Here is a 144179-nt window from a genome sequence, read left to right on the forward strand (position 1 = left end):
TTTTGAACGTGGATATCGCTTGCTTAAATCAAATCAAATACATTCGTTAATGGCAAACCAACATTTTTCGTGTGACCCTCCAAATGTGAAAGGACAAAATTCAGCGAGCAACATTATGCATGATCTGACTTTATTGCAAAGACACGTATGCCAAAGCATGATATAAGCTAGAACTGTTTTTTCTGCAGCCTCCCCAAGGAGTTAGGGATGAATCTTATCGGTTAGGCAATGGGCGGGCAGATTTCTGTATCCAGACCTACCGAAAGCTCCTACCATTTCCCCATTCCCAAAGTATCTTGTTCTACGTTATGAAAACCAACAACTACGTTTAATTAGTTCTGTTCTTCCTAACCCCTCTAACAGACTTTTAGCCATGGGTTTACGTGTAAAACATCTTTAATTATGCAAGTTTAACCCAATGCTGAGCTAAAATGTTATAAAACTTGTGAAAGTAAAGAACTAGCAAGCGTGGAAGACTCAGAAAGATACTTAGTTTGAGTTTTGTTCTTAACTTTGCCACAGATAAACAAACATTGCCTTTTGCAAATATTTTCTGGTTTATTATTTAACTGAGAAATTAGTTGCAGAAAATATTGATTTTAGGAACAGACAGAATATTCATTTGTCTGTAGATTCCCTACCAATAGTCAGGCAAAATGAATACCGCACGCAGAACTTCCAGAGGTATAATTGCGCCCGTATTAAGCTGGTGCAGAAAAGAGAAACTCACCCTCTATATTTTTCCCTCTCTGGCTCCTCCTCCCTTTACCGTAGGGCATCTGCTAGTCTGCAAAGCAACGCAGCATTGCTGTGTGCTAAGGGGTGTGCAGTGACAGAAGGTCACTTACCTTTCCTTAGTAAAAAGGTTTTTCCACCAGAAAAAATAAGATAAGATAAGATAAGATAAACCACTATTTCATAATATATCTGTCAAGGGGAACTTCAAACTTTGTCACATGCCACTATTAAAGACTCTTCCCATCGCATCGACGCTTCCCCGGGAGCTCTGGGATTTCCTTAGGCCTTTTTTCCCTATGATGAATTTGTCTAAAACCTGTTCAGCTAGGAAGGACTTGCTTTCTGCAGGACGGTATAACCAGTCTGCCCTTAACCAGCCAGACACCCCCGCCTCGTCAGCCTGATCGTTATGCAAAAACCCCCACCTGCTTCCATCCTCTCCTTCCTGCCACAAAAAACTGTAGAGCCCTTCCTCGGGAACTGCCAGGAATTTTTTTGCTACCATGCAACATAGCCGAAACTGCAGCGCAGATACTGATAAGATCAACCAGTGGAAGTCCCAGCCTGGACTAAGCGGGGTTTCTTTTCGACACAGCTCCTAAGGGGCAGAAGTGCCGCCTCCAACCGATAACCAAGGATCTCCCAGTATTTTGTACACGCATTTTTTTAAATACAACCGCAAAACAACCTTCTGCATAAGCCTTTATGCAGCCCGAAATTATCAGGAACGCTGTTGCTTGATAACAAATGCAGCTGTGGAGAATTCCCCCTTCATTTAAGTTTTGAAATGTGAATTTGAAGCCTAAAACTAACTCCCACCGAGTTTCACGAGTGGGGTATGCAACAGGCTGAGAGCCACTGTGCTCTGGCAGCTCGCGAGTGTTACTCTACTTAAAATGCTGCCTGGGTACGGACTTGTAGCCTGGAGTATCCGAAATGAACCTTAGGTTTTATGCTCACCTTCCTATTAAATGACATGGGAAACTTAACTCAGATTAATGCATGTTTATACATTTTAATTGTGTATTAAAGTGTGTTTTGCGGATACATAAGAAACATCAATGGCATATTAACTTATATTAGCTTTAACAAAAAAAAAAAAACATTGACACATTTGCAATTATTCTGCAATTATATGGAAATTACATTACACACTAATTGCTCTGACAGGTGCCTAATAGCTTCTCTAAATAGGGGGGTGAGAATTTACCCATGGGTATTCGCAATCATTTTGCTTGACCACCTTTTACCTCTCCTTAAAGCAATGAAAATATGAAGTAGCAATACCAAATTTCTGTTCTGCTGGTTTTGGGGATTTTTTCCAACACAAATCGATGTGCCCCTTCCTCCACGCCTGCCCCCGTGCAGCCCCCAGCTCCGTGCCGCTCGCCAGGGAATGCCTTTCTGCCTCCGAAAGCTTTTCCAGGTTTGGTCCTGAAGCATCTACGGCCAAAACTTCAGCAGCTCTTTAGCAAACCGGACCTGAGGAGGGGACCTCGCCATGCCTAGCACATCCCACAGTCCTCCGTATGATTGCTAACGCTTCATAAAACCTCCCACACGTACTCCAGATACAAATTACCTCAGTCCAAGTACAGGTAACCAAATAATCATCTTTTTATTATGCGTTATTTATCTCCATTAATTTGAAGACTCTCCTTACTACACAACCATGCCGTGAGGAAAAAGGAATGGTCTGGTATTTCTGAGGGGTCCTGGCCACTGATCGATAAGCGTACTGAAGCCAAGGGCTGTAGAAATGATGACGTCGGTGGAAAATGCTGCCAATACAGCTGACGAGCGCACATGAAACGTGGTTTTACCCTACTGCCAGGTTTACCGTAGGTTGGTCTAGGACAGGACAATCCCGGTTCACATCCCACCTGCCAGTGCCAGCAATCTCCCCGGGCAGGCCTCGGGACAGGCTCTGGGGTTTACTCTTCAGGCTACAGCAAAAGCATTTTTCCTGTCTGAAGGGTGAGTGCAATCAAACGGGACAAGGTGCGTGAGGGTGCCGTGCCGTCGGACAGGGAGACCGGGAAAAAGCTGCTGCAAACCAGTGACAAAGTGTGCAGGAGAGGCACCAGGCGCTGTGGATCTAAAGCTCCTCACTGCTGCTGTTCAGTGAAAACCTTTACAGATTTTTCAGGTTAATTTTTCATCGTTAGACTTTTGCTGTAGCATTATTACAGGTGTAAGCCAAACAGTAGGTAAGTCCCCTGAACAATCACTTGTGAATCACGCATCTGCAAAGAGCTAAACAAAGGCAGGAGAAACAGCCTTTCCTGTAAGTAAAAACCAGCAAGTGCCGTTCCAGTTAATACCAAGCGCGCTGCCATCCCTCCCAGAGACCCAGTCTCCCGAGTACTTCACCACTACAGCCCTCTACAAATTCAAATTGGATGTACATACTGTAATACAACCCCCATATGTTTAATATAGTCTCATTGTGAAAATGCTTTCCAGACTTGTTTGCAAACGCTATAATATTGAAAAACAAATGCCAACTCTTGCATTCAAATGAGAGTATTGCCTGTAAAATTGTGACCTTTGTTTTTTATATAGACAGCCACAGCTGTTAACCAGGATTATCTATACATCCCAAGGTGTATTTCATCTGAAATGCAAAGCATTTCTTTATTGCACGTATGGTTGACTGGGAATAAAATGAGTTTGTTTCCTTGTGACTGAAAGCTATTTGCATGACTTTCAGATATTTAAAGGTGATTTACAACTTCTGCATTCACATCATGGATAGATAAACAGGAGAACTGTACTGTGTATGATAATTACTGTCCTCAACATCTGCTTTACCCTAAAAATAATTTTAGGTAAAAGAAATTCTACCTTAATTATTAGGGCTGACCTAATTTTGTTTTCCTTTAACATTTGCTTTCGATGGCACACGACTCACTAGGCATAGATAGACTCTGTCGATACATCCGTTGGTCCCTTAGGAAGGCATACAGAGAATGTTTTATAGCGTACGTTACACATCATACTTTTCTTAAAGAGAAGTTAGATGTTGACCGCTGTTCTCTTACAGCAAATACGAATTTTATGGATAATTTGGCCTGTGAAATTCTACTCAACGCGTGTCTCCGCTGCAATTAGGCAGGGCAATAGCAGCTCGGTGGCATACTGACATTAATTTTGACATGGCCAGCTAGAGCAGACAGAGAAGGACGCTACAGCTGCGGACGTCTGTGCGTTGCACACTGAAGCCCTTGCCTCATCCCTGGCCCTGAGCGAGCCAGGCGAGGCTGGCCACGCTCTGTCAGCTGCAGTCAACGCTCAGGCGCACAGACCCGCCAGGCAGCAGCGACAAGGAGCAGCTCACGGCGACGGCAGCTCTGCCGGGGCAGCTCGCTCACCTCCAACTCAAGTTCCTTAAACAGAAGCGCTATTCAGCATCAGCATGTAAAAGAGCACGATTCTTTTGCTGCAGAATGGTCAACAGACAGCAAGAATCCTTGTAATAACAACAATTGGCTTCTATTTAACAAGTTCCTAACTTCGGGAGGATGTCGGGTTAAGAGGATGTGGACGGTAACGCAAAAAAAGTCATTGAATCCACAGCCCTCCCTGGCTGCCTTGAAGCACTTCTGGTGTTTGAAAATAACTCAGGCTTGCTTCAGCACTCGTATAATTATATCTATCCATGATTAATTACAGTACTTTAAAAATGCACTTGAGTGACACTTCTGATGACAAAACCTTTTTCTTTACAGAAAATGTCTACAGCAGGCAAAGACTGGGACAAGTATTCCACTAATTTATGCACCCGAGGTGCCTGAAAACAAAAATACACCATGTTCTTTTTTTTAAACACAACCGAAATAAGTAACTTTGACCGGTTCTCATCCTTTACTATTTGGAGAATTATCTTGCTCAGCTGTTCCGCCTGGCAGCATTCTTACCAGATCAGTCTTAATACTACACAAACATAACTGCAATACGTTGCAATTGCACTGAGTTCAGACCATTTTCTTTCCAATTTCCTCCTCACAGCCTTGTTTATGCTTTGGGTATTAGTATTCAGAAGTTGAGCATTCTTGCCAAGCCTACTCCAGGGAGTTCTAATGGCTCTGAAGCCTGGTCTTTGTTCCTAACACATCGACAAGCCCTGCGGAGCAGTCATTTATAGGTAGTCTTTGCCTCAGCGTTAACTAAAGATGTAACTCAAAACTTTGCTTCTAGCTCAGCTCTCCTACACACCCGAGGAGGGTAAGCCTACTTAAAAAACAGCTGACGTGTACACTCTTGACAACACTGCAGCAACACAGCCCCAAACGTTATCCCGTCTTCCCTGGTGGGTTGTACAGGCAACGCTGGTGTCCAGGACACTGCCATGGGAGCCAACCTGCCAGAATTAAACACGTGTCTAAGGGACTGCAGTGACCACAGCGCACGTACTCCCTAGGCAAATGCCGTAAGTTTGCAAGGAGGAAACAAAGCGCAAGTGCTGATGGCCCCTGGGGCAGGGAAGCGGCGGTGATGCAGCAGACGGGAGGTCCCGCTGCCCCGAGATGCTCGTCACTGCTGGGGAGTGCCGTCACACGATAGGGCTGACTTTGCTCCTGCTAGACAAGCTTGAGAAGTACTTCATGGCAATGGCAAGCCTGAGTTGGACAATAACCAAAGCCGTCTTTCTTAGAGCTCGCTGCAATCTTTTTTCAGATGTTTAGGTTCCGCTGGTAATGGTGTTTCCTACCACCTTCTGTTGAATGCTCAAGGAAGTCAGCAAATCTGGGGAAGTACCAAGTTTTTCAGATGAACCAAGTCTCCCTCCTCCCGCCCTCCTTTTCCTCCTGTTTTACATTGTTGTAAAATGATTCAACAGGTCTTAAGTCAGCTTCTACGACTTCAGAAGACCTCTTTTACTACTTCATCTATAATTCTGCACTTTTATCAGCAGTTTCACCACCCATGCTCAAGCTGGTTTTCTTATGTTCTCTTTGAAACGGTTTCTTTCAACAGGGGTAGCATTTCTGTCATTATCTGCTGAGCAGACAATTTGGTGCGCACATCCCGTGATTCACCAGGTGGTATTGGGAAGATCAAGAGCGCAAAAGTTATGAGAAGGGGGGAGGGAGGGGAAAAGGACACTTGTTAATATCACTGTCTAGGATTTTACCATTCTTCAACTCAAAGTTAGCAGCAGTCGGAAATTCAGCCTCTCGTACACACCAAGCCATCCGTTCAGTATTTTGAAATGGAACTACATATGTCCAAAAAAAAGGGAGAAGCATGGAAATGGAAATTAAATCTGCTTGAAATGTTCATTATTTCTGACGAGTAGCTTTGATTTTTTTCCATATGCCTCTCATATACAATACTGTGTGATTAATTAAAGCAAACAGAGTGCATTAAAAGTAAAAAGCACCATATGCACACTTACATTTCAATACACATGAGAAATTACTTCTGTATGAGAAAAAGCCCTGAAAGCTCCCGTTTCATTCAGGCTTTGAATCTGCGAACACTGAGGAAAACTCCTCAGGCTTTGCCAATACTCACATTGCTTTCTTAGTCTCCCTTGGATGTATTTTAATATATAAAAATTAAGATGTGTAGCTTGAAACAGAGAAGAACCTAATGAAAAGAGATTGTGAAATTACTATTTTTTACTTCAATCACATTGCAATGAGCTATCAGAAAAAGCAAACGTTGAAGCGCTACGGGTTTTCCTAGGTGGCAGATATGGCTTCTGCACCCGTAGTTCCTAATTCCCTGTTAAAATTAGAATCACAGCTGGAGGTGCTGCTTTTGGAGCTGGCTGAGGCCGACGGTACCGCACTCACCAGCTGTTCATGACCGACAGACGTATAGGGTCTGTCCGGCTTTGTCATCAGAGCATCTTAAAACCTGTGAAGCATTTACCAGCCAACACTTTCCAGAAACCACACAGGTTTATCAGGCAAGGATCTCCTTTTGATTGCAACATCTAACTTTTCTCAGAAGACCAGCAAGCTTTTGTGAAGTCAGAAGTTTAGTAGGTAACATGGAGATATTTAATTGTCACTGGAACAGAAACTGTGGAGCAACTTTCCATGCCAGACAAAACCAATACTGCCCTCCTCAAAATGCAGTATTCTCCAAACAGCTCTCGTACTTTCTAAAACCTGTATTGACAGAGACCCACACAGTAAAATCCACCACTTCTGGCATAACATTTTGATATCCTACAAGGCAGAGACCGTCACTCCAACAGGATTCCTACAGTTCCAGCGTAGAGCCCCGCAGAACTCAAGTAGTTTGTTTATAAGTATGGGCTACATATCTATCAAATTATACCAAATGATACCAAATGGACCATACTACATCATAAGGGTTATGACTGATAGCCATCTTAGAAATATCTTGTCCATGGAAAAGTATAGGAATATTGATATATACAATAAATTAAATATATTGATATATGTTTTTATGTATAGTCATTAGAGGGCATCGAAAAATAAATGCCTACTCCTGAGCTTACAAAGAAATAAAGGCAAGAAAGATGACTTTGGAAGCAGGAAAATCAGATGTAACTCAAAGATCAATAGAAAGGCGAAGACTTAAATTAGAAAGACTGTGACACTAATGAAGGCTAATACTGTCTTCAGCTCTCAACAGGGAGGATGGAAACTCTAGGATGCTGGTAATCAGGTTCACAAAATGAAAATATAAACTTTCCAAGTGAACGTAACAGCAATCAGAATTACTCTGAAAAATAAATTCATGTCAAAGGCAAAATAAATCAAAAGCATTAATGAGAAAATTAGAGGATTTGAAGGAACTAGCTGTAAGGCATTCAAATTTCTCTTTTTTGCTAAGAAGAGCAGTCTTGTAGGAATGTCAAGGAGTAAATAACATAGTGAAGTATCATTGCAGTAAAGCTCATTTAATGCTACATTACAGTATATCTAGTTTGACTATTGTAAATCTCCTTCTGTGCTTCCTCATAGTTACTTAATGAAAAACAAGCAAAAAGATGTGTTTTGTTATCATACGTGTTCCTGTAGCACCTAGAAACCCGGGTGCCACTGCAGTAACTTTCATTCCAACATGACAAGATGAGGGTTTCTGCATTGAAGCAGGAATGATCTTCATCAATCCCGCTGCAGCCACTAAAACCACAGTATTTTTGCTTCTTATGATAAATAAATCTTATAATATTCATGCTCTAGCAAAATTCTCTTCTGAAACACATACGTAACTACGTAAGTTAGAACGGTGTCCTTTCTCTGAAAGTGGCCATTAGCTGATACCTCATAACAGTAAGAACAAGGAACACGTGCAATGTAATTTTGCCTGACTGTACCTTTTTATTTTTGCATTTTAATGGTTACCCCTTTTTCTGAACCCATTTGTAGTTTTTGCACTGTGCAATGGTTACAGTTCCCCCAACTTAAGTATGAACTGCATGAAAAATTAGTGCCTTTTATAGTTAAACCTCACCCTCTTCTATCCTACTACTACATTGTTGAATTACTCTATTTTATGCACAAAATATCTGGCTTGTTCCATGTCAAATCAAGCATTAGCACGGCATGTTATGCCTCTGTACACAACAGCAGGAGCAAGAGAAGCGTTTATACTTTACTGAGCTAGCAAGCAATCCATTACTTGAATTTTTTCCCATACAGTTTGTCAAGTCTCTCAAATTAAGTTTTACATAAGATGTTCAATTTTTGCACAGCAGACCAAACAACTTGTCTGAAACATGGCTTTAATTAAAGTACTTCAGCATCTCATCTCTGCGTTTGCAGGCTTCTTTTAACAAAACAAAAAAACCCCAGCCAACCAATCAAAAAAAATACCTAGGAGGGACTGGACACTAGATCTGAGACAATGGTAATATCCTGAAGGAAAAAAGAGTCAACAAAGAGTCACACAACCACCAGCAAGGAATAAAGGAGAAGCGTAGAGCCAAGCTACAGTCATCCAAACTGAAATCCTTTTTCTAACGGGATCATCCTTCACCTCCCAAATGAATAAAAGCCCCTGCTACGAGCATTGCACTCGGCATACAGTAGTTGCCTTCCTGCTCTGTGCAAGACAGAAAGCTCCTCACAGGAACAACTTGGATCACGACAGCAAAATGCCTGAGGAGAAGATAATGTAGAATTAGCCCGCTCCTAAGCAAGCCGCTGGTCACCTGCTTCAGGCTCTGAAAGCCCCAGGTGTCACAGATAGATATCCATCCACGTCCACAGTTTGCACACAGACACGTCAGGGACTATGAAATAGCTCATGCACAATCGTTTGTAGACTAGTTAAAATACATCTCAAACTATTAAAAATGATCAGGTGAAGCTCCACAGCAACCTTAGAGGAGTGCTACACCAGTCTCCCACCAGCCGGGATCTGCTTTGGAGGCATTCAGCTCAGGCTGCAATAAGCCTTTTCAGAAGCTAGTCGGTCTGCATTTAAAGCAGTTTATATATGTGAAAACTATCCACGAATTCAGGTCAAAATGTCTAACTAATTTCATCTGAGAAAGAGATAAAAGTATTTAATCTAAACATTAGAGTTTTGACACACATGCTTTTTAAATACCCACACTTAAATTAACTGCAAGTTGAATGACGTATATGTGAGGAACAAGTGGTTGTTCTCAGTAAAAGTACAAACAAGACACGAGTTTTGGTGAAGAAGAAAGTCCTTCGGCAAATGAACGACAGGTCCAGAACAGAAAAAAAGAATGACCAATTCTTCATCTTCCATTGCTGAAAACAGCAAAGGGTTTGGACAGTTCTCAAGTCTTAAAAAACAACCATTTAAAAGATTTATCTGAGCAGTACTCCATAATTCAAAACTGGAGAGTGTTAAGGGAAAAGCTACAAAAACGCATTAAGGGATTAGAAAGTAGGACCACAGAGAAAGACCTGCAGAGGTCAAACTACTTAGTTTGTCAAAGAGAAGGTGAAAGGGGAACTTTGATCACAGTTTAAGAACCTAAAAGGATAATGAAAATCTACTAAAGCAAGCACTTGGACTAGACACGAGCGTATATCAATTTCCAGGAGTTACTAGTGCAGAAGTGCCAGAATCACACAGGAAAAAAAGAAACTCTTGAAGTAATGGTGTGGATAATTAGTGACTGAAGAAAATTACCAAAGGTTCTCATGGATGCTCTGTTGCCAGAGGTCTTTAACACAAGACTGAGTCTTTCTCTGCAAGAAATATTCCAGTTCAGTCTGAGTTACTGGACCTGAATTAGCTCAGAGAAATCCCACAGCCTATGTTGTGCACTGCTCAAATTAGACGGACCCCAACTTTGATGAACCCCAACACAAAAAAGCACATTTGCACTAATGTTTCTTTATATATACTGTTAGAAAGAACACAGAAATACGCCAGTACTTCCATTAAAATACTTGTTACGGCTAACAGTGCAAAGGGCCAGCAGCAAGTAGGCAAACACTTTTGCCACTGCTACAGGAGCCATACTACTCCTTTCCAAACAGATTCGGAGAGAAGTATCTGGTGACAAATTTCTGTGCCTCAAAACCCAGCTCTGCTCTTTCCAGGGGGTCAGGGACCAGATCTGATCAAATCGCAGTAACAAAGATAATTACCATGTTCAGAAACACACAGGCTACCAAAGCATGCTCCTCTTCCACCACCTGCTTCCGTGTCGCCTTCACGTCCCCAACACACCTCTATCGCACGCACGACAGGCTGGCTGAGATCTGACACGGTTTGCTAAGTAACTCTCCCAGTGGAGGCTGCACAATTGGCCATCACCAGCTCCATCCAACTCCAATTGCATTGCGCTTAATTGATTCATTAAGGTAATCACTACTGTGATATCGTCTGCTCATTGCAAACAACAACAACTGATTCAAAATACATTTTCCCTTCTGAGGAACTGTAACACATATATTAATCAAAAGTTGGTTGGCTGTTTCAGTTGCTCATTATCTGTGTGCCATTTATATAATAAAAAGCAAATGAACAAGCAGCTTGCCATCAGTCAGCTATTTCATTTTTCCTTGATGAGTTCTAAAATTTGTAAATTAAACAAGCAGGGGCACTCCTGATTTACATGAGGATGGTTTTGACCAAAAATGTATTTCATCCATGGGCAAATCTGGTTTATATCCAACAACATGTCAGTTTTCAAAAACTCTGCCACTATTATTGATGGTAGGAGGCAAAACCGGTATGGGGAAGCCAAAATTTTCACATTGTACACCAGAAAAACAATCACACCAGCCATAATAAAATTGTTATCTAACAGTGAAAAATGCTATATAAAAACTTGATCTAAATTCAAAATGCTCCCTTTGCCCAAAGAAGCACTTCATACACCACATCAGGTAGGTGCAATATTAGCATGTAAGTGATTTATATAAATTTCTTTATACTTTACCCTGAATTTGGTATCCTCTGCTAGCACAGCAGATGATTAAGGTCTGCAGACTATGTAACAAAGCAACGAAGTGGTGCCATAGTAGCTTAAATCACAGCAGCTGTGAATAATTCCCATTATGTCAGCTATGTGTTTCTGGCAGCTCATGTACCATCATCCAGGTCTCAAATTGCGTGTCAGCCTTCTCATTTAAAAACCACCCAAGAGATTCAGCTAGGTACCCACAGAAATGTCTTAACTGACAGCGATTCCCTCTGTTCTGAAGATTAGCAAATTAAAAGGATTGTGTGAGTGACTATTGCCTCTAAAGAGGAAACATTAATTCTTTACAGAACTAAGTCAATGCATTATTTATTTCTTGCCATGGTACTATCCATGTTTTCTCAAAACGGGATTCAGGGCAGGGGATGCTCCTAAAAGCCCACCAGGATACCATAATTTGCTGCAGGTGCTCATTGCTTTACACAGCTCATTTTACGCCATCCTTCGATTAGTCATAACAAGTTACCTTCAGTGCAAAGATGACGTTCTTTGGTTCCTCAGGAAGCACCAGAATACAAATTTCCAATTATCGTTGGCCTTGCAGATTGCAGAACCAGCTGCACGAGCAAGCCGAGACTGTTGTATCACCTCGGGTAGACAGAAACACGCGTGGTCCTCTGGGTTGCTGCGGCTCTCCTGGACATGCGAAGGAGCAGGATGGTGACTCTCCAGCAGCCTCATGCCATTTGCATGCCTGGCTGTCCCATGAGGACCACACCTGCAGGCCAGAAGAAAAGGTCTGCACTTGAGAGCAGGACGGCCAAGGGTTTGCACGCGCTGGTCAGCTGTGGGGCTGGCACACTGCTTGCTCGGTGTCGATGGGCAAAATATAGCACATCATCTGCATGCCTGCCCATGCAGGCAGAGTTGTACTTTTGTGCTTTAAATGATGTCATGTTTCCATTTTCCCAATTTTTGAGGCAATCTACAGAGCAGCAGAGTTCGAATGAGGGGGAGAAAGTCAAGAGAGTGAGCGTGAAACTACTGCAATAAAGAGGGATGAAATGAAGGATAAAGGAGATGGCCCGACGTGATAGATTGGCTGTCCTATCAGTGATGATAGTTTTTCTACAAATCATCAGAGCTCCTGCCTTGAAGACGGATTGTCCAATTCATCTTCATGGGAGCACCACCGAGACTCCGGGGGAAGGGCAGAGGTGGCCGGGAACAGCGGGACGCGGGGCCAGGACGGGAAACGACAGTTTTGCCCTGTTGGCACCCCTGACGTTTGAGAAACAGTACTGGCAAATTGTTATTTTCTACTACCGTATTATCATCCTCTCACATCTGATAAGCTAATCGTTTGAGGGAAATTAATTGCAGCAAGAACCAGGGCAACGCTAACGGATAATCACATTAGTAGCACTGCTAGATGCACGATGGTGTTGCTGTTCGTGTGGCTGGGAGCGGCAGAGAACAGTGTTGAAAACAGACTGGCTTGTCACTCAGCTGGTCCTTTCTACAGCAATATTTCTTTGCCTTTTAAGACAATTTCTTGTTTTTCAGGGTTATCTGTGAAGCGAAGATCTGAACTCTATTAACTCCATGCCTGACACGTTGTTTATAAAGGATCCTGAAAGCTTCATCCCTTCACATTGAGTGCTTCCTCGGAGAAAGAAATACCCAAGGAGCTGTAAGTCATGTAATTATTATAAATTAAAATATCAAGTCATAAAGAATGTTCTAACATTGTTCATATTGCTCAAAGGAAGAGAATAACAAAGTAGCAAAGCTTTGTTTAAACTTTCTTTTCCCAGTATAATCCAAAGAAATCCCACACTATCACCGGGGCCGTGATATTACCAGACAACATTAAACAAAATACCAGCCAGGTTAAATTGTACTGTGAAGTACCTGGACAAAGGGTATTTTCTATAAATAGATGTGTAAATAATACTCTTTGGGGATTAAAAAAAAAAGTATTAAGAGGGAAGAGGCATTATGAACTCAGTAACATGATATCATGTATCATAACAGGCCACACAGGAGCTGTCTTAATTGTCACAATATTTAAAGTTGCTTGAATGTGTGTTTGACTCATTAAATCATTTAATACCTGTATAGGTGTGTATGTATACATATCTATGGAACATCAATACCACATAGCTCAAAGGTAGATTTAGCCCTGTACCCGATTTTCAGGACTAGTCAATTAGGGAAGTAAGAATGAACAGGGCAAGTGCGTACAGAGACTTCCCTGGAAACTTCAGCCTCCTCGGTTTTGCAGCGTAGGGATAAGACGTGGTTCTTTAATAGTCACATACCTTTGCATTCTTTGCTCTTTTTAAAAAAAAAAAAAAAAAATGCAGTCCTTTGGTGCAAGTCATCTTGGGCAAGCAATGGAGTAACGAAGAAAAGCGTCTGAGGTCACTATTGCAGCTTTGCAGTTTCCCCTTCTTACACAGGACTGGAAATTACGTAGCTGGTTCACAGTCACCATGGCCCTTTCTTGGGGCCTAAGTCCAATGCAGATTTTATGTTAGGAAAACAGTTGAAACTTTGATTTAAATAGTGAAAATTATGCAGGTTCTGAAAAGAAGAGATCTGCTAGAAGCCTTTGAAATAAGAAGGGAGAAGCAGACAATATAATTTATTTAGACTTTCAAGCCTCACTTACAGGGCATTATGAGAAAGCACCATAAAAACAAATTTTCAAAGGGCAAAATGAAGCTATAATGTGGTTAGAATCCAGTTAAGACAAAAAAATGAGTAGGAGCGAACAGCGAATATTCAAGCAGAGATCTTTACCCGAACAAGTGCACTGCACGTGCACTGGCTGGCTTTCTACTTGTTTCAAAGGTAAGATAAACTGAAAGGATCACCACCTCTTGATCTCCAAGCATAAGGGCCAAAAGAAAACCAACAGTTTATAAGAAATTCGTGTCAACTGATTCATAAAATAGCTGAAAGTACAAGATCTCCTGCCCCCGCAGAGGCAGAGCTAAGTGCTGAAGGCAGGCAGCTGTGTTCTCCAAACCGAGGGCACACGCGTGCCAGGGTAGCGTTCAAAAGAAGGGAAAAGTCAAGCATAGCTAACTAGAAGTACAAAGGTTCAAACAAGGGACGCTTACTTTTTGCCTCCAACAGTTAGAAAGTAGATATGAAAGACCAACAGATGAAAACAGACTTGGAAGTCTTCAGAAAAGGAAGCATTTTACTGGTTCTGCTTAGTGTGAGACAATTCACCGAAATACATTGGATGGTGTTAAAATAAAACACATTCTCACCTACTGGCTAATTGCTTAGGTCAAAAGAGGTAATCTTCTCAAAGCCTCCTCATCGTGCTGCACTAAGGTGACTTCAGGTGACCAAATCCTGCCTCTAGCTGACTTATCTGAGCCCATTCCTCTGCTCTTTGGCTAGTTCTGGACTAACTTTAGTCTCACACTTCAGCAGAAAAGGCATCAACGGTGGGACAGTTCATTCCAATTGCGTGGCCAACATTTCTTGCGGAGTCTACAATGATCAACCTCCAGGTGAAGAAACCTACCATAGAATGACCCTTCAGCAACCAGATCAAAACATGGTTATACCAAGCCAAAACCAGACCATGCCCTTTTCATCCAGAAATATCATATCACCTTCAAAGTAGTTTTTCAATTTAAGAAGCTTTTACTTCATCCTGGTCCTGCCGTGTCGAATGCCTCCTTTCCTACACGTCTTGAACTGGGCAGGGCGTGCTGGCGTCTTCACGGGAATCATCCCAGCCTTTCAGCTTTAAAGCTTCTTCTGAATTACAGTTCTTAACATTTTTAGAGAACAAAGTCTTTTGTGTATAAACACACAGAAATTATCAGCACCTTGTCTGCTAGCAACAACCATATTATTATAAACCCATCTGCACAAATCAAACCTCTTCCACTCCAGGACTCTCCTGACACCATTGCCTCATGTTACCTGACATCCATTTCACCCCTCTTCATCACCTTTTCTTTTTTTCCTCCCCCCTATCTGCAATACAATCTGCTTAGGTTACTTTTTGCCTCTTTCATTTGTAGTCTGTTTAAGATTATTTCTAGATAGACATATGTACATATATATACACACGCATATGTTATTCACATCTTTTCCCTATGGGCACATCCAGCTGTATTTCTTGTTTTCTGTTTTCCACCTCTGCTTCCACTTTTCCTTATCTTTGCTTTCTTGCACCGCACTTTCATCCCCTCCCTATTCTCTCCCAGTTTTCTCAAAAATATTCTCCTCTGACAGCTACAGGCAAAAAAAAAGCAAGGCGGCAAGAGCAAAAAGAGACTGCTCATTGCAAGAGCTGAAAGGGTGACTGCGTAAGAGGTGTTCCTAATGCGATGAAATACACTGTTTGCTACAGCTCTCTCCCTTCGCTACTTCATATGTTGTGCAATAGGAGGACCCATTTAAAAAATAATCAAAATAATCCAAGTATTCTTGTGGTTTAGTAAAAATTTGGGTGGCCGTTTCTCAGTAGTCATCAACATGTCAGTCCTACTAAGGGCCATCTTCACAGGATCAACACATGGGACTAATTCGCTGTAATAATGCCTTTAGGTTGTGATAAATAAACGAGATTCAGAACTATTTAAAGTAAATGTTCAACCTCCAGAAAAACACCAAAGTTGGCTGAGGGAAATAACATCAGCAACACAGTAGGAGGCAATCTGTTCTGAGTTCACACTGGGCAATGGGCCATTGCGCACTTGTTTTCCCATGTATTATTCTCATTGGGGAGAACTTTGTGTCCACCAGTGGTTACTAAGCTATTATATTAATAATAGCTTTTAGCAGGAGAGTTCTTGACTGACTTTTGAGCCAGTTCCAACTAAAAATTGTGTGTTGTTTCAGTTGAAGAAACCATTCTTTGCTCTGTTACTCTCAAAATATTGCACTTTATTGTCAAGGTAAACCTCGCAACATGCTAGTGAGAAAAAAAAAAAAAAGCTTTTTAAAGAGGAGAGCAAGTCTAATAATTAGTTTCTGAACATCACCAGCTCAGGCAGATTCATGGCACTCTGCATCACTTGTACCTCCTTCTACCTTTCTCCTCAAACCTTTGAGTACGTAAGCAGGGAAAATTTAGCTCTTAGAAGGTTTTTAGATCTCATTTGATAGAAGCAACCTGGAAGGCATCTGACATTAGTTTTTTCAAGTTTCAGAAAGACGCGATACTGTATTACCAGTCTTGTCTAGTGAATCAATGACAAGTTCAATCCTGAGAAAGGAGCTTGTCCTGCAAGTCATAACTCATCAGATAAAATACTCCTTTAGGATCAAAATGAAATGTAGACCTGGAAAGCACATTTGAAACCTCTCTCTTCAACAGGGCAAAGACTACCTGTGCAGAACTATTATCTGAAACAAGAAATTAGTGTACTATCTCACTCTACCATAGGGCAATATTTCAAATAGCAGCAAGCTCCTGAATGGGTTATCTTTTCCTGTGTAAACATTTGGATTTTCTCCTGTTACAGACCCACTACCACAACCCAGCCTCACTCCACAAGATAGATATGTACTGAGCCACATGAAAATACGCTAAGTGGTATAGGACTGACTTGCAGGGGTACCATGCTCCCACATTTGTCATCACAATTTTAATTCTGGGAAAATTGAATAAACCAAAACACCCATTATACAAACACCCCACACCTCATATTGCAACATTGCACTTGTGTCTGTTTTTGCAGCTGCTGCATTTTCTGCTTTACTTGTGTCTGAGACCTGCCCTTACAGCAGGCACGGTGCACAGAAACCCTTACCAGGAGTTAGTGGGCTGTGTGCATGCAGGTATGTGTATGTATGCATGAGTACATCTTAGAGCCCCAGGTTTCATCTAGAACAGGTTTTTCTTCATATACATTTTCGGAAAAGTCCTCATGTCCTAGGATTAATCAGGCATAGTCCTGAAAACTCCGAGTCCTTCCTGAGCTTTTCTTCCCATGGATCTCACCAGAGATTCTGTTCTGAGTTTTGAGCACGCTCAAGGTTTGGCACTTAAGCAACAGCTACGTGGAAAACCTCTTCCAGCAAGGTGACACTTCTATGTGACATGCCATCTTTCTCCCCCCCCTCTCCATTAGAGCTACCAGCTGACCTGAGTTCACCTTCCAGACACCAGCAGACCAGCCATGCCTTGCAGGGTTTGTACAAGCCAACCCACCCATCTGGCCCTAACTTCTCAAAATTCCCCATGGATGACCTCTGATTTTGAAAGACTGAAAAGAAAATAGCACATCCAACAGAAAGGATGCTGCTCTGAGAATTAGGAGACCTGTACTGAGGTTTTTTTGCTCTGCCACATATCCCTTCTGTGGGCCTTTAACAAACCACTCCAGCTCTTTGTTTCTCTTTCTGCTGCCACCTTTGGTGTGAGCAGATGGTGTTTGTTGGTGAGCCCAGCCACAGGACCCCACAGACTGGGCAGGAAGACCTCCATCCGTGCTCATGGGTGAAAACATACCACAGACGCCAAAGAAAACCAGCAAATCTAATGGCCAACTGCCACCACGCAAAACCCGAGCAGCACTGAGATACAGCATGCCAAAAGCATTAGGAAAACAGAATCTCACAGCATCACCCCCAGACATTTTCCCAAAGAGGAAAGGACCAGTACCATAGTGAGAACTGGAGATAAAGTAATGAGAAGATCTCCTTGAAGAGACTCATTAATCCCAATCTACTGAACTGCGGCCGGGGCAGGCTCTGCAGCGGGAAGACGGACAGCAAGGAGAGGCTACCCACACCTTTCAGTGATCTGCACATCCTGCCTTTTGCCCTGTCAATACCAAGACACACAGTTACTTCCTGACTTCGTGCTACTTAAGTTAACAATTATTACTGAAGTAATTTTCTAAGGTGTTGAGGTCAGCAAAGCACTAGGAAGAATCATGGCTAATGAGCAAGCCATCGCTCCTGTAAAATGAAAAGTGCCGTAAGGCAGTGGAGAGTATCATATTAAAATTGGCCATAAATTTACAGCTGCCAAACGGTATCTCATTAAGGGTAGGGGGTTTTGGTTTAGTAGTTTTTGAAAGACTAAAGGCATACAGCTTTTGAACTTAGTCTAATCACCTGCAAACACATTCTGAACTCACTGTGTTAGTAAAGAGAACAAAAGCAAAAAGGGCTTATAGTTTCACTTTCTAATGTTCCTTGTCCTTCTGGCTCTTAAACAATAATAACTAGTTTCAGCAAGTTATGTACATGTCTTAACTCTCAAGCAATGATTTCTCAGAGAGAAACGTGTCATGCAAGTGAGGGTTCCAGATAGGCAGTTTTGGGGTGCGCATTCAGAATTTCACTTAAAGGCAAATTGTTACAGCCACAGCTGCCGTCACCCAGGAGGGGGTCTGGACTAGGGAAGAAAGGAAAAGTGGTTTTGACTGCCAGGAGAGCTCGGTCTGTTGGGTGCTCGCATCACCTCTGCAGCGTTTGTGCTATTGCCCAGCGAGTCCCTCGGCAGCCGCAGTCTCTCCAGCCCAGCCCGGCGGTTGTGTGCTCATCAGAATGAGATGACATCACCAAACACGTGCGAAAAGCACAACCCCATCCTTTCTGCCAGTACAGTAAGTGGTGATGTCGAGCAGGTGGTCCCAGTTCTTGCTCTGTTCCTACTACCTAAGTAAATACCCACAGCAGTTTACAGCCAGTTCTAGAGCCAAGTCTTGAGTGCCACGAATTCAAAGGATTTTCCCAATATTTTCATCCCAGGCTATCTGGAGTCAATGCACTTCAGTCCCAAAATGCTGCTCCTCTCCCACCAATCTCCCCAAAACTTAACCAGCCTGTTTCACGGAAAAAAAAGGCAAGCAGAGATCTCATGATGCAGTTTGTCACTTCCATCAACAATGCAAGTTTAGTTTGCGGCATCTAAAATGGTAAAAATAATAATAATACAGGAAGCAACACGACTGACATTTAAAAGATTTTGATTGATGCTAAAGCCTGTGGGGAAAAAAACATGGAGCTTCAGAAGGGGTAGGAATGCTACTCAAGGAAATAAAGACTTTGAGACTGAAAGGTCTTAATCTGGGGGGGGAAGAAAAAAGAAAAAAAAAGAAAATGAAAGTACTTCCTAGGACTTTTGTTCCTACAGAAAAAAAGAAAAAAAATAACAAAAAAATGTAATGCTATTGAGGGTGCAGTTTCAAAATGGTGAGAAATCCCAAAAGCCATAATACATTGGGGCTAAAAAACAAATTGTCTCCACAGCATTACAGGATTTCAAACAAGCAGATTTTGTCAGTGGATTTAGCATGATGAATCAGGTAAATTGGAGGCTGAATCATCCCTATATCCCCAGGCTTCCGCAGTGAAATAGAAAGGAAAGGAAAATAAAAAAATTAGAGAAGCACCTAGAGGATGTTCAGGAAATCACAGGCACAGGCAATATTGAGTGGGAAAAAACAACACTGATGTGGAATCGGGCTTTTTAATGACAGGTGGTATGTGGGAGCTACGAAGAGATACAGCAGAGGGGCATCTGAACGTCACAGAGCAGAGGCTAAACCCAATAGAAATTGCTTCAACACAAAAGCAAACACAAGAAAAACTGGAAGAACAGACAAGACCTCTGTCTAAGGGACGAGATGGAGGTAACAAACTGAAATCTCCAGAAATTATGAAGAAGGGACCTGAACTGAGTCCACCAGCAGCTGGAGGGCTGCACTTCATCACCCGCTGCCCCAGGCTTCAGGATGGGTGAAGCCATCCTCGCCCTCAGCACGGAAAGCGTCCCAACCCGCACAGCAGATGCTTTCATCACGTTTGGAGACAGCTCAGCAGCAAGACCTTCTCCTGGCACCCTCCATCTGCCTCCAGAACCCAGCTCCGCTGCCTGACTGCAGGCGGCAGAAGTAACAAACCAGCCCCACCGAGCTGATTGTTTATTTGGTCCCTCTCTCCCTCGCCCACAGGCTAGTTCCGTCAAGGTACGCGCTACTCTGAAGGTAGAGATGAAAGCCACTCCAGCAACGCAAACCAACCCCGCTCCCCGCTGTGCCGCACACCGATCCCCGGTGGCTTCGGGCTGCCGGGGAGGAGAAGGACAGAGCGCTGCAAGAGCCTTCGCATGGCGGAGACGCCAAGAAAGCTCTCAGATCTCACTTCTGCGCTTCAGCGCCTGCAAGAAAGGCACAACAGGACTCTTCCTTCGTGTCCGCACAAAACCAACCCGCTAGCTGAGGAACGGATAACATCTGCTGTAGAGGCTGCTTGGTTTCCTCCAGCAAACAAACAACAATCACTGCTAAGCGATACGCACGGCTTCTCCTGCATGTTTTACACGTGGCCAGATGGAAGTGCTAGGCGGCAGCAAGGCCCCAGGTAGATCCCGCTTTAGCTCTGACTTAGGAAGTGCCTTGATATTTACTTGACGGTCATTTCAAAAACTTGCCATTGGAATTTGTCATCTGCATTTTAGGTCTGTACGTCCGCAATTCATTGAGGTTCTCGTGCCCAGAACGCCACATCCAGGACTTCCCGTGACCCTCTGTGGGGAAGGCTACGATTATTCCTTGCGATTCCCATGCAGCCAGGTTTACCCGTGCCTGTCCCCGCTGAGAACGCAGAGCATCGGCTTCAAAAGCGCCGGTCCAGAATTTCACAGATCTAAGAGTCGAAGCACAGCTGCTGCGAAGCTGAAAACAAACAAAACGTAGGTTTGTGCCATTTACATAACAGAGAGAAACCGGAAAGAAAACTTGCTCAGATCTTGTACGTTTGAACGCGGATTTCAGTGCGACGCTCTGAAAACGTGATCTGAGATTGCGGCTGCATTGAAGAAAGCAAACGAAGCCGAAAGCCCAGGCAGAGCTGTCCTTCGGCTGAGTCACCAAGGCAGGGTGACTGGTGGGACAGGGGACACGTCCTCAGCCCACGGATGTGTGCTCAGCCCACAGCCACTGCCCAGGTAAACCGCACGTGTCCACGGCGAAGCAGCAAAAACACGTAATTACTTTGGTTTAAAACTTCTCCTGAGAAGCCTTTCAACCTTCAGCCGAACATCAGCTCATTAGCAATAGGTCAAAGCCACATGGTATTTAACTTTGGATTAAATATCACTCTCATTCTCAGCGGGAAGCCAGGGCATTAACATATGTCTTGTCGTGTATTTTCCCTTCCTGTTACATCTGATTAATTATGCCTCTTTCCGAAATCTTTTCTTAGATTTTATGTGAAACGAAACCCATGTCAATGGGGAGAGGACAAGCCTCAGGACAGAAACAGCAGCAGGGGGAAAATAATTTTTCTTTCTCCCCAGAGCTCTGCCTATCTTTATTTAGGCTGCAGCGAAACCAAGGGAAGGATTTTCTCTTGGTCGAATGTACCTTTATTTTCCTGAAGACATCACTGACTGCAAGACTTTGTTAACACCGCTGCAGGCTGAAACCCACAGGTCGTTTCCATGCGGACGGGTACCGCTCTCAATCACGGACTAACAAAACATACCGCAGTAATGACACATGTATATCATGACAATGCAAATACAATGCCTATAGGTAGGTCCACTTCTAACTGGCAAAACCAGTTCCCTAAGTTTCCTGGTTTCTCAGCTTTGCCACTTCTTTTTTACATTTTGCAATAAATATTGTTCAGCTTGGTGACAGAATATTCCAAAGCTTTTAAAGGAAAACAAACTGTTTTATCGTTCTTCTGGCACAGAAACATTAAAGCTCTTTCACATTATGTTGAAAGCATCTGGACTAATACTTCCATGTTAAAAACACTGATTTTTCTTCTAGAAAGTTAGCAATGCTTTGGATGCAGCAGCTGATGTTCACACATGACACATTAACGGTCAACTTGATCAGAAGTTATAACCTCTGATTTTAAGTTGCAATAGCCTCTTAATGAAAATTTGTTGCATGATATAAATTTGCTATTTAATTACTTTCATTATACCTATAGGAACAGATTGGCGTGTTCAGTAATAGCTGAGCGGAGCTTTGTAGTGCAGATATAAATACTCCGCAGATTATCCAAAAAGCACTCGGAGCCGCAGACGTTCGCTTTCATGTTAAAGTGATAAATACAGAGAGAGAGAAGTCAAACGGCATCTGCGAGGAACAAAAAAAGCGTTTCGAACAAAACGCAAAGCAATGTCAGGAAGGTTGCAAGCAGCCACCGGCCGTTCCCGAATTCGCTCACATCTGCTCACGCGCAGCCAGGCACACGCCGGTTCCACAGCCCCATCTCACGGGGGCTGCCGGGCTGCGCCCCCGCACGCTGCCGCTCCTCGGCGGGAGGGATGGTCCCCGTGCTGTCTGCCGCGAGTTAGCTGATAAACGCATTGCGCTCACCCCGACTGGCGAAACATGGCCGTAGAGCTGCTGTACCCAAAAAAAGAGGAAAAAAAAAAAAAGGACATGAAACTGGAAAAGAACATGTGAAAATAGAACATAATATAATACAATCTATAATTTACAATATATTGCTATTACTAACATATTACTACATTAGTTAATGTATTACAATATTATTTATGATGTTATACTAGTTTTATAATAATACATTCTAGATTGTGTGTGTGTGTATATATATATATAGTAATACCTATAATATATGTATTATTGTATAAACAAGGAGACAATTGGCAGCTGGCACAAAATTAGAAAAATACCATGCGCCAAAAAAATTTTCACCATAAAAAATTGTGCGGTAGATTACGCGCCTTCGCGGCCTCCTCCTCCTCCTCGTTTCTATTCTGCAACGCACGTCACGTAACCGCTGCTTATTCGCAGCAGAGGCGACAGGCTGAGCTGCCCTGTCCATAACCACTGTTTAAAAAACTCCGTGTCGGCTGCGTGTCTGCCTGGGCGTACGTGTCAGCTCCAGCGCAAAGACGTAATTGAACACTACGGCTCCTGCGCTGCCCATTTTGGAGGCAAACCCTCGGCTCAACCATTTCCGCGGGTGTAGCATTGCCGTGCCCATGAACGTCCGGGATTTCACGGAGAAAAGAGTTTTACGGAAACAAAGGATTTGTGCATTTTATTATTACTCCAGTAAACAAACGCAGGAGTACCACAGAGATAAAAGTGATTTTTAGGTTGTCAGGAGGTTATTTCAGTTTGTTGCAAATAGCCCTTGCAGAAGCAAGGAGGAGGTGTTCACAGCGGAATAGAGGAGGTAAGAAGGGATTTTCTCCCCAGTAATACACCGCGCAAAATAATATTGAAATTCATAAAACCAAGAGGCTGTATTTCACACCAAGCCTACCACGAAATCCAACTACGCTCTAGGCTTCAAAACCGTCCAAGACTGTTAAAGTTTCCCTTTTAATTTTGACTACAATCCTGGAAGGTCTCTGATTATATTAATGGCTCTCATCTATCACTTAACCACAGAGCCACTTTCTATCATCTCTGTGATCAGAGAGTAAATGATCCTGACAAAACAACTTTATTTTTGATGTCTTTCTAATCATTTTGTTATTATTCAGTTCTGGTTTCGGTGATAACTCTGTGATTTACAAGTTATTGTACTGGTTAGAGTATATTATCTTAAGCAGCAACCAGCATAATTTAACACCTATGGTAGTGTGTACATACACACACGTATAATTTTAGGTAGATACGTGCGCTTTATGAATGCATGCTACCTGCTGAAAACGAACCTATCGATTCCTTAAGAAATTAATTCCTCTGGGAAAACCAGCTCTCCTTCCCCGCTGGAGCCCCGGCTCCCCGGGGGGATGCCTGCGCATCAAGGATGCCCACAGCATAGAGCATATGGGATGCTTTACAGACAAGCGAGCCTCCTGCACACACCAAAATAAAGTTGTTATTAGTAACACAAGAGTCTAAAGACCAGAGGAGAAACTTTGGGCAGAGCAGTCAGTGGGGTTCCCAAGCACCGTAATCACTGTTTGTTTACGCCTGCGCGGCCACTCCAGCCCTTAGCAGGGGAAGGAGCTTGTGGGCGCTGGTACTGCACACACCGCAGGAATTTGGGATGAAGGGGCCGGTGTCATGCCGCTCACGCTCTGATGGGCTTAGCCCTGCGGGGCAGGGACAGCTTTGGAGCACGTCCCTAACGCACACTGATCCGACGACGCTGCGGCAGCGCTGGCGTTTGGCACCAAGTCCCTCGCTCCTGCCCTCTCTGCGTCCCCGTCCCAGCAAAGCTGCAGCCGTTACCTCTCGACAAGGCAGGTCAGGCACCGCAATCGGTCCTGGGCAGCGTCCAGCCAGCGATGGCTGTCACAGCGGATGGCGAACGTCGTCCTTGTCACCGAAGAGCTTCGTTCCTCTGTACGGCGTGAGAGCTCACCCTGCCTCTCTGCCCTCCCGGAGCTGCCCAGCTGGGAAAGGCCAGGCACTCTCGCTGCGGCGTCCTCCGGCAGCTCTCCGCGATAACGAACCTCGCTCGTTGTTTCACACACAAAATTAGGGGTGCCTGAAGTGTTTTAACAAAGCCAACAAGACATACGTGTTGATATGCAGAAATACCTATGAGGTTTTAGGACAAATTAACACATATTTTTTGTAATATATATACAGACACTTTTTTATATATATATACATATATGATGTGTGTGTGTATACTTTTCTTCCTCCAGAGCATTAATCTAGCCCTGGAAAAAACACTGTTGCCCTTTTATAAGCCATCTCATTTTCCATCTCAAAATCCCTCACAAAAATTTTACTTACTCTGCACCAACCTTTCCTGGGAAGGTACCAGCCCTCGTCACTTCTCATGCACAGCACCCCTCCTGCAGTTTCCTTCCCCAGCACCTCCAGGCTGCTCCAGCACGGATCCCTTCCGGGATGCAGACCCTGCTCGGCGGCTGTAGTCCTTGCTTGCTGTGGCCACACGCTGTAGCACATCGTCACGTTGGCCAAATGTTTGTTTGTGTGCACCAAGGGCTTATAACTGCTGCTCCTGACTGCCCTCCCATCGTTACTTACTGCTCACCAAACTTTCTGTCATCCGGTCGTTTTATCACTGGTGAGTTTAGATTAACTTAAAATACTGTGATTAAATAAATAGAGTGTGTGTGTATATAGACATATATATACTTACACACAACTCATATGTAGTGAGGATTTTATCAAGAAAAAGGTACCTGTTGGGTTTTTTTTGTCTAAACTTTGCATTTCTGAAGGTGTTTCCATGGGCAGAAACTGAAATCCTCAGCCCATCAGCAGCCACGCACGGGCAGCAGCAAAACACGCTGTGGTGCAATGGCCAAACCTCCCTCCTCCACAGCTCCCCCAGGAAAAACGAGCCCTCTTCAGCCACGGCACAGAGGCACATAGGTGGGATCGACAGCTTCCCAGCAAACAGACTATTGCATGCATGATGCTTCCTGAAATGTTAACTATTAACATACTACTTTTTTTTTTTTTTTTTCTTCAATAAACCCCGTACCACCTGTCCCTCGGCCATCACGCTACAAAAGAAAAAAAAGAACCCAAACCACCAAACTTAAGTTCTCTATTAGAAAAATAAGCAGAAATGATTTTGTACAACTGCATCAGCGTGCTGTGGGTCCGGCAGCCCAGGGGTGCTCACAGCATCACAGCCAGCGATCGCCCGTGGTCTCACCGTGCCGCTGCAGCCCACCCGGCAGAGCCTCCGGTCCTTCCCGCAGCTCCCCAGTTACCTTAATGGAACCAGCACAGGCTACGGCTCAGCCTTGCCAGGCCTGGCTTACCTGAGTAACTAACGTTTAGCGCGAGGGTGTTTTCTGCCTACTGAAAACGAACACGTGAACCTTTCGGCTAACCCATAGCGTCCAGCACCGGCCGTGGGGCTGGGACTGAGGAGCGGCTCCAGCCACCCCTCCCGTCCGACAGGCAAAAGCAAGAACGGCAAAGCCCTCACCCCAGTCCGTGCAGGAGGAGACAACAGCACGTGGCACGCAACGCTGAAACGAGCGCCGAGGGAATGGGGTTTTCCTAGCTATTAAATGTTTCACGTGCAGAAAGCCAAACACCAGCCCCCTCTGGCTGAAAAAAAAAAAAAAAGATTTTGAGGGTCCCTCCACAACCTGGGCTGCAGCACTTTATGGTACAACTGGGGAGAGGTCTCTTCCTCCCGTAACTGCCTGGTTTTCCTTTTTACTCACATTTCTTAAATTCACCCCGAAATGTCTGAATCGTGAACCTCCTGGGGAATTTCATCGCCACACAAGTTGCTCCCTACTGCCAATGGAGCCACAGAAACCACAGGCTGTTGTGGAGCGTAGCAGGATGGACCAGATGGTTTCCACACCTATATCACTCCTAAAAGATACTCATTCAAGCTGTGCTGGAAATTCCTTACAGAGGGAACCAAACAGGCAAGCAAAGCAAAGACTCTCTGCTCCAGTTACAGTTTTGTTACAAATACACAAAAATGGATAATTTTGCTTGCCACTCCACAAGCCCTACATTTCCCAACAGCTCCAGACAACTTGTACAGACTTTGCTTTACCTTCACTGTATTTTTTCACCTGGGTTTATAGGTGGGTCATCCTTGCTGCTGCCTTTCCACTGCTTGTGTGCCGAGAAACCAGCCGAACCTCTCCCACCGAGCCCGAGTCGTGCTGCAGGTGAGCATCCGTCTGCAAATCTATTTCTGAAGTGATAAATAAGGCAGGAGAGCTGAACACGTGCCCAGCCTGCCTCACATCAGATGCTTCGGTATCATATATACAAAAGGCACTGGTAGTAGCTATATTATCTATGACAGCTTGGAGTGTTCTGAAGACAAATCGTCTCATCAAAAAAAGATTTACTTAAAGAGAAGGATATTCCATAGGAGGGGGAAACGTATTTTGGTTTGTGGCAAAACTATTTTGGGGATCATTGATGTGATTCTGTAACACCGAGAACTAGTCTCCCCCCATTCCCAAACCCATCAAACTCTGCACCCTTGGAAGTATCTTTATTAAATCCTATTTGTTTTCCTGCATTTTATGAATTATACATATACCATATGCAACATAGAGCCTGTTTTTCACCTTTGCACGGCAGTAAAACATTTAGGACCACCACAAAACCCGCCACCCTGGGAAACGCTGCCTGCCCAGCGCAGAGGGACCCACCGCTCTCACGCACCCTTCTCCTGCAAGGGACCCTCTTCGTAGCGGCTCCAGCGGAAACGGAACAACCAGCACCTCTGGCAGTGCTTCACCCATTCTCGGCTCCTCCTCAGGTTTCTTTGCTAGAAAGGAGATGAAGTATTTGCTGGTGAGTGGGAAGTTCTCATGAGCTGCGTCCTCCGATGTGCTCAGAGGTAGCAGGTTACTTGGCAGCCAAGAGATTTCGGGCCATGGGGCGGCTCTGGAGCACAAGGACTATGAAAACAGCATTCCTCTAACTTAAACCTTGGGTTAAAGCAAGCTCTCCCTCTCTTCATTGTTTTCCAAAATGACTTCCAAGCATCTTTTTTTTGCTCCCACATGCCAGTTCCTGCCCAAACAGCTTATCCTGACCCAGGAAATCTTTTCCCTAGGCTCACACTCTATCTTTTCCAGAGAGCAATTTTATTTTTCACTCACATCTCCTGATTTACTCTGTATCCCTTTTAAGACCAGTTGTGCTTCATGCAATGATCTCTGAATTTAAATGATCACTTATCTCACCTAACGCAAACTATAGAGATAATTCATTTTAAAAGCCTGCTATTTTCATAGCATCCTCCAAAACAGAAAGAAAATTGTTGCTGTAACTTTTTTGGTGTCACTACTGAAGTTTCTAGATTTTTTTTTTTTTTTTTCAGCTCCAAAAAAAAGAAAAATGCTGTTGTGGCCCTAATGCAGATTTCTTATGCAATGCTTTTACTAGGGGGATTAATGTAGACGCTCATACAGTTCTCCTGCGTGTCAGAAAGTCAAGATTAATTACTCCTCTAAAGCAGCCGCATGCAAGAAGTCCATCAGCATTGATACTCCAGCAGCTGCAGCACCTTTGTGGGAAGACACTGACAGATTTTTCTGGATATTCTCTGTTTAATAGCTTAAGTAGCAGCAAACACTAAGAGTTATGTAGATTTATAACGTATTTTGCTACAGAGCACAACATGCTGGGTAAGTCAGCCCTGAGAAACCAGTAGCCTTCTCCTACTGTCTGCACAGCGGGAAGAGCCACTGCTGTGAATGCGCTGTGTGACAGTTTATTAAAAATAAATCTCACACCTGGAGGAGGAATATAAATGCTATTATCTCATCACACAAACAATTTTCAAGATTTTCTGTCAACAGTGTCAATTCTAATGACATCTTAGAAGCTGAGGGACAGAGTGTAAAACGTTGGGCTTGTTCTCATCAAAAAAAAAAAAAAAAGAAAAAATGCAAATCTCTGTGCGGCAATGGAAGATCCGCATCCTGTGCCACATCTGCAGATCCACGGCTGATATTTATCAGTATCAATGACACAGCCACGAGACAACCTTCCTCTGCGGGAAGAAGAGCGAGCGTCTCAGCTGCATCTGCACCACGCGGAGGGGCTGCGCAAGGATCTGCCCCTCTGATGTCCCAGCACCATGCTGGGAACGCATCATCACCGATGTCAGCCTGGGGGATATGATTTTCAGCCTGGCCCAAGGAAGCAGCTGAGATGCATGTGAGAGTGCACGTACACCCCTTGTAACCTTCCCTTGAGAGAACACCCAGCGTGAGCAGAAGGTTCCACCAGGAAAATGAATTAGCACACTGGGTTGAAAATAAATTGATTAACAGTTACAAGAGGGCAATAAAATCAGAAGAAAAACCAACTAATCCCCTATGATTTTCAAGGAATTTGAACACTCACAGTCCACGGCGTCACCCAGCCGCTCTTCAGCACTTCCAAGGACACGGCTCCTCCAGTGGGATGGCCATTCCCACCGAGCACCCTTCAGCTCTCTTGGACCTTCCACCTAAACGTGAGCTTTGAGACAGAGACCCTGCCTACGGCTGCGGGAATCTCTGGTCCCATACCAAAATTCCCTGATGGTCCCCAAGCAGGGCCACCATGGACACGTCCCAGGCGTGGGTGCCACGGAGGGATGGATGTCACCACGGGCTGGCCTGGCAGGGACCGCGTGAGATTGCGTAGCAAAAATGGGCTGGACTGGACTTCTGCTCTTGGAAAGATAGTGACTTTTTCCATAAATTTTCCTGAAATTAGGACCACTCTGCCCTAGTAAACAGATCCCTTTATAGAAAAAGAAAAACAAGTAAGAACTTTACTTGTTCATGGATAGGGAAGCAACCTTATTTCAGGCTATTATAACTTCGAGGTTTCTATCAAAAACTTCCCTAAGGGAGATAAATATCACATTAAACTCTCCATACAGTCCTAGAACTCCCGCATTCTAAAATCACCCCGAAGGTCAGAAACTTACACAATTATCTCTACATCTTACACTGTTAGGAACCTCTACATCAAACAGGAATAGGTGTTCTCGTCAGGGTTGGTACAGCTTCAGGACAGACACAACCTTTTAGCAGGAAAGGTCTTGCAATGGAAATTTTGAGAGGTGGGGGATGTTTTTTTGGTGCAGATAGCAGTATCAGAATTACATTTGATTTTTTTAATGTGAATCCTGCTGTAGTTTCATATTAATCATAAAACACAGTATTAGAAATACTCTTTCTACTTGTGCTAGTTGGACAGGCTTAAATATGCCTTGGTTTCACCTTCATTTGTAATGTGTGTGTAATTAGACTGGATCCATCCATCTCGGCATACGCAGTGAACCTTTGGACACAAGAGAGGATGCTGAAGACTAAAGCGTAGCGGGGTTTCTTCTCCGAGAAGGATGTGAGTACAATAGGCAATTGAAATATCTTTTCAAAGATCATCCAAAGTAACTAGTATTTAAAAGATTCAGGAGTTACTATCTTTTATTACGTATTATTCTAAGCAATGTAAAAGGTAACATTTGTTTAAAAAGAAAGGGGGGGGGGGGGGCCCAAAATTTTTCCAGTTGGCTTATTCTTAACCCAAAAGTAATTTTTCCAATTACAACAAGAAGCTACTTCCCTGGAGCAGCTACAGAGCTAAGAACATTTCTGCCAGAGGTCCTATTTCTTTAAGATTCAACTTGTATTGACTCACAGCGCTGGTTTTGTTGACGTAACATGAATACAGCAATCCTCTTATTTTCTCCTGTGATAGGAGCAGAAAAATTCCACTTCTGATTGTGTAGTCTGCCATGCAAGCGATTCAATTCACAGCTCTGTGATTTGTAAGGAGTAATTGGAAAGACGATCATTCCTGTTGTTATCTCATAATTATTACACACTCCTTGTTGTAAAGGCTCCTGATGAAATACCAGGGCACCATCTTCTGCAAAAGCATTACATTTAGATCACCCTAAATAATGGGAGAAAAATGAGGTTTCCTTAGTACAGGAGCATCCTTTTGTAGCCAAAGATGTGCAGTTTATTCATTTATTTCTCCAGTCCTCTAATTTTCCGACACAGTTAGATCTGCATGGATCCTTTGAGAGAGCTCTGAATTCTAGCCTGCATCATCACAATAAAGAGAAAAAAAGCACCGTGGAAATTTATTGGCTAGCCAGGTATGAGCAGCAGTCTAGGCACGAAAACAGCAAGGTACACACAAATTAATTTCTGCTTTCAGAAAGAGGAAAAAATTGCCCTGTGCAGATCTGCTGCAGTTAGACTGCCTCTAATATCCAGTTATTTCCATGTTTTGCTGAAGATTACAGGACAGAGTCTGGAGCTCTGATCTGTAATTTCGGAAGGGGGGGAGGGTTGGTGTTGGTTTTGTCGTTTTTGTTTGTTTGGGGTTTTTTCCACTGAAACTATGTCCCACCTTTCAAGCTTGACATTAGCAAGTTCAGAGTATCCCCAAGTGCCACGGTGGCCAGAGAAGGGAGCGAGCAAGTGGTCCCTCTGACATGAGGTCCTTATTTTTTTGAGCTATGAGTCAGATTTAAACAGGAACGACAGTACACAAGTAACAAATTTAGGCGCTGTGATCCTTATTTCACTTTTGCAGCTGATAGCAATTAGGAATACATAGCCAGGAACTTGCATTTGTACAAGGAGTATTTCCCTCATACTTCTAAGACTCTGCCTTATGCTAGCTCATTAATTAGCACAGCTTTAGTAATTAGTTCAAGCACGACACTGCGGGTAAGAGACAAACCCAGGCCCAGGTTCCCACATCAGACAGCGGAGGAGGTCAGCGTACAGCGCGAACAGCGAACGAAGCCCTCTCTTTGTCCAAGTCACTGCTGGGACCCTTTTATCAGGCACCCGCTGCTCGAGCCGCTGAAGGGGCCGGGGAGCCCCCGGCTCGGGGGCAGAGCAGAAGGGGTGGCCCCGGCAGAGGCACGGGGAGGTTTGTGCCAGGGTCCCTTTTCCCACAGTCCCACCCAGAGCCCCCGGACCCGATGCGGCTGGGCAGGATGAGGGCATCTGCAGCATCCCAGAGACGCTGCTGTATGTTGAACGGACCAGCCAGGGCTGGCGAGCGATGCCAGCAGCCCCCAACGCCCCAGGTTTCAGAGACAGCGACGTCTCTGCCGTTAGCACTCGGCACATCTTCGGTTCCCCAGGAACGAGGATTTTCGTCTACGTTTACCAACACCTGCTCAAAGACACACAGCTAAGCCAGTATCCCAGAAGCGCATCTTGTTTATATATGCTTATTTTCTTCAAAGTGCTTCAGAATTTAATTTTGCTTTTCATTCAAAGCCATACAGACGTGGTCCTGAGAGATTCCTTGGGAAGCTTTTACAGCACCCCGCTCTGCAGAAGACGGGTGGGGAATTTGTTTTTCAGTCCTGGCCCAGAGTCCACGCTCACTGGCAACGTCTCATACAGACGCAGAGCTCCGCTTGTAAGGATTATATTCGGGGGATTTGCCTGTATTTTTGTTTACTCTTGCTTTACAAATTCAAAAAGCCATTTGAAATTTTAATATCATTCACTATTAACCGCTATTACATTTTTTTCTATCACCAGATAGAAAATTCTCTATCACCAGATGACACACATTTCTATGCTTTTTTTTCCTTTTCATCGGTGTTTTCCAGGATTAGTTTCTCATGGCATTTACAGTGGCAGTGTAGTATCACACATTTTGGGGTGCACTGTGGGTGCCCCTTCCAGCATGGCAGAGCAAACTCTTTCCATCTCTTGTGCTTCACTTCACCCCCAAATCTACACCTGCCTTTCAGACCTGTTGGCTACGCGGAAATTCTCACCTCATGCAGGTTTCTAAGCACATGAACATAAATATAGCATAAGCTCACTGTAATATCAGTTTGCCCTAAGTGCTTGTAGTTTTGGGGTGAGGTGCATTAGTACTCCACACCAGCAGCAGAAAATATGAGTAACAGAACATCTCAACCACCGATCAACATATTGACCGCCCGATTTGCTACAAACCTGAAAGCACCTGAACCAGAGACGTGCTAACAGGGCAGAAGCCTGGACATGCCCACCTCCCACCGGTCCCTCGTGGGGCAAGCCGCCCAGCTGGCGAGATGCTGCACAGAGAGGTGCCCCCTCCGTTCAGCCGTGCCCTCCTCCGTGCCTACAAGCTCTGGACCCCAATGCGCAAAGGCAGGAGAAATACGAGGGGATTTGGCCAGTTAACACCCCCCGCCCAACCACCCACAGCGTTTTTGCCAGGGGACGGGGGTACCCACTGCATACGCTTAACATGCTTCAAAGCAGATGGCACGGCAGTGCCTAAAGACAAGACAATTGAAATATTCTTCTGTTATTAATTTATACTTTCATGCCAATAACACCCCGTGCCATCTCAACAAAGATTATTATTGATAACAGAAAGCGCAGCTTTTACTCGACAGACTTGCAGCAATCAAATATCATAACACTGGCACTTGTTTTACATTTCTTACCTAGGGAAATGTCTTTTTTGACCAATATAGCACCTGCTGTCTTATCAGGTGGCCCTATAAAAAAGGTGAAAAATATTGTTTAAATGATAAAATAATAAACTATAATCTATGTTGATTATTTACTGAGACATTGTATTTTTCAAGGTTAGTAATACTGAAAAAGTATTTCAATCAGAATTACAAAAACAGCAAACAGAATCATCATTTTAAAAAACTTACAAAGAGGTCATGATCAGCAATGCTAAGTGATATTTTATTCTATTACTTCTCTTCTCCTGTAAGCATTAAGACATGAGTCACTACGAGTTTTAGCAAAGCATTGGAGCAAAGCACGGACCTCGGGGAGGCTGGGACTGGCGGGAGCTCCGGGGTCTCTGTCCCACCCTGCTCCCAGCAGGTCCCCACAGCAGGGACGTGTCCAGGAGGGCTCGAGCATCTCCAAGGATTAAGATGCCACAACCTCTCAACACTCATCCCCGTTTCAAGAGCTGAAGATCCTCAAAGAAATCCCAGGCGACTCCAAGGACTGAAGGGATTCACCCTAAACAGCAAACAGCGGGATGCAGTGCCCCACGGCACCCCACTCCCACATCAGCGGTGCATTAAACACCTTTCCTAATGGATTGGAACTCTCCATCTCTGGAAACAGAGGTATAATCCTGACCTTTCTGTGTTTACATCCCAACTTTGTCCTGTCCCTGGAACCAGGCTCTGCATTTTCAACCCAAACTAAACACGGGTTTGACAAGCACTCAGCTCCCCAGAGCACAGCACCCTCGGTTTGGTGGATGCTTACCCCAACCTGTCCATCCTCCGTGCATCTCTCTTCTCTTTCCAGTGATCGATACCAAAAATTTCATCAGTGCACAGGCACTGGTGTTCCTTTTTTTTCCCCCCCCCCTTTTAAATCTAAATCATTCCCTCTGTACTTCCACAACTCAGAAACAACAGGAACCATATGCTAGTTTGGGGTTTTCCCTTCAATTTTAAAATTACTTCTAAATTGTGACCTTGAATACCAAGATTTTGCCTAAAGCAAAGTTTTATTGCCGTGTTATCAACTCCAGAAAATAAAACCTTCACATTATAAAAAGAAACAGACCTTTAATTAACTGTAATGATAGTTCTGGGTACCATTATCACACATTTTAGCTACAATAAAAAGCTTTTAAGAGAGTTGACAGCAAGTTCAGCCCATATTTCTCCCTCCTTCCCAGCGCCCAGACTTAAGGAAGGAGGCAAACTCTCAGCTACCTCTGCAAAAAGCAAAATTTGGAAACATCTCAGACACTTGAGCAGCTGAGTGCTCTGCTGGACCCAAGCAAGCTCACGGGCTGGGGTGACGGGACTGGCAGCTCCATGGCAAAACTGCTAGAAGACATGGAAGGAGTTTGTCCAAAGGATTTTAAAAAAAAAAAAAAATCAAAAAGCCTATGGTAAACATTTCCTCTCTAGTTCATGTCTTGATTCTGTTTTCTTTTCAAGATTTGGCAGTAATTCCAATTTTTATCTCTGTCCCTTTGGAACAGCCGGCTAGGTAAGAAGTCCCATCTAACATCATTCCAGTTGCACCCTGAGGTGGAATAGCCAAACCTCTTGAAAAACCTTTTTCCTGAAAAGCATTTTGACGTCCAGATTTTGGATTTTCACATAATCTGGGCGGAGCGAATGGCTTGCCACTAGCTTTCCGCTTTCTAAACCCTCGGGTTTGCAAGCCAACCGCGGTGGAGTTGCTTTCTCCCCTCCCTCTACAAGTCTTGTAAGAAAGCATCGACCACATGGTCTGGGAATGCCGCAGCCGGCGCAAACAATGAAGGACCGCCACTTTCCACAGAATCACAGGTTGAGGTTGGAATCACTGGAGGTCATCTGGTCCAACCCAACTCCTGGGTTTCCTCAAAATACTTCCTGCAGGGAATAACAGCTTTTATCCACTTTAACATGAAAGAATATCAAATCATTATTGCTTTTGATTACAGCCAACTGCATCACAGGCTGCTGGGTACCATCCCACCTATACCCACCTCAGCGGCTTTTCCAGGCGCAGCGTGCAGTGCAGCAGCAGCGTAAGCACCGGCCTTCAACACAGGAAAATCAAAATTCGCCCCCAATAGCAAAGCATTTTCTGAATTTTCTATTATCAAGATGGTTAGTATGCAAATTATAATTTGTGTCAACATTTTTGCAGGCTACAATTACATGGCACAAAATGTATTTACATGCTGTATGGAACCAAACCAGCGGGACTAAAATTGCAGATCGGTCTCAGCATTTAATTGGACACAGTAAATTTAATGAATAAAAAGGACTAAGGCGGCATCACAACAGCAACATTTAGCACATAAAAATTAGTATGCTATGGAAAGAGAAACTGCTAGGAAAGGCTCTGTTAATGAAAAAACACTTGTTCACGAGTGAGCTGTTAGAATAGCAGAGGCCAGAGGAAACATCAAGTAACATAAAATAACCATTTAGCTTTATGTCTTGTTATCTGCACTTAAGACATGATAGGAACCTTTGCAGACACAAAGGAACCAAACCCTCATCTGGAGACTACATCGTCTGCAGAGGTACCCTGGGGGGCTGATAAGGACCCCCAGGTTTGGGGTTCCTGCCTCGAGGGACCCACCTGTTCTGCAGCATCCCTCCGAGGAACGCATTTTGTTGAGGCTCGTTTTTCCATAGGCTGGTGCTTGCGCATAGTTTAACACAAAAATATTTAATGGCCACGCCCATTACATTTAATTTTGGTTCAAATTTCTTCAGCCAGTTTGGCCCAGAGGTGAGCAACCTTCACTAAGAAATAATGTAAAAAGTCCAAGGGAGAGGGAAGAAAGCCAAAATGTCTGGTCTTCCCTGTCCCGCGTTTTCCTGACTCCTCCATCACAGGAAGAGGTCCATGAGATTCTTCCATCTCACATAGACTTTCACCAAGATTTCTAGATTCCTAAGATATATTCAAATCTCTCAGGGATTGTATTCTGGCTGAGACTGCTTCAACTTTTAATAAAAGTTGTTACAGAAGCCATGTTGACTTCAAAAAGCATATCTTGTCCTTATATCCTCATTTTCTGTGATTTTGCTGTTTTGGATAGATGCAAACGTGCCCTTGCAGCTGATAATTAAATCCACAAAGCAAGAAACCAATACTTGTTCTTAGTGATGTTAGAGATTCCCTACACTCTGGTAATTTGCTTTTAAATTAAAAGAAACTACGGGTTAGAACATTGATATATTTCTCAAATTTGCTTTGGCTTTCCCAAGTTGCTCTATGCCAAGTAATAATTATTACTTATGTACTTTTCTAATCGACTGGTCAAATAATCTACACAATAATTCCAGGTAGACAGTCACTGGAGGGATTTTAGCCTGGGTTACCTTGGTGCTCCCCAGATGTTACAGCCCCATGTTCTGCCATGTAACACCTTCACCACGGGGAAGACAGAGGTTACGGTACCCCGTGCTGCAGCTCCTTTGGAGCTAATCTTTCAGTTATTGCTGCCATCAGAGTAAGGAATATCAGTAGTAATTTATTTTCTTAATCTACATCAATACCTTCCAAAACAGAAAGAATGAAATTTTAGCACTCCAAGATTTGTCCAGCATCAACAAGGAGAAAACCCCTGCTACACTTGAAATTAATGTTTTCATTCTCTAGCAACCCCAGCATCTCAGTTGGGGGAAATAAGAGAGGCATTAATATAAAATACACTACTTGACCAGAAGGAAAGCATTTCAATATTATGTAGAAAAGTCTCTCAAAGGGCACACTGTGATAAAATATATATATATGGTTAAAAATGAATTGTACTTTAATATGTTAACCAGAAACAGAAAAATCAATAACAACAATTTAAGTTTGCAACCAAGAGGAAAAGACATGGTTGAGTGAATGTTCAGAATGCTCCACTTGCTGCTCAGAGTGCTCCAGTAGGTATTTTTATATGCTTGATTTGAGTAGATACAAGATATGGAATTTCAAATGGATGTTAAGAATCCAGAGCTGTGCTGACCCCTTTGACAACTCTGCTTAGCCCATAGCTACTCACCATCATTCTTTAAAGGTAAACAGGATACCAGAATGGAGCTTTTTTTTTTTTTTTTTTAATCATTCTTTAATTTGATGTGACCGCATGTCATGGTTTAACCCAGCTGGCAGCTCAGCCCCATGCCACTCACTCCCCCGCAGTGGGATGGGGGAGAGAATGGGAAGGGTGAAAGTGAGAAGACTCCTGGGTCGAGGTAAGGACAGTTTAATAGGTAATGCAAAAGCTGCGTGCACAAGCAAAGCAAGACAAGGAATTCCTTCCCCACTTCCCATGGCAGGCAGGTGTTCAGCCATCCCCAGGAAAGCAGGGCTCCATCACACGTAACGGTGACTTGGGAAGACAAACGCCATCACTCCCAACATCCCCCCCTTCCCCCAGCTTTACGTGCTGAGCATGACATCATATGGTATGGAAAATCCCTTTGGTCATTGGGGTCAGCTGTCCCAGCTGTGTCCCCTCCAACTCCTTGTGCACCCCCAGTTACTCGCTGGTGGAGTGGGGTGAGGAGCAGAACAGCCCTTGGCTCTGTGTGAGCACTGCTCAGCAGGAACGAAAACATCCCTGTGGTATCAGCTCTGTTGCCAGCACAAATCCAAACCACAGCCCTGTGCCAGCTACTGGGAAGAAAATTAACTCTATCCCAGTCAAAACCAGCACACCACATTTTACCATTTTTCAGAACTGGACACATTAAGATATTGTGTTTCACATCTTCCTCTTTTTTTTTTTTACCATTTAAAGAGTTCATAAATATTTTTGTTTAAAATTCAGAACGCCAGTAAAAGCCCTGTACTCGTTTCTTGAGTACACTTAAGGTATTTCATTGCAACACAGAGAAGTTATCAATTACCTTGCATCTTTCTGACCCTGTCACTTAAGGCAAAGCGATGCCCTCTTCATGGGAGCCACTGCCCGTCCTCCTGCTGCCCCAACCCTCAGCTCGCCGTGTCTGCGTTAGAGGTGTGCTCTCATCGTCACCTTCTCGCTGTATTTCATCGCCTTCATCCGCATTGGTTTTCACCTTGGTGTTTAATAGAGCTACTCAACATAAATTCTAGCAGAGCAACGCGATCTCAATTTGCCTTCAACTTTTCAACCCAGACTCTAGTTAGCACATTCCATCAGAAAACAGCCATAGTTTTTTCTTGATATCCAACACATCATTATTTTTTAAACAGGTTCAGAGAGCATTCCATGAAATCAATTCTCCAGAGGGACCAACAGGAACATAAAGACAATGTTGTTTTTTCATGGGCTAGGCTGGGAAGAACTAATTCCTTTGTGATAGAAAGTTTCCATATCTTGCAGCATATAAAGAAAGAAGAAGGTACTTCCGTAATTACATAGCCCAAACGCCAGCTGATACAGAGAGTATCCCTCAGCACTCTGAAAGGAATTCCTGCTAACCAAAGTAATCACCCCTGACTTCAGAGAAAGCCAAACACTTGGAGTAATAGCACGAAAGGTGGAGCTGATTTTCTTGTGAATGTTAATAAAACCAGGCCTCAACGGGGAAGTTACTCACTGGGAACAATTACGCCGTGGTGGTTGATTCCACAAAACGGCACAGCAGCACTTGTGGGCTGAAAAGGCCAGATCCACCATGTGGAACAACTAAGACTACGTTATTTGCTGAGTATCTTAGAAGTGCACAAGAGAGAGAAGTGACAAATTCTAATACTTGCGTTTCAAGGCATGAGTGGCAAAGCCATTGCTTCCTTACTCCCAGCATTTTCTATTATCTTATAGCTTTCCTTAGCTAAAGTAAATGCTCTTCTCCAAAAGCACTAATAGAAGAGGAGTCAAATCAAGTTTCTTAATACCACTGTTGTCTTACCCACTTTCCAAAGACTTGTTGAAAGTAAGCCTTCCCCAAGCGTCTTTGCCTAAGAGCAAAGAGCCACTATTGATAGTATCTTTGACAATTTAAAGATACCTCAAAGCCCAGAAGTCAAAGTTGGAGCAGTACGAAGGGAACAGAGGTTAGCTAGGCACCGTTAGCCGCGGTGGAAAAAGTTGCTGTGAGTTAAAGGCGGCTGGGCAGGGCAAGCCTTCTGGTTACACTTCGGCTGGCTCTGAGTCAGTAACTTATTCTGGTTTTTTTGGATTCATATCCGTATCACCGGCAGCTTGCAATGCCTGAACACCTCTCAGAATAACAATCAGAATTGTTATGTATTACCATCTTAAAGTGCCTGCTTCTGCGTAAAGCAATGACTACTCTTGCACACCTCTGTTACTAAACACTAACAAAATAGCTTCAGAAACATTACCTTTTTTACACTATGTGAAAACTTACTCTCCCTTTTACTACTGCTAGGCTACTAGGACACAGCTAGGTCAACACGTGATCCACTGATCTCTGTCTGGTCGGTCTTTTCATCCAGCACTTTCCCAGCCTTACAATGCTCATGATGCAATGCACTTCCGTAAAACACAAGGCGGCCAACATTACAGAAAGCAAAATGTCAGAAGGCCATCAGTGAGCTTTGCAAGAATCAACAGCATATTCCAAAAACAGGTTTGCAGGAAACAAGACAAACAGACACCCCAGAAGCAGCTGAGACGCCATAGGAAATAAAAGGCCAAGACAAAAGGAGGAGTGCCATTTAAATACCTCTATGAAACGATGCAATGGCTTTGGTATGCAGAAAAACGTTCATAATGACTAGCTACCAAACATTTAACGAGATGCAAGGGAAGAAAGAGCATCACATGAAACGGAGTGGACAGGGAGGAAACAATTAATTACTGCTGCAATAACAGAATGCACAATGATCCAAAGCATCTTCTAGGTCTATTCATTCAGCGGGGGGTTTGAGTCTTTCTACTTGTGTTTTGTACTTTTTATTTTCTTCCTTTTTATCATATCACCTGTGTTATCACAACTCCCTGCAATGCACGTCTTGGTTTTAATAAAGTCTAAGTTAAAGAATGAAGAACTGCAGTATTCAAATATCCCTTCAGTTAACCTTCCTGGCAATTTTGAAACAATTGTAAGTTGAATACTTGCCTAAGTACCACTCATCTTAGGAAGAATTGCAGAATCAGCTAGATTTTTTTAAAATACCCTTGCTTGGCTTTTAAAGGAGAAAACTGTCCAGAAGAAACTTCTAACAGAAATTCCCCAAAGCCACCTTACTTCTTGTAGGAGAGGACCAATTTCCAAACTTCTGTTGTTCAGTCAACAGGCAACAGTTCTGGGATATCGATATGGGCAATTGCTGCCGACACGTTCCTCCTCTTCACAGTGCAAACGTCTCACAGGAGGGATCCTGTGTACTTCTTTTTTGCACAAACTCATTAAAATATCTTTAATTCTCTCTGTGACTTACTCCTGTTACTGACAATTACTCCTGACAATTATACATGTCCCGTTGACCCCGTGTGCACTGAGCAACAAGATATACTCTGCACATAAAGAGCCTTTCGGTCCTCTAAGGTAAAATCAAGTCGTTACAAAGAGACTCCAGATAACCTGATCATGAACCAGAGACACCTCAAAGTGCCTGACCAACCCTACCAAGGTCAACGTTAAGCATTTGCCAGCACGGCAGCGGTTTTATGGCTGAAGGTGTCCCCCAGCAGTACAGCACCAGCAACACGATTTCATTCCCTTGCTCACATCCACCGGGAGAGGAGTCCCTCAATCAGAGTCCTCTACTTTTTAGCAAATTCATTTAATTGCTTTCTCTACAGGTAGTTTTTTCCCCAGAGATTCAAGTGAAGCTGCTGGTTAGAAGCACTGTCAATTCAAATCAAATTCTTCTCGATTCAAACCTTCCTTCTTGAGTAAATATGTCCAGCTGAGTGATGCATCTTTCCCAACTGTCTTCACGGTAGGAACAATAAAAATTATCAGATGTCAGCACACACGTACTCTGTCGTACTTCACCTGCATTTCTACAGCTTTACTCAGTTTAATAGGAAAGAAAAGCATTCAAGTAGGTCCTGGCGGTACTCCGGAACCTACAAAGCCTAAAGCAAATTGAAAGCGATTTTACATACTCAGGCAATAGCACGGCATGTTCTGAGGATAGTTACGTCTTACACTTGTACGTACAGACAGTCATTAAAAGAACCAAGATACTACGGTCATACAGAATTCAGTAATGTATAAAATAAGGATTGGGGTGAAAGAGCGAGAGATGTAGCATCGGGCCTGTCCTCACCAAGGAGACATACTGCTGAGTAGTAACACCACCTCTTTTCTGCAAACCGGCTCAGTGGCAGTGAGACCTGCACGCGTGGTTCCCGTCAACGTTATGGATGCCTTGGAACGACAGCACGTGGAGAAGTGCCTGATCCCAGCCGCAGCAGCGTCACGCCCTCCCTCTACATTTTTGAGGACGCTAACCCCGGTCAGGCACCAGCTGGCAGGTACCATACTCCTCTCTATCAGCTTTCCTATGGGCGTTTTTGGTTTGTCTAAGTAACCCTTTGAAATGTTTTAAAGAAATAGCTAAACCCCATTTATAAAGTAACACAGACCCCAAATCTCACCTGCCTTTCACAGCAGTACTACTCACCACAGCTTTTTGTTGCACACATCTTGACACTATCCATAGACCTATGAATCAAGTATAATTAGCTTTTATTCTAAAAAGAAACAGGTGCTTTTCAGCTTATTACTTCATGGCCTCCCACGCTACACAATCTGAGGTAGGAAAAGTTAGATTTATTATGTGCTCAGGAATTATTCCACTATATTAACTACCAATACAAAGCGATCTCGTTGGAGACTGCATCATCGTACAAGCACTTCAGCATCTGCATCATGCGATGTACTCTAGGCCCTTAGAGAGGTAAATAATTGATAGGAAATGACTCATTTTTCATCTTCGCAGCTTTTTTAAATCCTTTTTTAATGTATATCAGAGTATTCCTAGGACACTGCAGTGCTAAAGGAGGCAAGTTTTGTTCAGGCAAGTTGTTAATCAGCACTATGGCAAAAAATGTATCACACACTAGATATTTTGATGGGTGCTTAGCAACATGGCCAAAGCTAGCTTTATTATTATTATTATGGTATTTTCCAGAATTACTGTGTATGTTAACAAAGCAGGAAATTGAATGCTAGGTACATATGCCAAATCAGGAAATTACTTGCAAAGCTCTTTGATAAGGGTAAGTCTACTGTCAACTAGGACACAGCATGAGTACCAAGATACAACATAGAGCAAAAGCAGGTCCTCTGGTCTGGGGCAATATTGAGGTTCTGGAAGACACTGAAAAACTTGCAGATAATTGCAAAAAATCAGAAAATGGTAAGCTTTGCTTCTCCTGCTTTCCCACTGCCTTTCTCCTTTGATGCTCTAATCTCTGGTTAGTATGTAGTAAGTATTTGAAAGAAAAAAAAGAAAAAAAAGACAAAAAAGCACAAAATAACAGACAACAAACCATCAAACCCCCCCAACAACAGAAAAAGAAAGAAAAATAAGTTAGAAAGCTAAAAGAAGAGAATGAGAGAAGAGCAAGGGCCACGAGAGAGAAACAGAAGGAAGTGACTGATCAGATTTCCTTTGTGGTAGTTTTAGGAATAAAAAAAAAAAAGTAGTGCTGTATAAAGGATCAACCAGACTATCAGCACTTCTGATCAACCTACCCTTCAGAGAGACTACAGAAAAAATCATGCCATTAGCAATTCACTCTGTGCTCTGTAGGAAACCTAATTACGTACGCTGCTCCAAAGCAAGCTCTCTCTCCACCCATCATAACCACCGAGCACTGAATCTCCTCCTTGCGTGCAGCAGGTTTTCCAGAAATTGGTGCATGTGGCATGATTTACACTACACCCACAGTGACTTCCTGCAGCCCTTTGAAGTGCACATAAATCAACTCAGCTCTCCTTCCTGTTCTCTTGCTTCAAGAGTAATAATTTAACTCCTATAAAGTTCATAAAATCTAATTGTGGGGGAAAAAAGGGCACCTGCATCACCAAAATGTTGGCTTCTTGAATGATAATTAGCAACCACTCATTAAAGTCCCGCCTTGTTTACATCCTAACATGCACCTTGCCAATTAACTTGATCTGATAGAGCTTTTTCATTGTGGTTTCTCAGGACCCTTCTCCTCTTTCTGTTTCCACTTCTCTCCCATTTCCATTTTTCCCTATTTCCTGCTGCTGTGCAGCACATCGCAGGCCACCGAAGAGCCCCAGATCTCCAGCTGACAGGAGGAATATTGCCTCTCTCTTGTCATTGCCATCACAGGGCTTCAAATCGCTAAGGGTCTGGCACACCACCATAATATCACTCTTGCCCAAGAGCTACTCAGCTCTCATCTAAGTATTTGCAGTCCAGCAGGTATTCCCCTGCACATACATTTCCATCTGCTCTTTGCTGGGTGTTTCTGAGCAGAATGGGTGCAGAAGAGCCAAACCCCTTCTGACAAGTCCTCAGACTCTCCTGCCTGGTCCTACAGCCAAGTTTCAGCTACGGTCTCCTCACACAGCCCTTTCTGAGCAGCCCCGGTGGGAAGATGAGGATGTACGTACAGGTGAGGACAACTATGTTTCTTGTTACTCTGCCCTTCTCCATCCAGGGAAGTAAAATACCTTTACTCCTTAAGCCCCTGGAGATCTTCAGAAGTCTCCAGGGGAGACACAGAGAGCAGTAATAAATGGAGCAGGGATCGAACATCAAAAAGCCCTGAACTCACTGCTACATGATTTTTTCATCATTCGTATCTGACTCTCAGTTCCTTCACTGATCTATCCTAAGTCTTACACCAGGAATTAAGGGGAAATGGGCACGGATCTCAGGAACTGCAGTAGCTCCCTATGTCACTTTTCCTCAACACAGAAGCTATGTAAATCTTCACTAGAAGTGAAAATCAATTAAGGGACAGCAGAGCGTGAGGTACTTTTGTGTTTTCTTGAAGTTAGAGGGCTTAGTCCCTCTGAGCAGAAATAAAGAATAAATACAACTGGAATTAAATCTCTCCGACTATTAGACAAATGAAATTTCTTTCTCTGCTGTCAGCTTCTCTGGCCTTTCATCAAGTACTGTCAAACACAGCAGCACACCTTGCATGCCTGATGCGAAGTCCCTGCTGCTCAGAACGAACCTGAAGCAATGGAGAGGGAAAGCTGGGCGGTAAGGCTGGTTAGGTCTCGCTTGCGATGTTCCGAGGACTTCTGTACTCTGCCATGAGGTCTAATCGCATGTTTTCAACCCAAATGAGAAATTATACATTTGTCAGCTTTATGAATCAGAGCTACCACAGATAATCTATTTTGTTCCCACAATATATCTTTCTTCTAAATAAGAAACTGTTCATCAGTCTACCTTTAAAATCAGATCTACTTCTCTCAGTACTGGAGAAAGAAGACAGATTACTCATAATGGTGTCTTGTATCCTATTACAAAAGCCCCGGGAGATGTGAAATGAACAGAGCTATATGTAACCAAAGAACGCGTGGAGTAGGTTAACTAAGTTGAAAAGAATTATAGAGAGACTTCATGATTTATAGAGTGATACGAGTGTAAGGGAAAAGAAGAAAGTTAAGCCATGAAATTAAGACGGATCTAGTTAGGATAAATTTAATTTTCCTGTCTTCTAATAATTGGGAATACCTAAAGAGTCTTTGATATGGATGACATGTCCCTCCATCTAAGAAAAAAGGATGGGAAGGAAATGCAAAACAGAGAGAGAGCTGAAATCCAAACACGCTAGGGTCAAGCGCTCAGTGACAAGAGATCACCTGCCCCATAGGGAACACCCAGTTCAACCAGTGGTACCAGTTACAAGCACTGAGCAAGGCTGGCACGCACATCTCCAATGCCTTTTTTCACTCATCTATACATCATGAATACAAAAGTGAACTCACGGCCCTTCAAAAGCCAGTGGTAAAACTACTCACTGCAGTATCTATTCCAACCTAAGACTCCATCACCCTACACTTGTCCTATGCTCAGAGATGATGAGATTAGGATACTCTCTAGATTATTTTTTTTAATTATTTGCTATAGCTCATCCTTTGTTCTATTTTGTTTTGCTCGCAGTTGAAAACAAACTATTGCCTGTGTTCATTTCTGCAAGGTAAAAAAATGCGTTTGAATCCCATCTGTGCACAAAACTGCAAATAGCAGCAGGGGTCCGTGCCGAGGCAAGGGTCCCTCTGCAGAGGGGAGGGCACAAAGTCAGGCTGCATTTCAAGAGAGCAACAATTAAAAGCAAACATAAAAGGAAACAGAATCAAAGCTGTCCCTCAAGAACCTGGCCTGAACAGCCTATATATATACACATATATGTTATGGAATGGAAAAAATAGGTGGCTTTCAAGCCTGGCTAAAAATAGTTTGCTCAAATTTCTTTATAATGCCTTTAAAGATAGGAAGCGACAGCAGAAATGAGAAGTCAGGCTGCCCATGCTCAAACCACAGAGTGGAGGAGGTTGGAAGGGACCCGCGGAGATCACCTAGTCCGAATCACAGCATCACAGTAATATTTTCTTCTACATCTCAGGTGAACATGTATTTTCTCTTCCCCTTATAATAACACTTCAGGTTTTGAACTGTAACTGCCAACTGATTGTTTCCGTCCCTCTACCCCCAGTCCAGGCACATGCCGACTCTTGCCCACGTTCCCCATAGGTGACTGGAGCTAGGCTTGCGATGGCAATTTAACATCTTAAGTTCTATTTAGAGCTTAAAAACCTGTACACTTCTTTTAACCATCTCCTTCCTTTCATTGACTGTGCTTTGTTGTTCATTTATTATTGCAGGTTAAGCCTTCTCATATACATCTTATATGCATCTATTTAATAAAGTTTTGATTACATCATTCTATCTACTAACTTTTCCCCGCTTCCTCACGTTTTAGAAAACTGCATTTTGGAGAGCTTCCTCAAATATCTTTAGCCACAAATGGACAGTAGGTGGGCAGTCTCCTGATATCAAAGTCCAGAATTTGGGATAACTCCCACAGCATCTCCAGCTCCATTTGCAGAATGGCTCCACACGAGACGACAGATCTTCTTTATGCCACGCAGGTGAGCTGGGGAGTCCTGGAGGTAAGTGGATTACAGCGGATGCCATAATCCCTATCCCGCATTAATGCGGTGTTTTAGCACTAGAAAAACCAGGGAGAACTCGGGCTGTTTATGCACGGCTTATCTCTAGAGCACTGCCTCGCAATGCGGCAGTTTTCATGCCAGTAAAACAAATCATCGAACCGCGGGAGAGAATTCTGCATTTGGGAACGACGCAAATCCTCTCAGGTAGCCCACCTCCAGCCCCACGCGATGACGGTTAATTCTCGCCAACCGTACCAGCCGCCGGCTCCGAAAGTGGCGGCATCGGACCGCGACGATCAGACCATGGTTTCTAACCCCTCCTGCGCGAACGGCTGCATCTGCCCCCGCCCCCGGGCCAAGCACTTTCACGGGGGCTGGCCCTCCCGGCTCGGCATCAGCGCAGGCCTAGAGCAAATAAACCAGCTCTTTCTCAAGGAGGGGACCTACACAGCAACTACCCCATCTAAAGGCTTGACAGCAGCTGTCCAAAAAGTAAAACAAGCTCAGAAATACTCTCCGTAGTCCCAAACGTTACATCTGCCTCTACATTTCTGGGGGGTGGGGAAAACTGCCTCTGTTTCGCTCTGTTTTTCCAAAAGTACTGGTGTTCAGCTCCTTGTGCCCTGATCTCAACAATTACCAGAGCCAGAGTCCTGCAGCTAAGCTTGACCCTCACCGCTCAGTGCTGAAAGGAGAAGGGAATCGTGCGTTTCTGCAAAACACAAAACACGCAGCAAGCGTGCACGGGGGACCTTACGTCTCCTGCCTCGTGTTTAGGTTTAGGTTTTGCGTCTTGGTTATTCAAATATGGTAGGCAACTGGCCTTGTTTCTTGGAAACAGAAGAGTTTCTCAAAATAAGGAAGTTAAATCTTGGAGGTGGTTCTTGCCAACTGTAAAAAAGAAAGCTTTCTATTGATCCTATCACTGCCAGTGAAGGATTACTTCTTCAATGATTTCAATAGAACAACTAGCACTACCAAAAACATACAAAAAAACCCTTGAACATTGCATGAAACTTAAGACCATAACCTCTCCTAGGATCCTAGCGCATCGGTGAGGCACCCAGCCCTTCGGATGGAAAATGCATTAACGCAGGCATTTAGAAAGGCTCACAGCTCCTCCCTGCTCACCTTGCCCACGACAACCAAAGTGCTCACAGCCCTTAAAGGCTTCTGTTGGATTTTACTTTTCAGTAGGATTTCTACCTAAGCAAGCGTTAAGAACAGGGTATCCACTCAGCTCGGTTTCCTTCTGTAGACAATATTGAGCATTAGGATTTTTTTTATTTCAGTACAATACCTTCTGTTTACTTCCATTATGAATATTAGCTCACTGCAACTATAAATACGCAGTAACGCAAATATGCCAAGAACCACTGCATCTTTCAGGCTAGCTTCAGTGAGTTCCCTAACAACAATTTTTCCTCCTTTAAACATCTTTATATTTTGGTGCACTGATAAAACTCCCCTTCATTTATTCAGTCACGTCACATACATTCTGCTTTGTGCACTTCTGCATATTTGCAACCGCGCTAATCATCTCAGTCTATTCTGCTTTAGGCTTGAATGAGATGTACTACATTAATCAGTTGATTGTTATTAACCCAGTTACATTGTATCTTTGCATAATGCCACTCCATCTCTAAATCCATAGTCTAATCAGGTATTACAACATATATTTAATTATACTACTTGTGTACTCCGTAATAATCCTCTTATTAAGTGATCAGGGCATCACATTCCCAGAGGACAGAAGATCCCCGCTCCCTCGGTCACTTCTATATCCAGGCCAGAACAGGCAAAGGTCCACTTTGATTCTGCTGAAAACAAACGTTTGGGGTTACTCACCCCAACAGCAGCACAACCAACGCTGTCTGTGCTCGAAGACATGGGCAAAAACTACACATGCGCCTCCTCAACCCGCCCCCGAAACAAGAGGCACTGCGCGCCAGCAAGTCGGCACTGCTCGTGGGAAAACACATGGGGCTTTGGGGACAGAGGCAAAGCCACCAGCCAGAGCCAGAGGAAAGCCATGCAAGCCAGCAGGCTGTGAGCTGGAAAAGGAGGGAACACAACAAAAGCTCATCCTTTGAAAGCAGAATAAATGTATATTCATTCATCAACAGATGCACTTATTGCTGTCCAGAGGGGACTTATCACCGCTATGGGACCAGAGGACAGGAGGACTCCGAGGATGCTGAAGGACCCAGGAGACATCGCGAGGCTGCTCTCAGTCTCTCCAGGCTCACGGAGACCAGGGGAGAGACCCGCAGCTGGAGAAAGGCGGACATTGCTTCATCCCCAACAGGGCAAACCCCACCTCAGCCTCTGGGAAGACCACGGATCTTCAAAGCTTCATATACCTGGAAGTGGCATCTGTGAAAGGCAAGAATGGGCCTGGGATCACCTCACCACGGACAAGCTGTGCCCAATGCTCAGCAACTGCTGGGATGAGAGGGCTGGATCTGTGGGCAAGGGACAGGCAAGGGATTTCATTCACTTCAAGTTCATCAGCACTTTTAAAGCAGCCTGGAGAAAAGGAGGTGAAGGAGGGATCTAACAGCTGCCTATAGAGATGGTCAGGGAGAAAAGTCATCCAAAGGTGCTCAGCGAAGGAGCCGGCGGTAGCAATGCCAAGGCGCGACGACGCAAGCTCCGCTGAGGCAGAAGGGGGAATAAAAATTGCAGTGAGGTTGGATAAACTCCGGATCAGGTTCCCCCGTGCCACATGCTGTGAAATCCCATGCTCGGAGATGTCCGTGTTTCAACGGATGATACGGCGACTGGCTACCTACCTCCCCGACTACAAATACAGCGTGTAGGTTACGTTGTTGTGGCTGCCGCTGCGCCTGTTCTTTTGATGCAAAGGAAAGAAATACAGGTTTATTTGTCTCGGGTAGTAGAAAATCAGATTCATCTCTTCCAGGGCAAATCACTTAATGAGAGATGTTAAGAGCTGGGCTGTATCCATACACAAGTTTGCAATTAAGCAAACTGAAACATAAATAACCACTGCTAAAACAAATCCACAGTGAACTGGGAAGATAAGCCACGTTGTTCACCAGGAAGCAATGCCCTCCAGAAAGTGGCACGCACTGGAAATTAATAAACACAAGAAGGAAAATAATATAAACTGCAACTAAATCCTGAAAGAATGAAAAAAATGTTCAGCCACAGATGAAGCCATCATCTTCCCACCACTGAAGTCTGCCATGATCTACCCATAAACACAAATAGCCCGGTTTAACTCAGCGGATAGCTCAAATACTTGAGGACGTGCAGTTGCCCAACTGCAGCCAAGATCAGCTTGTACGTGTGTTATTCCTTCCCTTCTTTTATCTGAATTTTGATCTAATTATGTAAATTTTGAAGCACATGTGCAACTTCAGTCAAATAAATGCCTATATTGATTTGGGTGGTTACTCCTCAGCACAAAGTTACACAGCTGAATATGAGTTTCTAGGGTCATAGTCTTAAAGAATAAATTATTTGAAGCAAATAAACCTCTTCCTATGCATCTTTCCAAGGTATTCAGACATACTTGTGAAAAGCCCAAATTAAATTTGTAGTATGTTCACTTGCTTAGAAGAGTATAGCTTAAAATATGCACAGCTGTTTGCAGGATTTTGGCATATACAGGCAGTCATAATGTGGTGATATATTTTTGGATTTTATTCCTCATACCACAGGGTAAAGTGAAAATATATTTAAACTGCCATGCCAATTTTTTTTTTTTTTTACTGTAGACATTACACAAAGATCATTTATAGAAACAGACTACTTTGTTAGCGTGTGCTTTAAATATTTTATTTTTCATTTTATTACCTGCAGGTCTAATCAGACTTTTCATAGTCTAGAGTCTGATAAAAAAAAATAACTTACCTACCAGACATCTTCAGTCCCACAAAATGATTTTAAGAAAGTGCACAGTAAGTGACACATTAAAAATGTAGCTTACAGAAAAAATTATATGCTTTTTTGCAAAACACGCAGTTGCGTGAGTACACAAAAAATACACTATACTTGGGAAAAGGATTTGCAGCATCTACATGAACTTTCTTGGAATCATTAATGCAATTTAATAACCACTGCCACATTAACCATAGGCACACTACGCAATGTAGATACTGCTTAATTATTAACATGTTTACAACAATTTTGCAAATAATGATCTAATTACTACAATTATGTATTTTTCAACCATCTGAAACTGCTCAGCTCCACTTTAGGCATGGAGAGGAGACGTGCTCTCGTTGGCTGCATGCTCTGCACCTCGAGCGCAGGTTCGGTGATGGGACCCAAGGTGACACCCAGCCCCAGGGACCACCAGCAAGGCCACGCTGACGGACAGCAGGTCCTGGGGTGACCGACGCAGCTGGCAGGGGCTCGCTCAGACGCCCCAGACAGCGGGCAGCTCCATGGCACATTCAGGAGCAGGTCTGTGCTCACGTGCAATCCCAGCACAAGCAGCGTAAAGCCGCCATTTCCCAGACTGATGTTTATTTTTGTTGACTATTGATTTTATGCCAGAATTTAGCAGGATTCAATTTTAACTGATAGTCTAGTCGCTCATCCCAGCTTTAAATTATTAATGAGCATCGTGTCTCAGTAGCCTGTTCCCAGTACTCCAATGCCTCAGAAGTGACTGGCTTCAACGCATAAATACCTGAATAGCTGAACGCAGAAGGTGAAATGTTCCACTGTGGTGGCTCACTATGAAACTTCTGCTGCACCTGCACTGCTGCAGGATGAAGAAACCCTGGGATGCTACAAATAATCAAGATACAGCACAGGTAGAGCTGGGTTTCCCACCCTTTAAACTCCGCTATTTTGTCCGGCAGGCTGCTATGAAAAGGAGAGCAGTCACAATTTTTTTGCGTGGACTTAAAAATAGTAATAATAATGTAAGGCTAGCCTGCAGGCGAGCCAGGTGTAAGAGATCCTCAGTCTTAAAGAGAAGTAAAGGAGACAGAGATTTGATTTACAAATGATTATGATTACTCACTATTTACTGTTCCTTTCTGCAGCAGGGGAAGAGGGTGTTAAGTCAAACTGCTTTAGTTTAACAGCATTTACTGTCAAACTAAGTGGGAAAAATAAGCCGCAGGGGTTTAGTACCAAATTTGGAATTACATACAATTAATATAACGTGCTCAAGTTGTTTATAACCAACGGCAATTTATTTTGTCCAAGTTAGTGTCTGCTTCACACTATAGCCATTATGTGTACATACTATGGACTGTATGTACACTATATACATGTACACACCCAGACACACTCTCCCAGATGCTCAGCGAAGACACTCATGTAAAAATCCAAGTCTAAAAATCCAAGTCAGGAACTAGAAGAGAGCTCCCCCAGCCTGCGGTGCCAGCGACACAAACCTCTGGCTTCAGTCTTTATTTCTTCTAAGCAATCTGCTCTACTACACACCTACTTTTCTTTCCTCCTGAGGAAAGCAAGGTTCATAGCTGAACATGAAGCCTTTTTTTGGTTCAGGAACATAGAAAAATTTCACTGTTCATTAGGACAGAGGGGAAGCCAGGCTGTGTCAATGAAAAAAGTGACTGGTGCCCAGCCCTTGTAGGGTTAATGCAATTTTAACACAGGTTCCTCACTCACTTTTAGAGTTTCCATTAGGTCTCATCACTTGTCAGGAGCTCCTTTAACAGAAGTCCAGCAAAACAGAAGGAGAGAGATGTGACTTAACACCCACTAAATGCTCCACGTGGACCTTTCCCCATCCCGAAGCACTCCAAGCCCAGACCACCTGCACAGGCTGCCCAAATCATCACATGCAAGCAAAGGGGAGAAAAAAAAATTTAAACAGCAACATGAATTAGAAAGACAGCAGAAGGAACAATGGTATCTTCCTCTAGGAAGAAATGTTCATTTAATCCTAAGGAGGAAGAGCGTACCAGCACAGCAACCCGGCTGCGTTTCTTGGGCATGGATGACCAACGGGGCAGAGATGCTGGAAGAGTACTCTGCACCCTGTTGTAGCTGAAATGCAACATGGATCTCAGTTGAGAAGGTCTAGGGCTTCCAAAAACATCAAGTTCAAGCACGTTGTAAGAACTAACAAGTGTAAAATGAAATCCAAAGAAGCAGGAGAACTACCACATGCTATTTCTCAGGAGCACAGAGCAGAAACAAGTCGGATCCTGTAAGTGCCAACACCAGATGAAGACACTGTCCAACATGGGCACAAAACTTGAGTGAGCTGACGCTAGGAGCTCAAGCAGAAGAAGAGACAAAAGTCTCAGAAGACAAGCATTAGTGAGACAGCTCTCTATTTCAAACTGAGTCACTGAAGGAGATGCACATAAAAAAAAAACCTCTAGTAGATGACTCTGCTGTAAACAGCCCAGTAACATTTTATAACCTAGAATAAACCAATCAATTAAAAACCCGTAGAAATTTAGAAGATGAGGACTGTTTGAAAGCATTGCCATTAATGTTAAGTAGCATAAGAGACCCCTTGGGCTGAGGAACCTCAAAAGATATGGCAGATGAGGTGACATTGGCCTGCTGAGGATTAAAAGATACTCTCATTTAACTCATTCCCATCGAGCATTTTCAAATAAAAGACAGAACGAGGTAGAATACGGCACAGAAGGACAGAGGGTTTTACTGTACCAATTTATTCCTGTGGCCCTGTAAAATCTCATAGTAAAGACAAGTGTCTTTACCTTTGTAGACCACAAGAGACACAAAGAAACCCTCAGGTCTAAAAATGATATTTTCTTCTCACCACTAAGATCAGTCCAGACTGACAACTTGATTTTGTCACATCCCATTCTGGATGAGTAAAGGGCCTGAAATCTTATTACAGAGATAACGACCAGGATTTTGCAAAGCTCTTGGGAAGAAAAAGGCTGGTAGATGCTGTAACTTAAAATATTGGTCATAAGAGGGGGAAAAAACCCTTTTGTGACATAAGGATATATCCTAATTACAGTTTATCCTTTCGAGGGAAGTAAGCAAATAAAAAGTTGGATGTAATAAACAACTTTTGTTCTCGGAACACATAATCAGTTTGAGAAGAGTGAGCAAGGACAAGTCCAGAAGTTACTTACATTTTCCTCTGAAACATCTGGCTGCTTCTGTGGGAAGGATAAAGGGCCCAGGAGTCTGGTCTGGCAGGGTGGAACATATATCCTCACCCTCCCATTTTGGTACTTCTGCATCTCCTTGGTAAGATACCACTTTGGAAAAAAAAAATTAAAATATTCATTTATTGAACAATCAGGTCTTTACAGAGTAGCTGTAGAAGACAGTTTTCCAAAACAGGTGGGACAGTGCACTTCAGGGACCAGAAATCTTTTGACCATATTCCCAGCAGCACCACTCGATGCTCATCCCTGCCCCCGGCCACCTAAACCCATTTAGCCAGAAAGTGTCCCAGAGCTTCCCCCTTCCTCTGGCTGCAGAAAACCTGTCCCCGCAGAAGCAATCCGTCAGGAGGTCCCTGCCAGGGCCAAGCGCTATTTGTGCCATCGCAGGTGTGGGGCACCCCCAAAGCCAGCATTTAAAGACAGATTACTTTCTACTAGTGAGAAGTTCATCATGGTTTGAAAAGAAACATAATTTTCTGAGTTAGGGAAACCAAATTTGCATTTTGATTTGAGGAAGTAATAGGAAAGGAGATCTCAAAAACTTGGTGTTGGGGGGAAGATATCAGTGGTGTCTCATAACATTAAGAGATGGAATTCAAAGGGGACAACTGCTCTGGTACGTGTCCGTGTCAGCTCCTATCACCAGGGCTGTTGGAGAGTACACAGTAATTAATCAAACGGGAGTTTCAGTCTCCTTGTGGCATTGCAAGCTTCATAGCAACAGTTTGTGCCCAAAAAAAAGCAGTACACTGGCTTCAGATCAGGAGGAGTCATTAGGACCATACAGTTCGGTAGTAAAAGGTTTGGGGTTTTTGCATGCAAAATATTCTTACTCATAAATTGAGGGTAATAATTACACCAAATGCAAGAAGTGGGAAGTGGGGTTTTTTGCCTAAGTAATTTTCTTATTATTTTTATTAAGATGTACTGGGGAAAATATAGTTCAATCTAAAATAGGATTTTCATTAAATTCCCTGGTTCAATTCTTTTTAAAGTATAGGGCTAAATCCACCAAATAGCCAGTAAGTAGAGTTTTTTGTCCTGTTTAAGTTTAAAGCCATTAAATAGAGTTTCATAAATTCCACAGAAATCTTTAGATTTTGCTTTCAGATAAAAAGATAAAAGCTGTCGTCATACAATTACTTTCTGTCTGGGCGTGAAATTCAGGAAAAGAGTGAAACCACGAAGGCTGCGGTGGAGAGACAGATGGAGGATGCCATCCTCATGTGAGACGCAGACAGCGCATTGCCCGTGAGATGGGCTTCACTGTGTGGGATGCTTTCTATGCTTTTAATATATTTCAATGCGGCTTTTCATAAATTCTTCCTGCTATGCTTGTTTGGAGCACAGAAATAAGACTTTGACTTTGCTTAATGAACAATAGCAGTGCCAGGCTTCAAAAATGCAAACAAAACATCCTTCGCTTTCCCTGTTTTGATAATGAGCAGCACAGGAGGGTGAAGCCAGTTCCCAGCTCTCGAGGAGAGGAGGAAACTGGCCATGCTTTTCTCTCCTAATGGACTACACATAAAAATCCCATTGCCTAGACTACATCCAAAAACCCCATTGCCTACAGCGTTCCTATGGAAGAACAAAACAGAATGTGTAGGGCCCTATCAAGCAAAGGCACCACGCACAGTTGAATCTCTGACATCTTGGTTTCCCACTAAACACTAACGAAAAGAATCTCCTTTTTTTGTATTTTGTTTCTGTAGCATATTAAGTGTATAAGCTTACCGGGCTCTGGTGGCCCCAGAGGCATTGAGAGACCGTTGGGGTCCGTCTCAGGTGGCACAGGTGAGAGGCTGCTCCCACTCGCACCGTAAATCACGGCAGGAAGGAGGCAGCCAGTGTCCCAGGTGAAGAGCAACATGTCCCCAAATTTTAAAAGGAGATTATTTCCATAACAAACATTAAGATCACTGAATATCAAATTTTAATACTAGTTATCTGGCTAAACATGCTTACTCCTAGTTCCTCATCCACCAAAGCTCAGGGTGACCTACGAGAAGACGCGCTGTTTCCCAGGACCATCCATCCGCAGGCAGACGGTAGATCTGCACCCAGATCTGACAGATTCTGTGAAAATACTGGGGCTTGAAATGAATGTCACTGAGCATTTTGCAAGTGTGAAGTTTATTACGGGCCCTGTAATTTTCTAGGATATTGTATTTTCCTCTGGCTAGAAAAAGTCCTAGTACATGAAACAATTCGTCCCTCAGAATATTAATTGTTTAATATCAGATTTTAATGAGCTTTCAGCATCAAAAAGAGAAGAATTCTGCCCCTAGCAGAAATAACTTTCTATTTACAGGAAATACACATTGCTAGAAGAGAGCTCTGAAGACTGGAATCATATTTCCTTAAGCCAGTAATTTCCTGAACTTTCTGAACGCAGTGCCCAAGGGGATTTTTGTTGTCTGCTGTTCTGGTTTTGCGGTTGGCCGAAGCACTGACATCTACTACCCAAACGCAGAGACTCTCCATGCCAACGCGTCAGCCCTTCTCCCTGCACAAGGCGCAAACTGCCAGGCAGCGACGCAGGCTCCAGCGCCGTCATTAGATCACAGTTATTTGGTTGCACGTGCACCAATTTTATTTTTATTTTTTTTAAAGTATTCCAAATAACCTGAAATCTGAATTCATTCCTGGGCTTCATCTGAAAGTTGGAGGTACGGCTGCAGCGCTGTGCGGATCTGCAAGTGCCGTCGGCACCGTCAGACTTCAGCCGAGTGGTGGGTTAGTGAAACCCAGATCTCTGTTACTTAGTGGAAAAACAGACAATACGGAGCAACATCTTCCTTACTCGAGATATCAAGGTACTAAAATACCAGCTTTCCAGCTAAAAGCACTGAAAGAACGCAGGTCGTACAGAAATTACCAGTGCCCATCAGGGCCTAAAGTGCCAAGTGCCTCATTAGACAGACGCACACTTTGCACAGACAGAAAACCATGGTTTAACCTGAGATTTCAGAAGGACGCGTGAAATAACCATCCTGGTAACGCACGACAGTGATTCTCTGTGTTTAAACCTGACGTTCCTGTTTCACGTTTTACTTCTCCCAAATGCCTGTTGTGGTTTATTTATGTTTTAAAGATTAAGGTGAAGGTTTCGCATTAGCGAACCCACATTTTTCCCTCCCTGTTGGTTTTCTATTTACCTGTTCTGCTTCAGAAAGCCACGTCCCAGCTTACAGCACACCGCTGACACACCGGGTGCTTCAACCTGCAGATCCAGTTCTTCCCTGGAGCTGGGAAAAACTTTTCAGGTGAAGATCTTTCGTTTGGCAAAAGTCATCTGGGGCAGGCAAACCTGTTTAAAAATTCAAATTAGATTTTCTTTAGCTAAAGAATTTGAAAACATTTCCCGAAAGACAGAAATCTTAGTGTTTGTCCTCAAAGTGCCTGGAAATGAATTCTGGATAAAAGTTACGTGAGGAAAAAAAAGACACCTTTTAAGACAAAACATTTTTTGAAAAAATCACCATTTCAGTGGATGAAATTGTGTTGCATTTGATCTGAAACTAATGAGGTCTGCTCAGTTATTTGCCTGTCCTCCTGAACTAAACCAACAGCTTATTCACCAAGCTCTGTCTTTGCACCGTCTTCACTGAACAGCTACATTATCGTAGCAAGACAAAAGAGATGTCGAAACGCTGGTAGATGCTTGTCACACTAGATATTTACCCTCACGGCACATCAACCATTGCAAGCCTAAAACAGCTTGGCAAGCCGATCTCTCTCAAAGAGAAGCGAACCCGTCTGCACACAACGCCACTGCTTTTCTGTTAGCACCTTCGCAACACTCCAAACAAAGACCCCCCCAAAAAACACATTACATGTTCAAGCTCCCACCCTCAGGTAGACAGAGCACAGCACCAGCACGCCACATCCACTGCACAGTTCAAACCCAGGAATGTTCCCAAAATTTCTACTCAGTTCTTTGAGTTGCCTGCCATGTTTCAGGAGTTTCAGGTGGGACTTTGCAAGGCACTGCCACTCACGATCCTGAATTCCTCGCTAGGCGGTGAAGGAGCTTTTGTCACACTCCAAAGACTCGTTTCATTTGGAGAAGTAATTCATCTGTTGAACTCAGAGCCATTCCAGCGCTCCTTCCCCATCCACAGGCAAACTTCTCTTTTGTTGCACTATAAATTCTTGGGGAAATTAAATCAAATTAAGGCATTTTACAAAATAGAGGAACTTTATTATCAAATATGTTGGATATTTGAAAGCAAACGATGACCTACCAGTTTGTAATCTTCAGTGATTTCAGCAGCACTTTGTCACGCTCCTTATGACCAAGGTAAATCGGGACTTCCATCACCTCCCTGTGCGCAACCTCCACGTACACACTCCCATACTCGCTCCCCTTTTCCTTTCCCTGCGGCCACCGTGTCACAAAAAGGCTTTCTGTGCTTCCATTTCCAAAGCATTTCAACAGGGGACTGCAGCCTTTGTTTCCCCATTTTATTCTAAGTCGCTTCCACTTCACAAGTTTTCTTGTAAGGAGCCTCCACGTCCCTTGTTGCCCCAATACAGACGACTCACCATTCCAGGAAAACCCATGTATTTTTAATCACAAGAGATATGAAACAATTAACGCATGTGATCTCTTCAGTTCCTCTGCATCCTTAATAAATTAGCAAGATTTTGTACAACACCAAAACTAAGCAAAATCCCTGGACAAACAACACAAGCTGGTACAGCATGTGAAAAGCTGGAAATTAAAGGGGGGGGAAAAAAAAAAAGGAGGAAAACAGGCAGGAGAACACTCTGAAATTCTACATGTGCGGCTTAACCCAGCCAAGAAAACAGTATAATGCAGCCCCCTGGATGGAAGAAAGCCATAGACAGCACTTCATCCCGCGATGCAGTTGACACCACAGATGAGGTTTCAGACACCAGCTCGCTGCCAGGTTCTAATCCCTTTCATCTCCTCGCAGCCCAAGCATCTGCGAGAAGATAAACCAAGGAGACAGGCTGCATGGAGAATGCAGGTGATTTCTTACTGAATAGAAGGTGGCGAGCACGTGAACTTGGTCTCTCTGATAACACGCTGACGTACAGGTAGAAGGTGAAGTGTTAATTATCTCGACTTTGGTTTCTTGCTTTGCTGAGACAGACTCAGTGAAGGCTCGGACACGAGCTGCAGGGTCCCTTCGCCCTGTGCCTGCCACAACAGACTCCCCGTCCATGACCACAGCCACCAAGACCCAGTGACAGAAAGCTTGTCATTCCATAGGATTACTCTATGTTTCCTCTGCTTAAATTAAACTCAAGATGGTCAGAAGCCGTGAGACACTTTTAAATATGGACATCCAGAACGAGAACAAGGGAGAAGCTAACTTTTAGGATGACACAGTCTCTTCATACCTACACATTTCCCAGCAATGCTTTAAAAGCAGTACCTTGCCGGCACTTCCAGAACACAGAATTCTCACGATACCCCAAAACCAGCAGCGATGGGGATTTGCATCTCCTTTGCTTGTTGGGAGCCTTTCACAGGGCAACAGAGAGATAATCTAAAGGAGGGCTGGGAGGTATGACCTGTTCATGTACTCCAAAGGCATTTGATAAAGTTCCTGCCTAGCTAGAGGCTGTAGAGGAAACACGGTTACAACGATAAAGTCTTGTCATGGATTAAAACAAGTTAAGAGATAGGAAAGAGAATAGAAATAAATGGCCAATTCTCAGCATGGAGAAAGGTTAATAGCGTAGTGCCCTGGGGATCAGTCTTCGGGCTGGTGTTTTTCAATATATTCATTAACAGTCTACAAGAGGTGGTGAATAGCAAGGCAGCAAGAGCACCTGACAAAATTGTTTTAGGTCAGTTGCAAGGAGGGGAGGCTGGGAAGGAGCAACCACCAATGCAGAAACACACACGGAGCAACCCAGGCTGCAGAGGTGGGGAAATGGCACGGAGACATCGGAGCGCCCAGCGTGGCCAGGTAGCTGTAAACACGCAAGAAAAGTAGCATAAGAAATCACCTAATGCTGTATCTAATATAATGCCATATATCCACAAAGGTCCAGGAATAATCAAAATGGACAGTATAAAGAAAAAAAAAACACAAAAAACATTATACAAAACATCTCCCCAACCTATTACTATTAAGATTTTTTTTTTCAATAAGATGACAAAATCATAGAATCACAGAATGGTTTGGGGTGGAAGAGACCTTAAAGATCATGTAGTTCCAAGCCCTGCCATGGGCAGGGACACCCTCCACCAGCCCAGCTTGCCCAAAGCCCCATCCAACCTGGCCTTGAACACTGCCAGGGAGCCAGGGGCAGCCACAGCTTCTCTGGGCACCCTGTGCCAGGGCCTCAGCACCCTCACAGGGAAGGATTTCTGCCTCACATCCCATCTCCATCTCCTCTCCTGCAGCTTCAGGCCATTCCCCTTGGCCTGTCACTGCACTCCCTGACAAACAGTCCCTCTCCATCTTTCCTGTAGCCCCTTCAGGTACTGGAAGGCCACAATCAGATCTCCCTGGAGCCTTCTCCTCTCCAGGCTGAACCACCCCAACTCTCTCAGCCTGTCCTCATAGCAGAGGTGCTCCAGCCCTCCGATCAGCTTCGTTGCCTCCTCTGGACTCGCTCCAACAGCTCCATGTCTCTCCTGTACTGGGGCCCCCAGAGCTGGACGCAGCACTGCAGGGGGGGTCTCACCAGAGTGGAGCAGAGGGGCAGGATCCCCTCCCTCAACCTGCTGGTCACCCCTCTTTTGATGCAGCCCAGGACACGGTTGGCTTTCTGGGCTGCCAGCGCACACTGCCGGCTCATGTTGGCTTTTCATCAATCAACACCCCCAAGTCCTTCTCCTCAGGGCTGCTCTCAATCCATTCCCTGCCCAGCCTATAGTCGCGCTTGGGATTGCAGTAAATAAAGGTAAAATAAAGGTAGCAGAAACAAAACTATTTTGAAATATCACAAAATCCTTAGAATAGTCCATCATCCCTTCCACATCTCTCTGACTTTTTGGCCCGTTTGGTGCTGTCTGGTCCCCACAAGCACCTTTCAGTCGTTACACCCAAAGGCTGTCCTTGGAAATCACCGACATTTCCAGCATTTAGAGCTCATGGTATTTTCTCTTTTATCTGCATTAGTGGCATCGCTCTGCTGAAATAAAGGCAGAGCATTATTCATAGGCATAAAAAGTGCAAGGAACGTTTGATGACAAAATACTTTAGTTTGATCTGAGATTCATTGCTGCTCACCAAGCCTTAGATCAAGGGAAGCAGCTGCTTCCCAGATGGGAACAAAAATATCCCAAGAAACTAGTGCCACTGAATCCTGCAGGAAGGGGTATGCACCCAGGGAGGAAATCTGCAGCAAGAACATCTTAAGGTGTTGGGGGCAGAGGAGGTCACTCCATCCTCAGTAACTCTTCATTCCTAAGAAGGAAACAGTGCAAAAAAACATGCGTGCCCGAGGCCAGAGCAATGAGCTGTGGTTATTAATACCCACAGGGTGACCGATCTCTTCAAACACTTGCGCACTCGCCTCCAAAATACTATCGGAGTACCTCAGTACACATAGGAGGAAAACAACTTGATTGTCGCAGATAGAAAAGAGCACGCCACAGATTTTGTTAGGCAGAAGGTGCCTACAGAAAGGAGTCGGATACCCAGTTACGCTCAGGAGTTAAAAGCCACACTCTCATGCGATTCAGCGCTTTACAGAGGCGTCCAAGCAGGTTGTGAATAAGCCAGTACAGGTATGGGGGGTGAAGCAGTCAGATCTGTGCTTTATCCATGCAGTAACGCCGCTCCATTTCCATAGCGCTCCGGCTGGGATTACCCACATCCAGTACATATCCCTCTGCCCCGAAGTGACAACTAACTGCTGCCTCGGAGCCGCTCGCAGCCGGCCGAGCGCTGCCTTGGACTGACAGCTCTGCCCCCCGGACAATGAGGGATTTCAAGCAAAGATCCCCAAAATGACAAATTAAGGGGCCTCCAGAACTCCCCATCTGCAGCTTGCAGATGGCTTAAACCTGCTCGCACCGCGGCCCCCCGCTGAGAACGGCCAAATCTCAGCTCTGTGATGGTTCTCTTGCTCTCCCTGCACGGTGCATCAGAGCTTTATCAGCATCAAGATGGAGACAGCAGCAATTCCACTGTTAACACCATATTCCATATCGCTACCAGAATCACGGGCAATAGTGTTTTTAATACAAAGATAAAGCAAATTTTATGAGCTGACCCTACCACCACCTCTTTACTTTGCTACACGGCACACCGATATATGGCTGAAGCAGAAAGCGATAGCAATTTAGGGGAGAGAGGATGAATGTCAGCTTTGACAGATTACTTTTTCAATTGGTTGTTCTAATCTTTTACAAGGCCACTGACAAACTCTGAGCAGCATAAGAAAGTCATGTTCACCTGAAAATTAAGGGAAGGCTACTCAATATAAGGGGCCTGCGTATCTGATGGCTTAGACCATGCAACGCAAGCTTAGGAAGGCACAGGTTGATTCAGGTGGTTTAGGAGAAATATCATTGCTCTGCATTACTTACAGAAATTCACTGAAAATTTAACATCCTGTTGGCACCCCATTTAATTTAGAAGACAGAATATTATACTGCGGATGATTTTGTTGTTGTTTTCAACTCATTCGTGTTACTTTACTAGATTGAATCCATCAACCAAAACCTTCTAAAGTCTTTTTCGGTTGGTTGGTGAGCAGGGGGATTACAGGCAGTGATTATTTCTCACTAAAAAGAGACATCAGCCCATTTCATGGAGTGATTGGAAAGCCAACGGCAGCCCCTCCTGCTCCGTTCCTTACCGCAATAACGCAACTAAACTAGCGTCCTACGCAGTGCATGAGCAAAGCGTATGAAGGTAGGAAAGAACTTTAAACATGTCTACATTCTTCTGTTTCTAAACAATTAAGAAGCATATGCCTACTTGCTCAAACGTAACAATTTTAAAAGTATGTCCTTACATGTGGGAGTATGAAAGATATAATTATCTTTCCAATTTTCCACTAAAGAGGCTATAATGAAGCGATTCTAGTAAATTCATTGGGAACTATTCAGCTGAGCACAAAACTGAAGCACTATGCATAAATATTTGCAGAACTAGGTCATTAACCCATCAAGGATCCCTTTCTGCAAGGTTTGAAAATTGCTGGCAATCTTTTGGTTTGGAGGATCTATCCTTTGTGTGGCACTGTGCATGCCTCTGTGTACAAGAGTTTCTCTTTCAGTTATCATTCTCAATACAAACAGATGCAATTTGCCCAAAATTTGTTTTACATTTGCATTTTCTCAGTATCCTATAATCATTCTGGAAGTCAGCAAGATGTACTAGTTGTTTATATGCAGTCTAAAATTTGCAAAGAATAATTAAGATGACATGGTTCGGTTCATAATGATGTTGCAATTTCATCTGCTTGGAAACTGGTATTCTGCAATCTACTTTCTCGGTTGCTTTCAGAGGCTGCCTATGTGCACAGAATGCTGACGCCACTCTGCTTCTGTAAGAATAACATCGGAAAGAGCTCCCCAACGCAACCACCACCGCCGCCGCGTCATCTAGAACGATCAGCAGGCAGTACACTAGAGCACTACCACCAAAGCCATAATATAAATAATAATCAGCTTATTAAGAAAATGTCAACACTCATCATATGTTGAATAATTTTCCTAAGAAAGATAGCTGCAAACGGTTGTGGAAAGCCAGACATCTGAAGGATGGAAACAATTCTGTGCATATCTGGATGCAGGCACGTGCTCCCAAAGCCACAAATATAACCTTCCTCTACGTATACATAAAAACCTACTTTTGAAATGACACGTACATAATCTCTAATGCTATCATCATTCTAATTCTTAGTTCTGATGTATTTTTCATGCAGAGGAAAACACCACATGCTTTTTGCCCTCTGTAGGTGTAAGAAAGAATTTCCCACCATGTTTTCCCCACTAAATAGCAGCCTTATTGCCAGCGGTACTTGCATTAACATTCGACAAGACACTGCTGGAAGTGAAGAACGCAGCTCTGAACTCTTCTAACTCCTCTGCTCCTCCAGTGCACAGAAGGCTCCATCTAGCGTTACACACAAATAATCCCAGGGAAAAGGAGCAGAGGGGAAAAAAGCCAGTTGATAATAATTGCTATAGGTTTTTAAGTTGTCCTACCAAATAACTGGACTTCCCTGCCTGCGCTTTCCCACGCGTGCTTTGCTATCCACGTGGAGGCTTAGAGTCCAGATCGAAAAGCAAGGAAACTAAGTAAGAATAGGGAGTAGACTTTACTACACAGAGCTCTTCGGTTCCCCGCCTAAATCTCTCGCACATGTACAAACAATTGCATTCAATAATGCAATAACAGGAAAGGACCTAGAATTTACAGCAAGTGGGAATGATGCCGGGAATTGGATTTTCACCCGGTTTTGGCAGCACGGCCATGCTGTGGCTGACCTCTCCCATCACACATTAGGATTTCCCCTTCCGCCCAGTGGCTGCGGGTCTCCGGAGATGGCTAACAGTGGGTCTTGTGCCTTGAACCTGGAAGTTGCATCATGGATAAAACGCAACAGAGCATCTCCAGCCCAAACCAAACCAGGGGAGGACCAGATCTTCCATCCTGACTCGCACGTAATGCCATTAATTCTGCTGCCATCGCTTAATTACACTGAAAGTCGCGCTGTAACCAGCAGAGGTTTTGAATACAATAGGTTTCTGTACAAAACCAAGTTCTTGGAGCGCAGCACTGGGCAGGCAGACTGGCATCCTGAAAACCATGGGCTGGGGTTAAGCCAGCTCAGCTGACGGATTATCCCTGGCGCTGAGCGGGCAGAAACGCCAGACTGATTCTGCTGGGAGCCTGAACATCCCTGGGCTTATTTAAGAGTTTCAGTCTTCACGGCAGCTTCAGTCAGCCTAATGTTAGGATTCTTAATTTCAACCGAATCTTCCAAGGTGCAAGAAAACCTTGTCCGCCTGTCCTTCCCTCAGCCACGCAGGAAACACCGCTGGGTTTTCAGAGCTGCTCCAGCAGCTGTGACACCGCTTCCACTCGCCCAGGCCGTGCTCAGGCTGTAGGAAACCCCTGCTCGGGAGGCTCGGCGGAGGCCCCCAGTGTCGCTCCCTACCTCGGTTTCCATTGCATCCCTGTGGCCGCCTGCCCAGCCCCGTGGACGCCCTTTCTGCCCCCCTCACCCCAGCTTTCCCCGCTCGCATCCCTCCATGCCCCACTTGCCGCTTTGTCTGCCGCCACCTCTCAAGCTAGGACTGTCTTATTAATCATTTACATCTTTATTTCCAAAATAACCGGGCACTGAGCAGCATTCCCTGAGACCAGTTATTTGGGGGGCTTACCAGTAACCGTGGGCAGCTTTTATTATTATTACTACCCAACATCTAAGCTTAGAAAAAGCTGGAAAAGAGTCCAAGTTTGCCTTTGCAAACAGCTGCTCACGGGTTTAGCTTTAAACTTTAAAACCCCGCCAGAACAACTCCCGAGCGCTCCCGCTGCGCCAGCCGGACGGGACCAGCCGGGTGCGGAGCTGCCGAGCACCCAGCGCTCTCCAGCTGTGCCCCGCAGCCCAGCACCCTGCCCTTCGCTCTCCCCCCGCCACCGGCCGCCAGGGTCCCGCAGCCCTGACATCACCCTGTGGCTCCGGGATGGAACAGCCGGGAGCTGGGGGTTTTTCCCCCAAAATCCGTGCTGTTCAATCCACCGAGCAGGCTGCTCAGTGGGGGCGTTCAGGGCTAAGGATTCACCGGGCAAAGCGGTCCTGCTGGGCGCGGACAAGCCGCTTTCCTTCCCGAGCTCCGAGGAAGCACATCGGTGCCTGAATGGCATTTACTCATTTACCGTTCTACTGGTTGTAACCATTCTCCTCCAGATCACGCTGCGGAAGAACGTGCTGCCTGACGACGCACCCTCCTTCAGGTCACAAAAGCAGCCATGTCGGCAGCTGCTTCTAAAGATTTTGTCTTCAAGGTAAGTCTTGATGATTGCTAAAACTAACATTGTGAAATAATTCTCAACGAGGCACAGCACTGGCAGGGAACAGCGCTGTACTACCATAGCCTCCGTTCAAGGAAATGACGTGGCAGAGGCAAAAGTTTGTGCCTTTTTTGAATATCCATCTCAAGAACCCACGTGGTGCCAGTGGGAAGTCACCGTGCTCAGCACAGACACAGCAGCACACGGGAAGAGGCCAGTGCAAAGGTGATGAAGTACCGACCCCCCGGTGCCCGCAGCCCCCAGCCCAGGGGAACGCGGCTCTGCCCGCCCCAGCGTGTCCCATCCTCGCACCTCGCCGGGGTCAGCAGTAGCTTTTGTGCCACTCGCAGCCAGAGCCAGGCACTCTGGCATAGCCCCCCCAGGGACTGCGGAAAACCGACCACAAAGCCAGACCCACTGCTGCCTCACCTTACGTTCAGCGTTCACACAGGACACGGAGGAAGCATCTTCCCTGGGAAGTATGTTTTTCTTTCATGTAGGAGAACCTAACCGGTCAGCCGCAGCCTTTCACCACGTGAACTCAGGTTGCACCTTCCTCTTCCACTTTTACAGGACGCCTTTGCAGATTTGGAGAGAAAAGGCTGCGACAGTCTGTGATCCATCCTTCCCTCTCCCTTCGCATCTCCTAAGGAAGACCAGAGCATGAACAGATCTCAATTTAAGGTAGGAAAAAAGATGGGAAATGGGTCAGCGGGAGAAGGATTTTGAGAGTAAAAGGCTTTGAAACACAGCAACCTGCTCTGATGAGCCACGAACCGCATCCTACCAGCCTCTGCTCGTCTCGGATCAAGAGTGGTAGCAACACCTTCACCCTTGCTTCCCTCTGCCCAAGGCTGCTGAGACCAGAGCAACCAGCCAAAGCTCGTCCTGCATCTCAGCACACGTGCCAAGGCCCGGGAGCCCCCTGAACCCCGTTGTTCAAGTGTTTAAACATTTCCCCACACAAGCAATAAGGGCAGTGGATCTACCGGTATGGCTGCAGGTACAACTGGGCATAAACGGTTCTTGTACAAGGGGAAATGCTTCACACATACACAGCTCACAACTACATGGTGCCAGAGAACAGTCAACACTTCCAACATGGCAGGAGGACTCACAGACCCTGAATTAACAGCGGGATGTCAGTTTTTCTATGAAGGAGGACTGTACCGACATCTCTGTCTCCTCTCGCCTTGATTTTATTAGCCCACTTCCAAGTGCTTCCCTAGCTTGGAGGGGGACTCTGCTCCCCCAACCATACCCATCAGGAAAGAGCCGATAACACGGCCAGAAGAAAAGGAAGCCGGTGACTCCCCCGAGTGACGCCGGACAGAAGCCATTGCTGCGGCACGGCGGGAGGCACTGGCGTGGGAAGGCGAGGGAAGCTGGGGCCAGGCGGGAGCCAGGGCTGGGCTCTGCTCCCCGTGTCCACCGACTGCCCCTGGAGAGCTCGATGCTCTCTTCTGGGCCGGCTGCCTGGAGCCACCACTAGAAGAAAAAGAGTCACTGCCTTCCTCCCCTTCCGCCTCACCACTATGAAATGAGATCCTGTATCTTTCTGATTACTTTCCATGAAATACTCCCCTAATTAAAATCATTAACTGCATCAAATTTCTCCTTGGCCTGTCAGAAGCCTTTAACCAATGCTCACATATTGCCAGATTAATTTTTAATTTAAACACGATATTGCATTACCTATCTCAGCTATATGGCACTGGGCTTTAAAACCCAGAATACTTCATAGTGTTTTCCAAGTATTTCTTATTCCAGCAGAGAGGAGGTGACGGGGTGGCAGTTACCTGGTTAGGCAAAGTTATTAAACACAGTTAACACCATAGAGCAGTTAACTCTCGTTTTGGTGAAGGGGGCTGCAGGTGCTGGTCTGCACTCTCCTCACTAGCACTTTTCCCATCCACTAGCACTTTTCCCATCCACTAGCACTTTTCCCATCCACTAGCACTTTTCCCATCCACTAGCACTTTTCCCATCCACTAGCACTTCACTACTCTGCCATTTAAAAGCAGGGACTAATTTGGCTTGGGACAGATCTCTGCAAGTCATCTGGTCCAACCTGTTGCTAAAAGCAGATCAAAATCAGATCAAGTTTCTCTGAGGTTACTCGAGTCCTGAACAGCTCAGAGGATGGAGAGCCCCAACCGCTCGAGGCAACCTGGTTCCATTTGACAATCCTCATGGTTAATTTTTTCTTTTCCTTGTACACTAATATTAAAGTACAGGAAAAAAATAATCTAACTGAAAACTTGGGACAAGCAAGGAAAAGAAAACACACAAAAATACAAATAAGCAGAATATGTTATGTAATATTACATTAACTGCACCCAAAAACCGATGTCAAATACTTCTCCACCGGTGAGAAGTAACATGCCCTCTGGAGCAGCCACAAAGCTCAAGCCCTCGCGTCCCCGCTCACCGGGCGGGCTGCAGCTCCGACCCCTCGCTGCCTTTCCTCCCTTCTGTGCAGAACACGCTCCATCCCTCGGCTGGCTCCCTGCACAGCACCCCGGGCCTCCCCACACCCAACTTCAGAGGCCTGGGAACACACCGAAGCGTATTGCCCAAATCACCCTCTTTTACAGAAAACGGTAAGGGACTCAGGCTGTACTTTTCTATCAGCAGGCAAGGAGCGACTCTGGGAAGAGGCACATTTGCAGACGGCAGCGTGTGCACGAGCACGCACGCAGAAAGCTGAACTAAGAACCAGCACCTACGCTGGTTACAGATATCTTCCACCAGCACGCACTTACCACCCCTTGGCTCCTTCATCCCTTGATGAATTTATCTACCTCACTTTCATCTCATCCCGAGTGCTGACAAACTACGCACCCGCCGTACATCTCCTCCATCCCACGTAAAGCCAAACGTTCCCCCCCGCAGCAGCAGCGGCAGAGGGACCACGGACCCTACAGAAGGGCGAGCGCTCTCCCCGCAGGGCAGCCGCGGTGGACAAGCCCCGCTCCCCGGCAGCCCGTTGGGCTGAGATCGTCCCCAGGCGTGTTTTGTGGAGCTGCCGCTTCCCATTTCCCGTGGAGCCGGGCGGGGATGGCAGGGCAGCGCTGTGCAGCGTGCGCTCTCCTGCCGCGGAGAGGCAGCCTCCACCCACGCATCCTTCCCGCATCCTTCCCTTCGCCAGGCAGCTCGGCACCGGCCCTTCCGCGGCTGCTTAGGCACAAACCAACCCCAACCAAAATTACAGATACGGGACGGTAAAGCCCATGTACAGACTCGGTACAAATTTTAAAATTGCACCACGCAGCGGTGCAAGATCCGTGCAGAAATAGGCCACTTTGAAAAGCATTTTAAGAGCACCAGCGTGAAATCCAGAGCTGACAGCCCTCTCACACCATCAGACAGCTGGAGGTCGATGTTCCAGCGCCGTGTTAAAGCCCCCGACGCGGGGGGGTCCTCCCTGCACCACAGAGCACCCCTCAAGCCCTCCAAGCCTCACAGCAGAGCCCGTTGGAAAAGCACCCTCGGACAAACCGCTTTTACAAGTGCTTGTTTCCAGAAAGTCTGCTTTTGTGCAAAGAAACACCACACTGCCATTTGAACTCCTCCACAGCGGGGTTACAATGAATTCTGGCAAAAGAACGAGTGCTAAATATACCGACTGATGCCAATTACCAAGTGGGAGCCCTCGGTGGAGCTCCATGAGTTCAGAGAACAGTCACCAAACACCAACAGCAGCACAGGAGTTTCACTTCCAGAGTAAATTCCGTACTGGTGTAAGAAGTGTAACACTGGAATATATGGAAGATAAAACCATAAAGTGTCAGAGAAACAAGTGGTACTCACCAACGGTCTTTTGCACTTCTATAAATATATTAGCAGGACTCTATAAACCTCGAGTAGTTAACTTCCACTGCAGTGAATTTTGAAGGAAAACCACTGCAGAAGAAAAAGCATTTTGTATTTAATCTTGTTTTAATTAAAGCTTCTAATTCCTAATTTGACCACAGGGATGTTACTTTTTGGTATAATGCCTTTTTTTTTTTTTTAAAAAAAAAAAGGAATGAAATAGGTTACAATTACTACTGGCAACTGCCTGGATGCATTTGCAATTCACTTTGAGAGACTAATTAAGCCTTGTTTTCATGAGAGGGGCAAGATTTTTTTCTATAGTGCTTAAAATTGGTTTTAAAGTTATAACACACACTATAGTAATTACAATTATTCCTAGAAAATTAATACTTGGATTGAATTAAGTATCATTCACTAAGAATTCTCTAACATGTAAAAGTATCTTTTTCTCTGTAGTCAACCGTTACTAGTTAAGGACTAAGTCCAGCAACAGCCCTGCTTCAGGTTCCAGTGTATTTAAATTACATTTAGAATTTAAGCAAGCAAGCCCCAAACTTGCTTCCAAAACCTGACTTCGCAGCTGCTGCCCAAAACTTCACACCCCCCCCACTCATCAGGCATCTCCTTCCAGGCACATTTCGAGGAGCAGACAGTCGGTCCCAACCCCTCCTGTCGGAGACACGACTCCTTGGAAGTGTCTGGCTGTGAATCTCAAGCAGACACAGGTGTTTCTCTGCAAGCACAGCCAACACAAACACCAGCGAGGAAGAGGCTGTCAGCAACACCTCTCTGCTCACGATACATCACTGGTGAGGTTCAGGCACTTGTCTACTCACCAGGGCTTTGTGTTCTGGGTTTCATAAGGGGGCTTGCTCCTCCTCAGGTTCTGGACCTCTCCAAGAACATCAAGATGTCCCTGATCTCTTCACTGTGTCTAGCCCACGCACTCCGAACAGCCGAAACCAGTATTTCACAGCTAGAAGTCAGCAGCAGCCAACACTGCTGTCACACACAGCTGTCCATACATAATCACACAGAAATATTTCACTATTTCAGACACAAAAGCACCTTCCAAAATAAAAACCTCACTAGTCTCAGCACAGATACCAAGAACTCAAAAGACCTGAAAGCAAAAAATGTTGCTCTTGAAGAGGAATACCCTCCTGCACACACTTGTGAGTACACCTGGGCTGTAGCTGGTTTGATGGTCAGCCCATTATTAGAGCCCTTAATATTTCAGAGCACTACAGGTATTGAAAGGAGGATTAAAAACAAATTAAATCCCCTGAATACAGAACTGAAGGAGTCATATATTAACACTATGATTTAAATTGCTAAAGTCACAGCCCAGAAAGCAAACCTTTCCATCTAAGCAAAGGAGCACTGATGAGACACCAAAAGACTGGCCTAATCACTGTGTTTATTGGCTCATTTCCAGCATAATTTAAATATGTCCAAAAAGCTACGTTAAAATAGGTTGAACATCTGAAATTAACAATTACTGTACCTACTTAGATAATGAAGATGCATAGTATACGGCTGAAACTCATTAATAACAACTTCCTAATGGTGCATTGGATTGAAGTTTCAATAGTATTTTTCTCGCTCACTAGACATGAAAACAATTATTAACAGGGACAGAAAGTTATTACGCTCTGTACCACAGAGGTATATCCATTAATATTCTCCTAATGAGAGCATCTCCAAAAAAAAGATGCAATTTAGTCCTGCACAGTACTGCAATGGACAGTGGTGTCATTACTCAATTCTTAAACATCCAGATGCAAGGAATACACAGAAAGAGTGTAGTAACAAACACAAAGTTCTTTAGCATTATATTTTAATTGAATTTGAAGATCTCAACATTTTTGTATCTTCAGTGGAAACACATTGTCATAGGTAGCATGGTCTTGTGAAATATGTGGAGTACATAAGCTGTCTTTATTTACTCCTGATGGGTTCCACAGGGCTAAGTCGTATATTGCTCCAATAGAATCTATAAATGAATAATTGTTCCACGTATTTCAGATTCCATTGACATCCTTTCCCATTAATTTTCTCCTTTCAGAACAGGCAACAATTCACCGCTTTCCTTTAGTTCCTGTAAAGAAATATACACAGCAATTATTCTCCACGTGCACTCCGCAATGACGCTAACAGGATTTCACAGGGACAGGTTATGGATGAGGAAATCGAGTCACTGGCTGTTAAGGGAACACACTAGATGACCCACCACAAGTTCCTCTTGATCAAGACACTGAAGTTCATAATGTTGCATTTAAATTCTACTTCGTGTTTATTTAGTAAGAGAGGAAACTTATTTAGTGAAAAGATACACCTTCGAAAGAATTGGTATCACCTTTACCAGGTAAACCCCTGGTATATCTCCTTCTAGATGTAATTAAAGATATAATTTAGGCAGATGCAAAATTTTACAACATCCAAAATGCCTGCCACAAAATGCAAGAATGACCATCCACTGATGAGTTTGTGACTACCACACAGTAAAACAGACAAGACAGTAACAGATTTGTAAGAGTTCTAAACACGAGCCACTTGCCCATATTATCTTGATGATTTAAATTCAAATTATAAGGCTGCTAGCTTACTAAAGAGACAGAGAACACCAGGAAATGGTTTTAAAATAATGTGTTGTGGAGCATATAGTCTTTTCCCACATTTCAAAAGAAACAACTGCTTTAATTTTGTTCCATGTTATGCTATATTACGAAATGCGTTTTGAAATACTGACACCACCATCTATCCACACAAGTTAGTGTGAACTGAATACAGTCCAGCAATGCAAATAGACAGATTATATTTAAATACCAACGAGACAAGAATTTTGCAGCATCTCCACAATACCCAAGACTGTACTTACTCATCACCGAAATAACCCACACACTTGTTAAATAAATAAAATTAAAGTAATCTATATAATTTAAGTAATACCAGTATTTTTAGAACTAAATGAGATTTATTGATTGTATCTTCCCAGGAGTTACAATGTCTGAGGAATTGGCTATAAAACATTCAGACAAGAATGGGCTCAAGAGTATTTGGGGTTTAGAACACTGTGCCTGCTCTGTTACAAAAATCAAAAACCACAGTAACAGATGCAGATCTATTTTTGTTGCTTCAGGGTCTGTTCAAACAACTACAATAAACCTGACTTTCTTCTAGCAATGAGACTGTTTGCTAGGAAAAAATGTCTTGCCCACCTTATTTGAGAAAAGCAATGTCAGAAGTAAAACTAGGAAGAGAAACCTGTAAAAATGCACCCACGGGGTAAAAATGGTCTTTACAGTAACAGTAACTGACTGCTGTCAAGAAAATACATTTCACTGCTAAATCTTGGCATATGAGAACGCTAAAGATTTAGAGCTCCTTTCAACTGTACGTTGAGCTAATAGAAGTCACAGTAAAAGCAACCAAGTCTTTCGGTTTCAAGATCTAGGGCCACTACACAGGAATTTCTGTATATTATGGGCAGAAAACATTGCTACAGTTTTAAACAAACGGTCCATTTACATCTCAAATTCTCCCATTCCTACCTTAACAATATCCAGCCCTCCAACAAGTTCACCTTTCACATATAATTGAGGATACGTTGGCCAGTTTGAATACGTTTTTAATCCTTGCCGCACCTAAGGGAAACAGGCTTAAATGTAAACTTCAACTTAAGTAAAAGCAACAATGAAATCCCCAATGATGGAAGAAATTACCTCTTCATCCTCCAGTATGTCAAACGTCTCGTAATCAACACTAGAAAAAAAAAAAAAAAAAAAAAAAAAAAACAAGACAAAATCATCTATTGTGGAGTTTTGCAATGTAAGACTCTCAAGAATTCAAAATGGGTATGTTGACAAGCTGGCTTCCAAATCACTCCGAATTCACAGGTAATATGAGGTAAAGAGTCAACACCTTATGCACCAAGAACTGTAATGGAAGAAATGCCTAGTTTCACAGGAAACTTCTTATAATGCACAGGTGATAGCCTAACGCAGTAAAAATTAAGCCGTGTAGCTTAGGCTCTAATTGGTCAAAGTGTGTTCTAAATAATTCCATTCACTATTAGTTTAATAAAAAGAAAAAAAAGACACACAGACATACTTTGGAGGTTTTTATTAAGGAGTCAACCAGTTGCAACTATTTCACCATCTTCATACACCACTTGTGTAAAACCATAGCAATAAAATGCCTGTGTAAATTTAATTTCTGGTTGATTCAATGTCTAATATTCTAAAACTGGCACTCTTCAATAACCAGCAAGTATGTAGATTCCTGCAAGTGGACTAGGGCCAGTGACAAGGAACAATGACTTGAGTAACGGCTACTTACTTCCGAGCTGAATATTGGTATATAGTTATGTATCATCTCAAAAACCCATTCTAACATCTAGTAACCAAGACAACTGCTTAACCTCTAACTAGCAGTACAAATGAAACAGGAGTTTATTCAAAGGAAGATGATACTCATCTCTCTCACTGCAGAAAGAACTGCTTTGAAGAGGAAAACTGAGGCTAGATGACATGAGAGGCTCCAAGATTAAGGAAACAGATCAAGAGACACCTCTCTAAGAAGAGAAGCTTATCACAGAGGAAGGATTTCTTTCATGTCAATCACAGAAAAAAAAAAAGGGGGGGGAAAATTCAGTGCTGAAATAAACTCCTTAATGCAAGCAAGACAATCAGTACGTAGTAGTGTTAAAGCAGTGTAATATTTGACTGGGTATCAATAGAGCGTAGTAGTGATTTACACTATGGGCTTTTCCATAAAGATACTTCAAAATACTTTTAAACAAAGAAAATTAAGTTTGGAGAAGTCTTCCACTAATATTTTCCAAACTCTTTATTTATAAAATGTAGTTTTTAAAACAGAACTGGCTTCCCAAATTAAATTAAAAAAACCAACAACAAAAAACCCCAAAAAACAACCCACACTTACATACCCAGTATTATTTATGATTTCTATAATTTGCTTGCTGAATCCACATTTTGCCATCTAGAATGCAGAACACACATATGTTAAAACATATACCTGCTATAATTAACCCACAAAATTCCATGTCCTCAAGCTACACTAAAGCTATTACCAATTAAATGCTAGCAACAACCTTACTAGAAAAGCAATACTGCTAATCTCTTTTTCATTCTTCTTTATATTCTTTGAGCTTTAAAGAGTACTGAACATCTCTTTCTCTATATACTCTGCTGAAATAAATGAAAACATTGAGAACATGAAATACTTTCCTCAGTTGCTGTGTGCAATCACATAAGGTGAATCTGTTCTCCAGGTTTGGTGATACTATCTTGAAAACTAGTTAGGCTTGATTATTTTATGAACGTTCAAAAAGCCAAAGTTATAGGTAGGATAGGTATAAATGCCTTATATGCATTTGTAAAACAGATGTGTTATGAGACACATGCTACCTTTTACTTACCATTCTGGAAAGAGCAGCAACCTATGGTCAACTGATAAACAGGCTGCATGTACAGCAGCTCCCAACTGAAATGAATAATTCAGAGTATCTACTGCAAGCTCTTCATACTGACAGTGTAAGGACATAGAACACCTACCATTTTTCTAGACATCGAATTTTTAACCCAGACTATCCCTTCTTATCAGTGATTTCACTCCACCAATAGTAGATCAAGCAAAATCAAAACATGTTAAGCAACTTGCCCAAACTCTTGCTTTCTTCAGGCAAGACACAGGCTTTAAAGGAGGCAGAAGTGCATCTGTTTAGAAGACCTAAGCCCAGCTGGCCCATCCTCACTGTTTCAGTGAGTCAGCATAACCCACAGGGTTCCAGTGGCTATGAAACGGCTTTGCAAAACAGCCTACTGCATCCTCTAATGTATCTGTTGTTAATACCCACAGGAGGCTCAGGGAACCAATGAGAAAATGAAATGGAAAGACAAGTCCCACGAACAAGCTCAGTCCCTTCCTCTGCATCCCTTTAGAAAAATACCAACTCTCACAACACGCAATCGCTAACTGCAATTACTGTTTAGGGTACACCATTCCCATGAAAAGTCTGAGTTCAGTGCCGTTCAAGTAATTTTGACAGAAGAACTGCAATGCCTTGCTGTGCTAAAGGGCACAATTTATCCCCCGGCTACTTTGTTTGAGTATGCAACACGAAGCAACAGACTGACCTTTTGGGTTACAGTCATTGGTTATTATTTTAATCCTAACTGTTAGCAGTTGTCTGTCTTCAGTCACTATATTTCAGTGAGCAAGATAATTAAGTGCAGCTTAAAGACCAGGCATAGACCATTCCATGCATGTGAGAAAGACAGTGGATCATCTACGGTATGTGGCATTATACTTTAGCCTTAAAAACATCTCACACCTTATTTTCAATGCAGTTGTGAAAGCATAATAAAGTCAGAGAAATTAAAAAGGATAGGACACCCAAACCAATTCGGTCTACGGAGGGAAATCTCAAGAAACATGCATCCAGAGATAGAGTTTTGGGCCATAGTCAAAGCGTACACCCCAAGTAGGACAGACATCAGGGGCAAGCACTCAGAACATCAGAAGAAAATCAATTATCTGCAAAGATGATCAATAACTAAGACCAAAAGGACGTGCAGCCTTCTTCCATTCATTCCGGAACTGTGGATCAATTGACAGACGTCACTGCAGGGCATCAAGTTCCCTGATTTTACTGTAACACAGCTATCAGCATTTTAGCAATATGCTTCCATCAGGTAAAATAGGGACTATATGGCCTATGGAAGCACCAAATAAAAAGACAAGTAACTAACTTCTCAGCACCATTAATTGTCATTAAGCAAGGAAAGCAAGCAAAAGAAAGTAATTGTCACTGTTTAAAAAAAACTGTTTTAAATATAATGTAATATAACTTACTTAAATGCAACTTAATCTTACCTGTTTGCTTCCCTTCATAAAAAGCATCACAGGAGCTTTGTTTATCAAGTTTTTAAGCCTACAGAATGCACAAAAAAGACATAGACCAGCTCGGTTATTATCCCAAGCTTTGTTTCAATGGGAAAACAAGAAGTGGAAAGACAGCAACTCACAGCTTTACCAAAGGCATATAAAGCATTATTATAAGCATCTATATTCATTTAAATTGCTTACAGTGACTCTAGTGAATTAATTTGAACTATCCCGTTACTTTTAGAGCAACAATTTACTTCTCTAGATTGGTCTCTAAGTATCGAGCAGCAATAAGTTTAGGGAGAAATGCCATTTTAGGATATTTCAAATACAGTGTCAGTATTTAGCAACACACTACTTTTTCACATACAGAATATAATACTTCGCATTTCTCATTCTCTGTGTGAGAATGGCTTTTGCAGAGTAACAGCTGTACCTATTGTCCATCAGTTATAAGATCTATGGGCTAAGCACTACTGAAATCAGGAGCAGCTCTGGTTTGCCCCACTGTGCCTTCTCCACTTCTGGTCTACCCACACTGCCCACCGACACTCCCCCTTCTTGCCCTCTCCTTTCAGGGAAGGCTTTCTCTGACAACTGATAGAAAAAGTTAGCAAAGACTAAACGCAGCAAGGGTAAGCTACAGTAATCTGAGCTGGTTCCCCAGCTGCCAGACTTGCTTTCTGAAACCAAGCTGATTCCCAGAGTCCATTTTCAAGGGTATTTTCAAGTGAAGAAAACACAGTTAATTGATGGGAAGAGATCAAACATTGAGCAAAGGAACATAGTTTAGCATTAAATAGATTGTACTACTGATATTCCTTCATTTTATTAAGTCTTAACATTTTTTAATAACTACCTCATAGGGGCTTTTTTATGAGTAACAACTGGTAGAGTGAATATAGTTTGAAAGAGATGTCAGTTGCTCAGAAGTTAAGTATGAGGTTAGCTACGAAGAAAAACTAATCTGTGTCATACGGAAAAAAACCTTACCAGTTGCTACCAGAAAACAAAAGACAGACCTCAGCAAAACGTCGCATGTTAACCCAAGAAACCCACACCCACTAAAAGATGAAGGACAAACTAGGCAACAAGCAGGTACTTGTGACTTGTCTGGTGAATTTTTAGCCAGTTTTCCTTCAGGCTACTTCTACATCAAAACTTGATAAAAGTGATAAAAGCTTCACACACCTGTTCAAAAGCTGCTGCTGCTCCTTTAGGGAGACATTTAGCTATACTGACAATTTTAATCTATTGAAACACATTAGGTACACAGAGGACATTTCACATTACCTTCTTTCCCCAAAAAGACTAAGCAAAGCAAAAAAAGCTACATATAAATTCAATGAAGTTTCAGCTTATGCAAGTTTGCAAAAGGGAAGGAAGAGACTGAAGCAAGCTTTCTAAAATAAGTTTTTAAAAGGCCTTACTGAGACAATCTCATCTTCACCTATAATTTAATCTCAAACTGCAAAGTGTAGTGATTGCTTTTCATGGCCTTGGTGAAACAATTTACGAGTAACAAAAGGTAAACCTCAGCCATAAAACAACTTAAAAGGGAATTATTAAATATGCAACTGTGAAAGTATACTTTATCACCATACCAAAATGACTTGCATTAAATTGTTTCTTCACTGTGCCGAGAAGGCAAAAGAACCAGAACCAGTCACCTCTAGAGCACTGTAAAACTTGCTCTTACCATCCTCAGACAGCAAAAGGGAATCTATGCTAATATATTTGCCTTCAAGGTACAGGATGCCTTCTCAGTAAACCAGCCCCCCCTTTGCCTGTCTTAGTGGCACTATTCACATAAAAACAAGGGGAGGGGGGGAAGGCACATCTACTAGCAACTTCTCAAATAGAATGACTTGTCAGATATCTGGAGCCTGACTGCCTGGGGCACGTCAGAATTTCAAACAAGAGCGAATCTTCAAATGGGAAGGTTAAAGGAGGACAAAATGCTTTCTAGATACTACATCTGATTCAGGAAGCAACATGCTTCCTACTGATGCAGCATATATTCATGTTGCCAAGGTGAAAGAAAACAGGAACTGAAGGACATGAGTAATCAAGAAAAACGAGGAGACAAGCCTTGATATTTTCTCCAGTGACATCACTGTTATGAAGTCTATGTCAAATAAAGCTAAAAAAAGCTCCTCATGTGTAAAAGATTATCTTCCCAGTTATCTTTAAAGAATAAATTCTTGAAAGAGAGACAAGAAGGAATCTATATATTCCTGCTGTAATTAAAAATTAACAAACTACAAATATAATAAGCAAAGCCTGTTGGAACAGTATAGCTTAATACCTACATAACAGTATAACTTTATATTAAGTGATGCTTACTGTATAGAAAATAGAACATATTAAACTACTGCAGGAGTTCTGTAATTAAGAAAAATCTTGACACACTTCCCATAAAGTCGAAAAACAGGAATTTATATAGGGGGTTCCCCCTATGTAAATGAAACCTCAAAAATAGACACTCTTAAAATAATGACAGAATACATCCCACCTGTCCTCCAACTTCTGTGCCTTCGGACAGACCGTGTCCAGTTCTCCAGATGCCTCAAGTTCCTGGCAAGATTGGGGAGAAGAAAAATCAGATGTAAGAAACAAGAAAAACACAGTTCTGACAACTAACAAGATTAAGAACTTCTCAGTTTCTAACCTTGACAATATCAAGTCCACCTATAAGCTCTCCAGCTACATACAGCTGCGGGTAAGTTGGCCAATTAGAATATGTTTTCAGTCCCTGACGAACTTCTTCATCAGAAAAAATATCAAAACTGCTAAATGAAATACCATGTTTGTTCAGTATCTCCACCATTTGTTTGCTGAAACCTGCAAACACAAAAAGAGGAATTACATATATTTTAAAACAAAGCGTTCCCATGTCTGTACTAAACCTTACTCAATTAAAAAATGCAATTCTTCTAGATAGTAAGTTCAAAACAGCTCTAGTGTGTTATTCTTTGCTCTATCAATATCCTCAAGTATTATAAAGGGGCACAACTCATGTTTACTACTGGAATTAGAAAATCAAATACATGGACAGCTTGGTAAGTCTGGTGCTTCTCTATTTAGAGATACACAGTAAGTAACCTTCACCTAAGTGTCTCTCTTGCTCCAATATACAATTAAAGCAAAGCTACGTGCATTCCCTTATTCTGTCTTTTCCGGCTCTTCTTCACTGAGCATTCACAAAGCATGAAAGCTTCTCAATGACTGTAACAGCATCTTCAACAGCTGCCTTCACATTCCTCTAATCGCACATCACTTTCTCTACCTCGCCATTGCTTCCTCCAGCTACTATTGAACTCCTCCTGCCCCAAACAGGGATGACATTGACACACAGAGTGGGAACCAGGATTTAAACCCACTACTGTGTCACTAGTTTAACTTAGAAACTTGGCTTTTGCAATGTTTTCTACCACTTTTGCTTTAAGAGCATGTCCTTCCCTACTTCGTGGGAAAAGGCAGATTCCTTTTTTAAACTCTGTGTTCACATGAGTAGTTAATATTATTTTACTACCCTCGTGACACTTTCATACCATGTTTTGTTTTCCTTTATGACAGATTTTCATTATATCCTACTCTGACAACACTATCTCAGCAGGATATTAAACACTGAATATTGCAATGTAAACGTCCAGGTTTTAGAAGCTCATTATATGGCCGACCTTCGAAAAAAGTTTCTCCCTTCTGTAGCTAAGCATCTTTCTCCTAAGAAAATCAACACATTATTTGTAAAGTTATACGAATGAAAATTTTAATATTATAGAATTTATAGTCTATAATCACCTAAATCTTCTTACACTAGAGAGAAATCCCCACAAAATTTCACTTTCAAACAATTCTCCTTCCACTCTATTATAAATTTACCATTCTTGTTATAGAGAAACATTAATTTTATTTTTTTAGAAGGTAATTTTTTTAACAACGTTAGTCTCTACAGAAACTCTTCAAGATCACTTCAAAAAAAACCAGCACACACACAAACACACCACCCACACACCTAGGCTGTACCCATTATGTCAACAAGTCCATTCTTTATGGGGTAACCTGAAAGAAAACCTCAGACTGATGTTCAAAGTCATCTTCATCCACTGAGCACTGCCACAGAAGCACAAGCGGTTCTCCAGGGAAGACATCAGCCTACTGGATGTTTCATAGTGTGTTGCAGATATTTCTTCCGTAAGGAAACAGATAGGTCTGCTGTACTTTGCAACAGAAGGAAGCCAATGACTTGATCTCTAGGACTGGTGATCAAACCTTGATTCACAACTCCGCTGTTCCTCCACAACCTATTTGCTCTGCTATGAAAATTATGCTAATCAGGAAAAAACACTAAGTACATTGCAACGCATTGAAAGATTTTGAGATTTTGCTTCCTTTCTAACACATGGTCTTTATCCTAAAGCTTTTCAACACCCGCTACTGGTGCGTTCAGGCACATCCCTTCTAAGGAAGTAGAAGCTTCCCAGACAACACCATCATATGGTTTGCAAAAAGGATCAATGAGAATTTGTCCATAAATCAATGTGATAATAATGTCTGCTTTATATCTTTGCCAACTCATTCTGTTTTGGATTCAAATGCCCTTGCAATCCTACCAACTCCCTCAAAGAATTCCAACAAATGCTGGCCAGACAAATGAAAACCTCTACACAACTATTAAAAAAAAAAAAAAGAGCGAGACAATGCTTAAAGGCTTTAATAAAGGAATACAAAAATAAAGAAGCTTTAAATGGCAAAAAGAATCAAAGTGCCATGGAAGAATAACCTTTGATTTCAGCTTGCAAGACCACCTATTAGTTTTTGAAATATGGATTTTTACTACAGCTTTCTGCAGTTTTCATGATCTGCAATTTATTGAGATATGAAGTAGCAGTATTTATACGTATGGCATCCAAGTTGCTTTTCGTTCTATTGCTGAAGTGTTAAGTTCATGTACAGCCTGAAGTAAAACACAGATTCTGAAATTTTTCATACATCTGGGAGTTCATTAGTAAACAGCTAAAGGCTGATTGCTGATGGTTATTCCATCGCCAATATATTAACTCATTTCTACTGTAAGGAACTGAGGGGGGAAAAAAAAAAGCTTTATTTTAGCTGTAGGCAATTACATGCAAACTAGAAAGATTGATTGGTTGTGTTTCATTTTGAAGGGTTACGGTAGCAGTCTGGAAGTGTTATGCTTAGGGATAAAATGCCAGAACAGCTTTACTTTCATAACAAAGGATCTAGCTTGAATTTCAGAAGGAATACCATACATGCATTACAAGGAATAATTAAACTGCTAACAAAAGGTTTTAAGCAGTTATCTAGATGATCACAAATGCCACTCCAGATTCTACACCAATAAAAACACACTAAATAAATTACAGCATTGATGAAGCAAATAAACAAATACTAGCACAGTCCAAATGAATTCCCTGAAATAATACAACGTACGTAGCAACCACATACAATTGCCAGTAAACACATAGCCGAGGGGACAAACCTTACTTTACACTGTGCTTAGCTAGATTTTCCAATGAAGAAATTACAAACTACAAGAAGATCCTGAAATACACTGCTGGATAGGGTTCCCTCTACTTGCCAATGGCACTAAAGACTCGAGTGCAAGTCTATTATTTGTATCAAAATAGATACAATTCAAAAATATCTTCACCTTTAAACAGGCATAGCTCCTTTTATTTAATTCTATTTTTATTACTCCTACTACTGTTGTAACAGATCCATATCATCTTTGACAAAATGTTAAATTACCTTTACCCTGAAAAAGACTTTGTCTATTCTAAGAAGTTTAATGGACCCAACTTACTAACATCTCCCAACTACTGCCACAAACTACCACAGCAGCCTAAAGCAGGCACGTTATTTAACTGCAAAATTAAGAGCTGTAAATTCAGATGATCTCATGTGTTTAACACTTTCAACTATAATACAGAAGTCTAGTTAAGTACCTCCTGTGCACTTTCCACGGGGTACCAGGGATCAAATGTAAGAACTGAAAGCTTCAAAAAATATCTACTTTTTCATATTAAGACATGCAAATGAACCTGTGTTACACTCTTAAGTTGCTTTCCATACTGAGTTTATGACGAAGTACCAAGCTTTTTTTAACCTTGATGCCTCAAGGTCTTCTTTGGTTTGTGTTTTTTGTGCGTTTTTTTTAAAGCCTCAAAATTCTCTCCCATCAAAAACTCAAAACACATGAAAAACAGTCACGGAAGCAGCTACATGGGGACGTCTGCACTTGAAACTGCTAACTGAATTTAATACTGAAAACCGTGGTGAGATCTTCCACGGCTGGAACATCAGCAGTGCGTACACACCACAAGGATGTTGGGCAACTATGTGAATACAGCATCAGTAAATTGCCAGACCTGGCGCAAGCACTCATGGACTCCTGACCAGGCACGAGCAGCGCTGCTCGATCTCTAGGCTGCACCTGCCGAGCCCTTACCAGAAGGGAGTCAGAAAGAATAGTTCCATGAGTCCTCATTTCCCCCCCCCCCAAAGTGTTTTAAACACATTGAGTTCACGTGCATCTCTGCCATGGTATAGAAACATTTACGAGCAACCTTGCAAGCCTGCGCGTGCTACTGTAATTCATGCACAGATGGACAAAACAACTATTTGCATTATTTGTTTTTAGACACAAGTAACTGAGGTTTTGCACGACAGTTTAACATCTTGAGCAGTTGTCATCTCTTTATAGGTTCCGTAAATGTATGCCACAGGCCCTTCTCCAGGAGCTTGGCTGTAAGGAGCTAGCTATTGCTAATTCTTTTCTTAATCTCCTGTTATGTTTCACAATTCCTTCATCTCTTCCGCCCAGCAACGTGGTTGATATGATCTGCTTCAGAGGATACAGGTTTGCTTAGCAAAGGAATCCAATCTCAGTCATCTCAGTGCCAGCTACTGTAGAGAAGTAACTAGAAGTTGCAACATTTGATCTGAGACCAATTTTTGGAAGAGAAAGGAGGTAAAAGACGACAATGCAACTTTTTCTCCTCATTGCTTTTTCCTCCCCTCAGTTTTAGAATTTTATAATTCTATCTTATTGCCACCATCCCCAGAATAAGCCATTTTCAGTCTTCCCTTTCCACATAAAGTTCTGGAGATAGGAATGGTTGTTTCTCCACACTGTGTTTTGCTCCTTGTTTTTTTCAAGATGGAACATGGGCCTTGTGGAACAAGTGTACATGAAAAAACAGCCCAGAACTTAGCAGCTCACTTCTGTAAGGTATCAGTAGAAAAAGACTGGTGAGTTAGAAGCAGGCTGACCATCGAAGATAAACTTCAAAGGCAGGCCAGGATTACCCCCAAAGGAGACAACCTGGAAAGCGTGTTGTGTTGGTAATGGCCGAAGCGATGCCCCCCAAGCTACACCAGAACAAGAGGGAGCCATCACCAAACAAGAGCTGCTAAGAGTGCTGTTTGGTGAGGCAATCTCCATCCTACAGCAGCGTTACTCTTCTGTTTACCTCCTGCAGCTCACCACACAAGGCCCTACAAGATCAGCTCTGCAACGCAACTTTTTGAGACTGCATGTGCAGAAGAACGGCAGCTTCATAGTACTTAAAGATCTTGCCTTTTAACATCTGTTCGTGTGCTTTCCGTACAGATCAATGCTTCACGTTAGCTAGGAACCAAGCACTCTAAACTCTAAACTCACTCTAAAAGTGAGCAAGGGTTAAGAGAACTAAGTTTAAGAAAAGGCATTTCCTCTGTAGCAGAAACAGATGCTACCAGTCTTCCAGTTTTATCAGCTAGGATAGTCTTATTGTCTTTTTCCAAATGGCAACAGAAATCCCAGATGTTAGTCAACTGAGACTTTCTCTTCAGACTCTCTTACATTTTCAACACATGTAACTTGATGCACAAAATACACCATGAATAAACACCGAGTCATCCCAAGGAAAAGTGCCCCTAGTTCAAGGATAGCATTGCACATCACGTATTGGTTAGAAAGCCCCTAATCTCCGTGACTCTATTTCCAAAATTTAACCAAGGGAACAGCGATTCTCTAGCTGCATATAAGCAACATGAAAATACTTTCATTAATACTTCTAGGTGTACAAGATGCTGTTGTGATGTATCTCTGCCAAAACCGTGTAAATCTGACAACTAGCCCAAAGCAAGTGCTGTCACACTGAACAGGAACTTCAGAAAATCCTTACCACAGCGAGGTTCTTTGGGAGACCCTTTCATAAACAGCATGCAAGGGGCAGCATTGATGAGTTTCTTCAGACGAACATTAAGATCTTCTTTTGCACTGTCATTAGAGCCGGCAGAAACGGAACTGCTGGACGCGTGGCGCTGCACTTTTTTGGTCAGCTCTGGGGCATGTGCACCATCTAATCTGTCAACTTTCTGAGAATTCTAAGAAAACCAAAACACAGGCTTGCGTTAAAGGATTAAATTCAGAATTGGTACTGTAATAAAAAAAATAGTAAAACCACCATATAAAGATAGATTTTTCAGATGCAGGGTGGATTAGTGTATTGATCTTTTAGTGACACTTTAGTTCCAAGACTCTTACCATTCTGTTGGCTGGCTACTCTTAAAGCTAGTGAATTTGCTATTAGAAGAATTTATTAAAGAAAATATTTTGAATTTTATTGTCACAGGCAAGTGTGACCCAGACAGACTTGTAATTTCCACAAAAAGATTATTTACTCGAGTTTTTGCCATGTTGTAGAACTATAGCTAGACAAGGAAACATTACTGAAGATTTTCTGACCCAATACGAGGTATGACAACTAAAATAAGAACTATGTAAGAACCCCAAAGCAATTAAGGAAACTCTGAAATATTACACAGAAAGTATAAGAACCACTGCTATCTACTTTTTTAGGTTTCACTGGACAGACTTAAATCAGATACATAAGTGTTTCTTCACTTAGAAAGTTCTTAAGTTTCTGCTCTTCTGGTAGCAGTATTAAAAAAGTATACATCTTAAGAGTCCACATGGAATCCATTTTCTCCTAAATCCATTTGCTCTTACCTTAAAGAATAAGAATGTTGGAACAGAACTAATTCCATACTTTTCAGATACTTCAGGCACAGCTTCAGCTTCCAGCTAAAAAAAAAAACCCACAAAGATTATTTTTATAATCTTCTTTAAAGTTTGACTGTGGATGTCAATCCTGTCTAGAATGTTCTTCTAGGCATTTTATACATTTAAAAAGGATTTGATGCAGAAGTTTGTGACACATTTGCATTTAAATAAGACTCACTGGGTTGGCGTGTCATCCACTGAGCCTACACAGTGTCAAAACAGGTTCAGAGGTTTTTATTTTGTTGCACATTTCAAAAGATGCCTGGAGGCTACGAATAAAATTTTTGGTGCACTAGTGACCTAGTAAATTTTCAATCATATGCAGCTACTACTATATTGAAATCCATAAATCATTGACCCCAGTTATGTCATGATTACAGTGCTTATTTTCTGCCCACAGCAATTCTTGCTGTTTGCTCTATTGACTAATTTCAAGGGGCAGTACATCATGACTGACATTTGCAGCCTTCTGCAAATTATGAAGAAAAAAAGAAGTGTTTCTTCAATAAGCTATTGATGTCTACCGAATTTTATTTTTAACTCCTGCAAGGCTACTGAGTACTGAGTGGCAAGCTTGTTGAGATTACTCATTCTAATTTTATTCAGCATTCAAATGCACACCTTGAAATCATATAATGTACTAATTTGCCAAGAAAATCTATCTTTTAACTAACTCAAATTTTGTGATTTTCTGTGCATAGGCTAAAAGCTTACCTGAGTGACAGATCTAGTACAAGGTTGGTTAAGACACTACCTCTGTAACAACTGCAGTTAATGGTCAAAAAAGTGGTAATACATCTAAATGTTTCAGACACCTTCAATCCAGTGCACAGGAGAAAAAAGCCTTTCAAACTCATATTCCACAAACCATACAGTGAATAAACAAGCATCGAGAGCGCTACTTAACAGTTTGTTCCTGCCTGCCCCGTCCATCCTTACATATTTTAGAAAGTACTGTGATTGTTCTCCCTATTAACCAAAGTGTAGTGAAGCTCTGAATATTTTAGTATTACAGCATGATTTGTTCCAGCTGTATGGGCTCTTAATGAACTCACTAAAAACAGAAGCAACCCAGCAGAATAAGTCAAAACTGACTGAAGTCCAAGCTTCACCTCTATTTCTGTAAATCAGTGCTCCAGCAGGATCAACTGAGAAACTAAAGCTATAAATTGAAAGCTGTAAACACATTCCAATTATCTATTCCCTTTCAAATGGCTAATGATCAAATGACTTCTACATATAATATTAATTTTCTTTTCCAGTAAAGTTTCCTACTTACTTGGATTCTTATGTTCCACTCTGGTGAGGTTCACATATACAGAAAAACAGCTTTAATTTCATATTTCAGTAACTTGCTCTTATTGGTACAACTTTCCAAAACTTTGTTTCTAACTATTTCTGGGTGTCACTTTATGATTTGCAAAGCAGTATGCTAGTCTTGGTCAGCCATCTGTAACTGTCTGATGAGTTCACAGGTTCTTGCCAATTAAAAGGCAGACTGGCTATTCTGGAATACAGACCAAAATCCCACAGAGAACTTACAAAATCAAATACATTCCCCATGACGAGCCCCCCCAACAAAAAAATGCACCAAGAAAAGTCACCCAAGTCTTTCAGTAGCTTATTTTCTCTAAACAAGGAGACCAGTAATAGCAGGGGGAGGAGGAGATGGGGAGGAGTTGCCATTATCTTAGTTTTGCAACACTTGATCACTTCAGAACCTTGTTATTAAAAAATAAATTTCGGCTGAATAATAAGGGTTATAAATAAATAATATATGAATAACAAAGAGGCAAAAGAGTTTTCAAACTTCCTTGGGCCTACTAAAAGCTATAAGCATCTTGAATTTTCAAAATGTTGAATTTTAGTCTTTTGAAGCTCTAAGTAATAAAATACTACCATTAAAATAGTTCTGTCCTTCTGTTTTACAGAGAAGTATCAACTGAGAGAGGAATCATTAAAAAAACCCACAAAATCTAAAGGCTGAAAGATATCAAATTAAAATACTCACACACAGCCAGCTGCGCCATTACTCCCTGCCCTCATAATCACTGAAGTGTCTCATTAACAAGAGAAAGTTGTTTTAAAACGAACAGCATGTTGATGAAGTGCATTCATTTTTCCCTCCACAGTGGCTCTCTTACTAGGACATGCAGATGATCTCACAAAAATATAGCATCTCCTTTGTGTTTAGATCATCCAGCACTATATGACTGTCATCCTAGCGTGACAGTGTTGCACAGACTTAAATTTACCTTCCTTTAAACTTCAAATAGATTCCTGGTCATCCTTAGTATCAGACAGAAAATCTCTATGAATTCTGAGATCTATTTAGCCAACCAATAACGTCATGGGAACAAATGAAATCTCCAGCACACTCGAAAAGGACAGTGTTACCAAATTAATCTCAAATCCAGGGTTAAAAATCATGTTTTAAAAATACGGCTATCTTTAGAACTGAAGGACTGAGACATTGCAGGCACAGAGAAATTTAAAAGCCTGTCCATTAGCTGGAATAGCTAGTGAAAAAAACCCTTCATTGTATCTTAGTAGACTGATTTATTTTTTCCTTTCTTTGAACAGCATGATAAAATGAAGGTGTTATTTAAGCTTGCAGTATCAAGTTTGAAAGATTAACCTACACTTTTCATCCTGCACATTTTTGATGCATCTCTTGCATACGTTCAACTCACATCCTTAAATGTGAAGCCATACATGAACTTCAAAACCAATTTTACCCATATTTTGTAATACTTTACTCAGACTTCGTAATAATGGCTCTCCTTTGTTTAAAACAAGCTCAACTGCCTGACTTACCTTCACAAACGCAACCTGCATGTGTTCTTTTGCTAGTGCTGCCATAACCTCGTTCATTTGAGCACACTGAGGAGCCCATGGTGCCCAAAAGTGGACAACTACAAGGGACCTATAAAAAAAAAGAGTAACAGCATTTATTTTTAAAGAATCATGTAACATAAAAATTTGATATGCCATGCCAAAAACCACCACAAACAAAGAAACAAAAAAATTCCCACCACCCACACCACCTTCCTGAGAAAACAGAAAATCAAACAAGTGAAACCAGGAACGTTTTCTATGACTTGCATGGAGGAGGACTTTAATGCTTTTTCAGGAAACATTCCAAAACCTGATCAGCATTGTTAAAGTAATGCAATACAAAGAAAAACACCATCCTGTATTTTGATAGTAAAGACGATTCCATGTGAATGTCAGACAGGTAGAAGAACAAGCAGAAACACTAAAGATCAAGTTATAAACTACAGGGCGCAGATTTTGAAGCACCTGTCGGCCAAGCACTCAGAATCGCTTCCAGACACCCCATGTCCCTTCCCAGACATCCCACGTCCCTTCCCAGGCAAGCTTTCTACCTTCAGATGCTCTGGGAGCTCCAGGGCTCAGCAGCTTCACGCCAGAGGCTGCACCATCGCTTTTCTCCCCTCAGCGCCACTACCGCCTCTCTGCTATTTATCCAGGAACTAAGATAGTAACTTTTCAAGTCTGCTGGGGCTTTTCTAAAAATAAAGCATTCTTATGCTGAAATGCTACTTTTTGCTTTTATTAGCTTCAACTTCTCATTCCTCTTCCAGTTTCAGTAAGGTTTCCTTGAATGTTTGGTATCGATTATACACAGCACTTAAAGATGAGGAGCCACGTGTGTGAACAGAAATCCCATCAAACCGGGCACCATGAGGTAGTTCTCATGAGCTTAAATGCGCTTCGATGACAACACTGATAAGATATTTGCATCTAATGTATAATTCTGTTTTCCAGGTTTGCTGAAGATAAAATCATGAGGTAACAGGGTATAAAGAATAAAATGTAAAATGTACTACTTTTGATCTACTTAGAAAGAGGTATATACATCAACACAACCATACCGTAGAAGCTATTTAGTGTTTTTTATTACTAAATGGACCTTCAGTAGAAATATTAATAGCTGTGCAAGCAGCATAACATTCATATTGGACCAGGAGCTCTGTTATCTTGACTGTATACTCTGAAAACAGCATTAAATTCAGACACAAAACTTAAAAATTCATAAACTTGATTTTCCAAAGCAATTCGAGAAAATTTTGGTAGAAATATAATAGGATTGCCTCGGGTTTTTTTTCTTCCCCCCATCATGCCATCAGAGCATGTTTCTCCTTTAAAAGCTGATTAAAACTGGCAGAGTTTACAGACTAGTAAAAAAAGAAACTACGGAACAAGACAGTTCTATTTTTCTGCCAGTGCCAGCCTTACAAACTTAGATCTGAGCTCAGGAACAGTTCAAGACATCTTCTCCAGGACTGTCATCTGTATAGATTCTTCCAACACTCCTGTACATGAGTCACCACCAGCAACAATCCCGAAGGCAAACTGTCTCTCTCTAATTACAAGGAAATAGCTGTTCTTTGAATAGTTCTTTGAACTGATTTCGCTGCTCACAACTGACACTAGCATTTAAACCCCAGTAAAAGCTCATTTCAGTGAGTTACTCTTTACCTATAAATGGGATTTGATAGGAACTTCCTGAGAAACCTGAGACCATATCTTACTGCTTAGAGTAACACCTTAACTGCAAAACTCTGTTTCAGCATGTACACTTCTACAGCAATGCTCTTTGAGAGGAAATGAAGAGGCAGATTACAGCGCAGGTGGCTCATGCAAGAGCTTTATCTGCCCTCACAGCAGATAGGTCTTCTGAACATTACTGCAGCTGCCAGCTCATACAGACACACTTTAATTAAGACTTTTGAGCCAATGGAGACAAGCACTTGGAAGTGCTGTCCCCATGCTGCAGCTGACATTTTTTGCCACAAAGTAATGAGGTGAAAATAATTAGGTAGGTTGGGAGATGGGGGGAGTGATTTATATCTATGAGAATACCCAGTCACAACAGACAGAAGATTTTAAAATTAAAAGAGCAGCAGCAGTTCAATATTTCAGAAGACAGACCAAGCTCTGATGCAGAGAATTATCAAGAGCTTTGCTTCAGGATTGGCTTTCCTGTACTTGTTCATCATATCCTTCATCTGAAATACCAATTTTGATGACCGCCCCCAATATCATTCTTAATGTATGCACTGTTTACTGACACCATTAAGAGCTCAGAGAAGTTGTTAAAAATGGATCAAGGATGAACAAAAATACTTTTTTTTTTTAAATCAAGTTTTATGACAAAACAGTCTAATCTACTTAGATCTACTATGGCTTTTCCAATTACAGAGAATGAAGTTGTCAAGCTGTCACTGCAACTGCACAATGCCTGTACATTTAAAAAATAATAATTTTGTACGTCTGCTAGACTACAAGAAGGAGAAGATAACACTTCCACTGGCTAAAAACAAGTAGTGGTAAAAAAGACAACAGAGAACACAAAAGGAGTACACAAAAGCACCAATAACTAACTTGATGCGCTTGCCTTCAACTAACCGAGCGTAGGAATGCATACCCTTCCCCTGCCACCAAGAAGTATTTCACAAGTGCTCCATTTAATTTAGTATGCATAGCAGGACACATCTGATCACATGGATGTCAGCCCATGACAAGTAGAGGAGGAATAATCACATGGTTGTTTAATCCTCATTCCATCAGAATCCATTCCCTCCTTACCAATATATAGCTGCAATGCACTAAATTTTTATCTTCAAGAAGAACATACTTTAAATTAATGTGCACCAAGGGCTTTGGGGTGTTTTTTGACAAATTCATTCACAGAACAAGTTTAATTTTGCAATTAGACTCTGAGCACTTTAAAGTTGAAAAGTAGCAAGAGTAATGCAAAACATTAAAGGAAGAAAATAAGACAGTTAGCAAAATAAAGCACATAAGTGATTCTGAACAAAGTTATTTCTTACATTCGGCCAAGATATTTCTAAAAACTCAACTATTATCTATAAAAGAGGATTGTAACAAAAAGCTTATGACAAGTTCCAAAGCTTCTCTCCCTGTATCATTTTATATTTCACATTTTGGAGGAAAAGCCATGGGCCCACAAATAAAATTAACTCTCTTTAATAGAACGTTTTTAAACTTTAGTAGCAGAAGAAAAATCAGAAGGACACATCACACATTTTCTGTGGAGACACAAAAAGCGTAAAGTCTTGTTTCTATAATGTATTAAAAAAAAAATCAGTTGCAACAGACTCATAAAGTAAAGTACACTTTTAAAACAAAAAGTCTATTGATTGTAGAACCAAAACAGCAAGACATTCTGTGATAGGGATATCCAGAAAATAGTTACTCCATAGGTCACCCTCATTTTGGGCAAGATACAAGTATTTTGTGCGTATTTATAATCTTTCTGACAGGCAGCCCAAGTCACTTGGTTTTATAAACTGATTTTTCTAAACCATAATCCAAGTAAAACAATAGATTACAGAGCTATAATAGAAGCTGTTTGATAATTTTGAAGACATTGGCTCAGTTCATCTTTTGCAACAGTAAAAATCTAGATTCATTTTGAAAAAGATTAAACCTTGAAATTTACACTTATCCCATAACACAAAGGTTACTAATTACTTGATGTCAGAACGATTAATTTTCTGAAACAAAAACTCCTATGAAATTAAGTGTCAACATAAAATGCTGGCAGTTGCACTTGATTAGTGGTAATTCTATTAGTTTGGAAAAATCAGGAAGTCCATGTGAAAAAAAAAATTAACACTAAAATTGCATTAGGCCTAGCCTTAAATATTCAGCACATTTTTTGCCTTAAGCTTTATCTTTCAAGAGAAAAATACTTCCTTGAAGAAACCTTCACCTTTCCCACTTCATTAAGTAAATGTTTAAAACTACTTTTTTCCCCCACACACCAAAAAAATATGCATAAAATAATCAAATCTGTTAAAGAGAAAACTGATTCATGTTCTGTGGACAAAGTGAATGCAAGAATTACTCAGGGTTTTGTTGAAAATAACTTCAAAGTATTGTATTTGTTCTTACAGCCATTTTCATTTCAATACGTCTGTCAGGGAGTGCTAGAGTGTGACTTCCCTCTGGGGTGGCCCCACACAACAATTCTGTCGAAGAATAATTCCAGAAAAGAAAACTGAAAGTCACACAAGTTTCAAAGCATCTAGTTTTTTTCTTCTTCCCATAACCAAACCTTTTCCATGTTTCCTTATGCTGTCTTTAAGAATGTGATGCTGGTAGTTTCATCATCCTTTTTAAACCACTCATTTAATCAGCTTTTTCTCATCCATTTAAAGGCCACTTGCTAACACAGCAGCTAAATGACATGGAAATGTTTTTGACACAGCACTTCATTTTAATGTGGCTTACAAAACCTAGTTAAATACATACTCAGCTGGTGGATTAAGAGACTTAATAATAGTTTCTACAAAGCTCATAACCAAACCTGACTTTCTTCATTAAGGCACCCGAGTACCTGCTCATCGGTAACTACATTAGTAGCTACTGCGACTCATTCCTACCACATGCACAGTCTTCCCCCATGGATCAGCACCCAAGACTACTTAGACCAAAAGCCGCTGCCCAGTGGCTACAGAGAACCAGTGGTCCATGCTGAGAGCTACCACGGGAATGACAGCCCTGTTACTCATTACTGGAGCATAACACCAGATTAATGAGAAAACAACCCTGCTACATGAGAGGTGAAAAACTTCATTTTGCATTGGTTCTCAATAAAACAACCTAATGCTGCTGTTTTCATTGAAAACGTCAGACTCTAATTGTTCATTTTGTTGACATGTTAGGGCTCAGGAGAAGAAAATAAATCTTAAGCTGCATTGAAAGTTCTGTTTTGCATCATTTTCCTGCCAATCTTCCCATCCCTGCAGAAGGTCTGGCAGCTACAGCAGTCCTCCCCACCTGGACGCCTGAGCTCTCCCAGAGACTCACAAGCTGTACTAAGGAAACGGGTGCTTAAAGAATACTCTGCCAAAAAACCAAACCCGCAGTCCTCCTCCAATCTATGGCTTGGTGGGGTTTTTGTCTCCCCAAAGGCTTCACTCAGCTCCGAGGCAGCACCAGGCCTGCTCCCCTCAGCGGACACCGGCGGTTCACGGAGCTGGGGCCAAACCCCAAGGCGCTCGTTCCCCACAGGGCCTGACGCTCCCCGCCCCGCTGGCCGGCGAGGCCAGCCCTTCCAGTCAGGCCAGAGCGGGGTCTCTCGGGCAGCAGGCTCCGCTCCCTCCCACCCCGCCTCACCTGTCCTTCTGCTGCAGCAGCTGCTGGAACTGCTGGGCCGAACCCGCCACCGCCACCTCCCCCGCCGCCATGGCCGGACCGCCGCCACCGCCGGAAGGGGGAGAGCCGCCGGGTCACGTGGGAGCGAGCCCGCGCAGGCGCCAAGCGGCCGCGCCCTCCGCGCAGGCGCCGTCCGCCCTCGCATGCGCCGTGGCGGCCCGGCGGCGGCAGGGAGGAAGCGGCAGCCATCTTGGGCCGGCCTGGGCCTCGCCTGGTTGGGTGGCGGCTCCGGAGCTCGGCAGCTCCCGGTGATCGCAGGGCGCGGCAGTCGGGGAACCGCTCCTCAGTTTTACTCCATCTGCTCGATAGTCAGCCCTCTGAAAGGCGGGTATTTTATGGATGCCGCTGCCCAACCCCTTTGCAGTCTTTGGTCTCATTGAGAAACACGGTGCAGATGGATGAACATAAATGTAAAGCTACTGCACTTGTGCGCAGCATGAAGGCGTTGTGTGAGGGAGGCTGGTGTGTCCTCAGCCGCGCCTGCTGCACTCGGGAGCGGCTCTACATGGCCACAGCCCATCGCTGGTAAATGGGCTGAAAGCAAAACCTCCAACGCCTTTGTGAGGAGCGAAGCGGTCCGTGTGTCGTGTGCCATAGGTGTGTTCTTCAGTAAAATCAGAAGCTGAGCCAGTGCTCTAAATACGGAGCTAACTTACACTCATAAAGGGCCGTGTTCACCATATGATTACCAAAGTAAGACCGCTTTAATTCTGGATGGAAATACCCATAAAAGGTTTTAATGTCACATAGAAAATCCGTATCTTGAACAGTTTTGTTCATTTTCTAGAACCTATCAATTCAAACAAGACCTCAGCTTTGTCTTCATTCAAAAATTATCAGTTAACACTTTCGTTACCAAAATAATGCACCTTTTGTTTCTAGTGAAGACTGAAAGATAACAATCCAAAGTAATTTACTTAATAAGGAAATCCAGAAGTTTACAGCATACCAGACTTTATGTATTGGCAGATAAAGCTGGAAAAAAAGACTAATCTGGATGCAAGAAGAGTCCCTGAGCCTCAGTGCACAGGCTGGGAAGGCAGCAGGCAGCGGACCCTCTCCTTGCGACGTAATCTTCTGGTTCAAAAGCAGCATCAGGGCAGTAATTTGTCCAAGGAGCCTGACACAGGAACGCTCACACCAGGAAGCAACAGCAGGTCATTTAAACTACACTCTTAAACAAAAGGTATGATGGGGCAGGTTGGTTGTAGTTCTTCACATTCATATCAGGCTGCTGTTTGGGACCGACGTTATCATTTGCCTTGGTATTAGCCAAGATAGTCTACTGAAAACAATCAGATATAATGTCAACCTGGAATTAGATTTTCACTCCTCAAGCTCACTGCCCGTAAATATGCAGCAGTTACAAGTCATGCTGTTGGAACTAGGATTACCACTGGTGATGGGGAATCACATTGTGAAGAAATGAAACAGGATGAACAGTGAATATTTTGGTTTGTTTTGTCTAATAATGCTTATGTTCTTTTGATGTGGAAAGAGAAAAAATAATTTAATCTAAAACACAGTCTTATCTCTGTGCTGTTGAAAAGATGGTCATGAAGGATCCTGAAGAATGTTTTCTGTTCCTGCAAATTTAATGTAAAATTTTGACATGATAATCATCAATAATATTTTATCTGAAATCTCAAAAAGCACAACGCACATTAATCCAAAATAAAGTATTAATAACTCCATTTACTGTCTTTTCTCAAAGAATATTTCTAAGATAACAAAAGCATATAAATACTTCTGAGGAAAAAGAAAAAAGATGTAAAAACACATGCTTTGTATAAACAAATTCTAGTTGACATTGAGTACTTTGCTACCCTGCTGCACAAACAGCCGCTCAAGGGAAAGACCTGAAGTCAGCATGTGACACCATGGCAAAGTAACAGGCCAACTAAAAATAGCTTCAAGTTTAAGAGTGTTCTCAGACCACCCTAAGTCTTCATTGTTCAACAATACAGTTGTTTTTTGATTACTCTGGGAAAGCAGCAAGTGGAGCATTTACCTGAAAATTTCGATGGAAGTCGTCTTCCCTGTTTATCTGTTCAATGCTTATTAATTGACTACATTACTAGAGAGAAAAAAGTCATTTAGAGACAAACTTTTGGGATGAATTAGAAGTATTTTAACAAAATTCTAAGCCAAGTGCATGAATCATGAAGCGAGATCGCCACAGTTTGTTCACCTTGACAGTTACAGGTTCATCTTAACTGGTGTTGTGAGAAAAGTGGCAATTCAAAGAGATTTCACAGGCATGATAAGAAGGGTGAGAACCTCGGCTCTGTTTACTGATTGCTACATCTCTCAGGTGATTTGGGATGAGTGGAGGGAAGAAAGTCTAATTCTATATATTTTCTCTGACATTTTAACCTGATGGAAAATTGGTGGCATAATCAGAAATTTGAAAGAACATAAAATCTTTGGGGAAAGCATATTTGGGATTTTATACCATATTTTGCTGAGTTTCAGAGCTTTTAAAAATTACTCTTCCTTTCAGTCACAAACGAAGGAAAAAACAGCATTTTTTTCCCCATAAAATACTTGTCTCAAAATAATTTTACTTAAATTCTGAATTCTTGTGTTAGATAAGTAAGTCCCACAGATTGGCCAATTTTATTTTAGATTTCAGATCATTAAAAAAATCCCAATTAAATAACCAGAACATTGAGCAAATAGCACATAACCTCCTCCTGCAGCTCTTTCATGACTAGCGAAAAGCATTAGACTGTGTCAAGTGGCATAGGACACGGCGCTGTGCCATTAATAAGACTCAAATATGTAATTCCACAAGCAAATTTACTCTCTAATGGTAAATTCCTTTGCCTTTCAAGTTCCCCAGTACCACACAAATCTGCATCCTGTTTCATTTAAGCGTTCCTGCTGCATTAAAGACAGGCTTATATTGTTGGAAAAGACTAGTTTTCGCAATAAGGAAACACGCTGTTACAGTCTGATTCACTCTTGTTTTATTTTTATTGTCCATATTGTTGGTCCCATTGCCTGGCCCTTTTTCAACAAACGGAGCTACTTTTTGGCTGCAAAGGAATTCCACACAAGGTAGCGTAGCCTATATGCTGTTGAGGTCGACGCAATCTGGGATGGAGGGTTACAGCTTGCTCTATTCTGCGGGCCAAAGCTCGATGACATGGTTACACTTGAGGAACGACTCGCCCTACTTCAGCTGTAGGACAGATGTAACTTCCCAAAATAAACGTCTTCCTCTGTAGCCTATGTCAACTACAGCTATGTCACATAATTTAAAACCTCATCCTTTAATAAGGTTCACAAGACCTTTTCAAGGTTCATTTGGAAGGTAAAAACAAGGATTGCTGTTAAAAATGTATAGGCCCATTGAGACGCAGGAGAACTAAATCTCCCTAACATTAGGCTGTATTTCTGGGCATCCCATATGGAGGATTTGGCAGCATGGTCCCAGGGAAACCCGGGGCTTCAACGACTCCAGATTGAACAACAGGCAGCGGGCCAAATTAACCTGGCAAACCTCCCGTAGTGCCCAGTTGATCTACTGCTCACTTCGAGTCGCAAAGAACTGGATTGCAGAACCGATACCCCCATCAGGATCAAAGAAGCCCTGAAGACACAGCACACCGCAGTGGCGGGGGCGGCCGCTCCCCAGCGCCACTCGGATTCTCCAGCCCTGCCTGAATAAGTCAGTTTAGAAAAGAATTGTGTCTTGGCTTTATGTTTGCTAATTACCATATTGTAGTGCCCTGCTGAAATGGATATTCCTTACAGGTTTGGTTCAGTTATATTCAAACTGGGAATTCCCCATAAAATATTGATGTCTTTTAACATAATTCTCGTTCTAGCCAGTCCCTGAACCCACGACTTTATGTGTGGTAGAAAAGTTACTGCTGCTTAATACTATTTTCTGAGCCGTGCTTAGACAAAGACATAGGAGTAGAGAGACTATGTAATTCCAGTCTGAAGAAATTAATGTAGCTGGGATTTGCAAAGTATTCAGATATATATAAGTTGTGTTTTGATACAGAAATAGTATTTATTAGTGCATGTACAATGTAAAATAAAACCTAAGATCTTTAGAATATGCCTCAGCAACACCTTTTCTTCTTTTATCTCATTACATCCTTTCTTTATTCTGATAGAATATCAGCTATACTTTTGGGAATTTAGTCTGTCCTTTGCTCCAAAAGACTTATTATTATGCACTAATTTGGCGTCTTATCTATACAAAGTGATTAAGAATAGCAGTTTTGTTGATTGTTGCAAAAACAGCTTCTTGGCCATCTGAACTGGTGAGATTTACTAGACTATACAAACTAAGATTGATCCTAGAAAAAAACTCGTTAAAGGAAATGGTTGCAATCAAAGTCAAATTAAAATTTATATTGAAACAGATTACTTTTGTTGATAAAATTCTTTTATTTTTGAGTATTGGTTTTTCCCTAGGGACCCTGATTGTGACTACTGGATGGTAGGATTAACACATAAGGTTCTCTCTCCCTCCTTAAAAAAACCATTGTAGATCAAGGCAGAATCGTTAGCTGTGTGGCAAGAGATATCCAGGGGCGACAACCTGCTCTGACTGCAGCAAAGATGACATTCAGTATGTGCGTGCAGCCACATGTTCACACCACTCCTGTTGGTTCGTGGCAGGAGTTGTTACTGCCCCTTCTAATTCCAGGGGCTTCAGAGAACTTTGAATGTGAAGAGAAAAAAAAACCAAAAAAACTGGATGTGATGAGAATGTGTGGTATGATTATAAACGGTGAAAATGACAGATTCAGAAGATAAGCATATAATAATTAGAGGGTAGGAGCCACTGACAATGGTAAGAATGCATAATAGAGTTCTGAAAAAACCCTTTTGTGATAAACAAACATGGTCCAGCATTATATTTTGACTTTTGGATGCATGACAAGATAAAATGAAAAACACTTTGGTCTGGAAGAATGTATAGGTTTGGGAGGTGAAGAGATTGTGTAGTATGAACACTGCAAAACAAAGAGCAAATATTCTGAAACAAGACAGGAATTCACTTTAAGACACGTCAGGTCTAGTATAATAGCAGTGGGAAAAGGCTATGACAGGTCACTAGTTTTCTTGATTAAATGTCAGTAAGAGTTGTATACACAGAATAAAACAAAATGAGGGGGAATTTAACAGGGAATCAAATACTGCCAGCATAGAAATACTGATATTTTCATCAATGAAAATGGTAAAATTAAGGTCCCAGTTGAAGACCTAAAGATACCGGTTAGCTTTGGACCAAGGATGTAAAAGAGAACGAACGTGTCTGTCGTTGCAGAGTTCCCACAGTCGTGAGTCTTCCTCTAACAGCACTCAGCGAGGTGCGCAAAGAAGTGGGTTGGGAGTGTGACAGGTTTGTGACTGCTATAGCTATTCACTGGGGCAAACAGGCGAACAAGAAAACGCGCTTGCTGTGCAGGTGGCCAAACATGCGAGCAGGTTGCCCAGAGAGGCTGGGGGGCTCCATCCCCAGAGAGACTCCAACTGGCCAGAGTCCTGGGCAACCTGCTCTGGGGAGCCTGCTTGAGCAGGGGGTGAACGAGATCATCTCAAGAGGTCCCTTCCCACCCAAGTGATTCTGTGAAATTACCTGGCACCACACAAACCGATGGAGGTAACAGCAGAGAAAGCACAGAGAAACACTGAGCAAATGAGCTTAATGGCGGAAAGGGAAAAAACTCAGCGAATTGAGGGAAGAGAAAGAAGACTTGTGATTAATACCACAGGGATGTTTTCGTTCCTGCTGAGCAGTGCTTACACAGAGCCAAGGGCTGTTCTGCTCCTCACCCCACTCCACCAGCGAGTAACTGGGGGTGCACAAGGAGTTGGAGGGGACACAGCTGGGACAGCTGACCCCAATGACCAAAGGGATTTTCCATACCATATGATGTCATGCTCAGCACGTAAAGCTGGGGGAAGGGGGGGATGTTGGGAGTGATGGCGTTTGTCTTCCCAAGTCACCGTTACGTGTGATGGAGCCCTGCTTTCCTGGGGATGGCTGAACACCTGCCTGCCATGGGAAGTGGGGAAGGAATTCCTTGTCTTGCTTTGCTTGTGCACGCAGCTTTTGCATTACCTATTAAACTGTCCTTACCTCGACCCAGGAGTCTTCTCACTTTCACCCTTCCCATTGTCTCCCCCATCCCGCTGCGGGGGAGTGAGTGGCATGGGGCTGAGCTGCCAGCTGGGTTAAACCACGAGAACGACGAGAGTAAGTCCCCATTCCTCTGCTGGAGGGTTGGTTTCCTTGTCAGGTCTCACCTGCAGAGGACAAGGTGCATCCCTCATTGAAAACGTCAGACATTGCATTTGGAGGTGTCATGTCTTTTATTTCTAGCCTCTTAGTTCCCAAGACGTCTGGAACAGGTTTATAAAGTACGTACCCTCCACCTTCGTTACTGAACTCTTACAATCTGGTGATTGTAGCATTTGCATTTTTACTGCAGGCCATGCAGTCTTCACAGCGTAAGCAATTAATCACTTCACAAAATCACCCTTTTGGATTTGCATGGCTATTCTTCGCAACCTACTGAAGTGAGCTTTCATATTCCTTACCTTACTCCTCTTGACAAAGCTATGCTTTTTCTTATTCAGAAAAATATCCATGGAGGGAGAGAACCAAGTGTCATTCTGTTCACACAGGTACCACTTAACGCCGCAGTTTGTATGTCAGATGAGACTTTTCTAACACAACTGCCATTTCCAAACCTTGCACCTGCAGAAGAGGATCCCCTGCCACACGCTGACGCATTTAGATGGATGTGTCACAAAATGCCCCGTTTTTATAGTGCGTCCTGTTGTTCTACACATGTGAATATAACCAGGAAGCCAGTCCACAATGCTAGCTATACTGGCAAGACACATAAATAGGCTCTGGGGGTAGAATTGGAAGGTGGCTTTGAAATAATTAAATAAATCTGATTTGATGTGAATGGATTTGGGTTCAGTTCAAACCCTGAAATGACTTATGCTTCAGATGTTCTGCAAACTGGATTACCCAGATTCAGGGTTATTTTTCTATCAGGCATGTCAAATGCTAAATTAAAAACAAAAAAGAATCTGTGGATTATATTTTTGTGATACGCCCTCAGGCTCACAGAACGTAACAGAGCATATACTGGAAGTACAACTGGATCCCTAGTGAAGACTAAGCTCTAGAAGGAATGAATGCCAGGGAAAGCTTGGCAATACGTGCTCTCTCCTGCAAAACAGCCTGATGTAGCAGAGCTGAGACGACAAGCAGTGTATTATACCCCCCTGACTGAGGATAGCATCCCGTGCGAGCCTCTAGACCCAGCAAAAGTAAACTGAAGGACTCGAATTTTATTTGTGACATAGAGTGATGAGCACTGTTGAATTCTGTCAATCATATCTCCTCCCTTGCATTTTGTTTTCTCCCTTTTGATGGGAGACAAAGGGTGCAGAAGACACCTTGGCTTCATTAAAGAAGGGCATCATCCTCTAGAAAAGAATCTCCTGTGGCTCTTTTCAGAGTCCACCTGAAACGAGTTATCTGCCCGTTCCAGATTGCTGTGCAATTTGTGCGGCCAGCTCTCGGGTCCCGGCCTGTGCGAATGACTTTGGTCTCCTGCTGCCATGGGTGAGAATTTGCAGATGATCCTTGGAAGCTTCTGAACAATTCTGTTTGAAAATTGGACATTTCTATATTCAAATTCAGGTACTTTCCTGTGACTTCATCTGAACTAATGATGGGCAGCTCGTGGCCTGTCACCCCAACAGGAGGAGTGACTTGTAGTAGGCAGCAGCCAGGGCAGGAAGACCCCGGACAGTGCAAGTCCCTGTAATGGTCAATCCCTTACCCAAATGTCTGTATGTAAACTGAGGTACCTGATTTTCGGTCCCCAAACCTAAAAGTCAAAATCATTCCACTCAGTGCTACTCAAATTTGCAACTGCTCCCCGATGCAGAGTTATTTGGTGCACATCAGATGGCATTTAAATGTTTCTTTTAGAGAAGGACAACTTCTGAAAAAAAAGCAGGAGCCAAGCAAGGTGTTCTTGTCAATTCTGTATTCGGTCCTTACTCCTCAGCACCGTGGCTCCCATCTGAGAAGTGAACATCCTATTCCCTGGCTTTTGTAACGCACACCAGGCTGGGCACATCTAAATTTCTAGCTGTAATTTCCACGTGGCTTCTTATCTTTCCTGGGACTCCAAAGGAGGTTTAGTTCTTTGGGAAATGTATGATTACAAAATTAGCTCCACTCACTGACGGCAAGAGCCTTGATCACACTGTACCCTGAACGGGTGAACTGTTACTGCTGTTAATAAAAGGTTACTGGCACACACTTAACAGACAAAACCAGGTTAGACGGTGGTTTTCCCGATGCCTGCACATAGACAGAGCAAGCCTTTTACTCTTCCCTAGGAAGTATCTGTCTTTTTTCCATCTACCGCATCACCTGCAAAACTCTCTCTGTATTTCCAGCCCACGCACTAGTGCAGCCTCGGTCGTACTTTCACGTGGGTTTTGTTCCTCGATGTTTTGGCATTCCTGCAGCCTGCAGGCACAGAAATTAGACTGTAAATTACATCAAGGCACACACACAAAGGCCTCGGATAATATTTCCTTGTTGTCTTTAACGCCACCAAACCCCAAAGAAATTCAAAGGGGAAAATAAAGCCTGTCCTGCGTTCAACACGAGTCCTGCCCAGCGCAGGATTTAAAGGAGAGCCCAGAGGTTACCGGGTGTTTGAGGATCGCTTCACACTCTTGCCCAGCTTTTCATTCTTTCATTACCCATTTCAGAAACACTCAAAGTTAACAAAACGCAAATTCGTAAAACTGACGGTGATGACCCAACACCCTAGATGATGTCACAGCGTCCCTCCTCTCCGGAGGAGCTCAGGTCACCTCAGCCGCGCGGAGGCCCCGTAATCGCCCGCGTAAGAACCGCGGAGCAGCGCGTAACGGCCGCGCTCCGTCAGCCCTATGTCACGCATTCAGACTCGCCTCTCTGCGCCGCCCGCCGGCCCCGGCCCGGCCCCGCCCCGCCCCGCGCGGGCAGCACCGCCCGGAGCGGCCGCGGGGCTGTGAGGCGGCGGAGCCCGCCGGGCCGCGGGCGCAGGGCGAGGGACGGGCCCGGAGCGGAGCGGGACGGGACGGGACGGCGGCCATGGCCGCGCTGCCGCTGCCCGCGCGGGGGCGGCGGGGGGCGCTGCACGAGCCAGAGCCGGGGGAGCCGGAGCGCGTGAGTTCCGCCCGCGGGCGCGGGGGAGGCGGGAAGTCCCGCCTGAGGCGGGCACGGTACCGGCGGGGGAGCGCCGGGCAGGGCTGGCCCGGCCGCGGGGAGCGCCCCTCAAACTTCCCGCCGCCGGCGGGAGCGGCCTCTCCGGCCCGGCATGGCCGCGGCGGCTCCCGGCGCGCAGCCAGCGTGGCCTTACTGGGCTCGGCAGGTCCCGCGCTCAGCCCTCTGCCTGGCGGGGAGGCCCCTGGCTCCGAGGTGGCCGTGAGGGGTCTGTGAGGCGGCCGCGGGCCCCGGCGCGGCGAGGGGTCTGTCGGCGTCTGTGAGGGGCCGCCGGCCCCGGGGCCGTGAGGCGGGCGGTGCCCCCTGGCGGCGGCGCGGCGGCAGCGCCGGCCCGGGGCCGGAGGGCGGAGGGAGGCAGCGGTGGCCCTTGGCCTCCCCCAGCCCGTTGTTAAAGTGGCTGCGTGGGGGGGAACGGGTACCGCTGTTGGAGTTAGTGCTGTGTACGCGCCATCCAGCGTTTGGTCTGCTTGGAGAGAGGGAGCCTGAGCGCACACTCCCGTAATTTTAAGTGGAATTTCACTAAACAAGCTTTTCTTTTCTTTTTTTTTTTTTCTGATACCCTCTTTACCAGGTGGCATTATTAATGCTATCTGTTTTCTGCTGTCCTGGCTCCAGGATGTGCCTTACAAGTATGATGTGTTTGTATTTATATGTTGCGCTTCCAGACTGGTTTTCCATTTCAGCTAAGCTTGTGTCTGGTATTTCTTCAATCAGATTAATTCCGACAAGGTGTCTCTCATCCACCACCTTGTAAGCATCTTTCTTTCTAATAAGTGCCAAGCTGTTAACTTCGAAAAAGTTAACAGGAGTTCCAAGAAAAACTTATCCTGGTGTTCATGCTCTTCCCCCCACTGTTACTTGATCATCCCTGTTCATGTGTGACGAGCAAAAACTTGTGTGGTTAGGGGCTAACCTCTTTTATCAGAGAAACACCATTTGCAGAGGAGGAACATCTGTTTGATGAACTGTCTGACTGTGACTGACAAGGTTACAGAGGAAAGAAGGAATTTTTCCTGGTTTTGAGGTTAGAGGGACTGTTTACAAGGGCAGGGAGTGACAGGCCAAGGGGAATGGCCTGAAGCTGCAGGAGGGGAGATGGAGATGAGATGTGAGGCAGAAATCCTTCCCTGTGAGGGTGCTGAGGCCCTGGCACAGGGTGCCCAGAGAAGCTGTGGCTGCCCCTGGCTCCCTGGCAGTGTTCAAGGCCAGGTTGGATGGGGCTTTGGGCAAGCTGGGCTAGTGGAGGGTGTCCCTGCCCATGGCAGGGGTGGCACTGGGTGGGCTGTGAGGTCCCTGCCCACCCAAACCATTTGGTGATTTTAAATAACAGCATTCTTCTGGTTCATGAACTGCAGTTTCTCCACTAACGAAAGCATTAATGAGCCAGCTGCCTGGAGATCAGATAAAATTCTTCTCAAACTTCTATGACAGCAATTTGGAATTGCTGTTGTTGCCTCTGTAGATAGCAGAATACGTGAGTCAAGCTCTGCAAGGTAGTTCTGAAAAGAGAACTTTTCTTATTACACTTGAGAACATTTTCTCTGTAGAGTAGCCTAGACAAGACATTAGAGGTTGAGTTTCTTTCTATAACAGCAGCTGTTCTGGTCCAGATTACAACTGAGTCACCACGGCTTAACGTGTTTAAGTGAACAGTTGAGCTGCTGCAGTCACATGCTCTGTCACAGGCACGAGGTGAAACACCTGCGCTTAACCCTTCTGACTGTTGAGGTGACGCATGCTGATCAAACTGGTGTCCATCTTCTAGTACCTGCTTGCTATGGTGCAGGGATTTCTTAGCTAAATGGCAACCATTTTCTATTTTCGATTGTAGCTAACAGCATGAACCCGAGTGGCAATGCAGACAAGGTGCTTTACTTTGCAATTTGTACAGCTCTGACACTGTACAGAGTTTTGCACATTTTAGGTCTAATATCAGAACATTGGTCACTCTTCTCCTTGGGATTCTGTCCTTTTTGAGTTTTAAGCCATTGCCAGTACTGGAGCTTGAAGTCATTACAAACGCTGCAGCCAGCTTTTGCAGAGATGTCATCACCAAATCAGCCACTCGGGGAGTTCAGAACTCAGCTCTACTAACTGAAGCAGGCAGGGCCAGACTGATCCCTGGGTTTGGGGAGGCAACTATTTTGGAGTCTCAATCATCCTCTTACTTGATGCTGCTACCATGCACTGTCCTGTGCTCATGGCTGTTATAACTGGGGAAGACTCCCTACAGTCTTTTCTGCTCTCCCTCAGCTCCTGCTGTATCTTATATATATGGACATATGATTTCCTTTTGTACCTTGATGTAGCTATTTGCATGTATTTCAGACACTTGCTTTGAGATGGAGCTCATTGATGTTGTACTGGTTTTAAGGCATTTGGATTTAGAGGCCAGTAAAAAATAACAGATTTCCTAGACTAGGGCTAACCACGTGGCATGTTCTGGTTTGGACTGGACTGCAAGCATTCCCGGAACAAGGACCTGCATGGACTTCATATTCCCTCTACTCCCCCAAACTGAGCCAGCTGAGCCTCTTTCAGTAGGAAGCTGGGTCCTGATAACGAGGGACAGCTACACGTGGCTATCATTGTCCTTTCCATAAAGGTATCCAGTGGAGCTGAACCAAGTAAAGCTGGGCTGGATGGAGACCTGTTTTATACCTATAGGATAGCTGTTTGTGAAACACAAAGAACAAGATAGCCTGGCTTTTAATAGTGTGGTAAACAAAGCACAAATTACCTGTGATGAATGTACGAAATGTATAGGACATCTTTCAAATCTTACAGCTAAATTAAAAAAAAATAAGTGGTATTCTTTCAAATATTTTTAGGTTAGTTATTTTGATGTAGCTAGTTTTTGCAGCAGTTTAGTTTCACTGTTTCTGAAAGACAGCATCCGTGAGGCCTTTACACATTCAGCATCAGTGAAAATGCATGTGTTTTTCCCTGGACTTTCCAGCTGGAAAAGAACGTTACAGAATACCTTCTCTGCAGAGAGACCTGTTTTCTACTTGTTGTGGGACAGTATGTGATTTGTTGCTGCTTGTCTTAAGCTGTTTCCAAGCTGGATGTAGCATGATCATTTCCTACCAAAAGTCATTTTGATGAAATCTTTGCTTGCCTTTTGAATAGCTAGCTTGTTGATCCTTATTAATCACAGGCTCTTTGAATCCTGCACTTAGTGTGTTCTGTGCGCAGGCAGGATTGATGTATTGATTGTTTCTTTCCTAAGAGAGACAATTTCAGAGAGCAGAGTCTTCCCTGAAGCCGGCCTCTGCTAGAAACTTCCACAAATTGTCTTGACATTGGTATGATAAGTTTGTCAGCCATCTACTCTGTATGCTGAATTCCCGTTGCTGATGCTAAGTATCTTAACACCCCCCCCCAAACAATACCTTGAATTTATTTTTAATAAGCCAAATTTCTTCTGATGTATGGCAGTAAATCATTTTTTTCCTTCATCTCACACATCTTGCTAGTTACGCTGCTGTACCACTATGCTGTACCTTTTAATAAAGGACGAGTTCTGCAGCAACAAAGGGAAGAGAATGTTTTCCCAGTGGAAGGCGGTCTATCTTTAGAGGACCTTCTCAGACTTTTTGTTATTATATTATTCACTTTCTTAGTACAATACATATTTCACTTTTTGATTTACTTCCCATCCAAATCTCCTGTATTCCTTGATAGTGTTCTCGTTTCAACTGTTTTCCACTGAGGTTCCTGTTGTATTGATCCATTTTATTTTTGCATAACATATTCAAATTTTAAATTTAGTTTCCATGCTTCAATAGTCTGTTAGTTCTGTGGCAACACATCTTCTGCCTGTGAAATCATATGCTTGTGAAAGAGATGGAATATTGTTACTCCTTAAACAAAGTTTGTTCAGAAAGGCATCAGAAAAAAAATTTCAAAAGCATGTGTATCTCTTTGGAATTCAGAGCCAGACCCTGAAATGTCTGTGTCAGTTCTGAAATTTCCCATTATTCTGATAATTTGCTGTTAGAATTTCAAGGAGCCCCTGGGATGTAGGTAGTCTTCCCATTGCATGGAATAGCAGTCACAGGCCAAGGATATTCTTCTGAAGGTTTCCTATCGGTGTCTTCCATGATCCTGGACCTTAACCTTACCAGTTCCTGACCTGTTTCTCACAGAGTAGTAAAGCAGTATTTCTGGGGACCTCTGATCTTGCGTTGGGCTGCTGAGTGCTGTGAGGAGGACACCCCTGGTTAGGTCAGCCCTTCTCCAGAGGTGGAGTGCCTTTGATTCGCAGGATGTCCACGTGTCTTTCAGTGCTAGGTAACAGCTCGGGTTAGAGCTTCAAGAGTGGGAAGTTAATTGGTTACATAGCAATGGAAAGCTGTAAAAAGGTGACAGTATTCAGAGCAAGATACAAAAATCATCACAAAATATGTCTTCATAGCTGTCTGACTTGGCTTCAGGGTTTTCCTTCCGTTTCCTTGATGTAACTAGTTATTTCATACAACTTCCCCTGATCCGCTCCTTTGATAAACGCCATCCTAAATTATACACTAATGGAAGGTGAAGTAAGCTCTTTTCCCAGTGGTGTTTTATCCCCAGTTTATGAAACGAAGGCACAGAGACATTTAGAGAGATCTGCAGATTTCTCTGCTCCTCCAGCATAACATGTGGTGTTAAATACAAAACGTTGGTGTTCTGGCCTAGTGTCTGGTAGTCTGTATTTTGATAACTTACTGTTCTTCCAAATGAATGCGGGATCCCTATCAGTTATAAACAATAAAATCCTGAAAATTTGTATTCAGTGGCATGTGCCTTGCAAAGAAATGTAAATATTGCTTTTGATTCTTGCAGAAGCGAGTATGCAAGCCATTAGAAACCATTCCAAATGAGCCTGATGCTTGCCTCATTGACTGTGCCATGGAGCTGGATTTGAAACAGAAAATCTCCACTGACTGTAGTCCTTGGGCTACAAAGGCAAAGCAAAATTCAATGGTATGTTTATGCTGTCCACAACATCTATTTTTTGGAAGAACACATTTAAAATACATTTTATAATAAAACTGCAGGTAATTGCCCTTTTTTTTTTTTCCTTCTTGATGGCCTTGTATATGTTTTTGTTCATTAGATTTTTGAAAACCATGGAAGCAGAGGTACTGCCCAGCCTTGCCCAAGATGTATTGCTGGAGAATCTGTAAGTATATTAACTTTCTTTCTGTGACATAAAAGATAGACTTGTTCTTAAGTATTAGATCCATAAAACATAAAGTTAATAAAAACCGCAATTACATTTCTCAGGAAAAAAGCATGTAAATAAAAGAAGGCAGATTGATTTAGCATTCCTGAGGTACGCCAGCAGAGCACAAACTAATATGTTTCCAGCAGCAGTTGGAAAATATGGAGACTGTGAACACATTTTTCAAATTAATTCTAAAAAGCAGAGTTTAGGAAGTAACTGAAGCAAACACTAACACACAACTTCCTCTACCCCATTTTTATATTGTTCTTGATTTACTGGATCATAATAAAATACTCAGGAATCCCATTCTATCTCCTGTTTTTCCCTCTGATTGGATACTTCCTTTCCAGCAAGTAGACGTAACCTAAAAATATTACGCTGAGGACATACCAGAGCTAGCTTTAAACAACCTAGCTAAAGAGCCAGTAACAATCAGAGCTTGGCACAGACAACTTGATTCTTCTGAAAAACAGCACAAGTATTTGGACAGCTGAATAGCGCTGACTTCTGAGGCGATACAGATAGGTTCCTCTTGGCGTCCAAAGCAAGCTGTTTAAACCTGTATTTTTTTTAATTTATGTAGGCTGTAGCCACAGCTATGACTTGGCACTGGGTAGTATGCCATCATACTGCAGCAGTAGCACCAGGGTCTCCCGCTAACAGATGACTGGGATCTTAACCACTCTCTTTCTAGCTCTGGATAGAAAGCCAAAACCTTGAGGACATAAAGGCTGGTAACAGTGAAAGAGGTTATGGTGTTCCTGCCGTTCTGTTTTTCTTGCAAATTGTCTAACCAAAGTTTAGGAAGTTTCTTAAATGTGTGGGAGCTACTCTTGACTTTTGTTTGCACCCTCTGTATCCTTTTGAACCATCCCACAGGATTCCTTAGAGAGCCAAAAACAAGGAGAGGCCTGAGGGAACGCCATGCATTTCTTCAGAAAGGCTGAACATTTATAGCAAAGTCTTTGATTTAATGGAATTAATGGCAAAATTTCCATTGAGTGGTTCCTGTCTTAAGTCAGGAGCTGTGACTGAAAAGATATTTACTGTGTTAACTTAGTCTGCTCATCTTTAAAAATAACATAGAAACCAGATCCAGGGCTGCTTTTAGGAATATAGAAACCAGTATGACCTTGTATGTGGATTACCAAGTTTGAACTTGCCAGATGTGTTACTGCTTTTGGGGGCATGGAGAACATTTTGGGATTAAAACCCGAAAAAGAAAAGAGCGTCTTGGGATTAAACCCAAATTGGCACATTAGGGAGTCAGTTTTGTTATATTCCAGAATTTCAGTGACAACATTAGAGTTTGTAAAATTCTTCTATATCAGTGACCACTTTTTTGGAAAATGATGACTGCTTCTATGTAACCTAAGTACAAATACTGTAATTCAAAATAACACCTGTTCTGTTTTAAGTCAGACTAGCCTGACATGGTTTTTTTCCTATGGCCTAGTAATGAACTTGAGATAAAAACCAGGTAACTTGAGGTAACATTGACCTCTTCCACAAACATGTATGTATTGAAATTTGGTTATAATGGATGACCTATTCTATTCCCCTTTAAATGTTTTTCAGCTACAACTGTAAGAAACAAGTAAATCAACTTGCTAACTTTACTCAGTGAGAACTGGAACCTCAAAACTAAAGAATTTTTCTACTTGAATGTTCTGTGCTTTCAATATAGAAACTTAAGGTAGTGTTAGAAAAATCTGGAGCCCTTGTAGAGCTATTCAGTAGACTTCTTGCTAAATTTGCCTGCTATTGTCGAGTTGAAATGGAAAATGCTTTGCTCAAAGCAGGGCGATTTTAAATATGACTGATTTTAAATATGTTTCTGATTTCCATGATGTACCTTGTAGTGGGGGAAAAAGTTTACCCATGTGTGTTCCAAAATGTCAACTATAAATTAGAGTTTAAGGAGTAACACACAATGTTTGGTAATAGAATAATGAAGTTAGCGTGTACATTCAGTTCTCCATGATTTGAGTCATGGGGCTGGAACAATCTGGATAAAAGAAAACTATGACTGCTTTTGTACCGATAGCTTGCTCTTGCAGAGAGGTGGGACTCTTTTGCTCCCAGTTCCTGTTAGGAGTTTGCTGGTTTGGACATAATGCCACACAAAGACAGGACTAGAGCAGGTGGAATTGTGTTCTGGTATAGCTGAATTCATGTCATGTGGAGCTATCATAATCACCCTGATACTCACTGGCTTGTGTGAGCATCCTTGATTCGCAGTAGGATTCATCTATAACCTCTCTACCTGTGGACAATGAACTGATCGTATAGATTTGTTAATTGTGTTCTCTTCAGATAATCCGTTATTTGTGGCCAGTAACATGACAGATAATACCGTTATATTTCAATAAATTTGTTAGGAATTATATTAGTAAATTATCTTCATTCTTAATAAAAAGTTTATACTAAGTGTGCAATGTCTAGTAAGCCAGTAAGAGCTCAGATAATTTTCTTTACAGTTAAAATTTCACTTCAGGACAATCAGAGACTGTCACGGTGATTAATGTGCATCATGGAAGTCCTTCAGAACAGCTACAGAGAGCAAGATTAAGAATGTTGTAAATTTTTTCATAATAATGTTAAAATCCTGTAAGAAGTTTTATTCTGCTGATGGCAGGGAAATTGAAATAAATGAAAACATCCAAACTGGAACAAGGCAAACACAAAGCCTCTTGGGCTGAGGCAATTTTTCATGGTGGTGGGTAGTCTTGTCAGGATTGCACTTTGGATCAAGAAATCTGAATGCTTAGGGAGCTAATCAGTCACGTGAGGAACTTGAGTAGCATCAGCTTTCCTGAACACAGCTATTGTGTGTCATTGCTGTGAGTGCTCTGAACTTCAACGTGTATGTAAAGGCGGTATCGCTGTTCAATTTGCTCTCATAACTTTTAGACCTCTTTCTACATTTAATGACAGCACATGGTTCAGAAGGAATAACAGATGTGTATTAAAACACAATTTGAGAAAAGAGTACTACTTTAGTTGCATTTTTTTTAAGCTTTCTGTGGACTAATGCATTACTATTTAGGCAGGGACTTAGAAGAGGAAGAAGTGGTGTTAACTAGAAGGAAACTAGGTAGGATTTCGGGGCGAGAACACCACCATCGTTCTTGAGATTTTTTTCTGTGTTACATGGTAACTAGAGGAAATGCTGCTTTTTTTTTGTTCTAAAAGTATTACTTCAAATACATTCTTTAAGCAAATACAATGTGATATAAACAAATGCAGACTTGAGTTTAAAATAAAAGTTGCCAACCAGAAAGTAAATTTCTGTTCTATCCTCAAAATCTTTAAACAATTAGTGGTAGAATAGAATAAGGCATACAAGTATGATGCTGAAATTGCCTGTGTTCTTTGTGGGTATATTGTAACTGCATGTGCAAAACTAGTGTCATAACTCGGCCATGCTCTTTACACAGATTATGCTGAACGGTCCCTTTACTGCCCAGACTTTATAGTTGTCCACTAGTCCTTCAGGAAGGAAAAAAGGGGAACATTTATGATGTGATTAGTGGAACGCTCAGTTTCTTTTAAGATAAAATTTGAAAACATACTGAGGAAAAGACTTCAGTTTTCGATGAGATAATTTTTAGTGACATGAAATTTTGTCATTTCAGGGACACTTCAATCATATCCTGGGCTTCTAGAAACTGAGAGACGGCAGATCAGCAACGCCGCTTTTCTTTTTAAATTCTCCAGATGCACCTGTGACCACTGTATATCTGGATATCTGTACATTCACTCACGGCGTGGATTTGTGCATGGTATTCAGCATAGAGTCTGCTGTATGTGTTACTCTTTCAGAGCACAATTACAGATATCATTGGTTTTACACTTGAAAAAATGCTTCTGCTTTTCAGGTAGCTCAGTATATGTTAAAAAAAGAAGTTGATTGAATGTTTTAGATTAATTAAGTTGATCTGGCCTTGGCCCAGTCTTCACCTGGGACTGGGCCAAAGGTCGTGTTGATACAAGAGATTTTCCTGTCTCTCTTGAGCACTTTCTCTAACACTCTTGAAAATGGTCCTTGCATATACTTGGGTACAGGGCCGGCAGTTTTAGCTTAGCTCTATATATGCAGGCAGAAATGGGAGGACAGAAATGTCTTCATTTTTAGATGACTGTTCAGCTTTGCAGCTGCGAAGGCCAGTAAAAAACTATTGAAACTGATGTTTAAATCCGAAATATGCATCCAATTCAGGTATCTTACACGCTATACTTCTGGTTTATTTACAACAAGCAGAGTTTGTGAATGTGGCAGGTGAGTATTTAATAGAAAAAGCAGTATTATTTGAACAATGCTCTATAAAGTGAAGATGAATAGTAATGCAGCTTTGGAGTCCTCACAAAGCCTTGACTCTGTCTTTCCAGTTATTGTGATATTGGAACAAATCTGTTTAAAAAGTTTTAAACTTGTCATCCAACGTGATTCTACTGGCTTGCCACAAATAATTCTGTCTACATTTTCCCAGTATAAAGCACTATATAATTTTTAAACACCTTCAGACTTTTAGAGTCAAAGACAGCTGAGTTGCGCTGTTTGGGTGTGACACTTGAGTGGCTGCTCTGGTTTAGGCAGAATGGTCCTGCAAGCCCAGAACTGCATGGCAGCACGTTAACCCTCTGCACTGGAGGGAAATTGCTGTGACCTGCCAAAGTTCACAAAGAAAGCAATCTCCGCTGCCTGGAGACCTGCTGAGCTATAGCTCTGCCCTGCTGCCACTCAGCTTTCGGGCAGAGTTCAACCCAAAACAGATACGGCAGGTGTAACAGCATTTGGCCTCTCCTGTTCTGAGAGCAGCCAGCAGCCAGTTTAAATGAAAATGGTAGCTCTGAAGTTGCAAAAATCTAGTGACAGGCTTTTAAAGGCTAGTTTCCCAATGGGGTTTATCAGGCTGCACAATCCTTAGCCGAAGGTTTTTCAGAGTCCTAGAATGCTTCCCATATTGTGTGTGGAGTTGTAGCTAGCACTGAGTTAACTATTATTAAGGAGATGTTCTTCCTAAATACATGAATATCATATAAATACTGAATTCAGTTAGGTAATAGATGAGGAAATAAGTCTGTAAAGCAGACCTGCACTAAATTAGCATAGAGACTGTTTGGCTAGGAAAGAAGTTTCCTCCAAGCCAATAAAAATTTTAATTACATCGGAAATAAATATTTTCCAAGTGTGAAATTTTTCAGACACTTCAATATTTTCTTCAATCACAAGAACAGTACAATCCATTAAAAGATCAAATCTCCAAGAAACACAGTGGTCTTAAAAATTGTATTGTCCTTGTTACCTTGAAGATCTGAAACTCATCTTGAATCCTCCCACTCCCAATACAGGTTGATGCAAGTGATAGTATCTGTCTGAGCTAGAAAGGAATGTATCCTCACTTGAAACGATAGTATAATGAGCAAATTCCCGTATACTGATATCAGAGTTTATCAACTCGTGCAAAATAATAATACAAAATGTTTTCTAAAGATGGAAATTACATATTTGTGACTAAGACAACTATTATTTTCTGGGCAATTCATTTCTACAACATTTTCCAACCCTTTTTTTTTAAAAATCCTGGTAATAATAGCAGAAAAAAAAAAAAAGATGGCTAACCCTCAGTTCCTCTGCTGTTAAAGCTGAAATAGCTGCTTGAAGGTAAAATGTTTTTGAAAGTTTAGTTACTGCAAAGTGACTCCAAACCTGTTCTATTTCATCAAGTAAAATGTTTGACAAGTAATGATTAGTAGAACAGTGTTTGGTCAAAATTTAGGGTATCCCAAGAAGAGAATACCAAAAGTAGCCTCGGACTCCATGATGGAAGAGTTTTCTGCTAGAATATATTAGAGTGTGTTTAAAACAGGGGGATATGTCTATGGATTATCAAACCAAAGGGTGCTTTTCATTTAAATAACTCAAATTTCATCGTGTTAAGAATTCACAGATACCAGTGCATATATTTCTGCTTAACTCTATTTTAATCTGGTATGGAACATGGCAAAACGAAGAACCAATTGGTTTTCCTCATGGTCCTCATAGGTTTTGTGCCATGTTCTTTTTCATTCTTCTCCTTTTAGAGTAACTATTACTTGTTTTTTGTAAAATCTTATCATATATAAATCACAGGATTGGTCATAGTTCATGGCTGCATTACAGAGGCTGATGAAGTCATACTAGTGTTCGATTTTAATGTAATTTTTTCCTATCAGTCTTCCCATCATTACTGGACACTGTGCAGGTATTTTATTACACTGTCCACCCTGACTCTCCAGACTGTCCTTGGAGATTACTGCATCTCTACAGCTGAACAAAACAGGAGAACTTTATCCCATTTTTTACTCTGTAACCTGCAGTGTAAACACGAGCCTGTTGTACTTTCCTTACACTGTTAAAAACCTAGTGCTGCAGTTTACATCAAAGCTAACTGATGAATAGTTATGTTATTCACATGTCCAACATCTAAATGGGCTGCTGTAGGAAGTAACTTGAGTAAAATGGTCACAAATAGGGTTTTTGTTTGGTTTTAACTTTAGGCTTTTACATTCTCCAGGAACACAATATAGGATATGTCAGATCAATTCTATTAATAATATTTAAATAAAACCCCCTCTGTTCCCCTATCAATTTCATCTGTTTTGAGAATGAACTCCAAAATGAGTGTAGAAATAGATTAGCTAGTGGAAATTAACTCCCCTCATTTTCAGCCAATCCCAATTACTACTGTCACGTAGTTACACTGAGTGTTGTCAATAAAACACATTAGTACAGAAATGGAGTGAAAACCACTTGGCAGTGACCATCCCTGCTGCATCGTAACACAATTTGTAATGAAAGAGCGGGTATTAAAAAAAAAAGGTTTTGATACAGAAATGTGATGCCTATCTTCCTTAGCAGAGATTTCTATGAAAACTCAGCTGTATCTTTCTGTTCCTTCAGAGCTGATCAAGTGTTTTAATTTTTGCATCCCTAACATTTCAATTTGGGGGATAGTTGTCACTGGTTATTAAACTGCAAAAGCCCCAGACCAGGTCAGTTGGGAACACCTGGTTCGGTACCCTCCAGGCTCCAGTGACTAGTAGCAGCAGACGCACGGGAAGAGTCCAGGAAACAGGTCACGCACGGAATGGAAAGACTTTTTACAAATACAAACCCAGTATTTCATGTCAAGTTTTGTTGTGGGCATCCTGTCTGGCCTCATAGCTAGGCCTTGAACATCAGATATCACAACAATTATGAAAATGTCAGTAATTTCCAACAGTATTTTTTCCTTCGCTGTTGTTTGTTGATATAAAAAATGTATTGGCTATCAGGAGAATGTTAAACTTTACTTTTTTTATTAAGCATTGGTACCTTCAATATTTAAGATGTAGTTCTCATGTGACTGGAATTCAAGTGTGTGTGTACATACACACTTCATTTCTGCAGTGCACGGATACTCTTGCTAGTATTTGTCAAAAATAGCAGCTCCCTCCTTTCTCTTTTTCTTGAATTGGCTTGCAATATTAAAAACAAAAAAAAGGAAACGTCTGGGAGTTGCAGTTGAAGCAGGAGCGTAACTGTGCTGTATGTTTTTATTCCGTGTTCTGCATCCTTCCTTCTTGCGGAAGGCCATCAGTCCCAACAAAAACTTGAACAGATTTGACTTACATTTCTGGGAGCGCTGCTGCTGCTAACGGAAGTGCTCTGGATAGATGGACGTTTTAGCTGTACTCTCTGTAGAGCATCCCGAAGTGAAATAACCGCTGTTGCTCGCTTGGTGAGCCAGAGTTTCGGTCCAAGTGTTCCTTGCTTCGCAGGGCAGCACAGCACCTGCGGGATGTGGCTGTGCCTGCTTCCCCTGCGCCTCGCTCTGCCCTCTCCCGCTGACTGCAAACGCGTTCAGCTCTTTACAGACATCATCCTTGGCCCTCATTTTTCCATAAACGAGAATGCATACATTTCTGGATAAACTTTGAAGCCAATCTCTCAGCTAGGATGTGAATCCTTACTCCGTGCTTTCTAACGGAGTAAGGAATGCTTTTATAAATCAGCCAGTATGAAAACAAATCGTAGTTTAATAGTTTAATATATTGAAAGTTTATAATTGTGCGTTTTTTTTTTAAATAGATGCACTGTGTTTGTAATTTATTTCAGGATTTGTCAGTCAGGATCTAAAAGCTGTTGCAGTAGGTACAGGTGACTGCCGGACAGGTCAGGCCAGGGGAATATTGCTTTAAAGCAGATTTGTGTCAAATCTGCAGTAGAACCACAAAATTATTTTTGTAAGACTTTTCTTCACCTTGTATAACTATGAAATTTTGTTTTATTGATAAAAATTATATATTCTTTATACTTCCTAATACTGTGGTTTGTACACAGAATAACCTGAGTGATACTTTATTTACATGTATAAAGTAAAATAGGCATATGGTCTGTTTCAATTGCAGTTAAAATGATATAATCTAATATTTTTAACTTTGTATTTTGTAAATTGTTACTTACAGAAGCAGAAGCATTAAACACCACTTTGGTTACAGCGTGAAACTGGCTGGTTTTGTTATGCCATTAATAATTGAGTTGCATTCTACAGACACTGAGGTATAAAGGTAAATAAAACCTGTTTGTAGTTTCCATCACAGTTAGTTTCATTTGTGCGGTGTTACCCCACGCAGCATTTCCCCCTCATGGGCCAGATGTATGAATGATATGCAGAATCAATATTTTGAAGCAAAGTAATTCCTCTGCAGGTTTGGTTTGATAGAGAGTTAAACATTAATATTTTTCAACTGATCCTCTCCATATATGTCTCCAGATTTTGTGTTTCCTCACCTAGCTGGAACACCTGAGATCAAACCTAAGTTTCTATGGATGTCAGTAGGAATGTAGGTGTCCGGATACCTTCAGGAATCTAAACTGTGATCTCCTTCGGCTATTGCTTTATTTAGATGATCATTTTGCTCCATAGCAGCGTGGTTTCAAGGCGAATCCCCCAACCGTTGCCGCTTGCTGTGCGTCGCTGCAGCTGGCAGCGCGGTTTTGGTGCCTGTGAGATGGTTTTGTTCACACCAAGTCTGCCCTGCGCTCCAGCCGCGTGTCAGGTTCTTCCCCAAGGACTCCTCCTCCAGATGGCTGCTGCTCAGTGCCGCAGACTAAGTTTAGTCCAGCGTAAAACCCCCAGACTAGGCGCAGCATAAATGTAGGGGGCATGGCAGGGGCAGCTGTGTTGGGTTGCTGTCTGCCTGGCTCCAGCCGCTTGCCGGCATGCACGTCGGTGTGGCTGTCCCCTCTTCCCATCCCAGCAGAGAGCTGTGGCCTCGGGCTGCGGAGCCCTGTCTTGTCTTCTGGGGAGTGGCCAGTCTCAAGGCGGCTGTTAAACCACGTACAGGGCACACGCTGCCCTGTAGAGCCCTTAACTCTGCAAAAATCTTCCAAAAATGAAACGAAACTTGTTTGGTAAGTAAGTAGGTGTTAACCTGCTTGCCTGCATTTATCCCAGTTCTGGAGAAACTGTGTTGTCTGCCTGGGCACAGCATAACCTTGGCCACGCAGGACAGGCTCACGTGCCTGGAAAAGGAACGCTTGTCCTCAGGAACAGCAATACTCAAACCAAGGGAAGGAGGAGGAAGGCATAGCTTTTTGCCTGCATTTTTTCTTCTTGCGTGTACTGAGGGTAAGTAACTTTGTCTATTTAGAGATGAACAGGATTGGGCTGGATGGCATCGTGCATGCATGGTGTATAAAGGTAAGCAGGGGAAGCATGAGACGAGGATTAATCCTGGTTTGATGTCAGAAGTAGCAAGAAGCGCAAGAGCGAATGTGAAAGGGAAAGGATGAATGTAATATTGATGAAAATAATAAATATACTATCTATGCTATGTAAAATTGTTGTACTAGGTTTAGTTGCTTTAGGCTAGCATTCGCTTCACTATTCATTTGATGATAATTACCCTCGACTCGTCATCTCGACAGCCAAAAAAATGGCAAAACAAAACTTTGGGGTTAGTATGTGGGGTTTAAAGGTAGTGCGTATGACTAGCCGTGAAGACAAATTTATATAACATATATGCTGAAAATAATATACTTAAATATTCTTTATATTATTTAAGTATATTTACATATATTCTTTAAAATAATATATTTTAAAGAAATTGTGTTTATGTCTAAATTAGTTGGGAAAACTGCATTATTAAAACTGCAGCACCTCTCCCGAGAAGCCCGTATGGTGGTTCCTGAGGCCGTAACGTGATATCCTGTATGAGCAGATGAATAGTCTTGCATTAGTAATGTTAGTTTTGCCTTGATTACTGGCAGTTATTATAAAGTTAAGAGTTGCACCTTGACGTTTTGTCACCCATGAAACTTCCATTCAGGATAACGGCATATAAACACCGCGTATGCAAACATGCCTGTCCTGCTGTGGGAAGCACAGAGTTTCCATCGCGGGGGACAGGTCGTTTGCTGAACCGTTACTGAAAAGTAAAATCCCCAGGAATAGCGGGGAACGTCCCCCATCAAGGGGCACCAGGACTCACCCGTGGCTCTGCCTTCTGGAGTTGTCCCCAGCCCTTTCTCAAGTGAGCAAGAAAAACATGGGCCATCTTGTTTTCTTTTTAAACACACACAAAAGGCAAAGAAAAAAAAAATCCCAGGGAGATCAAATAGGCATTAACTGATGGGAACCTCGCCCTCTGTCAGACACCGTGTCCTCCCCAACCTGAAAAGCCACGCTTGCCGTTCCACGACAGGGCGGGTGCAAGGTCTCTGAGCCGCGGCATCCAGGATCGAACGCGGTGCGCTTTGGGTTTTGCTGTGCTGTGCCGAGCTGCGGTGCTGAATCCCAGTTTTCAAACGATAGCTTGCGGGAAGCTAAGCAGCAACTCGGTTGGTGTCTGGCCGCCCCAAGGGATACGGTCCCTGCCAATATCGATGTGCGTCTGTTCGATACGCGGTGGCTCTTACTTAGCACTAGGTAGATGTCGTATTGGCTTCTGAAGTTCGTGCTATTTAATGCCATTTGCTTCGTAGAATCAGGGTAGGGATAGTTGTGTATGATTATAGTGTTGTTACTGAAACAATATAGGAATCACTGCATGATATTTGCTTGCAACACGGGGTGTCATTCATGAGTTATACATAAATGGCAGCTTTACATATTTAAAAGGAACATGGACTGCTTCATATCTGAAGTATGTTTCCCAGGAGATAACACCACCATTTGATCTATTTTTGATTAAAATGTAAAAATTAAAAATTAAATCAAATGGTAGTATAATTCCTTTGGGAAAACATACTTCAGTTATGAAGTATTCCCCATAGTAACCTTGAGAATCTTACAGCTGTATTGTCTCATCTGTAGGTGGTCTTTTTATGTCTCACATAATTAAAATGAATTGCTGTTAGAGAACCCGTACTACTGCATACAGATTTATGAACCTTGAGGCACCTCCATTCACAGACAAACAGTGATACCCGAAGCTAACTCTGCAGATACGCTGCACCGAGGCAGGTGCTGGGAACCGAGAGGTTTACGGGGCAGCGTTGCTTACCCCTGCCTGGAAAGGGTAGACAAGGAGCACGCCGTAAAACGATGCCGCGGTTCCAATAAAGAACGGCTTCTAAGGAAAGATAGCGTACATACAGTGCAGCTCCGTTCTGCTACGTGGTGGTGTGGAACGGGGTAGTTAAAATATTCAAAGAACACTTTCTATACTAAGGAATGGCTAATATGTCACCAGAAAAAGATTGTGAAATTGGATTTACTAGGAAAATGTGCTCTACAAAATCTAATGCAACTTGTTTATAGCAAGCTGCTTTATCAGACTGACTCAGGATATGGGAATGTATATTTGATAAGATTAGAGAATAGCGGGGATCAGAAAAAATAAGACTATAGAATTTGCATTCACATTTTCACATATCTGAAGGACAAAAATGTCATTTATTTTTTGTTTGGGTTTGATTCTCTTAGTGCCGTTAATGCTGTCCATAACAATGACTTGTGACTATGCATTCTGTTTGGGCTGTAATTAAAACTTCGTAACATAGATTTCAGTAAAAAAAAAATTGGATGGAAGTGAAATGCTCGGATTTAATGTTTAAATAGGGAGAAGAAAAAAATTCTAACAATGAAAATATAAAGTCTGAGTTCCGCAGTGCCTTGCAGAAACATTTTGTAATAAGCAGCAGGAGTGTTCAAATTTCAATGTAATACTTAAAAGAAAATGTCTCTGATCTCTGAATTTCTTTATAGAGGGGAGTTTTTAATGCATAATCAGACTAAAATCCTCCTGTAATTGCACAGTGAGAGGCCTGTGAAGTTCCAGGAAGGCTGCAGATGGAATACAGCCCTACGGAAGCAAGAAGGTTTTTTCCTGAGCCGCGGAGCCAGCGATGCGAAATCAGCCTGAGGTGTCCCTGCGCGTGTTCGGCGTGGGAGATCTCCACCGCCGCTGTTGCCACCTAGTGATGGCCAGAAACGGTTCCGAGTCGGCGCCACGGTTAAATATTGCGAGCAATCACAATGAAGTCGTCTGTCTCGGAACATTAAAGCAGCAGCATGCAGGTTGTGTTGTGCTTTCTTCCCCTTTCCCATTGCCCAGGGTCTGCAAGCCTGGAGACTCCTCGTGAAACTCTTCCCCCCCCAGACCGAGGCCACGCTATTAACACTTACCCCTTAATTGCATTAACGTAAGCACCCACACGGGGAGGGACTAAAGCTTTGCGCTGTGTGTAATCCTTCTCCTCCCGCATTCTTGCACTTCACCGGAGATCCCCCCGCTCCCACCTCCGCCGCAGCAGGAGAGCAAACCGGTAACGTACGGCGCGGACCCGGGCTCTCGAGCGGCCGCGTGTCCCCAGCTACGCCGGCAAGGTGTGACGCCCACGGCGGCCCCCGAGCTGCCCTCCTGGTCGAGCACAAATGAAGAGAAGGAGGAAGAAATGTCTATGTAATCTTCCATATTTCCAGATTAAAATGGCAATGCACGGAGGCACTCTGCAGGGCAGCAAAAATAAAATCTAAGAAAATAAGGAAAAACGGGTGGGAAGTTTGAGAGAGAGCTCAAAGCAGAAAAATTAAAACTGTGGGGCTGGCTTTCAGGTTGCCACATGTAGGAAGGACGAAATGCTGGGTGAGAAAGCAGAACCCTCTCAACTGAAACCATTACAGATCCCCCAAAACGTTAACAGTTAAGACCTTGATTCTGCAAGTTCTGCCCACACATCAGATTTGTACCCGCCGAGCTGCTGGTTAAACACGCATCGTTAGGAATTAGGCCTTAATCGATAAAGAGATGCCATCTCTCCCGTCTCACTCGTGCCCTAAGCCAGGCTTGTCCAGGCGCCGGGGAGAAACAAGGCACAAGTTTAGTGGAACGTGGGCGTTCCATTACGTTTTACGGTGCTGACAGCGGCGGCCTCTCTGCAAGGCAGCACACAGCTAAAATCCTCCGCGTGCCTCCCAGCTCACGGCCAAAGGCTCCCTCTGCTTGCGGACACCTTCCTGAGCACCGGCCTTCGCCCCCACCACCCTCATCTTCACCTCCACAAGGAGAGGAGTCAGGAAGACACCCCGAGTTCCTCCTGCGCCCAGGGCTGCCTCCAGCACCCTGCCGAATGCGGCTTTGCTCAAGTCTTGAACAAAGGCCTTTTCTGTCAGTGCAATGAGAAGCCTTTAAACAAAGGAGGTATCTGGGCTCAACACCTCCTTCTGAAAAACGCCAGTCAGTGAAGGTAAGCGCACCCTCAGCGAGTTGGCAGGTGACACCAAGTTGGGTGGGAGTGCTGATCTGCGGGAGGGTAGGAAGGCTCTACGAGGGGTCTGGGCAGGCTGGATCCGTGGGCCAAGATGAGATGTAAGAGGTTGAACGTGGCTCAGTGCCGGGGCCTGCCCTTGGGTCACACCAACCCCAGGCAGTGCTACGGGCTGGGGGCAGAGCGGCTGGAAAGCTGCCCGGCAGAAAAGGACCTGGGGGTGCTGGTTGATACGGGCCAGATATGAGCCAGCAGTGTGCCCAGGTGGCCAAGAAGGCCAACAGCATCCTGGCTCACAGCAGAAATGGTGTGGCCAGCAGGACCAGGGCAGTGACCAACCCCCTGTACTCGGCACTGGTGTGTTCAGTGTTGGGCCCCTCACTACCAGAAGGACGTTGAGGTGCTGGAGCGTGTCCAGAGGAGGGCAACCAAGTGGTGCAGGGTCTGGAGCACAAGTCTGATGGGAGCGGCTGAGGGAACTGGGGGTGTTGAGCCTGGAGAAGAGGAGGCTGAGGACAGACCTGGTGGCTCTCTACAGCTCCCTGACAGGAGGGTGTAGCCAGGTGGGGGTCGGTCTCTTCTCCCAAGGAACAAGCCATAGGACGAGAGGAAACGGCCTCAGGTTGTGCCAGGGGAGGTTTAGACTGGAGATGAGGGAAAATGTCTTCCCCCAAAGGGCTGTCAGTCCCTGGAACAGGCTGCCCAGAGCAGTGGTGGAGTCCCCGTCCCTGGGGGGATTTAACAGCCGTGTAGATGTGGTGCTTGGGGACAGGGGTTAGTGGGGGGCTGGGCAGTGCTGGGGTGACGGTTGGACCTGGGGATCTTAAAGGGCTTTTCCAACCTAAATGATTCCATGATTCTATGTTTTGAGTCCATGATTCAGTAGCTCGCAAAGGAGCCTATGAAGCTTTTAAAATGTATAGTTCTGAGCAAGAGCCAAGAAGGAAAAGAATTCAGAAGAGTAATTTTAAAAAGGGTTTGTAAGAAAAGGGAAACGGATATTTTGAGTTCTTTAGTAAAGAGATGCTATTTCATCGAAGATTAGATAATTTAGATTAGTTAGTAAGTTATATTCAGAATTTTCGGTCCACTTTTAATTGCCAGGGTTACATCCATTCGACAATTTTGTTGACGATCATTCTAATTCTGTGAAAAGTTGAGTCACAAAATCCTGCTTTTTATAGATAAACACTTGCTCGGTCTTTCTTTTATGTGCAGAAAATCGCTTTCCCAGATCAGAGGCTGTGACAGTTATCTTAGAAAACCGGCTAAAAGTTTTTCCCTCCCATTTCTTGACAAAAATGTTGCTCTATATGTTGAAAAGCAGTCAGGTAATTCGGTTTTAGTGCCGGCCATTGTGACAAGGAATTTGGGATTCTTGTTGTTACTGCTGCCGAGGGTTGCTCCTGGAGTAGCTGGTGGGTTAAAGACCCGGTTTACTTGGGTGGACCCTCCTGAACCCTCGCTGCCCACCCAGGGCCGTGCGTGCACAAGGCACGAAGGGGATGAAGATACCTCCTCAGGTTGTAGGGGTGGGAAAACTACCGCACCTGGGAACGGGCGGTTGGCTTTAATAAAACTCTGATGCGTGAGAGATGCTTATTTTGAAATGAGCAAAACAATGAGTTCATTCATGTTGATAACAATCGTTCAGGGGACTGTCAGGGATACGGTACTGGAGTGGAGAGGAATCGGTATCTTCCATGGCTGGATGCTGAAAATAGTGAATGTCTGGTTTTGCCATCGCTGAGTCTTCAGTGCTTCGGGCACACCACGTGTCTGAACCTGAAGGGAAAGCCAAACAGCAGAAGTCCCATAGAATTTCAGAATAACTCGGTCTGAGCAAAATGATCTGTTGGGAGTTCACCTCTTGACGTAACTTGGACGGAGTCAAATGCAGAGTTTAGTTTAACTTTCTCGTAGAATAGCATCGGCAGGTAAAGCAAGCTCTGTGGCTTTACGGGTTTTGAAGAGTAAATGATTCAACAGCGGTATGAATAAATAATGAAAGAAACTGAGATTATAAATTGCACTTCCTTATTTGAAAGGACTTGTCTCCTGATTCATGATTATAAATGCGTTACAAACTTCGGGTCATTTACAAAATAATAGAACACTTTAAGGTTACCCTTAGCTTTATGTAAATGTAATTTTAATATTCTATCTTCATTAATTATCTAATCTTGGGAGCAAATAAACTACTGACACAATTCTGTAGCTATTTTGCCAGCAGGATTTCCTTTGAAGTCGGTGGTGGCTGTAAGGAAGTGGATGACAGGACTGAGCCTCACCATCACTTTTAGAAGAGAAACTCAAACAGTAGCTGAAAATCCAGACTTTGTATCCGTGCAGAGCTATTTCTGCACTGCAAGATATTCATTAGTGCAAGAAAATAGGTGGCATTTTATTCCCAGTGCTCGGCTGTTGTGCAGGAGCTCGTGAAGGACTTGCTTCCACCTCCGCGCAGTTCCGCAGTCGCCCCTCGGCTCTCAGGGCCACGCGCAGCCCCAGATGCAGACCCTGCGGGTTCGGAGGGCCAGATTCGCCCCCGGTGTACCTCTATAGCAACGTACACACTTCAATTAATTTGCCGGCTGGGTCTAGGTGCGACTGTGCTCTGCGGAGCAGCGTACCGCAGGGGAACGTGACCCACAGCCCGGACCACGAATGTCGCGATGACAGCCCGGAGCCGTGACCGCTGGGGAGGCCGGTGCGGGGCTCGTACTCACCCCCTTGGCTTCCCCTGCCCATTCCTATGTTAATACAGGCAAATTAGCCCTGGATGTTTTCCACCTTATTTTGAATTTTATCCAGCTATATGCATATAAATGCTTATATTAAAAGGAATTCATTAATAACTCATACTTAGTTTCTTTAGTGCAAAAAGAGCAAAATCAGTACATCAGATAGAAGGAGTAGAGTTCAAAATTACCATCCACAGCCCAATCAGCAGCAGGTCTGCTAATACTCCCCTTAGAGCTCATCAGCTGAGACAACAGATTTCAAAGTCTGAATCCTGGCATTGCACAACCCCAGGGCTATTCATTACATTATACAGTTTCCCGTCTGTTTTATGAAAGGTAGAGATGTATATTACAGTAGTTTGCAGGCTATCATTTTCATTAATAATCTGATCCATGTCTTTAGATTATTTTAGTAATTACTTCACATAAAAAGACTACTGAGTATGATTACAAATATGTCTTTGTTTTGATTGTCTGCTTTTGTGGTGAATACCAGATGTCTGAAGTTCTTGACTTTGTTTAACAATATAAATAATGTTCACTGAGGTTTCCAAATGCCTCGCTCTGACCCCAGGAGTATACAACTTAATAATACAACACTCTAATAAACTAATCTGCAAACTGTTCAAAGTTCAGAAATTAAACCTTATTTGCATACAAAAAATACATCAAAAGAACATTAAGGGCCAAATTCTGTTCTTTTGAAGATCTGCATGCACAACTTGCAAATCACCGCCGCTCGCCATGCGGCGAGAAGAGCAGGCAGGACCCGCGGCTCTGCCCTTTGCCTCCCGCTGCCGGGGGCTGCCCGGGCTGGGCAGCGTTTGCCCGGAGCTGCCTGCGGCCGGGGCTCCTCGCCTCTGCCTGTACCAGGCACGCCTGTGGTACGTACGCCGCTTTGGCTTCCCCTTGCTCTGTTTTTACGTACCCGATGCAAACTATTTGACCATCCCTGCTCGGGAACACACGTGCGACTGCCGTGATGAAATAGCACGCTAGAAGGGGTACGCTGTGCGTGACCATAGGGCCGGCCAAGTGCTTCTCCACCATGCACCCACTGGCACGACCATGCAGCTCAGCTCCTGCCAGCCTACGGAGCAGGCAGCTACCGGCAGGTTGCACGGCCCCCCCTCCCCACTTGTGCAGAGCCACAAGTCCTCGTGGGCCTTTTGTCCTCCTTGCAATGGGCTGGCCAGAGAAGATGGGGGGCAGAGGGTGGATGGGCAGGCGGAGGTGTGCTCAGGCTCGGGCTGATCTGCTCCCGCAAGGCTGGTGGTACACAACACGTAACTCATCATTGCCACCACAGGAAGGAGCTCAAGCACCGCTCGTGGAGCATCGCGCTCTGCTCCCTGCTACCTGGGCTCTCCTGCGCACGTACAGCTCTATTTTCTTGACTCCGTTGTAATTCTTCTCCTGAGCATCGCCCCTCTGCAGTTCAAACACTGCCCACAGCTGAGGGTCCTCGAGGACACCAGCGGGGTCCCGCTGAGCTCCCTCCTCTCCTCGCTCCAGCCGGGGGAAGCTACGGGGCCAGGTCTGAGGACTGCCGGGGAGGAACGTGGGTCTGCACCAGCCTTGCTCCTGCTGGGACAGCCCTGCCTGGTGCTGGCAGAGCTGCCCACAAGTACCTCGCCGTACCTCGCTTCCAGGAGCGGGCGATTTGCAATTCTGAAAACAGTTCAAAGAAGACGTTATGTTCTGTTTTATCTAGAGGGAAAGTGCAAAGTGTAACCTTTGCCGGGCGCTATCAGCTGCAGCAAAAGCTAGGCTCAAGTATTGATCGGCCCTTCATAAAACCAGTGAGCGCTCCTGACACCGGCTTCCTTCAACACCTGGTGAAATGCCGCAGCCGGGTCCTCAGCCGGCAGCACCAGCCGCTGCTGTGGGAGCCGTTGCTCTGCCGGGGAGGGGACAGAGGACGGGCCGGAGAAGGCACAGCAGCGCCGGTTTGATCTGAACGAGCTCTAACCCTGTGAGTCAGCTACAACCGCTCGGACACACCAATAACTCCGCCGCCCACTCGCCAGTGCGAATATTCAAAGGCAAACAAATGCCCGCGTCCCCCTCGCCCGGCAGCTCCGTGCAAAGGGCCCCCCCACCGCCGGGTGCCCGGTGAGCTGACACAGCCTTGGCACCGTTGCCCCAAAAGCCGTGACGCCCACCCGAACCCACCCCGGCACCCCCTTCTCGCACGTGCAGATGCCTCGGCGGAAAACCGTGGAGTCAATCACTTGGGTGGATAAATTAGCAATCTCTGGGTGCTACAAAGGGGTGCCCCTGTGCTTCCCCTCCCCATTGGTCACGGTTTCCCATTTTGCCTTCTTTTGGGGATCTAAACCCTGCGGAGAGGCACGGGATGGTTTGTTACACGGGTTCCCAGCAAGGGCTGGCACTGGTCGAGGGGCTCGCTCCCCCCGGGCAGGGACCAGGCACCAGGGCTGAGGCAGCATCTCCGCTCCTCTGGACCCCCAAAATTCAGAGCTTTGAACAGCAGGGCATGTGCCACCAGGAGAAGCAGCCAGAGGAGCGACGTGTTCCCGGCCCTGTATCCTGGGCACCGCCGCAGCCGTCCCAGTCACCCTTTCTTTTTGAGGAGCCGATGCTTCTGAACGCGATAAACCAGTGAGCCAGGGAGGAGGCAGCAAATGCACGTAAATTTGCTGTCGGTGCATCATTAGCAGGAATGAATAAATCCCAGGCCAGTGGTGCTGCACCCCTCCTGGATACACAATTATGTGGGAGACCTGAAGTAGAAAAACAACCAGAAAGTGGTCCGAGCTGATAATTTATGAATGGAGAGAGCATTTTGCGGGGAAGCTCTCCTGCTTCCCCAGCAGCATACCCTCTGTCTTTCCCGGATTTTCTTTCCACCTGCGTTTCCTCAATTTGATGCTGGCTTCCTCAGCCTGGCAGCGGCAGCCCGCTGCTTACAAGTCGGGAACGACAGCATGCGTCTCTCCTTGCCAGGAATTAAGTCCGTAGAGTTTCAACAATTTTTTCCACCGAGCTGCATATAAATATTCAGCAGAACGTGCGAGGGAATAGAATCCGCAACGTTCCCGTGCCGGTGGGTCTGGTGGCAAAGCTGGAGCTGAGCATCGCTGCTCTCCCGCCCGGCGACGAAAGGGTTTCCAGCCACTCGCACTAACTCACAGCCGGTACAGAGTACCGTCCCCTCACAATTTACGTAATACATTGATATTCAGGTTGCATTCCTTCTCCAGAGCTGATAAGAAATACATTTAGACAATGTACATTATATACATCTCAGGCTGGTCGGGATCACTTGAAAGTACAAATACCTGGGCTCGGGCTTACGGTCACTGTAACCTATTAAACCTATTAACCTCTACAAACCTATCAAGCCAAGAAATAAAAGCGCTGTGACGTACCAAGGTGCTCAAAACTGAAGCGTAACGCTGCGCAGCTGCAGGGGGGACCGTGCCCAGCTCTGGTGGCCACATCAGCATCGCTGTTTGTCACAGCAGCCTCTGCCTCCCCGCGGCTCCGCATCTTCCCAGGCTCTCGGCAGAGCAGATGCTGGCAGTGACATGTGTTCCAATCCACATGCTCGTCTCCACCGCGCTGGAAAACTTCAACGCTAATTACTTGTGATTTTAGACTGCCTGCAAGTGCAAAAAGGTTTTCTTTAGCTTCACCAGATCCCCTGAAATTGAGAAAATAATTGGAGTTTAAAAATAATGCTTCTTTCCTTTGCTCAGAGAAGTATGTATGTGCAAGAGGATGATATCCATTAACTCTGCGGAGCAAGGGGCCAGGGGGTCAGTTGTGGTGGTGGGGGTCAGTCGTGGTGGGGGTCAGTCGTGGGGGGGGGGGTCAGTCGTGGTGGGGGTCAGTCGTGGTGGGGGGGTCAGTCGTGGGGGGGGGGTCAGTCTTGGGGGGGGGGGTCAGTCGCGGTGGCGGGGGTCCATCCTGGTGGGGGCCTGTGGCTGAGAGCAGCACTGCCCCCCCCAAGCCCCTGCACAAATCCCCATCGCCGGGTGCAGGTGAGCACTCCCGAAAGGCTTCCCCGAACTAACTGCGATTAGGTCAGCCTCACGTCCCACTGCCAAATATATTTTGGCATCTTTTCTCAGGTACGCATCTGACAAAAACTCTACAAGAAAAAACGCTGCTCCGTCCCTTTGCTGTCTTCCAGTCACCTCTCCTGCTGTAGCCTGGTGCAATGAAGTGTAAAACGCAAGCAGCAAAAAAAGGAATAAAAATAAAGCAGAGAAATGTTTTTTTATGTAAAAACAAAATGTGAATAAAAATACGTTCACAAAAACCGTAAAGTGGATACTGTCTAGTCTTTGGCAAAAAAATATCACTGGATTTGTTACAAAGAGAACTTTAGTTCCGATACATCGCCAAAGGGGACAGAGCTTTATTTAGGAAACTGAAAAAGTACAAATGAAAAGCAAATTAAAAAATCAATTACTTAAACTAAGGTTTCTCACTTTTTGATTTAAATCATGATTAAAAGCAGTTACTTGACTCACTGATTTAAATCAATCCACACCATTTCTCTCAGATGATCTCAAGCAGTTAAATAAGAAAAGAGAATATCATCAATAACCCATCTGTGTCACAGATGAGAAAGCATCCCCGTGGGACTGCTTTTCCCCATTTTTCATGTGGTGATCCCTAGATTTTCGAGGAGCGGCAGAAACCCAGAGGAAGCCAGAAAAATGCAAGAGTTTGTACCTGCAAGTCGGTCACAGGAGAAAGAAGTGGCGAGTGGCAGCCAGGCTGCACAAAGACCAGGCGTTTACACTCCCTAAATCATTCTAAAGCATCCTCGAGTGGCACAGGCATAAATTATGTTTCACAAAATTTTTTTTTCCTGCTGATACTGCCCCTGCTTTGGAAAAATTTGCACACGAATAAGGGACAGGGCCGATGCTCCCACGGCCGGTGGAAACCATCGGGTCAGAAACCCCCCAGCAGAACCTCTCTCCCCGGCTCAAATCGCCGCTCCGCCAGCCGCGGTCCTCAGCCCAGCCACGCAAACAGGGGCAGCAGCCGCCAGCAAGCAGCGACGGCAAACAGGTTTCCTTCGGGAGATGATAAACGGGAGCAGGGGGAAAAAAAAAAACAAACCTGCATCTGAGGGAGCAGGAAGGGCAGCAAAGCCAAGCGAGGGCGGTTGGGTGCGTGGGGCAAGTGCCGGGGCTCGGTGGGTGTCGGAGCCGCCGTCGCAGGGCTGCTCGCCGTGTTTGGGCTTATTCCCTTTAGGCTGCGGTTCCCAAGTTGTCTAATTGTCCTTGATGTATCTCCTCTCCCCCAGGAATGCCATCCAGACCTAGCAGCTCCAGATGTCTGAATATTATGCAGGAAGCTGGTAAACAAATTCCTCCTATTTTTCCTGCTAGCAATTAGAAACGTAGGAAGAACACATTGCTTAACCGGCAAGGAATCCGCCAAAGATATTTCATATGCATTTATAGCCGCTTAATGTCTCTGAAATAGGTGATAAACACTGAATATTGTAAGTCTTTGAGATTACCCCTTGTTGCTACAAAATCAGGCTGCGTGAAAAAGTAATAATAAGGAAAAAAAGCAGGAGTTGAAATAGGAGTTAGAGTTGGGACAAACTTGCGATCCCGACTGCTTCCAGAGTAACCATCAAACACTAAGGTAACAGAGCAGCTCTGCCACCTCCCCTCAAACAGATGTCTCGAGCAGCTTCAACTTTTTAACCCAACTTTAGCTTCAGAGTAGGTCCCTGCCTGGTTCCCGCGCCTTCCCTCCCCATTAATTTCTTTGCATGCTTGAGCAATCCTGCCCTAGCAGGAGGGACGGCTTAGGTGGCTTCAGGAGTCTTTTCCAGCATTAATTGTTATGATTTTAGAGCCCCACGGGGTGAAGACTTTGAAAAGGAGAATTCGTACCGAAGGTTGGGAGGAAAATGAAGAAATCCAGCACCACGGCCGTGCACAGAGACGGTGCTGAGGAACCCGCACTCCGGGTCTCTGGGCCAGGAAAGAGAATTGAATCGTTCCGGCTCACGGGCTGAAGGTTCAGCGCTTGTGGAAAGCATAAGCCATGCATCTGCATGCTTGAAGTTTACAAGTAGCAGAAGCTCAGGAGGAACTGAATAAATAACCCAAATTTCACAGGTGATCTGTAGAAGAGCCTCCTCTGGCTTGGTGTTTGCTATGAAAAAGACCTTTATTTGGCCCCGCCTGGCTGCCCTGGAGTTATCGGCATCACGGCGCTTCCTGAGACAATTACGTTTGTCTCTATTTCAAACTGAGCTGAGATTTCTTTTCAATGCCCCCCCCCAAAAAAAATCGTAGTATTTTCATAAATAAATAGCTGTCCCAGAAATGATTTACAGTCTTTGTAGGCTGTTTTTTGGTCTTAGGACAGACACGAGAGATGTATTGCCCTGAAGCAGTGGGACAACCTAGCACACGACCGAGGCAGCTCCTCCTTTCCTTGTCAGGAAGGTTGGCACATGGCACCTCAACGGCCATCTGGTATCGGGGCACCTCTCTGAGCGTCCCCCCCGCTCAGCTGCCAGCTCTCAGGTCACTTGGCTCTTTCCCTGCCGTACCTTGTCCCATCGCGGTGCATCAGTGAGCACTGGCCAAGCCCCATTTTGCTTAAGTCCTGCTGATCTGCTGTCCATCCCTGGGTGCACCCACGCAGGTGCCACACACACCCCCGTTTGCACGAGCACCCCAGCACCCTGACTCTGCCCAACCCTTGCTCCCCAGGAAGCCCCGGGAGCTGTGGGTGCTGCCTGACCCTTGCTGACCACCACTGCTGAGCTACACGGAGCTGGTGGCCATCACCCTCATCACTCCAACCCAGCTCACACTCTGGCAACGTCACCCTCAAGGTGAATCCGACCTTCGTGCTAAATTCCGTCGTGTCTCTTTGTCGTACACCCCTCCAAAACGTGGCTGTGGTAGCTGTGAAGAAATTCTCCTTCTGGGCATCGCCCTGCCCAAGCAATGACCTGCCACCACTACTGCAGACCACGTGCAAAAACCACGGCAAGCAGGGACTGATGCTACAATTAGTGCTTCAGCCGTTTCCACTTTCCGTTGAGCTTTACTGATCTCTTTGCGGCAGTTTAGCGATCTTCTGCAAGTACCCCGGGCCCCAGGCTGCGCCACGGACAGTGGAGGCTCCCAGCTGCAGCCCCCTCACCGCAGTGCAAAGGCGAGCACTGCATTTTGCAAGGAGCCTTTTAATCCTTTTTTTCTTTCTTTTTTTTCTTTTCCCCCTAAACAAACACATTGCTGAGGACCTAGATTGCCCAGATCTTTGCTGACTGTCCACGGTTCCCTTTGCCAGCGCCGCAAGCCGGGCAGAAAGCGTTTGGTGCCACCACTGCTTAGGGAAAGGGTGCAGGAAACCTGACACGAGAGCTTCGCATCTTTGTCAAGCCTTCTCAAATGAAGGTTTAAAATAGCAGCAGTGACACGATGATTGCGCTGTTAGCGGCCGCAGCGGCTTAACTAGTCGCCTCAAACCAAGAGCTAACTGAAAGGAACGTGAGCGTGAAGTTTCTGTGCAAAACGATGTCTACGTCGAGCAGCGTTCGCAGGTGGGGCACTCCGCCACCCGCTTACCCGCGCAGTGACCCCTAATGCCAGCTCGGCGAAGGATAGTTAAAGATCCCTTTCCAATTCATTATTCCTAAGCAGAAATAAACCGGGAACGTGCAAAATAAGTGCGTCCATTTGCTATTTTCATCGTCTCTTCCACCGTGCTTCATCTGGCTCAGGTGTGTGCCGAGTATATACCTGTTGGAGGACTAAGATCATTCCTGCTTCTTACTGCGATGAAGGAATTAAATACAAAATCTTCTGTAGGAAGCAATTGTGAAGTGTGGAAGTTTCTAGTCAGGCAAATAAATTGGATTTAAGTATATTACAGTCATAATCTTTTTCTGCCTCTCTCCAGACAGCCTTTGTACATGGAGAAATGAGAATGTATTCTCAGACAAATCTTGACCTGAGGGAGAAGGCTGCGGGAATCTGGATTTTCAATAACATAAGACAATAAAGCTCAGACTTCTAACCTGCCGCAATATGGTAAAAGTATAAAGAGCTTAGCAACTAATAAAAGAAAAGGGTCTTCCAACTCATATTTGAAGATCTAGACCCCCAAAAGGACACTTCATAAAGATCATAATGGGTTAGTCAGTATCTAACAGATACCATGTACCTTGTTGACCAATTGTCTGACAGTTGTCTTCTGCAGGCCTGGATATTAATAAGCCTTGTGTTGATTTCCTTGGGGTATTTTGTCTTCGTAATTGTACATCTACTTGTTGTGACACTGCAGCTTGCTATATATTTATTTAATGCGATTCCTATAAGCAAAAAAAAAAAAAAGTATGTATGCTATTGTTTTCCTTAGATGATATGCATGCACGGCAAATTTCATCTCCCTCTAAGGTATAGTGAATCAAAGCCGTTACAGTGTAAGGGAGAGCGCACGGTCTTGGGGCAAAGAGGAAATCCAGATGTGTTTTCCCCTTAGGTGTGAATACGTCTTACTCCTTGCATTACACAGGGAATATGAAGGGATTCAATTATCACTGCATTTTGAGTTCTAATAACAACAAAAACTTGTTCTAGAAGGTATTCCAGTTAAATAATATTTTGACAGATAATGCTAGTGTAAAGTAGTTGTCACTCACGCAGCCAGATCAAGGGAAATAGATGCATAAGAAAGATCACAGAGTGGCTTATGTAGTGGAAAGGAAGCCTGTTAAAAACTCCTCTTGCTAACAAAACAAAGACTGTCTGCGGCTTGATCCTGCTCTCACCATTTTCTGTACAGCTACAGAATAAAATGCAAATATTTAGAGATTACATGTTATATATAAATTGCAGTTTTCCATAGGTTCTCAAATAGAGGCATATTTAAAAGCGCTCTCTGCTTTCAGAGCTCCCTCAGTCATACCAGCCTTGGCCTAACAGCCATAAAACGTTACGACAGAGCGAGGCAGAGCGGCGTTAGGTCTCTTTGCTGGTTTCTGCAGTCCTTGGCCAGGCAATCCTTCTCCTGATGCACCAGACGTGCTCCAGGTCATGGCCAGGACACCTTCCTCAGCTGTAAGAGAGGCTGGTCGTTCCGCTGCAAGTCTGAACACACCAGATTTGCCCGTACGTCATCACCTTTATTTGTCCGCTGAAACAAAACTCAGCCCCCGTTTGTTATTTGGCCCATCTCTTCCGTCGCTGGAGCAACCTGTGCCCTTATTCCAGCTAAACGTGGACCTCCTGCATTGCACCCACCTTACGCGTCTGCAGCTACGTTCACCTGCGAGTTTATCCTGTGAATAGGAATTATCCTTTTGTTCCAAATTCCGCACTAATGCTGTACCACGACCCTCGTTCTTGCACTGACAGCACCCGAGCCCCGGCCGTGCTAATCCCAGCTCCCAGCCGCCACCGAGCCCTCGTGCAGCCCCGGGGTCATTCTCTGCTGCTATCGCTCCTCTCTTGAGGCTTTCCGTGTTCTGCCTCCGATGTGGGCTTCAACAGGGATAAATGGGACAACACAGTGGAGGGAGCCCGTGCTGGAAAAGATGTGGGAAAGTACCGAGGAGAATATTAAAATGAAGATTATAATGATTTGTAGCAGCATCAAAAGTCGCAGTAAAGTGTGATGTGAACAGCCGCGCGATGCAGAGGCGGCTGCAGGTAATGGCCTTGCTCGGAGGTTGCTCTATGCCTGATCCTGGCACACCACCAGGAGAAGATAAATTGTGGGAAATGAGAGGAATAACAGAGATGTGTTTAGAGGCATTTGCTTAGTGGGTAGATTAAATTACAGCTAATTACAATGTTTAAGAATAAGTCTCCAAACTTTCTATACAAGTTTCAAAAGAGCTCATTGAAAACTATTAACGATAACTAAAAACTATATTTAAAAGCTATCCAGCTTTCAAAAAAATAGATTTTTTTTTTTTTTTTGCAGAGCTGAACTTCTGCTAGAAACTGAGCACAAAGCTTAAATATGGGATTAAGAACCTGCACGTGCACACATTCAGAACAGTCGCTGCTGGTCTGCCTGGCAGCTCACGGGTCAGACATCACAATTCCCACTCCTTCTCCCGAAAGAGCCCCTCCACCCCAGGGAGCCCAGGGGTGCTGTGCCCAGGTGCCAGCGCAGGGACGAGGCCATGGGGGACAGCCTAAGTCACAAAAAGCTGCGTGATGCCCAGGAGATGTCTTAACCTGCTCTGGAGGAATGCTCTTATCTTCAACATGTTTTAACCTAAAATTTTGGGTTTCTAGGTAAAATGTCAGTTGGGGAGGAAAAAACTGAAAATAGTGAAAGTTTCCAGAAGGAAGAAATTAAGCAAGGAAGGTGTCTGATCCACCACCTCCATGTTCCTCCAGCACCTTCCCCACCCAGTGCCTGGGTAAAGATACCCCTCTATAGGAGAAAGCCCAGGAGATTAGAGGGACTTATTAAGGGGTGCTGTGCTTCTGGGAAAGCACTGAAAATTATGGCATAAGGCAAAGAAATATTCTATCTAGCTGGATAGCCCCAACAACGACCACTTCAGGACCGTGCAAGAGTCTCAGGATAAATGGGGAACGCTTTTATTTAAATGGATTATTCCTATACAGTGGTCTAAAGCTCAAGTCCCTGACAGTGCTTGAGGTAGGTCTAATAAAACTTCATTTTTAGGAATTTTCCTGGTATTAGGAAACTTTTTTTTTTCCTTTAAGTATTCAGTGCTAGAGACAGAAGCAGAGAAGGCAGAAGGATGCGCTGCCCCAAAAGCCACCGCATCTACAGCATGTGGCATCGGTCACCTCTGAGCCGGTTATTCATCTGGTTTTTTTAAACTCTCATAAGGATTTACGAGATAAGGCAAGTATAACTGAAGTTAATGAGCATCTCATCTTATCCTTTGCTTTGCCTGGTAAACATTAACTTACAAAGTCATAGCTGAGAGCTACAGCTACACTTGGGAAGGAACTAATAGATTTATTTACTACACTGTACTGTATTTTAGTAATTTTGTGGTGGCTTTATGAAAATTCCACTGAAAAGAGTTTGCTTTCATTCCCTGCCTTTACCTGAAGTTCCTTAAATAAATCAAATTCCATAAATACATTTGTCTGAACAAGCAATAAATGGGTTTTAGTCATATCCCCCCAAAACTAATTAAAATATTCCAAAATCCGTTTAGTACAAACACCATGGCCATCTTTGATTCCTATGAGAGATCTCATGGTAACTTCAAAACAGAAGATAACAGCCATGATAGTGACAATTACTGTAGAAATAAAAGAGCACATCATGAAAATCACCCATCCAAAATTTTTTAACTTCTATTCCAAGCTTCCCTTTTCAGCCAGCAGCAGAAAGAATCTAGATTTTGTGCTGCAATTTGTTATTTTCATCCTTTCTTGCTTATGGGTATGCTTCTTGTCAGAGATGACACTAGAAAAGCTGGAGAACGGATTCCTTCCATCTAACATGGAAGTTATCGCACCCGACCGCTGCCAGGCTGAGCTCCCAGCCCACCCCCAGCCCTGGGCAGGTTGTTGATCCCATTTCCGAGCCGTTTATGGTTCAGAAAAACACCGGGGTTGTAAGCGTGCTCATTCCGTCGCTGGAGTACGTGCACATGGAGCTGCTTGTCCTCCGTCCTCGGCACACAGCAGTGCTTGCGTATCCCACCGGGTCACAGGGACCTTCCTGCACGTGGCCGAGTCCCAGGGTCGGACCTGCTCCCACCACACTGACTTGTACGCGTCCTGCCTTGGAGATATCTGCAAGACGCCCCACTGAGAGGGTTTATTTTAGCAGCTGTGTTGGGAGTACTTGTCCCTTGATGCCTTATCAGCATTCCCTAATGCACGCTCTGCAGGTCTGTCCCCCAAAATGGATCTCGTGCTCCTTCCTGCCAGCGAGCTGCTGGAGGAGATGCGGGACAGTCCAAGAGCAGCCACCGCACCGTGGGAAGCAGGGCTGTGCATGCATGGGCTTTTGAGCCAAGTGATGACGAAGCATGAGTTGTGATACCTCAAACGTGCAGACTGTTGTCATTTCAACCCAAGACTTTCATCTGTGGAGCCCAGGGTGTGATCAAACCTCATGTGACTGAACTAGAGAGAATTTGGGGAAATGCTAAATCTTGATCACCTCAAAACCACCAGCAGCTTCATCTAAAACATAACTGACTGAATTCTGTGTGCCACAATGCTCTGAGTACTCCAGGCTGGAGCACAGGCATAGAGGAGCACGCGCCAGTGCCCTGATGAATACTGTATTTTAACACATTTCAGCAGTGGAGTGCTGGCTCCTGCATGCTGCTCATCACATCTTATGTTGTTTCACTGATCTACAACTTTGACATGTATATTTTCAAGCCGATCTTTAACTTTGATGATCAAAACCATTATTTGCTGGCTCTCTCCGATTATAAGAAACCAGACCAAGATACCGCGATGGAAAATGGGCAGTCTTATCTCCTTTTCCTCTGTATTTAATCACCAAAGGTGCAGCTAGTAACTAAATGCCAATATTTGTGGTCCAGCAGCTAATAACACCCAGACACTAGCTAGAGGAGACAGAGTAAAATGGCCTAATGTGCTCTTGCCATGTGGTAATTTTCCAGATAAATGGACAGTTGCTGCGGCAGTTCCACTGTTGAAGGTCAATGATCCATATAATACGGGCAATTACAGAAGTATTTCCATTGCAGACTGACAAATTTTTAGTGCAAGACAACAGATAAACTGTGGCAAAGGTACGAGATGAGGGTACCCTGCACCCCAACTCCTGGCTGGTATCTGCCGGAGGGACCAGCTCTCCCTCCTCCCAGGCTCATCGGATCAAGTGCCCGCGCCCATCGTGCTGCCCCGTCTCCGTTTGGTTTGACATTTCTTAATCTGCTTTTAATACTGAGCCTAAATTACCAACTCATCACTTTCAGAGTTCGCTGTTTTCCTGCCTTCTAGTTCAAAGTTAAGCACTTGGCTATTTCATAAAGATTCTCTAGGGCTGAAGAAAAGAAACAAAAAATCAAATAAGGGAAAACTCCTCAGCAATTTGAAAACTTGGACTCCCGGCGGATACGCAAACATAACCATTTCTAATTGCATTTCAAAGAAAAGGCAGAAAGCGTTCTCAGGGAGTGTGTACTGCTGATACACTTACAACCGCTACACACAGAGCTAGCTTAAATCATGGCTTACATGCTAACAGTTAATTCATTGGAAAGAAGATTCTGAGCAATACATGGATTGAAATAAATAATTGTTTTGTTTAATGAAGTGTGGATGAGGAAATAACCACTTGTACCACGGCACAGATTGTTTCAGCGTTACTTGCATCCTCAAAAAGCGCAGACGCTTGCTGCGCAGTATTACAACCTGCCACGAGAAATCAATACCAAAACCCCTAAAAGTATTTCAGGGCATCCCAGAGTCACTCCCCAGCAACACCAACATTTCCAGCTCCGGGCTTGTAAAAGCAAAGAGGTTCTTGCAGTTTCAGCACCTGCTTATAAAACGTCTACATGCAACACCAAAATGGAAAATATACAGGTGCCCTCAGTCATCCAAGTGCTGTAGAAGTTTAACGATAAACACATAAGACCCTGAAAGACTTTTGTGATTTCTGATGGGAATACATTAAACCTGTAGTAGTGCTTCCCTTGTGAATTGTACTTCTGTTTCAGTTTCAGTTTACTGCTGCTTTTACCCATCATGTAAGAGACAGACTGCCATTTCATTCCACCAAAATGAACAGGAAACATCAGTAAAGAGCAGCCTTATAGGTGGAGGAATTCACCAGGGACGGACTTCGGAGTTGTTCAAGAACCTATTTCAAAATTTAAGCAAAATCTGCTAAAAAGAAAAGAGGGAAGACAGAGCCTAGAAATGCTAGAATTTAACCTTCATGTAGGAAATGAAAATGCATTCAGTGCTACCCCGGGCACTCTCACACAAGCGGGAGCACGAGCCCCGTTTGCAGAAGCCAGGACTTAGAGACAAGCACCGTTGCTTATGCAAATAAGAGATTTTGTATGAGATTAATTAGTAGAGGGATGGGTTTGGATATCTTGTGAGGACAGTGGCTCATTCATGAAATACGTATCAATAATCCACAGCCCCGTGAGAGCCGGACGTGTCAGACCTCAGCAGACATTGCAGAATTCGCATCAACTTGCGTCTCAAGGAGACCAGCGGGGATGGGGACGGGACAGCCCAAGGGCTGAGCCCCTCCACCGGTCCTGCCCCCGGGTCCCTCCTGCCCAGCAGCACCAGATTTAAACACGCAGGAAAGAGCTCTCCGTACTACAACGCCCCAATTAAGAAATTAATGAGTTACGTAGCTGCCTTCTGAGAAGTATCACCATGTCGGGCTCCCGAGGCACTTCTGTAATGTACAGTTAAATGTGTGATGGCTAATCTGGCAAAATAAGGAAACCAGTTATTTAGCAAGGTTGTCATTAGGAGAGTCTGTTTGGAATAGAATCAATGCCAGTGTTTGTAACGTTTAAAGAAAACATTGATCTGTTGTTGCTGTGCAGAGCAACTCCTGCGTGAACGTCCCACACGTTTGCTCCGAACTTTTCTGGAAGAGGCATCCCAGCCGATGACATGGTGAGGATAAATATATTTAACATCAGCTGAGGTTACTAATGGGATCTAAATACACTGCTTTTCCCCGTCCTGGGCAGCAGCTCGTTGGACGCAGTAACGCTCCTGCTATGTACACAAAGCAAACGCCTTCCCTAAACCATCCCCCAACCATGTTCTCCCTTGTAAAAATTATGTAATTGCATGCTATTTCAGAAAATTGCATAAAAGTTGACTCTATTATGATTAATTGTCCCCATGGCTTCTTGTAAAATTTTCAAAGTTCCAGCTGGTCACACAGGGTTTAGTTTACAAAAGTGTTGCACGTTATTAGATTTTCTGATAAAGCGTGCTCTTTTGTGATTCAGAAAACTGCTTCTCCTCCAGACAACTGGCATCCTCTTTGTTATTCACCCCAGAGATACGCCAGCCAAAACGGAGTGCACTCAGATGAAAACAAGGTATTCCCAATCAGACATGCAGATTAAGCACTACTTATGCAGTGTAAACAAAACATTACCAAAGTTTCAGCCCGAGCTCTCCCCGCAGCACCGTGCAGGCTGGAAGCGCAGGGCGATGGTTTGGTCGGGCTCGCTGCCCTCGCTGGCACCCGGAGCAGGAAAGCTCCGCGCTGCAGCCACCCGGCCGGTGCAAGCCCGGGGAAGGTCCCGGCTCTGACTCCTGCTCCAGTCATTTTGTCACTCGTCATGTTTCACTTCTGATGAGCACCGACTGAGGAAGGCAGAACAGAGGGGATGCGACGCTACCCACCCCACTACTACCACCACCCTTCTGCTCTCCTCCGTACACCCCAACCTTCGTGGCAGCACCTTCCACTTCCCCTCCAGCACACCTCCAAACACCCCAGTGCTGGGGAGGGCTGAGGAGAAACCTAGAGACACTCTCCAAGAAACCAGACACCTTTTCTACCTGTGCCACATCGTTGTAGCAGCAAGGAAAAGCAAGCGCCTCAGCGGCTAATGACAAGAGAAGAAGCAATAGTGAGGAAGGCTGGACCAGCGGGGACACCAGAAGGCCGTACTCATCTGTTCTGCCAAACATAAGGGCCAGACTGAAACTGTATTGAAATGCAGGGTGAAAATCAGAAAGCAACTTTGAGTGACGAGCAAGCAAACACTCGGTGTGTTTTGGGGACAGAAGCTGGTTCTGCTGGTCTACCAATATTGCAGTTGTTCTGATTTCTCCATCGCCACCACGTGTACACGTCCCTTAACACTAACCTGGGACACAGAACCAAAGATCCAAGTGCAGAAATGAAGCCGTAACACGAGTACCTACAGTTTTCTGAAGGAAGCTCTTCATGTGCAGACAAGGATGACCCAAGTGAGAGTCCTCAAGTCAGAAACACACTCAGGAAGGTCCCACAGCAGCAGCTGGACAGGAGCTAAGCTCAGCTGGTGGGACGGGCGGTTCCTAACTGCTCAGAAGAGCCACGGATGGAGGGGGTGGCTGACGCCAGTGGAGTCCCAGGCAGACCTGCCTACGCCAACCTACCCAGCTGCGAAGCTACAAGCAGTTGTTATTTCACAATATCAGAGTGACTGGCTGATAAAAACGGTAGTAAGTGTTAAGTTGTGCACAAGAGGGGAAAGACGGTCCTAACTTTATAATAGAACTATGGTTTCTGACCTATTACCATTTAGCAAAAAGTTATTGTAATTCTGCAGAGTTCAGCTCTGTAGCACATGGAGCACTGAGGATTACAAGGAAAGAAATTGAAATGAAAACGGAAAACATTGCAATTGTGTAGATCCAGGGTGCACCTGCCCATTGAGCACCATCTGCAACTCCAGTTCCCTCCAGTCTCAAAGTCAATATAAAAAAAGCCAGAAAAGAGTACAAAAAATGGTAAAAATAAAAGAGCTTTTGTGGTTAGAGGAATTCAACAAGTTCAGGGGATATTTCTTCAGGATCGAGGTATGACAAGCATGAACAAGTTCAGGGGAGAGCAGTAAATCTGGGGCTAGCACCCTCAGAAACTTCCCAGCTTATCACTGCAAACACCTCAGGTCTCGTACAAGTACCACGTTACTTATCCACAGCGACAGAAGAGTTTAAGGGTAAAAACTGTATCTCAGGCACTTTTTCCATCTGCCAAGAGATATCCCTGTCAGAGGCACAAGCATTTACTGGTGCCTAAACTTACAGAACCACAGTTGTTCCTAGGGATGCTAATAAATAATCCAAGTCTCCTCATCTCCTGCTGCCCGTTTCCCCCTCGCTTTGTGTTATGCAAAACAGAAAAATATTATCATCCTTATAGCATCCTTCTTGAAAGGCATGCATTTCAAATATCATAAAGAAGTATTGTCATAATGAGGTTAATGACAATAGGGTTTCCAATATCAAAGAGCCAACATGCAGCTGCTTTATAGTATGGAGTGATATAGCACAGAGCTCCATAATGAGAGTAGAGAGTTTTTGGGTTACGCATTTTAATGAGTTTGTAATAAGCAAACTACTACGGAAGCGGTAATTTGCATTTCACAGCACTATTTAGATAGAATACTTTGTTAACACTCACTACACTGAAGCAGGAAAATTAGCCCAACTTCATAAGGATTTAGAGCCTGAACATGCACAGGCCATTGTGCAGAAGATTATGTGCTTTTAGAGCCGCAAGAAAAGTATTTGGTAATACGCATGGGGAGAGAAAACAGAGGAGAGGCATGCAATACCTGTGCCTTTTTTGACCTACAGGATAAGTAGAAATAACTGCTGAGTGTTTTGTGTTGCCTATGCCTCATTTGATGTCTCAGTTGGCACCTTGCAGAGGCGAAGCACATCAACGCTGCTTTTGCAAGAAAGATCTTCAATACTGAGTACAAACTAGTTCTGCAATAGCTGCGTATCCGCATACGTAAAGGCTTGTTTTCTGCCCTAAACCTGGCAGCCGCCACCGAGGCCGCTCAGCTCTGCTGCCTCAGACGCTTGGCTCATTCCCCATCTCTTGCAGAACGCACCCAGCCTAAGTTAAAACCCACCTGAGGTACGTGGTGTGCGCCCAGCACCACGCACCCCGTGCTCCGTGGAGCGCTGCGCTCGTTACAGCTCACTCGATAAAGAGATGTACCTTAAGAACAATGCATTCATCTATTAATGTTCCTTATGGGAGACATAATCAGCTTCATTAGAAGTCATTATTATGGTAAAACCCTGGAAAAAAACATCATGTACGAGGAGGCAGCATGATCAATTAAAAACCTAGAATATGTGACTAATATTGACAGACGTTTACAGGAATCGCCGTGGGAGGTCAGGCGCTCCGGCGGGGTGGCAGCTCCCACGGGCACAGCCCACCCCACACCCGTAGCCTTCCCTGGGGACCGGCCGGACCCGCCACGAAGCCGGACACAGCGAGGAAGGCACTTGCAATCCCTAGAAGCAAGCACCACAAGATACGGGTGCAAGCGCCAGCCTGCCCCAAGCCAGCGAACACATCCACAGATGCCCCACCGCAGCCGGAGATGCTGCGCCCCGGGGCAGCCCCCTCCCCCCGCCCCGCACCCTAGGTCCCATCGCTCCGGTCTGCGCAGAGCTTTCCCAGCAAACTGTACAGAAAATCTTTTTCTGAAGCCAAAAAATTTTAACATTTGAAGCTGAGAGCTACTAAACTTTCTGAACTGATAACTATTTTGTTGTGGGGGTGGGTTTTTTGCTTACTCAAAGCACCTATCGCTAACCAACAGTGCTCGTCACCGTCCTGCCAGACCCAGTCTCTTACGGAAGAGCACAGAACAGGCAGATGGGGGTAGACGCATCTTTCCCAGGTGACAAAACTCCTGCCAGTAAAGACCACACCAGCCCTGCTGTCTGCCAGCAGAGATCCCCCACCGCTGCTTTTGCTCTCCTGGGTAAGAGCCCTGCACAGCCCCAGGGCAGGGTGCAGCTCCACTTGACGCCAACAGCCCCTCGCAGGGTGCAGGATGCCTCTGTGTCGCCGCCTTCACCGTTCAGAGCAGTTTGCAGGCAGTGCTCCACGTCAAACGCGAGGCCAAGCTCTGGTGGCACCATCGCCTTTCCCGAGGCCGAGCATCCTCGCCCGTAAGGCCCAGAAAATTACAGCTTGTGCTTGGCGAGACGTTATTTTTAAGCCTTAACAAACAAGGACTTGATCTTCTTAAACAGTTTGGATCTGCTCCACCGTACACATTGACAGCTCAACAGCTGACTCGGTTTTGGGTGCGTATCTGGCACAACGAAACAAAAACGGGCTCGGGCAGGAATTCAGCTTGCGGTAGCCACTAAAAGCTTTTTCCATTGCATGTATCAGTGTAAAAGTTGAGAGCTGTCACTCAACAGGACTAATACATCAGTTGCTGTGGAGTCAATAGCATTGATCTCGGTAGCAGCAGGGTTTCCCTCGGTTACAAACAGTTGTTCCAGCTAACAGGGAGCACCCCAGGACTGCAGGAGCCGCCGGCTCCCCAGAAAGGCTTTCCCATGAGGAACCCAGCAGCACCAAGACTACGGGCACCGGGGAGAAGGGATTGAAATGTAGCTTATTTTGAAGCATACTTTATTTTTGACCTCCCAGGAACCTTCCCCACAAGCTAACACCTAGGAAAAAAGACACAGGAACCACAGAGATCTCCTCAGTACCCAGAAGTTTCACACACACCTACAGCTGGCAGAAAGGGCCAGTAAAATACATTCACTTGTAGCGGCTATTACTTGATAATTTATTACTTAAGCAGAAATAAGGAAAACAAAGTACACAGTAATATGTAGTCTTCAGAAGAAGGAAAGGGAAGAGGAAGCAGAGTGCGACGAGAGGCTCCGCAGCCAAGAGGCAGCTGCAGGTTCAGCCTCTGCACAGACACCCAGCTCCGCTTCCTACCTGCAAGTCTTAATTGCTGCATAACAGCCCTGCACCCACACCAACACAAGCGCAGAGCGCGAGCCCACCGCGCCGTGCACAGGGTTGCTCAGCCCCGGGGCCGGTGGCTCTCAGCTTCCCGCTCCGCAGCCGCGGTGCAGCAGAAGGCTCCAGTTGTCATTAAGAGAGACCGTTCCCAGAGCCGTTAGCTACATGATCAAATAAAGAGATACAGTAATTTACAGCAGTAAGCTATAATCTCTTTTAAATAAAGAGTTATTGCTTCCTCCTTCAGCAAGGACTTCAGTGCGCCGGGCTGGCTCTTCCTCGAAGCACCACGCTCTCTCACTTGGGACTAAGCGGAAACGTGTAAAAAGCAGAGGGTACGATCAGGAAAATGTTCGAGGAGGGGACGGTGCACCAGGGCACGCTGGGCAGCCCCTCACTGCAGCGTGCAGCGCAGGTTCCTCTGCCTTACAACTCTTTCTATAGATCACATCGGAACCTGGTGGGAGCTTTGCTCTTGCAAAGCATCACCTACTTTGGCAAGTCCTAGCGCGGCTGCACCCGTAAAGCAGTGCTGTGAAACAGGCTGGCATTCCCAATCACTGGAAAAATAGTACCGAAAGTCAGGAAAGGGGGGATACCAGCCAC

General features: G+C 43.8%; 2 protein-coding genes across 2 annotated transcripts; one reads left to right on the forward strand and one right to left on the reverse strand.

Annotated features, from left to right (window-relative positions):
* Positions 1 to 70738: 70738 nt before the first annotated feature.
* GLRX3 (glutaredoxin 3) lies at positions 70739 to 93201 on the reverse strand. The gene is made up of 11 exons (XM_054832023.1): positions 93076 to 93201; positions 87718 to 87826; positions 84847 to 84921; positions 84020 to 84221; positions 78496 to 78668; positions 78340 to 78401; positions 75813 to 75870; positions 73864 to 73916; positions 72638 to 72677; positions 72467 to 72559; positions 70739 to 71013 (listed from the first exon to the last, which is right to left on the reverse strand). The coding sequence occupies exons 1-11, from the start codon at positions 93144 to 93146 to the stop codon at positions 70963 to 70965; spliced, it is 987 nt and encodes a 328-aa protein (XP_054687998.1). The 5' UTR covers positions 93147 to 93201; the 3' UTR covers positions 70739 to 70962.
* Positions 93202 to 102138: 8937 nt separating this feature from the next.
* On the forward strand, positions 102139 to 116148 carry C7H10orf143 (chromosome 7 C10orf143 homolog). The gene is made up of 4 exons (XM_054832289.1): positions 102139 to 102343; positions 107231 to 107371; positions 107505 to 107570; positions 111254 to 116148. Exons 1-4 carry the CDS (start codon positions 102269 to 102271, stop codon positions 111281 to 111283), a joined length of 312 nt encoding a protein of 103 aa, XP_054688264.1. The 5' UTR covers positions 102139 to 102268; the 3' UTR covers positions 111284 to 116148.
* Positions 116149 to 144179: the final 28031 nt, after the last annotated feature.

The sequence above is a fragment of the Grus americana genome, chromosome 7, assembly GCF_028858705.1.
Source record: "Grus americana isolate bGruAme1 chromosome 7, bGruAme1.mat, whole genome shotgun sequence".
Lineage (NCBI taxonomy): Eukaryota > Metazoa > Chordata > Aves > Gruiformes > Gruidae > Grus > Grus americana.

Coding starts and splice junctions, on each gene's coding strand:
- GLRX3 (XM_054832023.1), bottom strand. CDS start 93,146: ATGGCGGCGGGGGAGGTGGCGGTGGCGGGTTCGGCCCAGCAGTTCCAG. Junction 75,871..78,339: donor GCACAGAAGTTGGAGGACAG/GTGGGATGTATT, acceptor TGCATTCTGTAG/GCTTAAAAACTTGATAAACA. Junction 71,014..72,466: donor GAGGGCTGGATATTGTTAAG/GTAGGAATGGGA, acceptor ATTTCTTTACAG/GAACTAAAGGAAAGCGGTGA.
- C7H10orf143 (XM_054832289.1), top strand. CDS start 102,269: ATGGCCGCGCTGCCGCTGCCCGCGCGGGGGCGGCGGGGGGCGCTGCAC. Junction 102,344..107,230: donor AGCCGGGGGAGCCGGAGCGC/GTGAGTTCCGCC, acceptor TGATTCTTGCAG/AAGCGAGTATGCAAGCCATT. Junction 107,372..107,504: donor AGGCAAAGCAAAATTCAATG/GTATGTTTATGC, acceptor TTTGTTCATTAG/ATTTTTGAAAACCATGGAAG.